Source organism: Camelus bactrianus, chromosome 3 (assembly GCF_048773025.1).
Source record: "Camelus bactrianus isolate YW-2024 breed Bactrian camel chromosome 3, ASM4877302v1, whole genome shotgun sequence".
In the NCBI taxonomy this organism is placed as follows: domain Eukaryota; kingdom Metazoa; phylum Chordata; class Mammalia; order Artiodactyla; family Camelidae; genus Camelus; species Camelus bactrianus.
Genome location: NC_133541.1, coordinates 32,861,658 through 33,005,836, shown reverse-complemented (window position 1 = coordinate 33,005,836; position 144,179 = coordinate 32,861,658). Strand labels below are relative to the sequence as shown.

At 36.4% G+C, this 144,179-nt stretch overlaps 1 protein-coding gene, 1 long non-coding RNA gene and 1 other non-coding gene across 5 annotated transcripts; all 3 read right to left on the bottom strand.

Annotated features, from left to right (window-relative positions):
* Positions 1-42,002: 42,002 nt before the first annotated feature.
* LOC123620052 (uncharacterized) lies at positions 42,003-110,137 on the bottom strand. 3 transcript variants are annotated; one of them, XR_012504109.1, is made up of 5 exons: positions 107,974-110,137; positions 66,066-106,752; positions 57,251-57,404; positions 55,613-55,735; positions 42,003-52,345 (listed from the first exon to the last, which is right to left on the bottom strand). It is a non-coding gene; the product is annotated as an uncharacterized LOC123620052 (long non-coding RNA). The 3 variants fall into 3 exon arrangements; XR_012504108.1 differs by having other exon boundaries at positions 66,066-110,137; XR_006728763.2 differs by having other exon boundaries at positions 42,003-48,297; positions 66,066-110,137.
* Positions 110,138-133,292: 23,155 nt separating this feature from the next.
* MRPS30 (mitochondrial ribosomal protein S30) lies at positions 133,293-139,841 on the bottom strand. The gene is made up of 5 exons (XM_010966308.3): positions 139,204-139,841; positions 137,638-137,783; positions 136,800-136,905; positions 135,616-135,792; positions 133,293-133,658 (listed from the first exon to the last, which is right to left on the bottom strand). Exons 1-5 carry the CDS (start codon positions 139,802-139,804, stop codon positions 133,369-133,371), a joined length of 1,320 nt encoding a protein of 439 aa, XP_010964610.2. The 5' UTR covers positions 139,805-139,841; the 3' UTR covers positions 133,293-133,368.
* Positions 139,842-142,873: 3,032 nt separating this feature from the next.
* Positions 142,874-142,945, bottom strand: TRNAT-AGU (transfer RNA threonine (anticodon AGU)). Its single transcript has one exon. It is a non-coding gene; the product is annotated as a tRNA-Thr (tRNA).
* Between the last annotated feature and the right edge of the window lie 1,234 nt (positions 142,946-144,179).

The following is a 144,179-nucleotide window of genomic DNA, read 5'->3' as shown; positions in this document are numbered from 1 at the left end:
TCCATAACTAGATTTATAGTCTAGAGAAATTCTGACATAGATACATAAAAACATATTCACAAGAATGTTAATGGAAACCATTTATTAAATGCTAAAAATTAGAAATATCCAAAATATCCTAATTTCTCTCTTCAGTAGAGAAAAAAAATCAATGAACTAAAGCTATATATAAATATGGATGAACCTACAATTAAAATGTTAAGTATAAAAATCAAGATGTTGAAGAATACATACAAAATATAACATATAAATATATAGAACTTTTAAAAATACAAAGCTATATTACATGATACACACACACACATACATACACAAATGTATGACAAAGACATAGAATGATAAATAACAAATATAGAATAGCTACAACTTGAGGTCAAAGGTGACCTTGAAAAGTTCATAGAGGTGTCAGCCGCTTTGACAAATTGTTTTTTTTTATTGTTTAATCTGGATGCTGGGTTTTAAAAAGGTTGCTTTATTATGTTAAATATATTTTCATAAGTTAAGTATGTAATAATGTTTCATAATAAAGCAATACTTGGAAACATTCTAGTGGAATTTTTTTCATTCTTTGAGCCTGACAAGGTTTGAATTTGCATTTTTAATAGTCTCAGTTTCCTCAATCAAACAGCAAAACACAAAATTAGATCCATTTAATAAAAAATTTTATAATCAAAACGGTGCTAGAAGTATGGATCCAAAGCACAGACTGCTTTTGACTGTGACAAAACTAAACAATCAATTGTCAACTGAAGACAAATGCTAAGGGCCAAATGAGGAAATAAAAAGATTATTTTTAAAAATTTAGATTTTTACTAGTGGATGCTGGAGGAACATTGGGCTAGCCAAACAAATGGCAATCCTGCTCCCACAGGTGTATGTTTAGTAGAGAAAATAGAGGCAAATTAAATAATCACACAGTTAAAAAGAAAATTAAATTCCTATTTAACACTCCTAAGGAGAGGCATATGTGTCTACAAAAGACATATCCAAGAGAACTGATCAATCAGGATAAATCAGAGAGGTTAGGAATAGTCTCTTGGAGGGAAAGTGCTAAATCAGCTATCTGTAGCACAAATAAAGGAATGAGGAGACATTTCTTTGCAGAGAAAAAAATGAGCTCAACGACCTTGAGTCCAGAGTACAGAGAGCAAGGTCTGTAGTAAAATTGGAGAATATGAGGGGAAAAAATAAAAAAACAGAGAAATTAGTAAATGCTCATTTCAATCTTGATCTTACCTCCCATTGTCAACTCCCCAGTCATTCTCTAAACAGCAATCTTTATTAACACGTTCACCTTTAGTGTTAGAGTAATTATCTGATATAAAGAGACTAAAGAAAGTCGAGTTGTGTAAGACCACAGCATATACATAGCAATAAATCTTGGTAACTGTGAACATCATGAATGTTTGTAAATATTTTCAGCATATAAAATCTGTCTCTGTAATGATATTCTCTACAACCCAACTGTAGCTTAATAAATGTTGATTTTTAGATCTCATTTTAATTTTTTTTCTCTTTTTGGTGGGTGGAGACTGAAAGAAGCTGGGAAATTGTTCCCTGCTAACATGAAAAGATACAAAAGATAGTACAGTACTTTGAGTCTTTTCTCTATTAAAAGCATGTTATTAACTATCATTTAACTCTGATTTGTCAGACAATAGAACAATTGATATTTTTAATACTCCAGGAAGAATTGTCACTTTATAAAGTTTCTTATTCTGAGGGTCTCAATAGCTTTCTGCATGAACTAAATTATACCAATTTTCACAGTTCAGTGTGTGATGGCATAACAATATAGCGTTAAATATCTTTTGGGTATAAGAAAATGACTGTATGGGGATCTAAGAATAAGTAATTTATCATGTATTTTTTTAAAGGAAAATAATGATTAGTTTGAGTCTATTATAACCTTAGGCAGTCTCATTTTCTCAACATCACTGTTCAAACATAAGATTTCTCTAATTTTATGAAAACCACCTGGGACATTACCTTTGCTTCATAAGGGGAAGAAAAAAGGTAAGTATCATAAATGTTTAATAGGACTGAGTACATTCTGTTTTTGCTTCTGCCCTCTCCCCTGATAGTCACCAGATGTAGTAGAAAAAGTTCCAGACCTGTACTTAAAATGAGGTTTATACTCCAGTTTCAACATTCAGGAGCTCTGTTACAGAGGCCAAGATTCTCAATCAGCAAACAATCATAATAATACTTACTTTACAAGATTTTATCTAAGGAATAAAAAAAAAAAAATGGCATGCCATGGGAGCACAACTTGAATCTTCTCGGAAGTAGGGATCTTGTCTTAAGGAGCATTGTATTCTTAGTAATATGTGTGGCACTCCCTTGTATTTAGAATGTGCTAAATTTACATATGAAAAATGAGATCTAATACATTATTGGGATTAACATTTCAAAAAAAGGCTTTGCTTTGTAAGTAATTTGAGGGGATTAGTGAAAAATAGGCCATTTTTCTACCAAAGCTGTTAGGAAATTTCACAGAAAATCTTAAGTAGCAGATTGACTCAGTAGTATATATTTCTCACGTTCTTTTCTGATAAAGCTTAAGGGCATTTTTTATGTCTCTTAAACGTATATGTCTTTGGAAAGAAAATAGCTTCGAATTATGTATTGGACCATGACCGATCATGAAGAGGACTGAATTGGATGCATGCCAACAAATGAAGCATCCTTGGAGAAAAAAATCTATTTTCCTCTGTTTTTTAGTTCTCTTAAGGAAAGATACAAACTCTTAAGAAGTCCTTGGTCTTCTTGATTTTAGAGGAGAATGATTCACAGATACGAGTAAGTGGAATCAATCCTTTTAAACTGACAAATAATGAAAAACTCTCATGTATTTCTAAAGCAGAAGTTGCTTCTAATATACATGTAATATTTTGAGAGCCTTGGTATTTTAAAATATTTTAGAAAACTTTTTCATATCTCTCCAAATCATTTGCATATACAGAGATATTAAACTTTCCAAATAGCAGTCATTTGTATTTCAGACAAGTACATAGCAGACAAAATGAGACATCTGGTAGAGTCTATAGGAAAGCATATGAACTTGAGGATCTGAGGAAGATTCACAATAGAAAAGGGTAATACAACAGTAAAAATAAACCATATGTTGCTAATAATTTAGAATGTGAGAAGCATTTTTTAAAGCTGAGCTCTAGTACATATGGATTTAATTTGTTTTCTGAAATCCAAAGTTTACTCTGATTATCAAAGTAAATAAGTTTCTTCATATCTGGTGATACAGAAAGTACTTAGTGACACTGTAAAGGGGCCTCCCATCCATCTGTCCCTTTACTCTGTGAAGAAGAAGGGTGAGCTAGAAAAAAGATGGCCCCAACCGACTAACTTGCCTTGTGGCTTTGTTAAAAATAACCACAGATTTGAAATTCAGTATGCTCTGTTAAACAGATTTTCCACAAAACAATACATTAAAATACTGAAGTCATTAGAATAACAGGTTCTGAAAAATCCTAAAAATTATAAAATCAGTGGTAGAAGGGACCTCGGAGATTTCTATAGCAGCCTTCTATCAGTTGTGGACACCTGACCTCCATGAAAATCATGAAGGTATCTGTTAAAATGCAGATTCTTGGGCCCCACCCCAATCTCCTGAATCAGACTCTCTAACTGAGAACCTAGAATCTGTACTTTTAACAAGTTCTGCAGGAGAATCATCAGACTCCCTCAGGTTTGAGAGTCAATAATGTAGGAAAGTATTGTCCAAGATGGTAGCCATAGACAACTGTGGCTATTAAGTCCTTGAAATATGTCTATTGACATACTTGAAGCATAAAATACACTCCAGATTTTGAAGACTGATAAAAAATAATATCTTAATAATTTTATATTGATTACATGATGAAACTATAATAGTACTGATAAAACAGAGTAATTCAAATATATTATTACAATGAATTTCAATTGTTTTGTTTTTACAATTTTAATATGGCAACAGGAATATTTAAAATTACCTGTATAGCTTGCATCATAGTTCTTTTGGACAGCGTTACTCTCTAGACTACAGATGTTGATAATAATTTCATATCTTTTGTTCAGCTTTACACTGAAGCATTCATATTTTCTTTGTAATTTGTTAGAATCCTTAAGGATATTCACTTAGTTTTCTGTGTGACATCTAAGTACTAAATTGTGTTCTTATTACATAAACGTTATTTGTCATAAATGATATATACTTTACTGTTAACAAAAATAAGTTCTGTAAATAAATTTGATGAAATTTGAATGCATGACTTGAGCAATTACAATAGCTATTAAAATAAGCTACTTTACTAGCAATCACAGTTGACTGTTACTGTGAATGAGACCACAAACTGCTTCTTCCTCATTGCAGTGTGTGTGTGTGTGTGTGTGTGTGTGTGTGTGTGCATGTGTGTGGGCACATGCACTTAGTACAGTAACCAACTAGATCATCAAACGAATTCCATATTCCACTGGAGCACACAGGAAGACTACATATCCCAGTCACCCTTGCAATTGTGTGAAAGTCATGTGATGAAGTTCTAAACAATGGAGACTGGTTGGAATAGTGGAAATGGTGGAACCACACTTTCAAATACAGTACATAAAACCCTCCCATCATAATCCTCCATTCTTTTTCCCATCATAAAATGAAATAAAGTTCCAAGGACTTAGAAGAAAATGCTACCACAGAAACATAAGGAGCCAAGCAGAAGCAGAGGACAATGACTCAGAAGAGCCTTCCAAAGAGGAACATTCTTTTCAGATTGTTGAAAAATTTAACAATAAAATAATAATAATAATAGTAATAATAAAAATAGTGGGATAATTTTAGAGTTTTGTAATATAGTTAGCTTACCCTAACAAATAGATATATTTTTAGAATGCTTTCTTTTCCCTTGTAAATGCAAAAAGTAATGTTTAATACTTATCATATTCTTATAATAAAAGAATTGCTTCTTTTAGGAAATGTACAATTCTATAAATAAAAAGTTCATAACAGACTATTGCTTATGTCAGATTGCTTTAGCTCATTTTCATCTTTTCATTAGTAAAATTGCTTCAAATATATCATCTTAAAATACTTTAAATTTAATTATTTTTGTTTATATAGACCAGGGTTTGGAAAACTTTTTTTTTCTATAAAGAGCTACATAGTATATATTTACACTTTGTGAGTCTCTATCAAAACTCATCAACTCTGCTCTTGTTCACAAAAGTAGCCTAGACAGTACATAAACAAATGGGTATGCCTGTGTTCCAATAAAACTTTATTTATAATAACAGGTGGCCAACTATAGCTGTAACTTCACAATCCCCAATATAGACTGTTAATTATTAAATATAAATTTGAAGATGCCGAATACAATTATAATAACACAGCATCTTCCTTCAGCATGCTAAAAATATCACTTATTTTTTACATTACTCAATATTCAATTAAATGTACTTTAGTCTTCCTTGCTTGCTGTATAAATTTTGGTCTTTCAAGAATTCAACAAGAAAAAAACACGTTTCTGTTTACCTACATTGACCACTTTGGATATCAGTTTAGGCTTGTCTTGTTTTTTTACTTGCTTCAGTGATCTCTGTTTCTTTACCTACTTTTAAAAAAAAAATAAGTATTTGAGTAGAATTGACAAGGAAGTATATTAAAGAGATGGAAGAGACAAAAATGCAATTGTGACAGAAAATGATTAATTACCCAAGACAAAAATTTCACACATATAAATTGTCTTGACCAAAGAAATTTCTCAGCAGCTCTTTCTGATAATGTTGGTGCTCTTTCCATCGTATTATTATTTGTTAAATTTTTGAAATGTTTTCCAAGATAGTTGTTCATCAATTTCTGTTTATACATTCTGTTTTTATGGAAGCCTGATTTAGGCTCAACTTCAGTGACTTCACATAATTTTTCTACATTGACAATGTTGTTGAAATAAAACCTTCAAAAAGGAAATAAGTAATCTCTAAGAGAAAAAAAAAATAAGGTGTAGCAATGTATTTCCACCCCTTGGCTTTGACTATAAATTAATCAGACAGTGCACAGAGGAGGCAAGGGATGAAAAGATTAGCTTCAATTGAATGACTTCCTTTAAAGGACTGAAATCTAATTTGGATGAACTTTTGCTTTGTTGTGTCAACTTGATCAAGACAGAAATAAAACAAATATTCACATTAGTTCTACCATTTACATAACCTCTACTGTTTACATTTTATGGAATGTTTAATTTTTAATCACACAGTTTACGTCATATATCAAACAAATGTAGTAAGAATAGAGTACCTCATACATATTTTAAATTAAACTCAATTCTAAGACCAAGAATCTTGTGATACAATTTTAAGTGTTTGCTCTTGTTATGTAATAATAGTTGATCTCATGTTTTCTGTCTACCGTAAAAATGAAGAAATAAGAGAGATGTTCTGTGGTCCATTGATTGTAATCAACATTGCAATAGCCTCATCCACAATTGCAGGTTTAGGTTTTTGTTGCTTCATACCCAGAATGTTCTGGGTTGTATTATCAGCAGTTTCCACTTATGTTTACATACACCTAATAGACCTAATAGAAAAAAAATAATAATTAGCTCCTGGGAAAATATTGTATAATTAAAAATGATGAGAGAGGCCATTGATACCTTGATTCCTGGAGAAAAACAGTTTCCATTTTGTAAAGTTAAAAAGAAGTTTCTTAAAGGAGTCAAGAGTATTTTTCATGAAGTCTTGTAATTGTCCACAGTCTCCAAGAAACTCAGCAATTTCAAGATATATGCCCATCAGTATCTGAACATATTTTTCCTAACAGTTTTGAGAATCCCAATTTCCTTTTAACTTGACACTCCTTACCAACTAGATGAGAGTCAAAACTGCTGCCCTCAGTCAAAAAGGGCCCTATTTTTATATTATAAAATTGAGTAGCCAACAAATTCTGAACTCACTGAAGAACTAAAACAAGATTAAGATATGGTTCACCAAATTGAGGAAGAATATTGCATATTATTAAGAAAGCATCTTATGTTTATTCTTCCTTGGAAATAATTCTGACTCTTTCTGATTAATTGTCCCAGGTTGAATAGTCAAGACACATCAATATTCACTGGAAATTATTTTGGCACTAACAGTCAACTTATTATTTAAAAGTAATATTGGTGAATTTGGAAAAGAGGATGATACGTATAGTTGAAATAATGCTTGCTTTGTTACTAATGCTGTTTGCCTTATTCATTTCAATTCAGTGCTTTTTAATAATATAATAGTTGTATATATCTGTTGAGCACATACCGTGATATTTCTAAGGACGACCTAGGGGAAAATACTGATATTTTTCCATCCATAAGAGAACAAAAATAGACCCAGTCAGCTATACAAATATACAGACCACAAAAAGTACAAGAACCTGATATCAATTTTACGAATTGCAACAAAGTTTCAGAACACTGAGGTATTCGGATTTTATCATTCTTTCACTAGAAAGGCTCATGGATTTTTCTTGTGGCAGGAAGATTCCAAGAAGATCAATTCATCCATCATAGTCTTTCAAGGCTGCCGTGTTTCAGAAGCGCCTGTCCAGAGAGATTGATAGAACTGCTCTGTTCCTGATTTCCTACTGCTCGGCTTCTCTGCCATCAATCTCGCACAACCGAGATGGCTAAGCACAGGGTTAGTGACAGTGTGACACAGTTCAGAGACTCCCTCTAAGACCAAACAGATGGAGTGTGCCCATTCTTTGGAAGAATCCCCTCTCGTCTCCAGAATCTTTAAATAAAATAGCACAGAAATCTTTCTGTCCCTCTCAGTCCCTCTCTCTTTCTCCCTCTCTCCCTCATTCTCCTGTTCATTTCCAAACCTCAAAACCCTTTTTTCTGAGTATGTCTAGGCTCTACTAAAAACAGTACTATTTTCCTATTAGTTTGTCCTGTTAATTTATCTTTTAACTTCCCCAATATTTCCCCCATTTAAAACAGAATTCTATATGACAGGAACGAGGTCTTCCACTTACACACACCTACATGAAGCAGCAGTAGATTACGGACAATGAGGGGGCTTTTAACTGTTGAAATATTCATGTCAGAGAATCAGTGTCAGCTTCATGAGTCTTTTAAGAACAGAACTAAGAAATTCAAAACACTATCTTCTTCCCTGGAGAGAGCATGTTTAAATTCTTAATGTCTAGACAGATTCTGCATACGTCACCTTTTAAATTTGCTTGATTTCCTACCCCTTCACTGTATTGGATTATTTCAGTAACAGTAAAAACTACCCTTCTTCTCAATCATTCATTCAGTTATTCTGCATAAAAGTCTTGTGCACCTGTTATGTACCAAGTATTGCACTAAGCATGAAGGCTATAGAAGTGGGCAAAATATGCCTAGTTTCTTCTCCTATAGATTTTATAGTCTAGTCAGTGAACCATACACACATCAAATAATCCCATAGCAGCATTCATGCTAGCTAGCCCTGAAATTGTCAACAATGAATGATGTTGAAACAGAGACCTGATCTAGTGTGGGAAGTGAAGGAAAAGCCTGCCGGAGAAAGTGAAAGGTGAGCTGAGATTTAAAGGAGGGCTAGAAACACTTCTCTTTACTTTTTTCTAGCAATAAATTAGTTGTCATTAATGAACACAGTTTCCATATAATTTGTGTTTCTGGCAGACCCTGAAGTTTACCAACCCCACGTCCATCCTTGTCCCATCGTCTTTCTTGCTGTAGAGACTGGTTTGTTCACACGTTTACCCTCCTGTGTTTGTAGGGAATATGAATGTGAATGTCTAACCCAATTATAGCAATTCTATTCTTGCAAGTAATTAGTCTAGGCATATTATGAACTGTAACCCTAGCCAAGGAGACATCAGGGAAAGTCTGAGAAAATTCTTTATAAGTAGATCTGTTGGAAAAACTTCAGTTTCTGCCTTTGACCTTTGCTGAAGAGCTGTTATCTAAAAGAGCTGTAGCCATTTTGTTACCATAGGCAAGGTGAGGGGGATCTGCTCAGTGGAGGAAGGGAGCGTGGAAAGATGCAGGGAACCCATGTTCTTGTTGGTATTATTTAGCCGTTGGGCTTACTTTGAAGTTCTTGCCTAGTCCCTGGGCCTGTTTTATGAGAAAATAAGCAGTTATTTCTAAGCCTTTGTTTGTTGCTGAAGTCAAAATTACCCCAATTGAAAATAAAAAAAATTCTAAGACTTGGGTTTAGTAGACTAATTATAAAATGATAATAATAGAAAAAAAAGACCTGGAAAGATCCAAATGATGGTTAACTATAGACAGAGACGATGTGCTGGAGGATGGGAGATAAATGACGCTGGTAAGTTGACAAAGAGCATGTATTCATTCACGGCTTTGATAATTAAACATTTTTTAAAAAGAAATAAAGTATAACTTTGCTTGATTGTTACAAAAATTAAATCTTTTCCAGACTTTAGTACACTGCCTTCAATGCCTGACTTATAGAAAATACCCAATTAATGTCTCCATTAATGTTTACTGAGTGAATAAATGAATCAAACCCTTTCAAAATGTCTGGAGATGGGTAAAACCACTTGATATCAACTTTATGAGTAAGTATCATTATTTCCATTTTGCACATGAAAAAATTCAGCCTCAGAGAGACTTAATAAGGGCATAGCTATTGAGTAATAGAACTAAAATTTAACCTAAGATTTTCTTATTTAAACGTCCACTCTATTTTCACAATATTTGACCAGTAATTAACAGAGTAGAATATTTTCCATTTTACTTGTAATCCTACCACTCTTTTTACCAATTCTTTGAACTCCTTAGACTTCTGACTGTTCTTTCTAAAGAGAAAAACAAGTTTCCTCTCTCATTTTACTGTTTTCCTGCATGTTATCAGGGAATATTCTAGCTTTTTTCTTCTCCAAAATGGGGTCTTTAAATCAGCCATATCATAGTCACTTGTTAGACTTGGAAAAAAATATCTCTAGATACCATATAGTGGGTGAACCCAAGAATGTACATTATCTAAAGTCCTAGAGAGACTCAAACATATATACCAAATTTGAATAACCACCATGTTCTACTCAGAAAATATGCTGTTCTAATTAAATAAAATTCACCCATAGAAAGAGGAAGAAGTCCATTAAGAATATAAAAAATATTTATGGCTATATAAACTCGCATAAAAATAAATGTACCTATTTCTTAATATTTCAAACAAATAACTTGACTCTCAAGAAAACACATGGCCTTTCTGTAACATATTTATTTCATCAAAAGTTGATTTAAAAGTAATGAATTTTTATCTAATTAAATTATACTACCAAAATAAATTTGTTCAAGCTAAAAACTAATTTATATGAGTCTAAATTTTCTTTAATAACAAGTGCATTTAAATTAAAGCAAATTGTAGTTGGCGATTTGGCCTGGTGCAATCTTTTTAACAGGGTCACAGCACAAATAATGTGTGATAGTAAAAATCAAAGACTGAAAAGTGAAGCTACTTCTTTTTTTAAATAGGTAATAACAATTAAGCCTTTGGAGTGCTCAGGAATTCTGTGGTCAGGAAAATAAGAATATGTGTGAAATGCAAGTAGATGCTGTTCCAGAATCCCCAATGTTTTGATCTTTAACCAATCTAAAATTTACATAACTCATATTAACCATTCTTTTCCTAAATGAGCAATAATTTGCATTTAATAAGCTATTTCTCAACATGCTTCCTGATGTCTGATTTCTCTAGTTAGTAAATACCTACAGAAGACAAGAAATGCATTAATTCATTTATGTAGACCTCTATTGAGTATCTACCACATCTCAGGCACCATTACAAGCACAGACTGTACAAAGTTTAGTACAACATTGTGGACAGAGGCAAATGCATGTGTAAATACAAGGAACCAAGTTTTGAGGATCGTAAATAGCTTGACAAAGTCATATGGTGGAATTAGGTTGGAGAAGGAAGCCGAGTGAAATCATCAAGAGAATTTTTACTGTTTAAAGACTTAGAGCTTTACTTTGAAAACTGAAGAGATTCTAAGAAGTATAGTGACTTTGAGAGGCCCAATGATATGAAATTACTCAGACTTAAAGATTAGATTAGATTAGAGTTTATATCTTTATCCATTTCTTCCTCATGGCCAGTGAGTTAATTAACTAATTATATGCCTGGGGAAAGTTATTCCACTCTTCCATTTTGATATTTACAATTTATTGATTCTCAAAACACGTCCCCAAAGAGACCTGTTGTTCCGTACAGCCTTTTCAAAGCTCTCTGTATGGATAAACATGAAAACAACCACACAAAACACATCTCCATTTTTATCTACTTTACATACAGGGCTTTAGGTATGATTAGATTTACACAGAAGTATTAACTACTTTGGACCAGATACACTCTAGAGAGCTCTACTATCATAAGATATCATGTCTGTGATTCTAATGCCATATCCATTAGCATCTAGTGTCTGATAATCAGGAGAGTGCTTGAAGCATCTAGTCAAGGACGTTATTCTTCCCCAAATGAATTACTTAGGACTCTTTTTTGCAAATGACAAAAAACCACTTGAATTAGTTTTAAAACATAAAGAGTGATAAGTGGCTCACTGAGTTAGGAAGGACAGAGGCAGAGCTGGCCTCAAGCAGATCTAGACCCTAGGACTCAGATAACGGCATCCGGTTCCCCCATCCTCCACCTTCTCCAACCCTGTCCCAGCTCTATTTCCTTGGAAGTTGACCACACTTCCTCTTGGTACAATTAAATTTTCTCCAGGCCGAGGAGATCTTGGCCAAAGGCAGTTCAAGGTTTCCATTGTCCAAGTTGGGAAGTCAGTAAGAGGGAAGGTGAGAGCTTCAATTTCTCTGCACTTGCGCCTGAGTTCCAGAGAAGAAACGCCTGACTAGGTTGGTCCTGGGTCATTTGTCGAGGTCAGATATTCATATTTGTAGCCGATAATTTCCAACCAAATGAAACACATACACAGTTTCTGTTACAGTGAAGCACAAACACTAAGCAGAAATCTCACAACTGATCGTAAGACAAGAAGTGAAGTGATCAAAGGTCCCCTTATTTTAATGCCTGCCAGCTTAAAGAGACTGAGAAAGAAAGCCTTAGCATGTGCTCGTAGCACAATTAAGATGATTTCCCAATTTTTTTTTTCAACCTATATTCTTAAATACATTTGATTCTTGGATTCACATCATTAGAGTTGTTCTTAGGACCACTGATTCTTTTCTCCCAGCTTGGTTTTCCACAGAAATGTGCTCGTTTATTCATTAGACACCTGGGATGCTGTGATCAACAACAACAACAAAGCCTGAAAGTTCTAATGCTTTATGCAGAGCTTATCTCCCTTGGTAGAGACACGCACTGCGCAAGTAAACCGCACAGAAGCAGTACAATTTCATGCAGTGGTAAGTGCTGTGAATGAGATGAAGCAGGTTAAAAGGTAGAACACGAGAAAGTAAGGGCAAGGACAGCTGCCAGGAAAAATCTTGAAAACCTAAAAAGAGAGCATCCATGTAAAGGGAAGAGTAGGAGCTGAAAAGTTTAAAAGGGGAAGTCTGCCTTTTTTATGGGACAGGACAAACGCCCAAGAGTCTGAAACAGAGCGAACTGGATCAGGAGCGCATTGAGTGAGTGACAAGAGAGACCAAGTCAAGCAGCCCTTGTTAAGCCACAGTAAGAATGCTACATGTGATTACAAATGTAGCCAGAAACCATCGAACGGTTTTATGCCAGAGAGAGACGTGATTTAGCTTCAAGAGGATCTCTGGTTGTTGTATGGGGAATAGACTGTGAGGGGTTAAATATAGACTCAGAGAGACCAACTGGGAGGCAATTGCTGTAAATCATGTGACAAATGATGGTGGACTGGTGGCTTGGAATAGAGTGACAGAGTGGAAGTGGTGAGAAAGAATTGAATTTGAGATAGATTTGGAGGGCCAGAGTGACAAGATTTGCTGATGGATTGGGTACAGGGTTTGAGGGAAGGAAAAAAGAGGAACAAAGATGACTCCTAGGTTTCTGACCTCAGAAAACGAGTGCAAGGAGAAGCAGAAACAGTTACCTAGGTTGTGAAGCCCTGAGCCTAACCTGCAGCTCTCAGTCCAGTCTTCAGGCAAAATTTTCAACTAGGGTAAATACAATCGTACACAAAATAGTTGCTGAAATGATCATTGCAAGAGTACTCTTCAGGAATTTCAGATAAATTCCAAAGACTGTTTATGAAAACGCTATTTCTGGTATGCACAACTTAGAAGTGCTGTTTTCAGAAATTCTGGTTCTGCTCTTCTAATTGTTTATCTTTGTTTAGCATTTGTTGGTTTGATTGATAGTGATTATTTTTGAATTTTCAGCATGTGGTGACTATTTTTCACTGATTTATTTGGCAGCATGTCAACGCTTTGATTAAATTCCCACTAGTTTTTCTACAAATATGTTCTTCTAATTTAAAAAGACCTCAATAAGGTGGTTATTTACAAGCATTCCACTTTATAGTAGCCTCTGGGCATTTTAACTAGTGTATCTATCCAAAAATGAAATGCAAGTTTTAAGACAAAAACAATACTATATCTGAGAGAAACTTCTCATATAAAGTCATCCTTGGAAAACCAATAAGAAACATCTAAGATTTCAAGCACACACCAAGCTCTGAGTATAATATTTGACATTACTTTTATATTTGATTGACAACATTCTATCTCCACAGCCTTCATTTCAAATGCTTCCTGTTGGGCAACAGTTCTGAGCGACAACATGATTTAATCAACCGGGCTTTCCCATATAGGAAGCAGTAAAGTTCCAAGGAATTGACAGCGACCTGCAAAGAGGACAATAGCATCTCCTCACCTGAGCAAAACAGTCTCAACTTTTATTGTTTCCCAACTAAGATTCTTAAACCCATTGGGATAACCCCAGGTGAGATAGACCCTTGCCAAAAAAAAAAAAAAAAAAAAAAAAAATCAGCGTCCATTCAATTACTAAAAAGCAAATCATCGTAATTACCTATAATTTCTTCTGAAGTCACACAATTGTAAGTGGAAGACATAATGAGTGCATGGGTTTGTCTTGCTTGGGAACCGGGACATTTTTTTCCCTCCAATTTTTCCATTTTGGAATGGGAATGTTTATGCTATTCCTGTCCCATCACTGTATTTTGAAAGTAGATCTGGTATTAGAAGTTCACAGATGGAGAGGAGTTTTGCCGCAGGATGAACTGCACCCCAGTTGACTGCAATGATTTAGAGATGAGACTTTGATGGTGGGACATTGAGTTGATGATGTTTAGATGAGATTTTGGACTGAGAGTTGATGCTGAAATGATTAAGACTTTTAAGGATGTTGGGGTAGGATGAATGTATTTTGCAAATGGGAAAAGTATGATTTTTGAGGAGGCCAGAAAGCAGACTATTATGGGTTAAATTTTGTCTCCTCCAAAAAGATATGTTGGCTCTTAACCTCCGGGACTCCAGAATGTCATCTTATTTGGAGATAGGCTCTTTACAGGGGTAATCAAGTTAAAATGAGGTCATTAGGATGGGCCCTAATCCAATATGACTGGTGTCCTTATAAAAAAGGGGAGATTTAAAAAATTTTTAGATTCCAAGCATTTAAACATAATCCCTTAACCAAGCTCTGATTAATAAGAATGATCATATTTTAGCCACATTTGATTCAAAAGTCTAAAAGAATAGAAAAGTGGTATCCATACTGCTTCTTTTCTTCACAGAGTGCCTCTGATTCACATCAGAGCGGTCTGTAACATAATCCTGAGAGCATATATCATATCCCTGAAGTTACCTTCAAAGAAGTTCAAACTAAAATGTAACACATATTTGTAAAGCTCATACTATGTGAAACATTCTCTTAATATGTTTAACACAACCAGATATAACCTCAGAGAGCTCAAATGGAGGAAGTGAATACATGATTATAACTAAACAGACAGGTGTAGGTTTTCCTGAACCTCCACATCAATCCTGAGATGCCTCTTATATCAAAACCAGTCTCTATGGAATTGCATCCCCTAAAGCACTTCAAGTATATATCCAAGGTTAAATTGAGAATTATATAAAGGGAATTGCCCCTAAATATCATAGTGGCAAAAAAAAAGTCTGAGGATAATAATAAGTTGAAACAGTTAATTAATATAGACTCTACCATGTGGACATTTCTAAGCAATATTTTGGTGCTTCTATTCAATTCACGATGTAATGGAAATAAGTAGTAGTAACATTCTAAAAAATAAACCTGCCAAATTCTGCTGATAAGGGGGTGGAAGAACAGGAAGTCTCATTCATTGCTGGTTGGAATGCAAATTGGTAAGCCACTTAGGAAGAGTTTGGTAGTTTCTTAAACAGAAAAAAAAAAAAAGGTAAACTTCTAGCTGTTTATCCAAGTCATGTTACCAATATCACAATGAAGATACAGAATATCTCCATCACACCCTCAAAATTCACTTATGTGTCTTTAAACCAATTCTCTCCCATTAACCCCAGACACTGGCAAACATGGACCTGAGTTCTGACTGGTCATAAATTTTCTCTTTTCTAGGCTGTCATGAAAATGGAATAAAATATATAGCCTTTTGCTCTGGCTTCTCTTACTGGGCACCATGTCTGTAAGATTTCATCATGTCTGCCCTTTATTGATTCTACTGTTACCCTCAGGACACCACAGGCTTCCGTTTCTTCCAGTGGTTGATTAAAGGCACTTCCCTTGCGCTTAGGGTCGCAGCTGGGAGGCTAATGGGTTTAGTTCCTCTCATTAGTCTGCCTGCTTCCCCTTCAGCCGTTCCTGTGCCTCTGTGCCGCAAAGGAGCTCCTTCTCCATGTTCTCATACCTCCCCTGGTGGTAGTGTGTGGATTTTTGTCATAGATGTGCAGAAAGATAAAATGAGGCAGATTAACAATTTCAAGAGTCTATGGGAACAAACATCAACTGGAATCTGGCGGCGCCAAACCAACAGCAGTAGGAAGAGCTTCCCGCCCTGAGCTCGGAGCAAGGCTTCCATAGAGGAGGCTGGAAGCAAAGCAAAGGGACTCTCTGGCTGTAGCTTACGCGATTGCCTTATCTGGGGAAGTCTGGTTGGCTGTTTGTGATTAGCTGTTCTTCAGTTTCCCCTTCTCACATTCCATTGACTTGACTCTGCCTTGGGTTTCGGCTTGCTCAGTCTAACGTCTTGTTTAATTACTTTACCGGTTCTAGGTTTGTCGCGGAGGTCGATGGGATTCTGTTTTGTTTTTTTTTTTAATTGAACTCTATAGTTGATTTACAATATTGTGTTAATTTCAGGTGTACAGCAAAGTAATTCAGTTTTATCTATCTATACACACATGTATGTACATATATATTCTTTTTCAGATTCTTTTCCATTATAGGTTATTATAAGACATTGAATATAGTTCCCTGTGCTATACAGTAAATCCTTGTTGTTTATCCACTTTATATATACCAGTATCTTTTAATCCCATACTCCTAAATGATCTGGTGAAGTCCCGTTTTGTCTTTTCCTGCCCCAACCTTGGGCTCTGTGCAAAAGGCAGGGCTTTCTCACTGGTACTGCCCACTTTTCCTGTAGCAGCTGAATCCTGCCTGTAACCTGTAATTGCTCAAGGCTGAGAATTTCCTGCCCAAGAGATTGTATATCTTCTTTTTCAGGAAGCAATAAATCATTATACACTGGGAGCAAGAGAATGTTTTATCTACAACTGGTAGGTTAAGGCTTATTAGGGGAGGATTTTCAGCGAGAGTGGGCGAGTTTTTTCTCTTTTTTCCAGCAGCCACTGACCGTGTCCTCCACACTTGGTCCAATCTTTGGAGTCCCATATCTCCCGTCCCGCCCCTAGTCTTTCCCATGAGCACCTGGCAGAGGGTGGTAAAGAACTTGAGAGAGAAGGTGAGTCACTTTTGTGCTTTGGGCCTCAGCTATTCCAAAGTGGTGTTCACTTGGTAGCCTTGTAACCTTAGCTTTCTGATGGGTTCAAGAAAAGGTATGCTTTTGGTGATTATTTGACATTTTCTTATTAATGATATGTAAGCAACATTTTTTTGTAGATTTCTTCATCCTAAGTGGAAGCGGAAATAGGTACATTTGTACAGCCAGCCTGGGGATTTTCTGCAGACGCTGCCCTATTTTAGGTAATACTCATTGCTGCAGGCTGCTTGCCATGAGCCAAGAATAGATCTTACATGAAAGGATTATTTGTGATCAAAGATCAAAATGTAATTAGTCTTTTATGCTAGTCATAACCCTTTTGAAATCATCTGTCAACAGGATAAAGTTTAATAAATAGCATCATTATGAATAACAGCGAAACTGAGAGATACCAGAGCAGTCGGTGAATGTTCTGGGTGTCTCTTACGTTACTATCTATCACACACTTATTTATCTGTTGCTTCATGCTTGTATTCTTGTCCAGTTTGCCTATTTGTACATCACTTCAGTTTCATCTTCTACTTAGATTTGAGCAATCAAGATACAGCTAAAAAATAAGTATAATTTTTAAAGGCTATAAAATTGTGAACTTTATTATCTTATCCATATAAAAATGCAGAGAAAACCAAAAGGAACTATTTCAAAATGTTCTTATAGGGACCTCTAAATCTCAGAATTTATTTTATAGTTACTGTTTTCTTTTCTTTCTTTCTCAATTATGTACATGGAACATATTACTATTAATGGAAAAATATCCTAAAAATTCAATTTATCCTTCTATCTAATATCCCCTCCCAAAGTCTGACTACAAATTCCAAATCAGTATAGAGAAAGGATTTTTTCTTCACCAACTTCTTTCTCATCATTTTTCCTTTTTACTGTGGAAACTCAATTGCCTCAATCTTTGAAGCCTGTTACTTTTTCTCTTCTCCATTGATAGTCTCACAAAATCCCAATATTTTAATCATTTGTTTCTATGTCCACAGCACATCTTTTCAACTGTACATTAATATCCTTTTTTCTCTCTGTCTACACTTAAGAGGAGAAGTAAATATCTAAGGTATTTGCCTTAATGTTGCTTAGATTAAAATTTAGAGTAAATTAACTAGAGTTATAACTTTAGGATAAACAGCTCATCTTTATAATTGTCTTTAAATATGTAGACAAATTTCTTAATTAAGAGTGCTTCTTCTTCCAGACAATTATATTATTGTCTAAGAAGTTACTACTATGAATGACTACATTTAAATATTATTCTTTTTTACCAGGGTTGCAAATTTTCCAAATTTCTTTTTCCTATTGATCTGGTTATGTCACTTTCTCTGCTAAGTACTTTAATTGCTTGATTTATGCTCCATGAAAATCATCTAATAACCCTACCAAGCTGTGTATTTGTTGTTGGTTTTCTTAAAACTCTGTTCCTAGTCTCTTACCTTTCTCTTAGACAGTTTTTTGATGCCTGAGAGTTCTTCCATAATGTCCCTTCACCTCATCAACTTCTACCCTCTCACAAATAATATTTTCATTTAAAAATAACTTTCAAAATCTTTCTCATATAACAACAACAACAACAACAACAACAACAACAACAACAACAACAACAACAACAAATTCATGGGAAGAGCATAGTATTAGGTCAAAGAGCAAATGGTTAGCCAAGGTCATCTTTTAAGGCTTCATGATATGTTGCAGTTTCAAAGTGTCAAGTCGAACAATCAGAGAGACTTTGTCAGTGATCTTAATTATCGTCAGGCTTCTTCTCTCCTTCTTTCCCATGTTCCCCACTTTTGTGTGTGTGTGTGACCGCCCAGCTTTACATGAAATTCCGCACTGAGGCATGGACACTTGGCTTCCACCCTGACATTGTCTGGCAATCCCTAACGTGGAATCTCCTGAATCAGCAACAATACTTACGCCACCCTCTGCCGTATTGTTCTGGGACTCCTGAACTCATAACCAAGCCCAGAACCTACTGACTTGAAGGATGCATCTCTTCCTTTCACTGATCCTTTCACTGATCACATCCATAAGATTGAACATCACTTTGGATCCCCCCACCACCAAGTGCTAATTAATAATTTTATCTAAAATAGTAATTCTTTTCAAAAATAAGACTTACCCCTGAGCCCTAGGATAGGGACTAAAGACCTCCAAGCCAAGGAACAATCTCCAGGACAATGATCATCAGCCTAATGGGATCCCAAATAGCAAAACTCAGCCCTCTAGAACTCCCTCACTAAGTCTGTGTACCCCTGCCTGTTCCCATTAGGGTAAGCTATGCAATGCTGAAGATCACATGGAGACCCTTATTCCCCAGTAACTGAGATTGAGGATGCATATATAAGTAACATGTAGATATGTAAGGCACTGAGAACATTCTTATAAAAACAAGTGGGTAAAGTAAAATTGGAATCTAGCTCACAGTATGAGTTTTTGTGTTGTCTGTCTCAATAACAAGTTGTAAAGCCCTGAGGGGGCATTTATCACTTTCAGGTTATTTCCTTTTAAGCAAAATGAAAAGTTTGGACTAGATGATATTTATAGCTTCCATTAGATCTAATATTCCTCAATCATTTTATATAATTTGAAAACTTGTGAAATAGACATATCACATGAAGATTGTTCCCATTATTGAAAGACTTTAGCAAGGAGTTAAGAGTAGTACTTTATTGAAAAAAATAAAAGTTTTGGGGTCATATAAACCTGGGTGAAACACCTGCTTTACTACTTACTAATTGTATGATTTTTTGATAAGTTAATAATTATTCTAATCATAGTTAGTGAACTTATAAATACAGATCAAAAAGTACTTCAGGGTTATAAAGATGAAATGAAATCATCTTTCTAAATTCATCTTATATGATACCTGGTGCCAAGAAGGCACTAATATATGTTAGGCTTATGTCTTGTCTCTTTTTTCCCTCACCATTTATGAAAGGAATCACATAAGCCATCCAGGCTTTGGTGTTTTGTTATGGCAGCCTGAGCTGACCAATACCAAATTCCATCCAAAAAAAAAGACTCATTTTGGAAGACTGAAGTCAATAAAAAGCCCTGCTATTTGACTGCTTTAAATGTATGCATTTAAGTGAGAAGATTTTTATGTAAATAAATGAAAGTCTGGTGTTGTCATAGGAGCTTCCAGTTGAATGTTATCAAATACAAGACTTCCCTGAGTGTATTTATTTCCCTTTTGCAATTAAAAACATTTTAATTCTCCTCTTGATTTCCTTTATCTACAACAGAGAAAGGGAAAATGACAAAGTAAGATATAAACCAAGGCACTAAATTACAACACACACACATATCATGAACAAAAGAGTACAGTTTTCAGACTCTTTTAATTTTTTTTACCAAATGTATTCACAAAGCTCTCTCAATATTAAAACATCTATGTATCACAGCTGAAGAAGAATGTTGACTAATTTGTCTCTGCAGAGAAGAACACTTATCTAATCATAATTTATAGTTTTGTTTACCTTTCTACTGTGAAAGCTAATTACTTGTCTAAGTGTTTCTGCCCTATTAAGCCACTGGTGAGTGAAAATACAATTTAAATTTTATGTGTGCTTTCAGTCACAAGTTTTATACCTCTCATTAGGGAATCAAATCCCTTCAGGACTTTTGTGAATGAATATCACTGAAAGAACTAAACTTTTTTTTTCTTAACTTTTAAATCATGGCCAACAAAGGCTGCAATGAGCACCCAAAAAGACAAAAACTCAAGTCACTTGATTTACAATAACTCAATTGTGTGACCAGGATAGCAAGATATTAGCTTCCTCGTGTAAATAGCTCTGTTTGAAATGAATCAACAGATTTTTTTTTTCCTGTTCTGTTACCAAATGGCTTGTGGACTATCTTCAGTAATTAAAAACAACCCCTGTTTCAGTATTCCTAGACTATTCCCATGTGTCAAATCAACTAAAATTTCCAGACTAGGAACTGAAAATAGAGAATTGTGAAAAAAAGAAGCAAATATCAAACAATTTAAATCCTTACTTCTGATCCTTCTCTTCCCAACTTAACTCTATTTATTAATTAGAAATAAATGTGCTATAGCAGATTCAGACATACAAAATTTCAGCACCAGATGATATCACAGATAAATTCTACCAAACATTTAAAGAAGAGTTAACAAGTTTCTTTCTCAAACTATTCCAAAAAATGTCAGAGGAAAGAATGCTTCCAAACTCATTCTAAGAGGTCAGCATCACTCTTAGAAAGTTACTGTCCAATATCACTGATAAACATAGATGTAGAAGTATTTAACAAAATATTAGCAAACCAAATTCAATAACACATTAGAGGAATTATACACCATGATCAAATGGAACTTATGGTAGTAATGCAAGGATGGTCCAATATCTGCAAATCAATCAGAGTGATGCATCACATTAACAAATTGAAGAATAAAAATCATATGATCATCTCAATAGATGCTGAAAAAGTTTTTGACAAAATTTGCCATCCATTAATGATAAAAAGTCTTAACAAAGTGGGTATAGAAGGAACATATCTCAACATAACAAAGGCCATATATGACAAGCCCACAGCAAACATCATAATGAATTGTGAAAAGCTTAAAGCATTTCCTTTAAGATTAGGAACAAGACAAGGATGTCTACTCTCACCACTTTTATTCAACATAGTATTGGAAGTCTAAGCTACACAGCATTCAGAGAAGAAAAAGAAAAGGGAACCCTAGTACGCTGTTGTTGGAATTGTAAATTGATACAGCTACGGTGGAAATCAGTATGGGGTTTCCTCAAAAAAACTTAAATATAGAACTGCTATAGGATTCAGTAATTCTACCTCTGGGTATTTACCCAAAGAAGACAAAAACACTCAATCAAAAAGATATATACACCCTTACATTTATTGCAGCATTATTTACATTAGTCACTGATAGATGAATGGATAAATATGAAATGGTATATCTATACAATAGAATATTACTCAACCATAAAAAAGAATGAAATCTTGCCACTTGCAACAACATGGATGGACACAGAGGGTGTTATAGTCAGTGAAATAAGTCAGACAGAGAAAGACAAACCCCATATGATTTCACTTATTTATGTAATCTAAACAAAACAAATGAACAAATGTAACAAAACAGAAGCAGATTGATAGACACAGAGAGCAAACAGGTCAGAGAGATAAAGGGTGCAGTTATGAGTGAAATAGGTGAAGGCAATTAAGAGGTACAAGCTTCCACTTACAAAAATAAATGCATCACAGGGATGAAATGTACCACATGGGGAATATTGTCAATTATATTGTAATATTTTTGTCTGGTGATAGATGGTAACTAGATATATCATGGTGATCATTTTGTAATATATAGAAATATCAAATTACTACCTTGTGCACCTGGAACTAACAGTATTGTAGGTCAATTATACTTCAGTTTTTTTTTAAATGTATAAACACTAGGAGGAAATACATCAAAATGCTAATGATAGTTATCTCTGCAGGGTGAGTGTTATGAGCGGTTTTTAAGTTCTACTTTATGCTTTTATGTATTTCTAGTTGTCTGCAATGAATATGCATTGCTTGTAAAATTAGAAAGAAAATAAGAAATGTTATTATAAAAAAGAATGGTCTTTGCTCATTTTATCATCTTCATTCTTCCCATTTGTATAACCATTGGGGAAAAAAGTCAAAATCAGTTTTTCCAAACATTTAGAAGTGATCAGCTATAGATAGAAAGCTTGTAAAGATGTAATAATTCACATAACAACATTTCAGTGGTCCCCTGAAGCTGCTTGTTCACTTCCACTGCCTACAAATCAAAGAGAACTGTTCATTAATCAAAGTGAATACCCCAATAACACAGTGGAATTGTGGCAGCTTAATGTGCCATTGTGAATTGCTTATGCTTTTTATTTTACTTTTGTTTTAGAAAGTGACATTTCTGGTACATTCAATAATTCCTCAACTCACTTTTCCAGATTTCATTGTTGGAAGGAAGATATCTATTTCAACCCGAGACTACAAGTTATTTTCAGTTTAGGACTAAAGCATATTTGGGTGAATGATTGATGAACCAGAAGGAATTTACATTAAGAATTAATTAAATACATGGGGAAAAAAACTCAGCTTATATAAAGAGAAGGAAAATGCATCAGTTGTCTCCTTTGGCTGGAGTGTCAAGTCTCTCTCTTTACAGAGCAACTAGGCTGTCTCCATCTGAGCCCAGCTTACCTCTCCCGAGGTAAGCTTACCTCTCACTTCCTTACATTCCAAGATGTCTTAGCATAGGCTGCCATAAAATACTTCTGACTAGCTAGCTTAAAACAACATAAATTTATTTCTCACAATTCTGGAGGCTGGAAAGTTCAACAGTAAGGTCAAGTAGGGTTCTGTTTCTGATGAGAGCTCTCGTCTGGCTTATAAAAGGCTATCGTCTTGCTGTGTCCTCACAAGGTAGAAAGAGCAAGCAAGTTCTCTTCTTATGAGGCACTAATTCCATCATCAGGGCCCCACCCTTATGACCTCATTTAAACCTGATTACCTTCCAAAGGCCCATCTCCAAAATTCATCACATTTGAGGTTAGAGCTTCAGCTTATAAAAATGGGGACACAGTTCAGTCCATAACACCTGTTTCTTCCTTTATCTGTGCTCTAGCAAACTGTCTGCAATTTCCTCCTGCCATTGTGATGTTTATTGCCTTAATTTCATTTTCCATGTTGCTTACTAGGCAAGGCTCACTTCATTACCCACCTAATTTCTATTCACATTTGAAAGCTCAATTCTATTATCACCTGTTCCTGAAAGATATTCTTGACCTTTCCAATAAGTGAATTTTCTTTATGATTTCATAAAATACTTTGTATATACATATTTTTGCATTTACTATCTGAACTATGCAAGGAGATATGCATTTTTCTCACTAGATTTTGAGTTCCTCTAAGACAAAAACTTGGTTTTATCTGTCTACCTCCAGAACATAATACAGCACCTGGGACATGTGGGCTCAGTGAGATGTGTATTGAATGAATTGATAAATGAATAAACAAATGAAAGAAAAAATGGTTCAAAGCATTTGAGGCAACCTCAAGGTGAAGGGAAAATGTTCAATGTAGCACATTTTTCAAATTGTAATCTTTGCAAAACCAAGGAATACAGCATTTTACCAAGGCATAAACAAAACTCCCTGAGGATTTGGGAGAAATTTGTTGTCATTTTTGTATTTGTCTTTTAATTTCTGTGCTCTGAATTTTTTTCATATGTATGAAGAAGCAAAATTCAGAGAATAAAACTTTTAATATTGGCTAATTTGGTGTCTTTTTCTTTTTCTTTCTTTTTCATAGCTCTGAAAGTAAAAATGATACACAAAGAGTGATTAGAGTGTGGTGTGTGTGTGTGTGTGTGTGTTATCGGCTAAGGATATCAATACTATCATCATGTCACATTGAAGAGGATGAGACAGTGCTTTTAGAACTCATTATTCTGAACTCATTAACAGTGGCCCTTGCAGCTAGCCCCAGCCCATTTAGCAAAGGAGATGATGTGTGTGCTTCCTTGGCAACTCTGCAGCCTGCAGGTTAAAAATAATTTTGTCATTTTTGTTCTTCTGCTTCCATCAAACACACACACACACTGACTCACACAAAGCATTTCAATTTTCTGCAGTTTGTTTAGAAACACTGAAGTTCTGTTCACTTCCTGTGCACATCGCCTCTGAAAAACATTTCCCTTGCATCACAAAACTATTTGTGGTGTTTTAATATGATTAACACTTTAATTTTTATTTGATTTCTAAAGTATCATAATGTTTAGTTGCTTAAACAAAGGATTGGGATTGGAGGTTAAAATCAGAAAGTCTGAAGCATAAAACTTGAAGCAAGACCCAACATGCAAGGAAAGAATGCGATTCAGAAACCTGATCGTTAAGGATTATGATAGACGTGATGATGATCATTGTTGGCCATGAGGTATTGACCCCCAAGTTTGATTATTTAGGAGGTCTTTCTCTCAAAGAAAACTGCATATATAAAAACTATACACAAAATAAAATTGGAGATTAAGCCTAGAGACAGTGAGGTCCTCTTACACTCCCTATAACGTTCAAAGTACTTGAGCAAAAAATTTGATCAATGTTGGGATATAGCCTGATTTCTCCCAGTTTTGGAACTCAGTTTTAGTTCTATGGAAGAGGTGTTGAAGTTGAATCTACAAAAGTTTAAACTTTATTCAGTAAAGTTTGGTACCAAGTGGCACAATTTGGAGGGAAGTTCACCATCCTCACTTATACATTAGAGGAGAGAACTGGTACAGTCGCCTTGGTTGCTAAGGTGTCCCAGCCCATTTCTGGACCAGAGAGGGAGGAGGAAGGAGCTAGCAGTGTGGGTGGGGCTGTGGGTCCCCGCCATCAAATAGGAGAGATCACTGGATTTGTAGCACAAGTGGACAGAATGGTGACTATTCTTTATGGAAAGTAACAAGAGAGTTTCCAATTTACACAAAGTGTCCCCAGATATTTAGAATCATGAAGGGTATAAGTGGAGCTAGAGCCGGACGAACACTGCCCTTTGACATTACTATGAACCCTCTTCATCTCCGTTACGTGCAGCCTGCGGAAACAGGTCACATAGGTTTTCCCTGATGAGCAAACCTGACCCCCTACGTCTGTTTTTCCCTACAGCATCCTTTTCTTTTGATTGGCTCTTCTCTTTTACTAGGCTGTCTTCAGTTTGCTTTTCCAAATAATGAAACAAATTAAGATTTCTCAGTTGCCCCTACCTCTCAGCCTCCAAAACCCAACATGAACCCCTGAAACTCTTCTCTATGACAGTCCCTGAATGTATTTTTTACAGTCCTTCCCTTAGGATGTGGGTCAGTGTCTTTTCCTTTCAGTTCTTGGAGTCAATATACTTTCTAGTTTCTCACAGCTTTCATGTCCACCTTGCATCCCTACCCAATGCCTGGGAGACCATTATTTCAATCCCTTTCTTAACCAACCTATATGACAATATATGTATGACCATGCACATATCTCTCTTACTCTATATCAACCCTGTAATTATGCCAGGCATTTTTCTGAAACAAAACATTGATCACAGTTCCTCTGAAGAAAAACGAATAGAGGTGACTCACAGCTTGTGCAATTAAATTTAAATCCGAGACTTCCAGGGCTAGTAATGGTTTAAGCCTGCTTTTTTTACCTGGCCCTGTATAACTCCAACAGTTCTTTAACAGTGAGGTTCAGTGCCTCAACTTCACATTCCCTCAAGAGGCCATTCTTCTTTCTCCTTTCATGTCCTGGGTTCATATTTTCTCCTACCTTAGAGCACTTAAGTCTTCTCCACCCTTAACAGTATACATTCTACTCTTCTTTTGAAGTTTCCCTTTTCTGGATACTATTCATTATTCCTCAAGCCCTCCAGGCCTGCTTTTGCACATTTTCATTCCTGCTTCAACAAAACAAATGTCAATCACATATTTACGTCTGTTTCCCTAGCTATTTTATTCTTTCAATGAACAAATATTTAGTGAAATACCTACTATGTCTCAGGAATGATTCTAGACAATGAAGATGCAAAAGTGAGTAAAATTTGGTCCTGTCCATAATCCAGTAAGGGAGTCATATTTACAAATGAATCATTAAGATGAGTAACTTCTGTGTTCATACTGCTGTCAGCTAGAAAGTTTATTTCTTTAGGGAGGAAAACTTATCTCCTTTTTTTTTTTCTTTAAATACCATCTAAGAACAATCACAATGCTGAGGAATTGCTAAATGCTAGATAAACGGTAGTGGAGAAAATTATTAAGATGATGAGATCAAAGTACTATTCTTAATTGATAATAGGTTTAACATAAATTGTTTTCTAAAAGTAAAGGGTGCTAAGGCAATGTAGCTTTGAGATAAGAAATATCAATTGTATGGGCCTAGAGATGACATGCTAAGTGAAGTAAATCAGACAAAGACAAATATCATATGAATCACTTATATGCAGAATCTTTAAAGAATGACACAAAGAACTTATTTAAAAAACAGAAACAGACTCAGACATAAAAAACAAAATTACAGTTACCAAAGGGGAGGAGAGAGGGATAATTGGGAGTCTGGGATTAGCAGATACAAGCTACTATATACAGAATAGACAAACAACCAGGTCCTACTGTATAGCACAGGGAACCATATTCAATATCTTATAATAACCTATAATAGAAAAGACTATGAACAAGAATATTTACATATGGATAACTGAATCACTGCGCTGTACACCAGAAACTAACACAATATGTAAATCAACTCTATTTCAATTTAAAAAAATCAATCACATGATCTCAAAGTCAGCGGAAGTAGTAGCTAATGAATGTACCTCAGCCCCACCTCACAGAGGTTGGCAAGCATCTTCCTCCCAAGGTCCCCGGGATCCCGGGGACAGTGATGAAGAGGCAGTGCTTAAAAGGGGAAGGAGCAGCTTTTTTGGTCATCTCTGGCTCTGAATTCATGCTTCTACTGAACTGGTTAAAGTTGTACATAGTCTCATCAGCCTGTATGTGTACCTCACTTTTCAAATGGTAGTACTCTACCAATTTCTTTCTTTCTTTTTTTAACCAAGAAACACTTATTCCAGAAACATGTTTATAGCAGATGGTACTAGAAGATAAAAGTACTTGCAGTTTTGCATAAAACTTAAATGTGAATATTAGACATATCTAGAGCATCTTCTTATGCAAGGAATCTAGCCTGTCTTGCATTATACGTGCTCCTCTTTGATCTGCCTCTAGGATCTAACTCTTCATACAAAATGGTCATTCAAGATGTGTTCCCCCAAAAAGCCAATTCCTGCCTCAGGAGAAATACTGGATATGTCATTTTAAAACTGCACTTGTAAAAGTTTGGTTTTGTGAAAATATCCTTTAAGTCTTTTTAAAACTACTTTTGCAAAGTTTCGTGCAAATATCTTTTGAAATTCAATGGATGCTGAAAATTTATTTAAACAGGGGTTTAAAAAGAATTCATTCAAGCTCTACAAACTCTCTGTAATTGCCATTAGGATGCAGAGAACAGGATGACAACTTTCTTACATCAATTTCTGTGAAGGCAATCATCAAGGGGTGTTAAAAAAACAAAGCGTAGGAGGAAAACATCATTTTTAACAAGAAACATTCTGGTGCAGAGAAACCACTCTGAGACCTAACAAGTAAGTGATAATTTATCATCAGCCTCATTATCAAAAAATATTCACTAAGCTCATCAGTGGTGTACAATTTCTTTGTACACAATTCTTTTAGTTTCTTGGCAGTATAAAGTCCCTAAAGACCCTAAAAAGGAGGAAAGATTTATAAATATCTTAGAAACAGAGAGAGGTTATTATTGATTCAGAAATTTAACATTTAGCACTTTAAGTAGGCCACAACTATTTCTGGCATATACTTTATGTGATGCACATGTTTTTTAAAAATGAAAAAAAAAAAATGTAAAAGGCAGCAAGTTTCCTAGAGTTATCATTTTAATGACAAGCTTTTAGCCCAGGTAAATATGTTGTTTATATTCAGCTGTTCAAGAACATTTATTTTGTTTATCTGATTTTGGTTGATTTTACTTCATGTTATTTTATTCTGCAGTGAAGGAAGACCACTTAGGTGGGTTAGATCAGTCAAGTTTACATGTAATTTTTTTTGGTTTAATAATAAAATCAGAGCAATCTTTGTTAAAATACCAATCTTTGTCAGAGATTTAGTAATTAATTCTTCATATACACGTATAGTATTTGCACAGCATTTGTACAGTGTTCTATTCACTGTAAATAAGTGGAATCTAGACTCGATACTATGCCTGGTTAATGGTAGATCTCAGAACGGAATCGTTCTCCTGAAGTGATAGTCATAGAGTAAACTAGGAAGCAGAGGAAAATAAACTGAGTTGTAGAGTTTGTCAAACCTAAATTAATCATATTCTTATCAAAGAGTCCCTCCATTTTATATTATAAAGAGGCAGACCTAGCTTTCTATTGGCTTGAAAACATAGTCAAAGTCACATTGAAAAAAGAAAAATCACTGTATTGGGGATTAGATCTCAGTTCTAGCTCTTGTGTCTATTAACACAGCCAGTATCAGCTTAATAGAATAAATCTCCATAGTTTCTTTGATCCTTAGTTCCCCATCCAGGAAACGAGGGGTTAATTTGTGCTACTGTGGTGTGACTATGTTTAGGGAGATGCCTCTTTAAAGAGACAAAAATTTACAGGATCAGAATATTTAACTTTTAAATGCTGTCAATATTTTGGACTAGCTGCCTCCTATGTGTTGTTACTCATTTCCTTTGTTTTGTTTTGTCCTTGGACTTCACATGGATAGCGCTTAGATTGGAATTTTTATCTTAACCCAGAAACGTAATGATATCTCTTCTTCCAAACATTATACTGACAATAATCTAAGCCCTATCACTAGTCATCATGACTCCCACATCTTTTCCATCCTCCGGTTTACATATGAGTTTGCAACTGTATGTTTCTGACTATCTATTCCCAGCTCACATCAGCACGAGCAGGCCCAGACAGAATGTAATCAGTAAACCTCCTTCTGGCTCTATTTTTATTTTTTCTTTATTTTTTATTTTTTAAGGGTGGGAGGGTGGTCTAGCCCTAAAGTTTCTAATGCAAGTTAAGAATGGAGACTTTAAACACCTAACTGTTCTCATTGACGCTGTACCTATAAATAGGACCAAACCTGCAATTCTCTAAGACTGTTACAGTCAATAAAAGGTCGCAAAAGATATTTCATCTCTTTTCACAATGAGAGTTCATTTTACTTCACCTTGGATTTTTACCATGTTCTCTCTAACTTTTGGATTCTTACTTTTCTGAACTTAATCCTCAGTTTTCTCTACAATTTTGAATTGGCCTCTTTTATTTTGTCGTCCCTTAACTCTCCCATTCCTCTTTCTTTCCAAACCACAAATCCCTAGACCAATAGAGATAATCCTGCATGGATTAGGACCTTATACCATCACACAGACACAAATGCACACTCAAATGACATCATGCAGTATATATCGGCTATATTGAGTCTCTAACCCCCAAATATATAGCTATTTCTGAATAAAAGCACATGGTCAGAGTGTAAAGATAAGAACATGAGAAGATTCTGAACATTACTAGCTGTGAGGGATAAAGAATTAAAACCACAGTAAGATACTACTTCATACTCACTCAGATGCCTAAATTAAGGCAGATAGAAACAAGTGCTGGTGAGGCTGTGGAGAAATTGGAATCTTTGGACACTGCTGGTGGGGATGTAAAATGGTACAGCTACTTTAAAAGACATTTTGGCATTTCCTCAAAAGATTAAACACAGAGTTACCATATAACTTATCAGTCTTACTGCTAGAGAAATAAAAATGTCCACACAAAAACGTGTACACGTGTTCATAACAGCCAAAAAGTGGAAACGACCCAAATGTCCATCAACTGATGAATGAATAACTAAAATGCGATATATCCATACTGTGAGATAGTATCTGTCAATAAAAGGAAATGAGGTATTGATACATACTACAACAAGGATGAACCTTGAAAATGTCTAAGTGAAAGAAGCCAGTCCGCAAAGACCACATATTGTGTACTTCCATTTATATGACATGCTTAGAATAGGCAGATCAAGAGAGAAAGCAGATTAGTGGTTGCCTAGGGTTGGGATGGGGAGGGTTGGGGAGAAATGGACAGTGACTCTTAATGGGTACCAGGCTCCTTTTTGGAGTGATGCAAATGTCCTAAAATTGATTATGAAAATGGTTGCAGAACTCGGCGAATATGCTAAAATCCATTGAATTGTTCACTATAAATTATTGAATTGTATGGTATGTGAATTATATCTCCGTAAAGCTGTTGTATATAAAGATAAACATAAAGAGAAAAGTTGATAGACAAGTTCTTAGTGATGTCTTTTGTCTTACTTGGATTTGGAGATACCAGTAAAATTTAGGCCAACTCTTAATTTTCAATGTTTATCTGCAACAAATCTCAGATTCTTGGCAAATTCCAAAAAGATTAAAGGGAGCGAAATGATCCCCTGCCTAATTATTGCATAGCAGAAAGAACAGTACTCACTGAAGCCTGGCAGTGAAAAGAGAAATGATCCAACATGCTGTGTTTTTCCACAATTGCAAAGAAAGCAAACAAACAATCGTGGATTTTCTCCAGACCCAGGGTTGTCAGTGTAAGCACAACAAAGCACTATGATGTTGTGGCAGTTATGTTATAAGCGCAAGTAGGAAATCTGAAATGTGTGCTTTAGAAAATATTTGCGAAGATGCGTAACGTGAAATTATGCCTCCCAAGATTGGCTAATGAGCAATCAGCGAATGAGATTCTTTCCATGGGAGAAATCATTCACACCCTAATGTTTGTGTAGGGTTCCAAATTACCTCAGCACGTCTAACTTAACCTCAATCATAGACTTTCAAGCTTAGAAAAATTTACTGCAAAATTTAGGCCAAAATGCAAGCTAAGAGTTACTGATATTTTTGGATTGAATACAACCACAACTTGCCATATATATATATATATATATATATATATATATATATACACACACACATATATAGTAAAAAATAACATATATGTACATATAGTAAACAATAACAAAGATATTTTGTGATTTTTGTGATGGCTGCAACTTTTATTTCATACATTTTTTTTAATGATTTTAACCCTGATAGTTATACTATATGTATCAATTTTCCTATGTGCAAAATATATGATAATAATACATCCCAAGTTCATCACCAGAAAAATAATGGAGATTGATCAAGAATGTTTGAAAATCATTTTAAAATATTCAAGTATTTGGCAACATGGCCTAAGATTATAACAGTAAAATAAGTACTACCTAGGCCAAGGGTCTGTATCTAGCAGTACCTTTCATCATGTTTTAACTTGGCATGTTATTAAAATGATAAAATTGTTTGCTGAGGACACCTAAATCCACACCATAAAAAAATAGCTTGCCACTTAGTAAATGTTAGCTTATACATAATTATAGTCAATAAACCTCAATATTACACAAATACATTTTGATGTTAATTTATGGCTCTTCCTTAATAAGGAACTGGGATGAATGCTTAGACTCAATCTCTTTTCTGGTTTGGTATGTATTCTTTTCCCATATTCTGCTGATCTATTTTTTGTCCCATACCCTTTGGGGCCTCACCCTCCATATCTGTTTTTGATGGAGTCTTCTTTTTTTTTTTTTAATTGAAGTACCGTCAGTTACAATGTGACAATTTCTCATTACTATTTGTATAAAGTCATTAGTCTTCAAAAATCGACTTCTGTGAAGGTTCATTTTTTCCAATAAGCTCTGCAAATGCTGGTTGCCACTTGCTACCCCCAAGAAAACAATAGTGCAGCTTTCGGCAATTTCCCTTTAATCAAAAGACTCCTTTTGTAAGTGGCATCTGGACTGACAGTAAATTCTCCCATTGCTCAGGACCATGACACGAGCTGGGTTAAGTTCTAAATGTTCCCTCAGCAGCCCCAGCTCAGAGGTTTCACTATTTAATCACTTTGTACTCACTATGGCAGGTTTTACCAACAAGTTAAAAATCATTGGTGGTCACCTTGTTCAGGTGGTTCAGCTAACACTTTTTTATACAAATTAAATCTAGATGATTTACTAAGTTTTAAAAGAAAAGTACATACAAAGATGAAATTATAGGATGCATTCCACAGCAAAAGTTATTCTGATTATTTGGCATTGATTTAAAATAGTAATTGAAATTGCTATTATTAAAAGAAAACCACTGATACATGTTGAATCGTTGGAGTGTTTTAGTTATCTATTGCTGTGAAACAAAAGAGTACACATTTAGTGGCTAAAACAACATGCACTTATTATGCCACAGTTTCCATGGCTAAGGAGTCTGGGTGTGGCTTACCTATGTCCTCAGGTTAGGGTCTCACAAGACTTCAATAAAGGTTTTACCTGAACTACATTCTCATCTGGGTACTGGCGAAGAGTTTGCTTCCAAGTTCACTTACTTTGTTGGCCGAATTCATTTCTTAACACCTGTAAGACTGAAAAGCTGGCTTCTTGCTGGCTATGGACAGAGGCTATCATCAGGTCCTAAAGGCTGACCCAACCCCTTGCTACCCAGGCTTCCCCAACATAGCTGCTTACTTCATCAAGCCAACAGAGAGAGTCTAGAGTGACTGCCAGCAAGACAATCTTATTTAACATACACAAGCATGGCAGTGCCATCCCATTACATTTGCCATATTCTATGGGTTAGAAGCAAGTCACAAGTCCCACCCATGCTCAGTGGGAGTGGATAACTCAGGGGCACGAACCAGGAAGTGAGAATTATAGAGACCGCCCTACAGTATTTCCACCACATGCAGTTTTTAACTAATTTAAGTGAGATGCCACAGTATATTAAATAAAATACATAATTACTATTCAGACCATGACAACTAAATATAAATAGGTATTATATCTCATATAAATAAGACCGTATATATGTGTGGTCTATAGAGATGTCATCCCTCTTGTTTCTCCTGTGCGCCTACACAATTTCTTGGGTGTGCCAAGATGACAAAGCCCTGACTGTTCTTTTTTCTGTGCCACTTCTCAAAATGGGTTATGCCAGCTGGTAACTTTGAAATGTTGTAACCCTCCTGCCCCCTGGAAAACATGCAGACTTGCTTACTGCTTTCAACAGAAAGCAGTGGAATCCCCAAGATCGGTGTTCCTCAGCTATGACACAAACCCACTGTGTGGAAGCACAGCATCCACCTGGGCTTCTTGTGCAGCCCCTGACATAAAGATGGCATCCGGTGTTCATGCTGCTTACTGTGCCAAAAGTGATAAAGTCCTTTGTTTCTGACCCAGGAGCCTTGTGTCCTTCACTGGCACCTATGAAACAGTAACAGGCTAACTTCTTAACTTATAAATATGAAATCAAATCCTGGATCTTTCACAGTTCCTGACATCATCTAATCTTGGAATTTTAGGTTAAAATTTGCTTTGAAGTCCATTCACCCATGTTTAAAATCACCAAACATCTAGTAACTGTTATTCTTTTAGCCCATTTTAAAATACTTTGAATATCACTTCCCCACGGTACTTTCCAAGGTTTAGTAACTTAACTGTCACACCAAATTTCAACTGGTCACACAGTTATGGGATCTAATGGTATTTCTGTTGAAATCTTCAAACTGGGAGGTAGAGAGAAGTCCTTCTTAAGATATACTGTTCTGATGAGATGCAATAAATTTTCTCTTTTTGTTATTTTGTTTTGATCACTTCATTTTTGGGGAGAGTAATTAGATTTATTTATTTTATCATTTTTTTTTAATGGAGGTACTGGGATTGAACTCAAGACCTCATGCATACTAAGCATGCACTCTACCTCTGAGCTATTTGCCTCCCCCTGAGATGCAACAAATTTTCTGAGACTCTTATTTAGGGCCCACCAGGCAGCCTCATTACATCAAGACTTCCCACGTGTAAAGATTTAAGCTGTGGTGGTAACCACAGTGTGATATCCAAATTTCTGTACCTTCCTAGGGCGCACTGTCTTCCCATCATAGACTGATATTTGGGTACCTTTTATAGCATCAGTTCTCCCATCCTGTCGCTATTATTTAAAGTCAATTGTATGAAACCAATGGTCAAAACTGACGGTTGCTAGAAAACAAATGCTAATGACTTCTGTTTATATATTAATCACCATAAAACATCATAATAATATCAGACCTACTGTATGTGTGCACTTGTGCCAGAAAATAAGATAAGCATTGATATACATTGTCTCATTTATCTTCAGAAGAATTATTTTAAAGAAGGTATTATTATCAATCTTATTTCATAGTTGTGAAAATTTAGGTTTAGCAGGGTGAAGTTACATGCCCAAAATGACACAGCTAAAAAATGCCAGAGCAAGTTTTGAACTCATGTCTGTTTAGTCCAAGACCTACCTCACACTTAACATTTTCTCCTTCCAAGCACTTTGCGGGTATATGTATGTAGTACCTACACATGTACAAGTGTGTATATTCACATATATGTATGTGTGTGAATACTAAATGGCTTGTGACAGTTTATTAGGCAATACTAAGAATAATTAATCATTAGAAAATATCTTTATTTTTTAGCAGTGTTGCTTGATGAGGTATTCAAGATAAAAGACTTTCTGATAACTGAAATGTATCCCTTTGAGTAATAAATACTTCTCTCTCTCTTCCTCCCTCCCTTTTTTTTTTTTTTTTGAGAGAGAGAGAGAGATAGAGGATCACTCTTTTTAACTGCTTAGTTCTCTGTAATTGCAGTAAGTGATATTAAAATGCTTCAATCATTTGTTATATAGAGAATCATAGTTTTAGACATTTTGGGGAAAGGAAAGGATAGATTCAAGCTCTATGGAATAACTTTCTGTAGGATTACAAAATGTCATGCCAGTTACTTCTGTTTTTTGATTATTTCCCCCTTTTCCATAAACTGAAATATTGGAAACACAGCTGTACCCTCTCTAGAGGTTGTAACTTGGCTTTCTGCAGAGTATATTTTTGATTTATTGGTTGAAGTTTTTGTCTCCTTTATGATTTCTTTAAACTAAAATATATCCGTCCTCAGAAGAAAAGAATGACACCTGAGCAGACAGAAATCAAGAGACAGCTGACTTCAAGTTCCTTTTTGATATTTCACATAAAATAGAATTCAAAGTTTAAGCCACATTATAAGGTGCATCTTTAGTGAGATGAGAAGAGTGAAATCTTGTATGTCTGGGATTGAGAACAACAACTTCCTTGTGACATTTTATGCCAGAAACCACCGTATTTTATGGGTTTAAAGCAGGGAGGAATCATTGGAGGACAAAATATTCATTACACGCCAATGCACACACAAGTGTGCACAGACACGTGTCTATTGCTAAGTATTTACTGACAATTTTTAAGACTGAGTTTAGAGTCATATGCACAATATTGTTATACTCAATTAAATTTTGGTTTAAAAACAAACAAAATAACTTCTACAAAAAATACAAACAGATCGAAGCCAGTAAGAAGTTTCCTTGGTACAGTTCTCCCTAGCTTTTACACATAAATGTTCTAGATTAATATTATTTTAATGACACACCAGTCTATTGCAGGAGAATCTAAATCATCAATATGTTTAAGAACTAATTTCTTAAACTAAGAATAATTTGATTTTCAGGAAACTTCAAGCTTTGCCAAAATACTTACTAGCATTTAAAAACCATGTGAGGTTATATCCACAAAGAAATTATTTTAAAATGGATAATTTTTAAAGCAGTAAATCTTCAGCAACACTATGATTATACTGAGTCATCTAAAGCCAGATTTATCTTGGATATGTCAAAAATGAATCAATTACCCATATACACATAATGTCTACCTTTCAAATTTTTGCATCGAGCCAGAGAGGTACACGGATGCTAAGCTCAGAATCTGGCACCTAGCAGGTGCTCAGTAACTATTTGTCAAATAAATAGTAAGTTCATTTCATCAGGGTGAGGGATGACCTGCTGCAGAATGACTGAGGAGTCTGGCTTCTGGCCAAAAACCTTTGTGTGACTTTTCAGGCCTGATCATAAGCGGTTACAAAGATTCTATCCAGCAGGCCTCATGGGGGAAGCTGCCCTCTGCAGACCTGATGCACAGCCAGCGCATGGCAGTGGGTCTCTGAAGGGAGCTTCAGTCAGTTAATTTATGCATAAAGTATTCGACTGTGTCCAGTTTTGTTGGTCTTGAAAATGCCTCACCCCAGTCACATCACATCCATTTCATGTCCACAAGCTGCTTCACATGCAGACCCACATCGACATTTAGAAGCCAGTTTGCACTCAGTGGTGAGCCTAGAAGATCCTAAAGTGTATGCACTTGATTTGATCTTTCAGTAGATCCCCTCCAGATGCGCTGCAGCTAAAGGCACTAGAACAGAGGTCTGCAAACTGAGGCCTGTTTGGGGATGGCCTACTTTTCTTTGACTTGTGAGTGAGAAATAATTTTTGCATTTTTAAAAGTTTGAAAAAAATAAACAAAGAAGAATATGTGACAGCAATCATATGTAGTCCACAAGTCTAACCCTTCACAGAAAACATTCATGAATCTCCGCACTAGAACATAAGCCCCCTGAGGGCAGGATTTTTGTTTTGTTTACTGTTCTTTCTCAGTAGGTAGAAAAATGCCATGGTTAAAATTAACTAAATTATTTTTAGCTTGTATACCATCTAACTTGATCTTCTGAACCAAGTTGTGCATTAAATAATAAAACTATCACATAACATGTTTTATCTTCCTACTTTAACAAATAGCCTATAAAATGACAAAATTGTCAAATTCGTCAAAATATGATGGAAGGTGTTCCATTGAGGGACAAAGAATATTTGGATGAGAAATAAAGAAATACATAATCTATCAATTATTATATACATTTATTTCATAAAATTTGTTTTCTTGCTTTCAGTTTTGCAAAATATTTATTAAGTTGTTACAGTCAAATTTTTCCATATTTTGTGCTCTACAAATCCTAATTCAAAGAATTAAAAAATATAGTTATTTTAAGAATGTATGAAATGTAAATATATGTGTCAAAATATATGAATTCAAGTAACCATTGAGAATCAAAAAATAAAACGATTTTGTTTAAATTTTTTCTTAAATATTCAAAATTATCTAATAAGAGTGAAAAATATAATTATTAAATATCAAGATTTCAAGTTAAAATTATTTAATTGAAATAGTTATTAGCAGTTTCAGTGTTATATGTGTCTGGTCGCCAAACCAAAGAAAGGTCTACATACCTACTCATTCACAAATAATGAGCTGTTTAATATTTCACAATTTCCCTCAGCCACCAAACGCAACTGTTGCAAATAACGTCTAATTCACAAATTTGTGAATACTTCTGGAAACTGGAAGCGGGAATTGATGCCGGAAAATAAACAAGATGGAAGCTCAGCATTATTGGAAAGTGATCCTTTTTGTGTGATAAATCTTTGCTTCCCTATTGACAGGAAGGATTTGACAAGCACTTCCAACACAGTCTTCGCAAACGCTTTGAAGCTGTGTTCGACTGGGAAATGGGCGATGGAACAAACCTCTAATCCTGGAATTGGATACAGTCACCGTTTCTTGGGAGAACACAGAGGAAGAGATTTTGAGCAATGTTTCCCTGTGACCTGAACGCTGTCACAGGAGCAGATCTATACACTGAAGGGCATGGTGCTAGTGCCCAGATGCCTCTGCACAATCTAATAAATTCACTTTCTTTTTACTTGTACGATTCAGGATCCTCCGTCATGAAGGACACAGAGCAGGGGCCTCTTTGTCAAGATCTAAAGGTGATACTTCTTCCAGTAATTGACTGAAGGCAGTACTATAGCGATCCTCATTTGAGGATATGAAGAAAGGGGCACATAAGGGCTTAATTTACACAAAGATGGCCAGTTAGTAAGTGGCAGAGCCAGATTCAACCCAAGAAAGTTAAATACAGAACACAAGACTTAAAAACTACACAGAATAGTGCCATGAACCTTTTAGGATTACTAACAACTCAGTTATCTGCTGCTTTCCACCCCTTCCTTACAGACGTCAGAGCTGGTCAGTCTGCAATGCTATCCTTCTCTATCGTTAGGAAGTTGATTGATGTCCTGTTGCTTTTTCTAACCTCCTGCAATACGTTTGCTCTGAGATGCTTCTATATTTACTATTATATTTATTGCTTTTTTTCTTCCCTCCTTTCCCTTCTCTTTCCTGATTGTGATTACATTGGTCTGTCTTCAGTCAGTCCCACTAATTACCCTGTTTTAGATTACACAATGCCAAATTAAAAAGATTTTTCATCTGTCCATCATTGTTCATGAAGACAGAAATTTCACATCAATGAACTGAATCATGCAACTGAAAAATAGAAAAAATATAAATCTTAATCATACTTTGACAAGTTTTTAGTTGTATTTTTCTGTCTTGCCACATTTTAATTGTTCATAGAAAACAGGAAGACTTAAATGTATAGCTTGTGATTAAACTTTGTAATCACTTTGGATCCCAGTGGAATTTTCTACATTGACAAAACTACTTTTCCAGTTATTCAGGCTTCCTTTTTGCATATGATATTGTAGTGATTATGTTACCCTGATGAGAAAAAAGCAAGTCATATTTTGCAGATTTGTATGGGAAGTACCTTTTCAAGTGCACTACAGACAAGAAATAAATTTGTGTTATGAGATCTGGCCACAACATAATTTTAATCCTTGACTATTTGTAAAATTGTGTTCCCTTGTAAAACAAAGCAGTATTAGTTACTTCCATTCATCTCAATGACTTAGGAGAAAAGGATCCTAGGAGAAGTATGTTCACACTTGGCATTAACAGTTGAAGAGGAGAGGGGTCAATCGGGTGCTTAATCCACTCAGATGTATTGAACCAAGGTGGAAGAAACGCTGAAAGGCTGTGGATACCCTACCATGGTTGGGACAGACATTGTGTATAACTTTCCTATTTACTTAGTGCTTTGAGATGGAGTTCAGTCCTAATGATTTTCCTGTGGAAAGAGCACCAGATGGGGGACGATGAAAGTGAATCATGGCCCCAAAGGGGACTGTTAGATGGTGTCCTTCATCAGCTACACGCTTCCCAGGGGGATCTCTTAGACTTTTTTACTTAGAGACCATGGATGAGAGAATGCTAAAGGTGAGGAGAGTGGACAGGCATTTGACATTACTTCTTTTAATTAGAAGAAAAAAAAATCTGTTATTTTCCCCCAGTTTTACTGAGAGATAATTGACATACAGCACTGTATAAGTTTAAGGTGTACAGAATAAAGGCTTGATCTATATATATTGTAAAATGATTATCACAATTGTCTCAGCTAATATCAATCTTCACATATGGATACAATAAAAAGGAAAGAAAGAAAGAAAGGAAAAAATTCTCCTCTTGATGAGAACTCAAGATTTACTTTCCTAACGACTTTCCTATATATCACACGGCAGTGTTAGCTGCTGTCATCACGTTGTACATCACACCCCTGGTATTTGTTTACCTTACAACTGGGAGTTTGTACACTTAACCAACTTCCTCCAATTCCCTGTTTCCCCACTCTTGCCTCTGGTAACCACAGATCTGATCTATTATACCCACAAAATATAAAACAGGTGTGCACACACACACACACACACATACACACACCCCCTCTTAAGGTGACTGATTCTAAAAACTGTTTGGATGGGCTAAGAAGTAGCTTTGATGAGATCATTCGTCCCCTCAATAGCTAATGTCGTTACTGAACAACTGCATTATCATTAGTACATGAAAATCCAGAGAATGACCTTTCAGTTTTCAGGAATTCGGGATTCTATCCACATCCTGTATCTATTTAGTACCTCAAATCTCAAATGTTTCTATGGCATTTTTTAAGAGTCTTTATCATCAAAGATTTATTTCCTCTTCAGTAAATAGCGACAAAGCCATGATAACAATCCCCAAACCAAGTGTTGATTTCCATTCATCTTGATTAGATGGGACAAAAGCAGAAGAAACTCATGCTTTCACTGGCTGGCAATAGCTGTAAATGATAGTAAAGACAGCTATTAAATACTGAGTGCATAACATACAGAAAGCTTTACATAGTATTTTATCTAAGTCCTCACCAAACATTGAGGTGGTTAAAGCAGACCCCAGAGCTAGACTAACCAGGTTTTAATTCTGGCTTCACCACATCATGAGCTGTGTGGCGCGGAGCAAGTTACTTAACTTTCTGGGACTCAGTTTCCTCATTTGCAAAATGTTGATGTACTACTAGTATTTACTGACTAGGGTCATGTTGAGGATACCTGGCCTCGTGTTTACAAAGTGCATAGAACTGTACCTGGCACACAGTAACACGGAGGGCATCAAACCCTACGAAGCCGGCAATGCTTTTCCCATTTCAGATAAAGGAACTGAGTCTCAGGGAGACTCACCAACTTTCTTAGATTACATGGTTTGTAAGGGCCTGGATTTGGTAGCAGCACCAGAAATGGAGAGATCTCTGTGACAGATGTTGCCAACCCAGACTTATTAGTTACAACCGTTATTATTAGAATTTACAGAACTTAGCAACTGTTTAAACTTCTGAGCATCTCTATACGCAACAAGAATGCTAAAAACAAAAGCTCCATCTGTTGTTTTTGGCTGAATCAAATGACACACTTCCGGCCACTTTCATAACATCTTTTAGATCCAAACACCCTTCAAAAGCTTAGATTCATTTAGGTCATTGTACCTCCAGTTTGAACATTAATCTGGTTTTCATTCAGTTCTTTTTTTATGAAATGCAATGCAATTAAGAAGCATAACTATAAACACAAAGTTGTTTATAAAAATCAATGTGTTCTGCCCCACACCATTTGCAGGGAAAATTGTGTGTGAAATTTTTTCCTCCAGAAATCTGTACAATCACACTTAAAGCAAACAGTCTTAAAAGGGAATGAGTCTATGGGGTTAAGAAGCAATTCAGAAAGGGCTTCCCAGCAGTGTGTTCTGCAATTTGGGGAGGAGTGAATATCTTTTTATGAAATCACTTAGTGAGTCCTTTTGTAAGCCTACAAGTTTTATTCTGTGGAGGCTTGGTGTATAAGAAAAATGTGGTGTGCTGAAGAGTTTTCCAGCTTTTGTTTACTCCTTCTCATTTACATGGTGTGTTAGCTTACCCAGGCAAAGGAATCTTAATTAATTCAAAGGCGTCTAACAATAAAGCTATTGTGTAGAAGAAACTAGGCATTATGGCAGTAACTAAATGCTTTGAGCATCAAGAGTATTTCAGGTTTGTAGAGACAGTCAAAGCATCACAAGGGCTTCCTTCTGCCCTTGCCTTCAGCCCACAACTCGCTCTGATCTTAATGGCTCCCAGACATAGCCATCTGCTGGAAAACAAGCCGCTGGACAACAGGCAACTAGAAAACAAGCCACACCCAAGTTTCCACGAGCTTAAAATATTGTATTCACACTTACTTGCTTAAAATGCACATGCTTGCTTTGTTTTAATGTTTTGTGCAGTAGATGACCTATAACATGTATTATGCTAAAGAAAATTTGTGAGGGGCAATCCTGAGATTGACCATAATGGCATGAAGGAGGGCAGATATTTCCTTAGGGTAAAACAATGAACGGTCTTGGAAAGCCAGATCATCCATTAGCAGAACTTTGTACTGGCATGAAAGATGCTGTTGAACCCAGGGGAAGTATCTGCTATCTTGAGATGTCCCAGAGGCAATGGCAGAACAGACTCCGAAATTTTGCATACCCCGAGGAGGGTGATTGTTCCTGGAAGGAATGGGCCTGAAATTAATCAGTTAACCAGCAGGCAGAACTTAGTGCTTATCACATGGAATACCTAAAGCCCCACTCTTTGATCGCATTTTTTTCTGAGCTATATAAATATGATGTTGCCCAGGCTTTCGGCACTCTAGATTCATGAGATCTTGAGACCCCTGGTCCCATCTTTGCTCTTTATTTAGTCTATTTGTTTCTTAAGTCTTGTGTCGCCTGTCCTCAGACACGATCCCGAGCTGCGCTGGACGCAGCAGCCATCCAAGGTTTTGTCTCATGTAGGGGAGGGGTAACTGAGTAGCTTTTTGATGGGTCTCTGTGTGGCATCTACAAGAAGGCGGGGGAAGAGGATGATGACTCACTGAGTGTAACCAACTGGGCCCCCAATTTTATGCAATTTTGTATTTTTTGGAAAACACTTCTTAAGCACACTCAGGCAGTCTGATTTATAAAACAGCTTTGTCTTCTACTGCTGAATAATCCTACTAAGGCACCCAGTAAACTATAGCATGACTTAAATGAAAGTTTGACGTCGTAAGTTCCAGGAGTCCCAGTCAGTTTAACCCCAGAAGGGTTTTTTTTTTTTTTTTCTTTCCTCAAATGCTCAGTTATTTTGTTCAATGGGTCTAAACAAGCCCTAGGTAGGAAATGAGAGCTGGAATACAAGGCACAGAGTAAGTATTGAAGGAGACATGGAAACATCACCTCTAATTGAATCTTTGATAGGAGGAGCAAACTTTCCCAAGGATCAATCCATGGTAACCATTTCCATGGGAAATTTTCAAAACATGGCATTTGAGCATAAAAATGATAAAACAGTAAAATGTTAGAAATAGTATCAATGGTAAATTGGTATTCTATTTTAATTTCTTTTTTTGGATTATAAAGAAATATATATTGACTGTACAATAATCAGGAAATTAGAGAAAACCTTAATGGAAAACAGAAATCCAATTCACTAGAGATAATTTATCGTCCTATTACAAATACAGTATATACTTCACTAGAGAACAAATTTGAGGCTACAGAAAAGAAAATGAAAAAGTTATTTATGATCCTTACAAATCAAGGGCAACTATAGTTACTCTTGACTGGTCAGGTGATATGATTATGTTTGTTACATCAAGGACATTGAAACATAATAGTTAATTTTCATAAAATCCTTTTAAAGTCTGGAATTTTAATTAAGCACAGCCTAATGAATATCAAGGTAAGATACAGCAGATCATGCAATCATTTCACATTTTAAATGCATGTATATAATGCTAATAATATCCAAGAGTCTCATATGAATCATTCTCTTTATGGAGTCAAAAGCAAGAAACACAGTTCAGTACCATAAATAAACAGAAAAAAATGTAACTTATAGAGTTCTCCACACCCCACTTAAAACTCACACCAACGCTTTTAAAAGCCCCTTTATTCACTGCTTAATTCTTCATTCCCAGCAGCCACTGATCATCACTGCTTGCAACTGAACAGCAAAATTTCCTTTCCACTCTCAGGCTCTTAATAGGCAATTTCAATTTAGAAGCTCTGGAAATGGCACTCCCGACTCCAATCCAATGCCATCTGTCTTCCTAAACACCGAAGGATCACAAAGATCAACTTTCCTTCCTCAGAATGTGGAGAAGGAAGGAAATTCAGCTGCAAATAACTTATTTGTATGTGTGTAGGAACTGGAGGACAGAAAAGCCGTGAACGCCTTCCTGGTTGGTTATTTTTCACCTGTCCTATGACCAAAATTTGGAGTTTTGTTGAACTCTATTTGTAGTATCTTACTTAAGCTGTAATGTTGAGGCATATTGGTCTTTTTTTATGGCCTAGGTGTTTATTATGAAATAGCCAGTGAGCCACATTAAAGCATTGTAAAACAGTTAAATGTAGGTGAGTCTGTGTTTGTGTGTGTGTATGTATGTGTGTTTTGGGTAAATTTGTCACTGTATGTGTAAGCAAATAGGTATTCACTGATGAAATGTTCAAGAAGGGAGCTTTGGAAGCTAAACAAAAAAATAAATAAATGGACACATGTTCATCAAGAGCAGAGATGTCCAGGATACATCTCTGTATCCTGCTAGAAACCTGTTTGTAGGCAGGGAAATCGTTTCATAAGACAGGACTACAGTGAGTTATAAATACTTCTGCAAACAAACATTATGATAATCTTGTACAATAAAAATGAAATCAAAAGAAAGTGATATAAGAAAAGGGAAAATCGCTTTTTAAAAAATAAAAACCTGACACATAGACAAAGAAGAACAAACAATAAAGTCACTGGAGTTTTAAGTTTTTCTATTATCAGGTTATATGGAATGCAGACCATAAATGGTAAACCCTGAATTAATTGTCAACCAGCTGGACTAAATGCATGTTTCAATAAGTATCATCATAGCTAAAGTTCTGCTTTACAGCAACTCTCCTTCATGGGTGTTAGGGTGATTCCTTCCTGAATCACAACACTTGGGGTGGAAAAAAAAGACAAAATTTTGGTATATATGGAAAATTTTTAATCGTTTTTTTAAAAATATTTAACTACCAAAATTACGAAGTTAGTTTAATTATTTTAGACTAAAATGGATGCCTCTTTTCTGAAACGGGCTAGATTATCTTCTCTGGCCACCTACAGTTCTCCTCAGATTTAATATGCCTGAGTCACCTAATGAATGGTCTTACTGGAATGTAGATTCTTACTTAGCAGGTACAGGATGGGCTGGGACTGCCTTTCTAAGGTGCTCCCATGTGTTGTTGCTGCCATATTTGTGCTGACTGGGAAACTGAATTTTATTTTGTAAAATTTCAACTTAATTTCCATAACCATACATGACATAACAGGTAGTGCAGGACGCTACACAATATACTTTATTAGAAAATTGTTACTTGCCTATGATCTGCGTGAACGCACACCGTCTGCAAATGTGCCGTACTTTATGCATCTTTATGAGAACACAGGTGCTCTGGCTGTGGAACAGTGCACTTCACTGAATTCTCTGGGTGAGATTTACTACCCCAGTGGCTACTCACTGGAAAAGTTGATCCCACAGTGTTCTGAGTTTTACTTGTGGCTGCCTGGGAAAATACAAAATGAATCATCAAGAAATGTTGCAGATTACCAAGGAGCTTTTGAGGCAATATAAATTGTTCTTGTTTTTTCTTTTCCTTTCAATTGAGTGAAATACCCACAAAGGCATATACACGATAGAAACAAGAGTCACACGCAATCAGAACCCTAGTTTACCAAAGTGATTTCAATTTCAAATAATCTTGTACCCTATGATTGTTTCCAACAGGAAAATGGCTACATCAGAGTCATTTCTGAGCCGTGTGATGAAGGAGCAACTTGTCATGAACTTGAAGCCCAGACTTTTGAGTCATAAACTAAATTCTGGCTTTATCCTGTTATCACTGACTCCCATCTTGGCCTTGGACAAGGTGCTTCTCATCATAATATTCAGCTCACATGCACAAACATGGAAACATAATGACAAATGGTGATATGAATATTCATTGCTCAAATAAGAATAATCATAGTGGTACCAATAACAGTGATGAAAATAAAACTATCTTACCTTTGTAAATTGGAAGTTTACAAAGTACTTACACATGATATTCGTATTAATTTTCAGGTAAGATAGCAAACAAAATATATAAGAAAAACAGCTAACTTTTGTTACTTTTGTTTGTTTGTTGTTAATATGCTTCCAGGAGATATGAAGTGATCATCTCATACCCCTTTGGAGATATGTTCTGATGCTTCACAGCTGCCATCTTCCCCACCTCTCCCTGCTCCACCTCTTCATCCTCCTCCTCATCACTGTCATCATTTTTTATTTTTGTGACACCCCTAAAGACTAGAGTAGAAGTGTCAGTATTTTGCATGCCTTCTTGAAAGCCAGTGGTGTTTTATGCAAAAATAAAACTACCTTTCAATTTATAAGAATTGTTCTTTCTCTTCTAAAAGGGCTTTTGCAAAAGCCTTTTCCTGATTAGGTTAAAGAAAATTAACTTCCAAAGTCCATCAAATTGCAAGGAAAATCAAGGAGTACTTTGAGTTGCTAGTAAGCATCCAAAAAACACAGAGTAATATTAAAATCAACAAAACAATAAACCATATTGCATAAAAGTGCCCATTTTCCCAGACAACTTTTATCTTTAAAGTGCTGTCTTTGAAAATCATAACCAGAATTCTGACCTTTGAAAAATGCTTGGCAAAGGTATATGATCTTGCTATAATTTTCACATTATGAACAGTGTTTAACACAATCAATTTGGTTTAGTGTTCAAGGAATATGAACAAAAGGGCATCTTGAAGCTTCACAGTTATAATGAAAAAAGCAAAGTCAAACAGGTGTACATTATTTGTGTTAGAAAAATCTAAAATGGAGTCAAGATCATTTTAGGTTGATTGTTTTGCAAATTTTTATTAACATTTATATTTTTGAAAAGATTTACCACCTCTTAACACAAAGAAGGAAGAAATTATAAATTCAAATACAATTGCAGGAATATATGATTGTGAAAATGTAACAGTCATAAATACATCCAGTATTAATGCTTTCTTAATGGTTTCTGAGAATTTCTTCCCTTAACACATATTACAATTGTGAGCTCTTCTGACATAGACCCAGAATTTGAACCAGTGTCAGTTTTAAAAAACAGTTAATTCATTCAGATTCCATTTCAGAATGTTGATAGATGACCTCAGTCAAGTTATTTTGTACTAATCATGAACATTTCTGCACATTGGCCAAGTCTTATGGGACAGAGTGGAGCTAGCAATGTTTTTAATGTGGTGGACTCTGATATGTATAAAATTTATAGATGGATGAATTTGTCCTGGTTATTTGCAGATCTCAAATGCACACTCTATGAAGTTTTAAAGACATATTCTTTTTTCAATTTATCATGACTAATGTGAGTTAAAATGCCTACTTTGCATAGTATTCAATTCTTGAAAAGCTGAAGATGTAAAAAATTTTTAGATAGGTCAAAATATCTTCAGTTTCAAGTCTGTTGCTTTAATACGCAATGGTGCTATCATTAGATTACTGTGCATCCAGTAAATCTATACTATGAAAGTGTATTTCTGGACATAGAAAGACCTTATTGAAATATTTATAAATGAAAAATTCCTCAAAACATACATTTATTGAATGCTAGATTAAGTCTATATTTTTATAAAGAGAAACATAGAGATATACAGACAAACATGAAAACAAGTATCCGTTAAGATAAACATCAAAATTGTAACAGTGACTATTATGAAGCTGTGGAATTATGGTTAATTGGTTCCATTTCTCCATATGCTTTTTGAAGTTTTGGGTATTAAGCATGAACTACTTTCTAACAGGGAAACATAAATATGTGCTTGTGTGTGTATGTGTGCAATTTTTTTTTTCTTCAAAGAAATTTTTCTCTGATATCCACCTCCTTACAGAGATTTCGTGGTGAACTATAAATAATAACATTAACAATCTCATTTTTTATTGTAAGACAAACTTTTTGGCTAATAGATGAACACCATTCTTCAATTCTTGCTAACACAAAGATTTGACTTCAAGGTTACCAAAGACATCAAAGTTGAGACAGAAAGAACCTTAATCTACAATTAATGTTTTCTAGCACAATAAAATCACCATGGATAAAGCACTTTGCCTTTTAAATGTTTAAAGATGATTTAACATCAGCTATAACCCAAGCAAGCATTGCTTAGAGGGGAGCTTTACTCCGTGATGGCTGAGATGAAAGAGTTTTACTGTTTGTTTACCTCTTCAAGGAAAACAAAACACCATTCAGAGAGAACGTATTAGGCAATTTAACAATTGGAAAATTAGGCAATTTAACAGTATGAAACATTAACTACTCCTTCTGGAGAACAATTTATCCTGCCCTATTTTGTGAAATACTGAGAGCTAGTTTAGGTTGCAAAGTTGGTGATAATCATGATAAACTGTAGTAGTCAATTCAATTCAGCAAACACTGGTGAACAACTGCTTTGTTTTGCGAGACTGTGCGCCAGAATTCCCATGTGCGATCTGGACCCCACACTTCATAACTCTGAGGCGTTGGACAAGTTGCACAACCTTTTGCTGCCTCAGTTTCCTCACCTGTAAAATAAAGATTATAGCTATCTCATCGGGTTAAATAAGCTAGAAATATGAAGGCTAAATCTCATTTCACTAAGGAAATAAGAAAATGTCACCTTCTCAGATGCAAACAGTATGTCTTCAGCATCACCCATCTGAGAAGGTGGTTGATTAATAGATCAATGTATGGAGTATCTCAAGTTAGACCCGAATTATTTTTTTCCAAAAAGCTCCCACAAACACCAGAGTGTTTATCAATTGTGTTGTAATATGCTCCAGATAATATTTGTATGTATCTTTGATAAAGATAATTAAAGAAGAAAATTATGTCATTGTATCTATAACCAGTATATAGACCAATATTAAATTGGAAGGGTAGAGACAAATAATTTTATTTTTTTTCCATCGTAACCTTCAAACATTTGCAGTTAAATCTTTCTTCACTGCCCCTTAAAGACATATTGAGTAAATTCTGCAATCCTCTGCCAGTTTTAGGTTTTAAATTCCAATCCACTCTAATCCAATTTAAAATATCAAGCTCACATCCAGTTTATTGCTCAGATCCTCTCCTCCTCTCTGTGCTTGTGACGTGGGTCAGAAAGGTGGAAAGCCCATGGTCAGCTCTTCCATGTCCCCCTTCCTTCCCTTTTCTGAGTCCATTTCCTCCATTATTTTAAAGACTAATATTAGTCTTTAGAACAAAGGGAGCAATGACTTTTCGCTGAACCGTGCTATTGTAGTTGTCGCCTGCCTTTTGTGGCTTCTCTGACCAACCTCAACAGACTGTGCCACTGAGAGGAGGTAATGCCTGAGGCCCGCTCCTGAAGCACGCACGTGGGGCCCGGGGGCAGTCAGGTGGTGCAACGTCCCAGTTTCTGCGGTGTCAGCTTGAGCGTCATCCTCGATGCAGTGTGGTTGCCCCAGTGTCTGACTACAGCTTATCCCTCTGCTCATTATCTCCCTCTGACTCGCGTCTCCCCAGCTAGATCTGCCCAGAGGGAGAACATCAAGTCTGCTGCCTAAAAAGAAGTCCACCCAGGAAATGAGTTGTCAGTCTCACCCTCTCTTGATTTTACTGATTCTCTTGGAGCTCTTCCCCACTTGGCTTGACAGGAGAAGGAAAGGGAGTCAAATAGCCCTCCTCGGGTAGAAGACTAAGGATTCTTCCAATGCAATGAATGAATTTTCTAGGGGTCGGGAGGAGAGATAAAGATTCAGGAAGTGGTTAAGAGCAGTCAAGCTGATTTAGCCCTTTTAATAAGCTGTGGACAAAGTTCTGGACTGTACTGTCTTCAGCTCTACTTTGAATAGTCTTGTGGTAGGTAGAACAATGGCTTCCCAAAGATGTCATGCCCTAACCTCTGGGACCTATGTAAATGAGTCACATGGCAAAGGGAAATGAAGACAGCATATGAATTTAAGCTTCCTAATCAGATGGGAAAGATAAAGACATTATCAGATGCACCCGATGTAATCACAAGAGTCATTAACTATGGACAAGAAACAGAAGAGTCAGTGTCAGAGTGATGCAAATGTGAGAAAAAGTTGACCAGCTGCTGCTGGCTTTGAAGGTGGAAAGGGACCACAAGGCAAGGACTACAGGCAGCCTTCAGATGCTGGAAAAGGCAAGGAAACAGATCTCCCTTTAGAGCCCCCAGGAGGAGTGTAGCTCTGCAAACCCCTTGATTTTAGCCCAGTGATACCCATTTCAGACTCCTGGCCTCTAGAACCATAAAATAATAAACTTGTGCTGTTTTTTAAGACACCAAGTTTGTAGCAATTTGTTTCACCAGCAATAGGAAGTTAATACAGGGTCCTAGCAATCAACTTTATTATCAAAAAAAAAAAAAAATCCCTCTCTCTTTCCTGTTTTGTGACCAAGAGAGACCCACATTATGCTTTGTTAATGCGAAGGTTCTGCTTTACATTGAAAATCTAGCCTGGTTTTGTAATATGACAAACCGGGCTGTCCATTCAGATTTAACACACTGCTCCAAGACCATATTTGTAAAGCAGCATCTCCATTTAATTTTTCTTTCCCCTTAAGAGACATCAACATGTGTGAGAGAATGCATTAATTCATGGTCAGACAACTGGTCATCTCTTTTGCACTGAAATGGTAGGCTTGAACACAACGAGAAAGGTTTTGCACAACAGGCCAGGAAGTTTGAAATATATTCAATAGCCAACCAGCAGTCATTGTATATTTTGGGGCAGAAAAGAGGTATTTTGAGAATGCACTTATGAAAAATTGCTCTGGCAGTAGTGTGTAGAAGTGGTAGGAGAATGAAGAACGTATAGATATTTATTGCTTTAGTACAGGTTAGTGATAACAACTATCTGAAACTAGAACATGGTAATGACAACAAAAAGGGAGCAATTAATTAAAAATAAATTGTCAGTAAATGTTAGTGATTAACTTGATACAAAAGGACAGATGTGAATGAGTCAAAGATGAATTCTCATTTTTGTATCTGAATAACTGGGAGACTGAAGGTATAAAATTGCTATGAAAAAAAAGATTGTGGAAGGCAAGATGATTATGATAATGTTGAAATAAAATTCTAGACTCAAGATGGAACTGCTCCTGTTCCAGATGCCACTCAGCAAACTGAAATTTATGTAACGTTTGTGTCTCTGTAAATGCTCTGCTTGACCAGAAATGTAACATATCCAACCAGCAAATCCCCAAAAGCCAAGCCAGCTCTGAGCTCTACACTTACTTCCTTGTTTCTCAGTCATTTTCTGTTTCTCTCTTCCTTGTTCTTTATTCCTTCTCTATAAAAGCCTGCTGTCTTCCCCTCCATTTTGCAGTTCTCCCGACCCTTAAGAATAAAGACTGTCCACTTCAGGAAGTGTTAAAGGGCATTTGTATCATCCACAATGTCTTCTTTAATCATTTTTAACAATAATAAAACCACTAATACTTTGCTAGACATTTTACAGCTAAAAAGCACCAGAAATTTATACTGGGAAAATTAAACTTGAGAAACGATTACACATATTTCCAGAGTAAAAGTCATTCTACTCCTGTGTCACTAACTCATTTCACTGAAACTTAAGCCTGATTCTCTTGAAAGATATTCTAAGAGAAATACAAATTATCTGCTTGTCTTAATTCATTCAGGCTCTTATAACAAAAATGGACTTGGCGTCTCAAGCAATAAGCGTTTATTTCTCACTGTTTTGGAGCCCGAGAAGTCCATGAGCAAGGAGCCAGCAGTTTTGTTGTCTAGTAAAGGCTTACTTCTTGACAGATGCACATCTTCTCACTGTGTCCTCCATGGTGGAAGGGGCAAGGGAGCTCTCTGGGATCTCTTTAATAAGGGCACTAATCCTATTCATGAGTGTTCCACCCTAATGACCGAATCATTGCCCAAAGGCCCTACTTCCAAATACTGTCACACTGGGGATTAAGTTTCACTTGTGAATTTTGCAGGGACATAAACCACTCTGGTTGTTTGGCTGGGGAGCAGATGTGCAGAACCCCTTATTCTGCCATTTAGGAGGTGGATTTCCTAAGTTAGTTTTTTTTTTTTTTTTCTTTTTATGCTACATAGCCTTAAAATCACCTATTTGTTTCTCACTAAAAATAGCCCAAGCAGGAGTAAAAACACAGGGCAGTTTTCTTACTTCCATTTTCTTAAACTTGAGAAACACCTGACTTAAGAAGCAGCCTATCACAGCTGCGTCTAGCAAATGTTGCCGGTGGGTGAGGTACATGATTGCAGCCGGCTCAGTGTCCCTGAGAACGGCGTATTGAGAAGCCTGCTCACCACCCCTTTAAAAAGTCAATTATTAAATCATTCCTTGATTTTTCTCCATGTTAATTAGAGTTTACTTTTATAATATTTCTGCAGAGGGTAGGTATCCGTTTGGATGCTATCCAGTAAATAGAAAACTTCTAGGTGTTTTGAGCAGAAAGAGTTTTAATGCAGAAAACTGGTACCTGGCAAAGGTTAGAGGGGCTGGAACAAAGGGGTCTCATTGAGTTCTATACCACAGAAGGCCACAGAACAGACCACCAGAGTGGCTACTACCATGTCCACACTCCAGAAGGGTCAGAAAGCTGAAGGAGGCAAAAGGAAGTATTAGGTTCAAGAACACACTTCTCTGCTGCACACTGATGATCAAGAAATCAGGACTGAGAAGTTGCTGTACCACCACGGTGACTCTTTCCCAGCACTAAAGCTGGTGACTAGACATAGAAATCTGTGGCAGAAAACAAAGACAAAACAGTTATTTCTCCCTCTCATTGGTCACAGCAGGGAACAGCCAGCAGTAGAAGGAAGATGATGCTTGTCTCATTTCTATCTCCTAAATCTCACACAGGGCATTTAAGAGGCAGAATATGATCTATATCTAGAATGCTAATGACAAGGAAATGGAATACATAGATTTCAAGCCACACAACACAAGAAGGTCTCCAAGAAATGGGTAAAGAAAATAAATATTGGGTGCTAATGAATCATATCCAATACAAGGTTTCATTGTAAAACCTTGATCTTATTTATTTCCCAAGTGTTTCACTTCTCTTGAGTTGTTGAATGTAAATATTTCTCTCTCTCTTAAAACTCAATAGCTTAAAAAATCTAGTTAGAAAATTGGCAAATTTTCACCAAAGCATTTCAAAAAGAGGATATACACATCGCAAATTGGCAAATGAAAAGATGTTCCACATTATTACTCACTAGAGTAATGCAAATTAGAGCTACTATGAGTTATGAGCAGATACTTATGTGGAGAGTCAAAAAAATAAATAAATAAAAATAGTGAGAACACCAAGTGCTGGCATGGATGGGAAAAAACTAGATAACTCATACCTGGCTAGTAGGTATGTGAAGTGGTACATTTGCTGTTGAAAAAAATAGTTGCAGCCAAATGCTCTTTGATATCTCCGTTTAAAATTGATGTCTCCTGAAGCACAAGTTTGCGTAAGGCAGATGGTATATAGTGAAACCCACTGGATGGGGACCAATCTTGATGACCCCATCCATTGTAGGTTGTAACTTCTAGCCTAGGAAATAGCACAAGCCACACCCACAGCTACTCCTTGGAGCGCCTCTGTGCTCTGGTACAAAGGTCTATGATAACGATGATGAAAATGTGTGCGAAGTGCTAATGACTAATTTACACGGGCAGAGAAATAAGGCTCATGGGCAAAAGCTAGGTGTAAATGGCCAACTCCTTATGCTCAGAGAGGGTTAGATTGTAAGTCTACAATTATGGCTATAAATGACAACTTCATTATTAAAATTCCTGTAAGAAATGTAATTTCTTTTCAGTTTGAAACTCCCTAGGCCATAACCTCCTTATTTCTCACTGAATTAATTGTTTGGACAGTACCCTGGAATACCATATTTTTGATGATAAAAGATGACTTCGAAATACTAAGTATTAGCTCTTCTGTTGATTTGTAGAAAGGTAAAGCTTTTGAAACCATGGTGATCTTGAGTCATGTTGCAATTTCCTTTTCAGTGAACGAGAGATTGAATTTCCAAGTTGCAGAAGCATTTTAGAAAATGAGACATTGCCCAGGTGGGTGACAGGGTCTATGGGAGGCCACCTGGGGAAAAGGAAGCCAGCATTTACCAAGTGCCTGCTCTGTGCCGGGAGTTGTTCACACTCACATTTTTAATTCTCACCAAACCTCCCCAGGTTAAGTGGAATTTTCCCTTTATCACACTACCAGCAAATTGAGACACAGAATTTTAACAGTTAAATTACAACTTTTTTTCCTAACATTAGACCCTCTGTTTATAAATTCTTAGTATGAGAAATTATTTGTGACCCAATATGCAAGAATGCCTTGACAACTTATTTCTGCCTGGTTATAATTACAAAAGTTATTGACTTTTAAATACTAATAATATCACCACTATACTGTGTTTATACTTCCAAGGGTAAGAGGTTCTTATTCATCTAAACCAGGTTAAGACATTAGACCATGAAGTATGAAGATGGATGAGAATGGAGACTCAAACACAAGGTTGCTTTTATTTTGGTTTCATACAGACCTGAACAATGCAAAGAAATCAGCCAGATAATGATAAAGAGTGGAATCATTTCCCCAATGCTTAACTAGTTGCTAGTTACCTAGATGCTTGCTCCTTGCAAAGTTCATTCAAATTTCAGTGATCAGTGTCAGCTATATAGGGTAAGTATCCTGCTAGGTCAGAGTTACTCAGAACTCTGGGTTCCCTGCTTTTTATCCATGAGTTTGGCTGGAAGGACCACATCCCCATTCAAGACTTTGCTTACTCATAGAAGCCACACTGACTCCTTGCTCTACTTCTTACTGTGTCCTTGGGTAATAGCAGGTGTGGCCATGACAAAACTTGGAGCTGATTACTTCTCCTTCAGTATACAATAGTGTGGCTATTTTAAATCATTCCTTCCTCTAAATTCTTTACATTCTTTCCATCTAGAGGCAAAATCTATGTCCCCTCTTCTTGTATCTCAGAGGGACTGAAAATGCTTCCTCAAACACGGTCCAGTGTAAGCAGGATGGGTTATAAAGGATGCTGCAACTCCTATCATGCTGACTGAAACACTTGTATTTGGAGCCTGGTGCCACTCTGTAAGATGTCTGAATAAATACATTGAGGCCACCGTGCCATGAAGAAGCCAAGACACATGGCAAAGCCTCATGTAAATTATGCCAATTGGCAATGCTAGTCTTCACGTCCTTACAGGACAGCAGCAGACACGCTTGTAAGGAATAAACCTCAGATAATTCTAGCCTTTGTCTCTTAAGTCATCCCAGCTTTCAGCTCTTCTCATTTGAGATCCAGACACCATCAGTTAGAATCTATCAGTTCTTTCCGTATCCTGTCCAAATTCTTGACTCCAGAATTCTTGTATATAATGAAATGGTTGTTTTAAACCACTGAATTCTGGGTGTTCTGTAATACAGCCATAATAACTGGAACAAATGGTTAGACACCGAAGATTTTTTTCAGTTCCGCTGTGTGGAATGTATGCAACCTAAAGCTTACTTAAGGGAGTAGATTCCTGTCTTTAAATATCATTGTTTGTTATCCTGTGCCGTACCAACTTCTCTGGCTTATAGAGGATTTTTTTTTTCTGTGATAAGTATAATTCAAATATTTCTGAGAATTTTGTATAAAAAGATACGTTAGCAAAAGTGCTATCAAAAAATAAACCACAAGAATACATAAATAATATCTATATTATATAATATAATTTGAGGTAGTATTAGCTAGGATTAGCTTTTGCCACTTGTAACAGAAAACTGAAATTAATAATGACTAAAATGCGTAAGAGTTTTATTCTGGAACCTGACAGTCTAGGGCTCTGGGGTCAGACAACGTACCTTAATTTGAGCAGTGTTTTATTAGTGACACACAAGCTTTTTCCAACTTCTAATGCTCCATTCCTAGAGGGTGGTCCTCTTCTGCATGATTCAGCATGGCTGCTGTTGCTCCAGTTATTGCTTCTACATTCCAGTCAGCAAAAATTACAAAAGGGAAGAGCAGGATAAGCTACATATTTAGCGCACTTTCAGGAAGTTGAACATCCTATTTTTACTTTCCTATCTGTCAGAAATCATAAGGTCACACTTAGCTGCAAAGATATCTGGGAAATGAAGCATATCTGGGGAAGCAATGTGCCCAGTTAACATTCAGAGGTTCTGTTCTAAGGACAAAGTGGAGAATGGATGTGTGCTACCACTAGGATTCTCTTCCTACATCGAGGTGGCATGGAAAAACTTCTCAACTGAGTACTTGTTTCAAAGAAAAGCGGGAACACTAACGTGTATGAAAGAAACACCTTCCTGACCTACTGTGCATCAGAGGCTAAACTGCTGGCCTGGCCTGTGATATACCAATCATTGGCCTTGTTTTATAGAACAGCAACTGATTCACCAAACTTAAAACACGTGCCCGAGTTTATATTGCTAATAAGTAGCAGAAACATAGCTCAAATTGAGGACGCCTTTCTGACCTCAACATCCATTCTTTACTTCCTCAAGAGAGGAGAATCCTGGAGAGAGAGATGGTCAGTGGCCTTTGCAGCAGGATCCTATGTCTTGCTTGTTATCAGCTCCTGACCACTCACAGTGATGACTGGTGATGATGACAATGGCTTTTTTTGAGCACTACATGCAGGCACTCCTTTAAGTGCCAAACAGGTTATTAATTCATTAGTGTAGACGCTACTGATTCCTTTTTTCTTACTAAATAGCATGTTTTACTTTCATTTAAAAAGAAATAACAACCTTTTAAATGATGTTTCATGAGTTATTTCTGAGGAATCGGACTGTGATTTTGTTCAACTATTCAAAGTGATTGTTAAAGAGTTCCCTTTTCAGTGATACAGTGACTTCCTTGGCCCTGCACACCAGTATACTCTAAGTAATTCATCTTGATTTAATTGAAGAAAAAGTTTTTGTATTTTTAGTTGTTATAGTTCATCTGGATAATCTAGAGTACTCTTTATCCAGCCTGTTAAATTGAAAAATAACTCAAATGTCAAATATTAACGTTGTTAGAAGTTCTGTGACATTTTTAACCTTCTCTGATGTAATTTGGAAACGGCTATTTCTAATACTTTACACTTAGTTGTCCATAGGTTTATTCTTCATTAATAATAAGCCACTGTGCATGCCTGGGAAATTGTTGAAAACTAGTGTTACCTAATGACTTTGGAACTTATAAAATTATTGTCCTTTTGAAGCATTATTGCCCTTGAAATCCATGAAGCCTGCAATAATAGTTCTAAGAAAATCTGGAGTCACCAGAGAAACACCACTGTGGAATAACAGCATAAACAAAATAAGATCAATAAGGCCCCACTCCAGCGGGGTGCGGGAAGAGGGATGGTCACAACAAAGATTCCAAGAAACCTGAAAACAGTTTGCCTGAGGGAAGCATACTAGTACTAATTGCTTTGAAATGTAGAACAGGCTCTAGATTAATCATTTTGTTGGTTTCTTTAATTTCCAACTTACTTCAAGTAAATGCAAGTTTAAGGAGCGGCATTATTTCATGGCAAGAAACAAAGAATTTTTCACTGGTGTTGACACAGGTCTCAAGAGCAGTAAAGTTGAGGCTATTTAATCCCTTCATCAGCTCTCTCTACAGGAAATCTTCGGCCATGGGTCTCTGGGTTTTTCAAAGAAAGATGTAAATTAAAAATTGAAAATGGAGGGGGGAATAGAAAGATAATAATAAAAATAAAATACAATAAAATAAAAATCCAAAATAAAAATCCATCAGTATGCTATTAAATGATTATTAATTATCAATATTTATTGTCCATAAAAATATCGAGCCAAATATGTTTCTATTTTTCCAGCTGTTAAGGCTTTAAACCCTAAAACCTTCCCAGTATGTGGTAAAGAGCTGTGTGTTGCTAAAATGCATGCTATACTACAGGTTTTGACTCAATTTCAGTAAGCTATAAAATCCTGAGTCTGAATTGTCATAAAAAACTGTAGTGAAGTGGCTGTCTTCTAGCAAAATGTCCTAATCTGCTATGTTCCAATTCTCTGAGTGGTGGTTATTTTTCAAATCAAAGTAGTCATAAGTCAATGAGACACAAAGAAATTTCCAATCTTGTAAATTAGAATACGTTTGAAATACCTAGCTGCTAGCACCATACGAGTGGTTTTATTTATAACCTACGTTGGATAGTTCTGGTACAAGAATGAAGATTTTAGGCATTTCCATGCCATGTGTAGAAGCCTGACTTGAATTCCATAAATAATCAATTGTATTCTTAGTTCCAAAAATTTTAAGCATCATTCTATACATCACTGTTTGTTAGACTGAGGCTAGCATCCAATAATTTGATGTGTTCTAAATTTTTTGACTATTTAACATTTCTTTAAATTAAAGGGGAAGTGAATTCCCTATGATCTTAATATCACCCACATAAATTGCTTCAGGCTATGAAAAAGAATTTAAAATTATAATTTAATAGTCAAGGAGTGAGGCCCAGTGACAAGGAATGGGTTTGAAGCTGGTCTGCTGTCTGCTTGGTCTCCACTCCTTTCATTTCATTATATGGTCTTGAAGATTAGCTGGGTGGCCACCAATAGTCCAAGACTAAACACATTTCTTGGCCAGCTATTCAGGGTAAAAGACTAGAAGTGGAATATGTATAAAGAATGTGAAAAAAAAAAAAAAGAAAATGAGTATATGTATGTGTATGAATGACTGAGACATTGTGCTGTACACCAGAAATTGACACATTGCAATTGAGTGTACTTCAATTAAAAAAAAAAAAAAGAAAGAATGTGAGTGTGATGGATTTAGTAAGAGAATTGCTGAGGTCATTAAGTTTGAAATCTGAATGGTTGAATATGGGACACAGGCAATTTCCAAGCATGATCATTTCACTTCCATTTTAATTTGCCTAGACAGGATATTCAATATCTAAGCAATTAGTACTGTAAAACACATCACAATCTAAAAATGAAAGTTAGATTATTTTACTTTTCTTTGAGATTTTTTTTTCCCACTTTAGTAGATTTATTTTTAGCTGATCTGGACATCTGTGACATCTTCCATTATTAACAATATTGATTTATTTGAAGAAGGAAGCTTTTTAAAACTGAGAAGCTTATACTTGTTAAGCTTCATTTATCATTCTTTAGAAGAAAAGCTAATCGTAAATCATATGGAAACTAATTATGACATTGTTCAATAGTATTTTAAGTCAAGAAGATATTCAAAGTTTTCTTAAATTGACATGTGGCAATTTTCTGATTTTTTTAAAAAAAAGTGGTATGTTTATAATTTACATACTATACCCTACATTAGCTTATATATTACACTATATACCATGATAGTTTATATACCATATCATACATGCCTCAGCAGATGTTTATTCAGACTACAAAGTGGAAGCCCATGGAACTGCTGCAGTTTGGTAAACTAGATATAAAACTAATGTTCATTAGAGAGTTGAGGAAGAAATAGCATGCCTTGATGTAGTGATCATTTGCCTATCTTAGGAGCCAGATATATTTTAAAAGTTTGACCAAAAAAGAAAGAGCAATTCTGTCTTACAAAAACAAACAAACAACAACAACAACAAAAAAAACAGTGAATAGGATGCTTAAAGGGAATAGAAGTTTCAAATCTTATTAAAAATATATATAACCCAGATTAAAAACTGGCATCTAGTCAATAAAGATACACATTACCAAATAGCTTTGGTGGCATTTTAGAACACACCTCTAGTAAGATTTTTGAATCAGTTATTAACTTTTGTTTGTTCTGTATGCTGTTTGTTCTGTTTTGAAACTACTCTGGCCAATTAAGGCATGGGGGTAAAGACACACTTGGACTACATCACCAGCGACTGCCTGTCAAAATGCAAAGGACGGATCCCCTGCTAGAGCACAGCTTGGGAACCTTCCATTGCTTGACTCACCCACATACAGACACATGTGAGTGTTACTTTTCTACTAAAAGAGAGTAGAAAAGTACTAGTTAGCTAGTCTTTCTTTTATTGCTCTTATCATACACATTAAGTGGGTGGTTCAATGACCTATATCTTGCACACATGTCTACAAGAAATACAAGTAAATGAACAAATCAACTAATACACAACAGAGGATGACAAATGATGACAATTGTAGGCAACTCAAGAGCATGTGTCCAGGGGAAGCAGTCAGTCATTTCTCAGCTCCAGCTAATGCCCTTATGAGCCCTATATAGTAAAATCATCCTTCTTTCTCTCCTCCTTCTTCCTCCCCTTCCCCTTGTTTCTCTTCTTCCTTCTTCTTATCCAGAAGTTCAATTTTTATGTGTAACCTTTCTATTTTGAAAACAACCTAAGCAGAACGCATAATAAATAAAACATATACAGAGATGGCTATTGCCAACAGGCCACCAGTCCAATCTAACCTTATTTTACAAATGAGAAAAATAAATCCCCATAAAATTAAATATAGACACTGAAGTGGTGAAGCCAAGAGCAGAATTCTGGATTCCCCATGTCCAGGCTGCTCAGTTCTCTAACTCTGCCTCTACTTGTAGCTTTATTTGTCATGAGAGGAAGTCCATCACATTTCTCATTAATCAAAAGTAGCTTAAAGCTATTCTAGTACATTGTTTTCATAATCAATCTGTGTTTTTCATGAACTGTATCTTGTTAGGGAAATACAAAAATCCAAATCTCCTCTCAACCCAGAAAACTTATCCACAAAGGTAGAAGAAAAAGTAAATTTGTTATTAAATAAAAGTAAATAAGTAGGATTGCTGGATCATATGGTAAGTCTATTTTTAGTTTTTGGAAGAATCTCGCATATATCCAGAGGAAACTCTAATAAAAAAAGATACATGTACCCCAGTGTTCACAGCAGCACTGTATACAATAGACAAGACATGGAAGCAACCTAAATGTCCATCAACAGATGACTGGATAAAGAAGTTGTGGTATATTTATACAATGGAATTCTACTCAGTCATAAAAAAGAATAAAATAATGCCACTTGCAGCAACATGGATGGACCTGGAGATTGTCATTATAAGTGAAGTAAGCCAGAAAGAGAAAAAAGATTACCATATGATATCACTCATATGTGTAATCTTAAAAAAAAGAAAAAAGAAGGAAAAAGAGAACTCTAATGAACTCATCTAAAAAATAGAAACAGACTGGCAGACATAGTAAATAATTTTATGTTTACAGGGGGAAAGAGAGTGGGAAGGGATAAATTTGGGATTTGCAAAGGCTAACCACTACATATAAAAATAGATAAAAAATAAATTTCTTCTGTATAGTACAGGGAACTACATTCAATACCTTATAATAACCTTTAATTAAAAAGAATATGAAAATGAATATATGTATATATATGCATGACTGGGACACTGTGCTGTATACCAGAAGTAGACACATTGTAACCGATTCTATCTTCAATTTAAAAAGAAAGGAAAAACAATGATGGTAAAAAAAAAAAAATTAAACAAGATTGCTATAGGCATCACAAGCAAGCTGCTCAGAGACTGCAAGACAGAGAAATCTCACCCTTTTACATAACCAAGCAGATACACCCTCTTATATTCATATTCTCAGGATAAACAACTAGTCATTAAGGAAGAGGACTTGGCAGCACCTTATGTCACACGTCCATCCTAAATTCACGTGGTCACTGGGGTGGCTGTGTTAGCTTATCCTTTAACTCAAGGGAGTTGCCCTAACTGATACCATGTGAAGCAGAGGCGCCATCCCCACCGGGCCCTTGCTCAACTTTCTGGCCCACAGAATCACAAGTAATAAAATAGTTATTTTTATCCACTAAGTCTTGAGGTCATTCATTACATAGGAAGAACTCATTAAAACAGTCATGCCTACACAATATGAAATAGAGATGAGTTGGCAATTGGCTAATGAATTGGATTTCAATGGACTACCACCAGCAATCACATATGTTGATATTATAGAGAATTTCCTGTTTACAAGACACTTTAATACATATTTTACATGTGTTATTTCAGAATTCCTAATAAACCCAAAGAAGAGATACTATCATTTTAGATATTATATAGCTAAGAAACCTGAGGCATAAAGAGGGAAAATCATTTGCACAGAGACACAATAAGTCCGAGAACAGGGATTTGATCACAAGGAGTATAACCAAAAGCCTGTGAGCTTAACCACTATGTTTTTTCAAACAAAATTATTTAGTTTTAAAAATCCAGGCACTGAGTTACTTCTATTATGTAAGCATACTGGCTCTGTTTGCCAAATAAAGTATTTATTTGTTCATTCAACAAACATTTGCGGACCAATTTTATACGAGGCATCATTCCAAGTGCTAGAGATAGAAAATGAAAAAGACCAAATTCCTCCACCATGAAATCTTCATTTTAGTGAAGGCAAACAGACAACAAACAAGCATACACCAAGCCAGACAGTGTAAAGTGCTGTGGAGCTAGGTCAAGCAGGGTGGTGGGCCCTGGAGCGTGGGGGGTGCACTGGGGATGCTATTTCAAGTGGGATGGTCAGGAAGGAGGGCTTCTTTACTACAGATACTTTAAGAAGAGACAGAAGTAGAATGAAGGTCCCAGTGACTGGAGCAGAGTGAGTGGTGGGGACACTGGGAGGTGTGCTATGCAGAATTCTAAGATGATCCCCCAGATCTCAGCACCCCAGTGTTACACCCAGGATAGTCCCCTCCCTTCAGTAAAAGAACATAGCAAAAGACTAAGCAAAGGAAAGGCACATCACTCTTTTGATTAGGTTATGCTCTACAGTGAAGATGATGAGATTTCTCTCCCATGATTAGGTGACAGTGTATAAGATTTCACCATGGTAGATTGGAGTGAGAGACCCGCCCCTCTCTGGCTTTGAAGAAGTAGGGTATCATGTGTGAGAGGACCACATGGAAAGGGACTGTGGGCAGCCTCTGAGAGTTGAGAATGGCTCTCAGTCTACAGCCAGTAAGAAAATAGGGAACTCAGTCCTATAAGCACAATGAGGTGAATTCTGCCACTAACCCTAGAGAACCTGGAAGTGAGTCTCCCCCAGACAAGCCTCCAGATTTTGAGAACACAGCCTGGCTGACACCCTGATCGCAGCCTTGCAGCGAGGGACTCAGTTAAGGTATGCTCAGACTCTTTACCCACAAAAACTGAAATATTACACGTGTGATTTTAAGCTACTAAGTTTGTGGTAACTTGTTACACAAAAATAGAAAATTAATATCAGAGGAAAAGAGATTGCTGTGACAATATGGGGAGTGGGGTGAGAGTGGGGGCCTGCCAGCTCCCTGAACACTTGTAAGTCATAGTAAAATCTCTGTGATGAAACTGTTGTTGTGACTGGTCATAGTATTGTGCTACAATTATGCAACATGTCACCGTTGGGGGAGAACAGGTGATGTGTATAAAAAAACCTCTTGTAGTGTTTCCTACACCTGCATGTGAACCTAAAATTATCTCAAAACAAAAAGTTTTTAAAATGATAAGCATTTTCAGGGAGAATAAAGGGGAATTTGATGGAAGAGAGAATCAGGGGGAATATTACCCTATGTACAATGAGAAACCATGCAGTTTTTTTTTTTTAAACAAGAGAGTGATCTATTCTATTACTTGTTTTATGAAAGATTTGTATTTAATTATTCTCCTGTCCATTATTATTTTCTTCTACAATGACCCTGAAATTGCTTTCCTTGACAAAAAAATCTAATGGCTACAATTAGATCAACAATTTCAACTTTTCTTAAATCATTCCATATATTTTTTTATTCTTCCAATTGCAATACAAATTTTAAATTCCCCTTTTTATTGTATTTCTGACACCATAATATCTTCCATTAATCTCTGGTGTTCCTGAGGCCCCTTGGGAATCTAGTCAAGGCTGGCTCTGACTTTCTGCCTGTCAGGAGAGCACTGGTAGGTCTGAGATGTCCAGACCATTATTGAAGAGTCAAGTCAAACAAAGCTAATCCCCAGTTTTCTCTCATGGAATATTTTTAATAATAATCCTATCACAACTTGTTAGAGAAATACCTTGAGAAGTCAGGAAAACATTCTCTTGTGAGTACCACCTTGGCCCTTCATTTGATGATGTGTATTCTGGGGTCTCCTTCTATCTTCTGTCTATGAGCTTGTGGCCTCTTGATACACCTAAATTGACATCTTTGCCTTGGGGTCTTCCATTTCCAGCGTTGGTAGACTGGAAAATTATTTTTTTAATCTATGAATCTTACATATTGTAGTGAGAAAGGCTTAGGGAAAATACTAGAAGTCAAAGGAATTTATTTTAATATTAGATAATGTCCCTATTTAATGGAAAGAAGGAGCAAAGTGCAAGAGAGTAAGGGGGGAAATATATCAACCAGAACAGTTTTGACTTCTCACCCAAAATAGCTCTACACATTTCCAACTGACGCCAAATTCAACAGTCGGTAGCAAATTTTGCAAACCTCAGCTTATTAGAGATGTTGACCTTCCTGTACTCTTTTAACCAATCCATGCTACATGCCTATATTTAGAGTTATTTGTCTTCCTTTTCATCTTCTGTGCATGTCTTTTAATGATCTGAAGACATAACAGAGTTCTTTGCATAGATATGCCATTTTCTTCCGCTATCGACCTTCTTTTCTCCCTCATTAATTTGAAGTTTGCATTGTCATAGTTATATTGTTAGCACCTTTGCTACCTTCCTGAGCTTTCTTCTAAGTTTCCCATATCTGAAGTTTTTTAATTTCTTCTTAGAGTACCTGTCTAATGGATGTCCCTCCCAAGATACTACAAATTCTTAAGAATGATATGGCCAGTTTTTCCAAAGTCTCTTGTCATTGGCACTTTATGAACCAAATTCTTCTTGCTGATCAAAATTAGGCCAAAAAAAAAAAGAAAAAAGAAAGGATAGTTCCTATAATCACCTCCTTTGCCCTCTAGGGCATGAAAATATCAATAAGACCAGGCAAGAATTTGTCAGTTGTTTTGCTGGTGTGGAATAGACTTCCAGAAGATGAACAGACTGTTGAAGTTTCTGTGTCCCTTCTAGAGCTTCCATTATAACAGTTTTGTGATTGGCTCAGATACACGTCACCTACTGATTTCCCCTAATTGGGAAGATAGCCGTAAGTTTTTGCCATATCCAAATTACCTTTCCTATTCTTTCCCTTTATCTGATGTAAGTACACTCTCTAACTTCCAACCACATTGAGGCTTACAAATGTCTCTGCACAGTATACAGTTTTATAGTAAAAAGTAATGTTTACCTTCACTTCTGATTCCATGATTAAGAATTTGGAGGAACTTAGTTAAATACATATAACCTAGAATAGTACTTGGCACATAGTAGGTGCTCATTAAACATTTAATAAAGGAATACCACATTATGTGGGTGATTATTTTCGTCATTAGAAATTGTACTGCATCTCTCCAGCTTGCAACTCTGTTTCATGCCAGGCAGTCAGCATTGGTGTGCCTCTCTAATCATCCTGGAAGATTGGATTAATGTAGGAGATGGGATGACTGAACACTGAAAGTCCCTGTAAAGAATGTTGTTATTGTCCAGCCTCAAATTCATTATTGGCATAGAGCTTTTAAAATGGTTAGAGCAGAAAGAACTTAACCAATAGATAATATATGGAAATCAGTGGTAGGATGTGGCAATGGTTTGAATAAGGGATTACAAGAATGAGAGTCCTTAACCTCTCCGTGTGTTTAACTGGAAGGCAGACAAGATGATGCTGCCAGATTGATGGGAAGGTTAGTAGAGTGAACTGATGTAGATTGAAAAATCTAGAATTTATTTTTAAAGCCACATTGCACTTCAAGTATCAGAAGGTTATCTGATGAAAATAATAAAATCTGCAGATTATTTTATATATATATATAAAATATATATATACACATATATTCCTCCATTAGGTAAAAGAATGTTCCAATAATGGATAGTTTCATTTACACGACAGAATTCAGATTCTATTTGGTATGTTACCATGAATGGCAATAATGGAATATCTGTGGGTTAATAATGAAGAAACCTGTAACAAGTTTTAGCACTTCTAAAACATTTGACAGTTTTAGACTTTGGTTTTGCAGAATGGAGATACATGTTTCAAAGTCACCCTCAAAATATTCTTTTGAGCCATAGAAATGAAAAATGTAGATGAAGATTTCCTTGTTACATTAAAAAAAAACTGTACAAAGACAATTGTAATTATAACTGTCCTGAACTAATTTCTATGTATTTCAAAAGAGAAATGACTAAGATATTTGACGATGCAGCTGGATGAAAACTTATTTCTCTACAAATATCATGGTAGGTACTTTCCTGAAATTAATTATTACCTGTAATAAAATTGGCCATGGTGTTTGTTTCTATGTTGTCTACGATGTCATTTTATGGCTTCTGTAAAAATTCCACCTGAAAAATAAATGCTTTGAAAAAATTATTTTCTTGAGAATATGGTATGTTTTCTCATGAACAGTGAAATTTATATGAATAATCATGTTGTGCTTTTAATCTTAACCATTACAAATCTCAGAGATAAGTATATTACTGAAGTTGAATAAATTTCTAGAATTCTGATCTGTCTGTATTCCTGATTTTTCATTTTAATTAATATTTTCACAGGCACTTGACTGTGATTTACTCTTTAGATATTTAATTTTTGTGGAATATGCTATGCTATCTCAAGTCTTTTCTGAAATGAGACAGGGTATAAGGGAAGAATGAAAGGAAAAAATAAAGAAAAAGTGAAAGCAAGAGATGCTGTATCAGAAAGCTGTGGATAATTTAAGAAAATTAGTTAATCAAATAGGTGGGCTCTATAGCTGTAAAAGAAAGTTCAGTATCACTATAATTAATACCACTATACTACAAAAAAAATTCAAATTTCCAACTGCTTCCATCATTCTGTTCATCAAAATGCAAGAACTAAAATTATACATTCAAAAAGTAACCAAAAAGAAGTTTCTAACATGTGAATTATTTACACTGATAATATAATTTTACAATTCAATCAGGAAAATGATGAATACAGTAAAAGAAATAATATTCTAGAACTCATTAAAAATACCAATGCATCTTTAACATCAAATAATAAAATGCATTAATAGTCAACCATCTTCCCAAGTTTCTTTGAAATTTCTCTTTTGTAGTTTAGTAGCCACAGCATTGGAAGTATAAAAATTCTGTATATTCAAGTAAGAAAATTGCTTTAGAAGTTAACTCCAGGTTAAGTTTATCCCAGGTCAACTCCGAAAAAGCATCTATCACTCTAATTAAAGACAAATCTGAGAAAAGAGAATAAAAGAATATCCAAACATGTCCCCTCAAGTAACCAATTAATCTAAAGGTGGAAAAAATATCATCTACACAATAATGAACATGAAATGTTTAATGTTGCTATCTAGGACATATAATAATAACATACAAGGCAGAGATTGTTTTCAATGTAGCATTTCAGGAAGAAAAAGACTCTTTTTCACCAAGAGGTTAGTATTCTAGTAATTGGCACAATTAAGCAATAAAACAAAACTTTTGTCTTAAATTATACACTAGATCACCTCTTATGTAGTATATACAGCAACTTAGACTATATCCCAAGTACATTTAGAAAGGTCATTCACTTAGTATTCATCCATTCATCCATCCATCTATCCATCCATCCATCTACCCATGTGGTAAGTATATAGCTAATACATACCAAGCATTGTGTTATGCCTTGAGGGTAGAGCCATGAGCAGGTCTGACCGAATATTCTGTAATAGTTTTCAGAATCCACTATATAGTCTACACAGTTTGCCGTATATAAATATTTATAGTAAAATTTATAAATTTATTATCTTTTATGCAATTTTTATAAAAATAGTATTGTTTTTAGGTTCAAATTGTTTCAACATCTTTGAAAACCCATGGAAAAGGTTTTCATCCTCAACCTCACTCTATACAGATATCTAAGACAAGTACATCCTCCCTGACTATTATAGTCAAGAACGGTAGCCAGAGTTGGAAATTCAGTAAATAAGTTGTAGTATGCAGTAACCACATTATAACTAAACCATTCTTGATCTTCATTTCACAAAATATAAAATCAAACTATGGCTTTACTATTCTAATTTCACTCTAAATGAACATTAGCCATATGTGAAAGCTTGTCCCCAATTACATAAAGAAACATACTGAGTAAACTCCCTGTATCTATTAGACATAATTAATTTTAAATAATCAAATAATTTACCACTATTAGTATCATAATTGGAGTGGTACTTTTATCTAAATTTAAGTTATTGTTTATTTCCTATTTTGTACTGCATTTCTTTAAAAGAGCAGAGAAAAAATGGGAAGAAGACCAGTAATCATTAACACTCTTCTATCCCGGCACTTTGCTAGATGCTTTATGTGAATTATCTGTTTTATGGAATATTTAGTTTCATCATTCTATCCTCATCATGGCAGCAAGAATAATTATGAAGTAGAAAGAGACATAATTAATCTTTTTAAAATAAAAGAAATTACTAAGTAAATGGCACAATTTAGATGTAGATAGGACGACGCCTGTATCTTCCTAACTCCATAGTCTTATTTCTCTCATCTTAAAAGAAACCACCTTTATCCCATGGTAGAATTTTATGTATTGCTACCCAACCATTCTAGCTGAAAGACAACTATATAACACAGAGATGGAAACAGGTAGAAAATAATGCAAAGCACAAAAAAATAATACAGTTGATCCTTGAACAACACAGGTTTGAACTGCACAGATCCATCTATACACAGATTTTTTTTTCATTAGATACATCCTACAGTACTGCACGACCTGCGGTTGGTTGAATGGAGGAACAGTGCATCTGGAGGACTCACTATAAGTTATATCTGGATTTTCAACTGCGTGGAAGGTTGGTGTCTCTAACCTCCAGGTTGTCCAAGGGTCAACTGTATATTATATTGAAAATTCATAAAGAACTTTTTTATAAATGTCAACCCACCATACAAGTTTGTTAGGGCTGAGGTAGCAAAACACCACGGACTGGGTAGCTTACATAAGAGAAATTCATTTTCTCACAGTTCTGGAGGCTGGACGTCTGAGATCTACGTGTCGGCAGAGTTGGTTTCTTCTGAGACCTCTCTCCCCTTCACTTGTGGGTGGCCACCTTCCCTCTGTATCTCCACATCATTTTCCCTCTGTATGCATCTGTGTCCAAATTTCCTCTTCTTATAAAAACACTCACTCGTATTGGATTAGAGCTCCTCTTACTTACTTCCCTTTAACCTAATAACCACCTTAAAAACTCTGTCTCCAAATGCTGTCACATTCTAAGGTACTGAAGGCTGGGACTTCAACATATGAATTGGGGGCAAGGTATAAGTCAGCCCACGACACCAGCCAAATACACCCAGCCTCAAAAATTTTGAAGTAGGAATTATTACTACAATTTCTTCATGTTACTTCTAGCTTTCCAACTAAAAACCAATGGAACAAACATATTTAACAAGTTGCCCAAAACCCATCTACCAAGCGTAATAAGATCTTTAGTCTCATATGCTTAGGGGCAGGTCTTCCTGTCAATAACAAAATGATATAATTCTTTGAGAAAATTGACCCACACTGTGATGGGTTTTGCTTGTTTGTTTTGCTTTTGCCTTTTCTTTTTTTTTTTTTTTTTTTTTGGCCAAAGTTATTGTTTGATAGGGCCATTTCCTGCAATAGATTAATAAGAGAAGAGAGAGCAGATTTATTTATGGATGACATTTTAAATTCATTTTTAAAATGCCAAGGTTAATCATTGTATTTTTCTAGGTATGTGATTTTTACCTCTTAGCAGATGGTGAAACTCCCTATAATTGTATTGAAGGAGTAGTTGAAGCAGATAAGTGACAAGAAAACTCCCAAGGAAATACGCCGCTGAGAATTAAATGACATACTCTTTATACCTAGAAAATAACCCGTCTACCAGGAATGTTTTGCAGGAATAGAGCAATTAGTTCATTCTTCTATAAGATAATTTACTGATTATTTTAAAAATAGATCCCAAGATTTAAGTCTACCTATAAACTTTACAAGTGTGAATTTACTCAAAATATGCTAAATGATATTTCTTACTTCAGAGAATAATCATTTCTTCCCAAATCATATCACTAAGTACAAAATTAAAAGATTACGTGTAATTTGTAAACTTCCAAGAGATATCACTAGAGAAATTAAAGGCAGTTACATCTATAGTGTGCCAGAACCATTACAACACATAAAATTATATTCAGAGATTTTTTTAAATACATGAAAAATTTACTAAAATTGAGCTTTGAAGGGCATATTACTTATTTTATTGCTCACTGTGGGAAACATCCATAGTTATGCCTCCCAGAATTGTGTATTCTTACCAAGATAACATATATTCAGAGATGCTTCAGGAGAGCTGTTTAATTAAAACTGGGAACTAGGTCGTAGGTTACAATGTACACTTTACTTGAAAGGCTTAAAGTCAAACTTCTCTTGGCCAGGTTTCTCCGTCAGTCCTTCCCATTTCCCATGTAATTCCATCGCTCCAACCAGGGAGACATTTTATAACTTTTTTCTTCTTTTACTTGCCTCTGCCCCCATGAAATTTTAATACCACAAGTATACTGTACATCAGTTAATATACTGTATCTACATTTGTACATTATACATAAAATACAGTAAGATTTTTTTCACCTCCTAAGAATAAATTTTTACCCCTTTGAGGGTGATGATTACCCCCATTAGGAATGCATGAGTGACAAATAGCACATTGCCTGGCATAGAGTCACATAATAAATGTTTGATGTCAAACATTTAGAAGAGCATTTCTTAACATGGCGTCCACAGAAATCTCATGGAATCCTGGGTGGGCCCACCAAAATCATATGGAAAAAACTGATTCCTCAAGAATTATTCTGAGAAGAAGGTTCACAGCTTTCACTATATGAAAGCTAGTTTTAGAACTAGTTTTAGAATAAGAGGAAAGGGGATATTTGTATGCTGGATATAATTGTTTATTTTCTACAGGACTGGAAATGTTTTTGTCATTAATTGATTTAATGCATTCTGTGTACTAGTTTCCATTTTCCTTTGTTGAAATAACCAAATTCAATTTAGATCTTCAAATATTTGCTGAGCCTTGACTCTGTGAGAATGGCTATAATATGTGTAAAGAAACTGGAACACTATCTTGAAGAGCTTTCTTAGAACAAGAGCTTTTGTCAGAGGGTTTATACTTTTAGTCCAAGTTCTAGCCTCATAGTTGCTGATAAGGTTACTAGAGACCTTTACATGTGTATTGGCGGTATGTGGGAAACTCTGGATCACATGTGAATTTACAAAGGCCTTTGAAGTCTCTGAGTGGAAAAGGTAGTAGGAACTCTTCTGTCTCTGAAGTGCTTTTGGAACGTTTAAAATTTTAGGAACTTAGTAAATAAGGCAACTTATATGAAGCTCAAGTTGAAAAAGATGGAGATTAACTCATATTAGTATATTTGCCAGCAAGTGCTTCTAAGAACTCTTCCCAACTCCCAGGACTTTCTCCTGCAGCTCAAAAGGTTTAACTTAAGATGCAAGAGTAAGGGAAGGAAATATGCTTTAATAATATTTCTCAATCCAAATTTCCATTAGTAGTAGAATAAGTAAGTAAATGATAAAATATCTTGCAGCAATATGAATGGCCTACGACTACACACAATAGGATGAGTGGATCTCACAAATATAATATTGAACAAACAAAATGTCAACTACAGTTTTCATGCTTTATTAATCCATTTCTATAAATTCAAAAATAGGCAAAACTAACCTTTGGTGATAGAAGTCAGGCTAGTAGTAGTTGTATTGTGTGTGGAGGGTGAGGGGTGACCAAAAAGGACAGGTGAGGGGCTCCTGGGTTGTTGGAACTGGTCTACCTCTTCATCTAGGCAGTTTTTACATTTGTATATATACTATACGAAAATTCATTGAGCTTTACATTTATGACATATGCCGTTTTCTGTGTATTATACTTCAAATAATTTACTTTTAAAAAATAATAAAAATATTTCTTCAGCTTGTTGAAGTTTCCAAATAGACACTATATAGTGAATCAGGCTTTTTTTATATTTTTTGTATTAATAAAATAATACTTCATCTATAATGCATCTGTATGAGAAGTATATGTTCCATATTCAGGGTATTGCAAAAAGAGATACCAGTTTGAACCACAATTATAAAAACAGAAAAATCAAGTTCAGTGGTACCTTCTCTTACTTGAGAATCATTCCTCAGTTACTCAATTTAATCCAGAATTCTGCATTTAGAATAGATTTAGCAACTCCTGGAATGGCAGAGCGAAACATGCTAAAGCAGCCTAGAGCTAGGAGTCTGGACCAGACCTTGGGCAAGTGATTTCACACCTCCAAATTTCATTTAGTTTATTTGTAAAGTGAGGATAATAATAGTACTCACTGAATATGATTGCCATGAGTATCAACTCAGATAATGTTGATAACCTGGCACAGTCTAAGAACCTTGAAGAAGTTAGCTATGGTGAGCAGCTATGGTAATGGATAACACCGAACTGATTCGAACGAATCGAGGTTAAAAATCTTTTTTACTCATAATCTTTCTCCATTCTTCATGAAAAGTGCCTGTATTTATCTTATTTTGTTCCTTATGTATCCTAAACACATTTTAATTATGTTTTACCTCCAAATCTTATTTAACACCTAAAAAATGGACATGCTCCCTGCTAATCTAAGAAACCTCCAGGAAAACTACTGAATCTATTTCTAGTCTCTGCCAGGAGCATGCATTAGTAATGTTTCATCAGAGAAACAGCCAGTGTTCTTTTCCCAATCAGCTCAGTACCTGGGCGTGTTTTTCCAGTAGGCGTGATCACCCAGGTGATTAAATTATTTTCTTGACTATCCTGATTCTCTCCCCTGCTTTCCCTTTTGATTCCTTCATCCTAACTCATGAGTTGTTTCTATTTCCTTACATTGTTTTTCTTTATCACAATGGCCATTGAGAGTTTCCAGGGCAACCAGTAAGCCGGTAAATGATTTAGCTCCTGGGCAGCGGGGCAAGGAGGCAGGGATGACAGATGATATTCTGATTTGTAGCATTTGCTTATTTTTGCAGTGTAATACTTCTGCTGTGGTCTGTTTGAAGTGACCTATATAATTTTACTGAGGACAGAGTTGGGAAGAGATGCACACAGTGTGCTCTGGGCCAGTACCAGCCAGCTCCAGCACACCACTGTGTTCATTCAAATCTGAGCCCAGATATTAACTACAAAAATTCATTTACTATATATAAAATAGATAAACAACAAGTTTATACTGTATAGCACAGGGAACTATATTCAGTATCTTGTAGTAACTTATGGTGAAAAAGAATATGAAAACGAATATATGCATGTTCCTACATGGCTGAAGTATTGTGCTGTACACCAGAAATTGACACAACACTGTAAACTGACTATACTTCAATAAAAATATATTTTAAAAATTCATCTGTCTTCTTTTCCCTCATCCCTTCCTGCCTTCCATCCCACCTTCGTTTTTCTCATTCTCTCTCCCTCTCTCTTCGCCCTCCTCCCTTCTCCTTCTCTCTCAGTAGCTGGATCTTCTCCTCCTACGGAAGTCATCTTAAACTTGCTCAGACTGTGTAAACCCCCTTTCTCAGGGCACTGTATGGAAACTGAACATGGCCACCCTATTGCAAAGTTCCTCAATTCACTAGCAATTTAAAATTTTTAATATGGCATTAATCCTCATTTGAAATTAATGAAATAATAGAAGTACATAATCTAACCTTAAACAAATGGTAGATTTCTGACAACATATGGTTGGCAAAATTTCCACAGAGACAAATGCAAGACTTTTGTTAGGAAAAACGCTAGAAAACAAAGTTCATTTTTGCCTTTTTTTCCCCCAGAACAGAGACCATTGTCAGAAAAATCTCAAATGTTTTTCTAGTGTAAAAAACATTTATTCTGTTGTTTGATATTTGAAGAGTTATTTTTGAAGTGAGAAAGATTCCCTTTGTGAATTATGTATCAGGAAGTTAAAATCTAAATGAAATTTCTTTGCAGTACTAACTGAATGAAGGCTTTATCTTAACCACTGTGGTAAGGGCAAATTTGTCTTTGCTTGTCTTCATTTTCTCAGATCTTCAAAAGTATCAGTCTATGGTCTTTAGATCTGTTGCCAGCATAACAGATTAGTCAGGACACTTCTATTTTTAAAATTAGGTCCCACACCAGCCTACAGTCTCCAAAATTGGTCCTAAGTTTTTGACATCATTCTCTGCAGAAATAAAACTACAGCTTTTCCAAGTGGTGCGCCAAAGCACACAACTCTGCCTGTCAGTGTCACATGCCATTTGAAAGCCTTCCTAATTTTCAAATGATTAAAAAACTTAAAAAGAAAATGTTTCCGCTTAGCCACAATATGAAGTAAGAGACTGGAGACTGGTCATTGTATGTGTGTTGCTATTGCTATGGGGAGAAATCTCCTACAATAAATCAGTGTGAGGCTCCCAATGCAACGATTGTGCCCTAGTCATCTTTGGCTGTCTAGTTATTCCTAGGGAAGGACCTCAATCAATGTGGGAGGAAGTTAATTGGGTAAAAATTGTAATAGCTAACATTTGTCTGAGGATGTCGAATTTACATTTATTAAATTATTGTCTACCAAATGCTATTACCTAATGTCAGCATCATTAGCTTTGCCCTTTTGCATATTTGCTTGTTAGGAAGCTTCATTTGTGGGTATGTAAGACAGTGAAATATATATATATATATATTTATTTATTTTTATTTATATTTATATATATTTAACCTGAGATTTACTAGTTATCATTAGTTAATGGTTAGCAAGCAAGGCCAGAACTAGAATAAAGTAAGAAAAGTACCTAGGGTGCAAAAGTTAAGGAGGTAATTACTTTCAGAGTCTTGCAGCTCAGGACCCTGGTCCTGGCTCTGTAATTAAATCACTTTAGCAGAAAAATTCAAGTGGTATTGGCTATTATCTCCAACACTCGTCAATGCAGGTTGGAGGCACAGGACAAATGTCCCCTCAATTACTGTTGCTAATCCCAGGAGATGTGTTACAAGTGGTTAGGAATAAACTCACTACTACAGAGACAACTCTCAAACTTTCACCATTCTTTGTTGTAACATGGGGAAGGATTCACTCAGTGTTTCCAAGCATTGCTACTTGTGTTTCAAGTCTTACTGAGGGTTAATGAAACCACTTTCATAGTCATCATTCACAAACCTCCTGCTGTCCTCTGGACTTGGACATGAAGTCAATGCAATCAATCAGGACAGCAAACAAATACCAGGGGCAGGTCTTCTACTCATTAGAGTGATCCACTTTCTGATTATCCAGAAGTGGATTTCTTAGTCATCTCTGTTCTGGCTCTGTCATTTATGATAAGCTCTCCCTCTCTTTTTAATCCACCCATCCATCCATTCTTCCACTAACCTATCTATTCAACAAATACTTATTGAGAAAAGTCTATGAGCCAGGCACAGTCCAATGAGTGTTGGACAAGGATTTTATCACCTTCTTGGAAGGCTATTAGACTTCCACACCCATTATCCAGACCTGTCTGAATCTCTATATTCAATTTGAGATCCCTGCTTTAGTGGTACAAAAGAAATGGTTATGTAAAAAAAGAAAATGTTTATGTAAAAAAAAAATTGATGATAGCAGTCCTGTAAGCTTCCATTATATAAGATCATCTCTCAATAATCTCTGAGAAAATATATTATCTTCATATTTTTATAGGGGAGGAGGTAATTAGTTTTATTTATTTACTGATTTTTCAAGTGGAGGTACTGGGGATTGAATCCAGGACCTTGTGCATGCTAGGCAGGCACTGTCACTGAGCTATCCCCTTCCCCAATATATTATCTTTATTTCAAAGATTTCCAATCAGTTTAAGACTGGGGGACAAAGAGAGGGTATAGCTCAGTAGTAGAGGGCATGCTTAGCATGCACGAGGTTCTGAGTTCAATCCCCAGTATCTTCATTATTAATTAATTAATTAATTTTAAAAAAAGAATAGGGGGACATGAAAAGGCCCAATTAACTGTATCATGTCTATAGTGTCTAACTTCAACAAGCTAAATATTTTATTTTTTAAGTAAAATTTTTAAAGCGTGATATAAATAAAAGGGTGCATATGTCAGAAATGTAAAACTCAATGAATTTTCACATAGTGCACATGTTAGTGTAAAAAGTGTCTAGATAAAGAAATGGATCATTTCTAATAACTCAGGAGTCCCTTTCACACCCGCTTCGGTCACCTTTGCCACCTTGTGAAGACATCTCACTAGATTTGAGAAAGAGGGTCAGTGATTCCTCTCCCTTCACTTGGATGGGAGATGTGACTCAAGCACAGTTTTTTTTTTTCCAACCAGTTCTCACCAAATCCCACTGAATCTCCAGCAACTTGACCGTTTTAGATCCTTGGTGGAGATGACTCATCCAGCAGGTTCACAGACTCTTTGAAACTTCAGCCTGTCTGTCTGACTCATAGTACTTTGTAGCTTGGAGTTCAGTCAAAGCCTTCAACTTAACATCCTGTTATACTGATATACTAGAATAAAAGGAAAGCTTTGGATTTTTTTTTGTAGCCAGTCATCTCAGTAAAATTTTCTTTTTCATTTGAATAGACTATTTGTTGAATTTCACAAATTTTCTTAGGTATTCAATCATATCTGAAAATGAATCTTTTTTTTTTTTTACTACATCTGTTCCACAGTGTCTTTTTCCATTACCTAGGACCACCAAAACAATACTGAATAATCACAGTGACCATTAGAATTCTTGCTGTGTTCTTAATTTTAATGAAATTGCCTTTAATATTTCACCACATATATTTGCTTTTACTTCCTGAAACATACTCTTAAGGGTATTTAAGACTTTTGCAGGCAGTAATATAATCATGTTTTATCTAACTTTTCCCATGAAACAAATTAAATTTCCAATGCTGAACCATCTTTATATAACTGGGTTGTGGAAATTTCCTTTTAAAATAGTCTGCAACCACTTACTCTTTTGCTTAAAACCACTAAGCCATTAAATCCTCTTCTCAACCTAACTCAAACTGCTCCTTCAAAAAATCTCTAAAATTCTCCATATTTTCATGTTGTTTTCTTAGTCCTCTTTCTCTTCCAATAGGTAGAATTTTTTTGTGTGTCTACACTAGGTAGATTGAGCTCTTTAAAATGGGGGCTGACATATATTTTTGCTATCTCCAGAAATTATCATAGCACCTGGCATTTAACAGATGTTCAGTAAATAGCACAGTGACTTATAGGACACTACTTTCTGAACTTGACAATGTTAAGTAAATATAAAATACAATTACAACTATTTAGATATATTTTATTATCACCCCACATCTTTTGTATATGGCTGTCCAGTTTTCCTAAAACCATTTATTGAAGAGATTATCCTTTCCCCATTGTCTATTGTTGGCAACTTTGTCAAAGATTAGTTAGCCATGTGTGTATGGGTTTATCTCTGGGATTTCTACTCTGTTCCATTGATCTATGTGTTGGTTTTTATACTAGTACCATACTATTTTGATTACTGTAGCTTTGTAATATAATTTGCAATAAGAAAGTGTGATACCTCCAGCTCTGTTCTTCTTGCTCAAAATTAATTTGGCTATTTGAGGTCTTTTGTGGTTCCATACAAATTTTGGGATTTTTTTTTTTTCTATTTCTGTGAAAGTTGTCATTCAAGTTTTGACAGAGATTACATTGAATCTGTAGAAAGCTTTAGGTAGCATGGAGATTTTAACAATACTACTTCTTCTAATCAATATAAATTGGATATCTTTCCACATACATGCGCCTTATTCAGGTTATTTCATCAATATTTTACAGTTTTCAGTAACAGATCTTTCATCTCCTTGGTTAAATTTATTCCTAAGTATTTTATTCTCTTTGATACTATTATAAAGGAGAATGCTTTTGTACTGTCTTTTTCAGATAGTTTGTTGTTAGCGTATAGAAACACAACTGATTTTTATATGTTGATTTTGTATCCTACAACTTTACTAAATTTGTTTATTAGCTCTAAAAGTTGTTTCTTTTTTTTTTTGTGGAGTCTTTAGGATTTTCTATATACAAGATCATGTCACCTGCAAACAGAGACAAAGAAAAGCTCAGAATTAAATGGCTTCACTTTGAATTCTACCAAACATTTAAAGAATTGGTACCAATTATTTTCAAACACTTTCAAAAAATAGAAGAGAAGGGAACACTTTCAAACTCATTTTATAAGGCCAGTATGTAGACAAGGACACTACAAGAAAAGAAAATACAGACCAGTGTTCCTGATGAACATAGATGCAAAAATTCTCAACAAAATACTGGCAAACCAAATTCATCAGCACATTAAAAGGACTGTATACCATGATCAAGTGGGACTTGTCCCTGTGATGCAATGATGATTCAACATTTGCAAATCAATAAATGTGATATATCACATTAATAGAATAAAGGATAAAAATCATATGGTCATGTCAGTAGATAGAAGAGAATTAAAAATTCAATATCCTTTCATTATTAAAAACCTCTCAACAAATTGGGTATAGAAGATATGTACCTCAACATAATAAAGGTCATATATGATAAGCCTACAGTTAACACTGTAGGAACAAAACAAGGATCACCACTCTCATCACATCTATTCAGCACAATACTAGAAGACCTAGCTAGAGCAAATTAGGCAGAAAAATAAAGGTATCCATATTAGAAAAGAAGAGGTAGAATTAATTCTATATGTTTCTGATAAAACTATTCCTTGCCTCTTTCGGTTAGAATTTATATAGAATAACAACCTTTTAAAAAAATTTTAAATGAAATCCAACAGTATTAGTCTTTTCATAGGATGATTAATTTGTTATATTTATTCTGATTACTAATATGTTTGGATTTACTTCTCCATCCTACTCTGAGTTTTTTAATTTATTATCTTTTTCTTAGCATCTTGTGTTTTTTTTTTTTTTTTTCTTTTCCTATCTTCTGTTGACTTGATAGAAATTTTCTTCCTTTTTGGCAAATTAAACATTCTATTTCTATTGTTGCAATAGAAATTTCAATAGAAATTGTTGTTCCATCTCCTTTAAATTTTTACATACACATTTAACTTTATTTCTTGCTTGTAAAGTCTAAAGTTAATCAGTATCACTTTCTTCTTTCAAAATATTCAAATATATGTAACAAATTATATTCCCTTCAGGTACTCCTCTTTAGTGATTTTAATTACTATTTAGTATTTAGTTTCCACCTTGTTTTTAAACCCTCCAAAAGTAGTTATTGTTAGTGATTTTAGTGATTTTAGTATTTTTAAGATTGTTAGATCAATTTTTTTGGTCACTATTTTTTCTTGCTTTTCAAACATTTCTTATTAAATCAGTTTTCTTCTTGCTAAAGTATGTCCTTCAGTATGTCTTTCAGTGAGGGTCTATAGGTGCCATTTTATTTTAGCTTTTATGTTTATTAATGTCTGTGTCTCCCTAGCAATTCAAAAATATTCCATTGAGTATTTATACATCTAATTTTTCTAATGAGAAACATGGTATCTATCCATCCAATTGTCTCCTTAAAAATAATCTGTCATTTCCCTCTAGGGGCTTTACATCTTTTTGCATCTTTGGTACCTTATAGTTTCAGAACATTGTGTCTCATTACAGGGACTTGATATATTTTCCTCTAACCTGAAAATTTACATTTCTCTTCAATCTGAAACATTTTTTTCTTCCATAATTCTTAGACTAGTGTCTATTCTCAATATTCTCTTGTCTGAGTTTGAATCTGATGAATGATGGATACTACAGTATAATTCCTTTATTCTTTGTGGTTTCATTAAGTCTGTCTTGTACTTTCCTAATATTTCCTCAGCTGTGTATTGTTTAACATACATGATGTTTTCATTTTCTTGTATGTATGTAGGTATATATAGTTTCCAGAATTTTTGTCTTTTCCTTTTTTGTACACTTCTCCTTTTCAGAATTCAAAGTTGTCAGGCCTGTGGCCCTGACAATGATCAGTGCTCACTGACATTTAAATACCAACCATCTATTAAGAATATATGCTTCAAATATCCCTGTGAGCTGGAACAGTTTGTCTACAATTCACTTCTTCAGCTAAGCGCCCTCGACATTTCTGCCACTTGGTACCTTGACGTTTTTAATGCTCTTATATTTTATTCAACTTTTCTATGTGTTTTGTGAGTGGAGGATGGGGGACATATTCTGATGTCTTTGTCAGCTAAATTTAACACAGTTTTCTCCACAAAGGTTTTAAGATATTTTTCTTTTTCTATGAGTCATCTGTATTTTCTCATAAGAATATATCTTTATATCTATCTATCTATCTATCTATCTATCTATCTATCTATCTACCTACCTATCTATCTACATACACTACCCCTAACCTGAGTATAGGGGTATAATATATGGCTTCGGAACCATTTTTTTCTAAGACAACATAAAGCAGATGAAATTTTATATCCTGAGTTCAAAGAATAAATTAACCTAAACAAGTTAGACAAAATTCTTGGCGGGGGGGGGGGGCAGTGTCCACTGATAATCAAGACTTTAAGGCAAGTATGATTATTTTGCCTTTTCTCTTTACCCAATGTCCTATTTCACTGGGTTTTTTACTACATAAAACTTTACCTTATAGAAATCTTCATTTTGTTAGGGTCATCATTTTGATGGACAAAGAAACAATATTATCAGAGACGAAGATCAGATCGATTATTCCATTAAGCAAACAAACCATGAGGATGAGTTAATTATAGAGTTAAAACAACACTGGCATTTGAGTGGCTGAATATGCTAACTTACTTAGTGCAGCTTATGTAAAGAATTAACTACAATCACATTTGGTAAACCTTGAAGCTTAGGAAGCAATCCTAAACATTTTTATTCAAATAATTGCTCAGCACCATGAGTACATCTGTCAATCACATGTTAATTGACTGAAATAGGACTATATAACTTCATCATCTGTCACCAACTTTCATTCCAAATATTAGTTGATCCCTTTGTGTTAAATGCAAATTGGCCTGTTCATTCAACTAGCAAATTGTATTGCTTGATTCAATTATGCCACTTTGCCGCCATTTGTTACTCACCACACATCTGGATTTATTTTTGCTTTGGCAATAATTGTGTCAATCAATATCAAAATTTACATCATTCAACTACTATTGTCCTCTTCACTCCAAGCATAGCTATTTAACCCTTAGAATTTAGCCATATTCTTTCATCTGGTAGTCAGAGTAATTCTTTCTTACTTATAATTTTTAACCCAGGTTAATAGAAATATTTTTAAATACCCATATATGATACTGATATAGTTGAGAACCTATTAGGAATAAAGCAACAAAAATATGAAAAATCTTTAATGTCATTTTGATAAAAGCTCTGAAAACAAAACAACTTTCTATTCATTTAAAGGCTGAAATAAACAAAGGCATGTTCAAAGCCTCGCATGTGGGGATGTTTTTATTTTTTGTCAAACACATGGGATCCTGTACAAATTATTCTCATTAAAACTTATGATAATCTTGACTATAACTTCCCTAGGGTCTCAGTGGGAAATTAGAGGCTGTCATGTCTGAAGTTATTTGGAGATAACCATGCGATAAAATAATTTGAATATTATCCACTGCTTACAACCCACAGTTTACTTCAATGGTTTTAATGTTCCATATAACACACAACTTAATTATCACTCACACTGGTCTTACAAATGTACCAAAAGTGAGGCATCTCATTATAGTGGATACTGTGGTGTCCTGTCCAGAACCCCTCCTCAGGACTGAAACACTCATTTCTTCCATTTCTGGGAGTACTGGTGGTCAACAGCTCTCTGATTAGTCTCTCTCCAACAATTAGCCTTAGTCAAAGAGAGCAGATCGACCTAAGGTCAGTCCCCTCCCCAGCCCAGTGGCCTGCATTCAATGACTGGTAGATACAGGAGCATGAAAGCCTGGCTTCTTGCCTCAAAACACAAAACTCAAGGGTCATCCTGGATGCAGGACTTTCTGTAGGTTGAGGCCACTGCTGAGACTGTATCATAGTTCACCTGTTTATCCTCCTCAACATTGCTTCCACTGTTTTTCCTACTTATTCCCAAGAACAATCCCCAATAAATCCCCTAAATATAAAGCTCAGAGGCTCCGGGTCTGTTCTTTGGGAAACGTATCCTATGATCATATGGCACTAGTTTCCCTTGACCTAATGTGACGTCTCAGTGAAAGCAATGTAACATGACTCTACATGACAAAATTTCACAGTGAGTAGAAGTATCTAGAAGGAAAGAAATGAATGCCCTAATACCATAATCTGGTAAGCTGGGGACATTTAGAAACACATTTTCAGTTATCAGCCGGAATCCGTTTCAGAATCACTCACAGAAACTTTTCTCAAAACAGAAGGTGAAATTTGTACTAAAGGAATTGTAACAATACCTCAGATTAACTGGAAATGAAGATGGTGCATTTTGTAGTAGCATTTAATTATATATAGTGTATGCATTTCCCCTGAATAAAAGCAATGATTTGTCAGAGAAATACTTCATCATTAAAAAAGAGGAAATAAATACCATATGTAGTATATTAATCAAAATATTTAGGTAGAATACCTCTAAACTTAGCTACATGTGATGCACAGATAAATAACAACTTGGGCTCTGGCAGTGAAGCAGGGTGAAGACAGAGTCAAATTAAATCTATTCCACGACAATCTGGTTTCCACTACGGCTATTGAAATGGTGGGTCATTTTTTCTATTTGCTGATATGGCAAAGAAAAATAGCAACTCTATTAGAAACTTCATTTAAAGAATCCTGGATTCTGGGACACTTGAGCACCTGCCTCCTGCACAATTTGAGACTCTCTGAGAGAGTAGCTCATTTATACCACCTAAGCATTGTTTCAGTCATAGATTATGCAACTGTAATTTGTTATATAACCAAGGTCCATCAAGCCCAGTAGAAGCACACTTACAGATGTTTCACTGATTTCAATTGTTGAGAAAGCAAAAGCTCCCCATTAATGAATAGGAAATTGATAAATCAGCATTACATTTGTTCAAAATTTGTTTACTCAGATTACACACCAAAAAAAAATTGTGTTTTTTCTCTTCTAAGAAGTACAGAACTCACTAGCCATTACGAACTCTGATTAATCACCAACAGCTGTGCATTATGTAACTCTATATATGGACCAGAAGATACCATCCTTAGCAGCCCAGTGTCTTATTAATCATGCTTAAGATTTGGGAGGGGGTATATTGATGAATGCATTTGTGCTGATAAACTATTTATTGAATTAATATCTTATAGCTGAAGTTTAGTTTTCTTTCATTCTTACTGGTAATGAAGAGATGAATAGCTTTATGAAAATTATTTGTATGTGAATTTATTCTATAAATGAGCAGTTACATTTTATTTGTAATAGAGCTGTTCTGTGTGTGTGTGTGTAGCTCTATATTAAACCTTAGATCTACCAAAATTGAAGTGATGTAAAGACTTTACTTGTCATTTATTTGATTTCTTATATCAAAATAGAAGGAGCAGACACAGGCTATTCTTGAGACAACAGATTAATTAAATCAATGCTGTTAGGAATGACAAGCAGGTAAGAAATTATGATTGGGGACATATAAATCTCTATTACTAAAAGAGGAACCTAAAACACAGACCACTGAAAATAAGGCATTTGCTTCAAACCTTGTGACTAGTCAAAATTCAACTTGTAAGAACCACAGCAAATTTTGTGGTAATTACCAGACCATGTGATCTCACTTAATTTTCAGACTTTAGATTTCTTGTAGGGCATTGTCTTTGAAAGACCATGATTTGCAAGTAATTCATTCAAGAAGAATGTATTCGCAGCTCCCACTATGTGTCTAGCATGATGTTGTCATGGGGGATACTAAGATGATTAGAACAAAGTCTTGCCCTCAAGGAGCTTCCAGTCTGGAGGAGGAAAGATAAGTCAAGAAATAATGGCAATAAAATAAGGATAAATACTACAATATAGGTTGATATAGAGCACAGACAAGTGGAAAATTAATTCTTCCAAGGTCATGGGAAGGTGTGGCTAAGAATAAGACATGAGAAAGGGAGAAAAAGTAGAATTTTTCCAGACAGTCAAGATGTGGAAGGAAATCCCAGATAAAGGAGCATAAGCGGCTAAATCATGGAGGCATGAAATGTATGACAAACTCTAGAATAAACCAGGGGAGAGTGGGTAAAAAGTGAAGCTGGAAAGACAGCCTGAAGCCTACACTGAAGTTTAATAATATCTACTCTCCTACATTATATGTCATCTTTTAATTTTTTTATAGCCTTTATATTAAAAATAGCATTTCCAACACTGAATTAATAATGACAGCTCTAGATCAAATTGGCCAATAAACACCAAAACAAAAAAAAGTGTGGATCAACTTCGTAATTGCTTGATCTCTGAGCATCTCATTAAGATGCAGTGGGTCACAGAGTTCCACTGAGTTGAGACTCAGGAGACCTAGATCCCTCCTGCAGACTAGATAAATCATTTCACTTCACTGACTGTCAGCTTTTTGTTCATCAGTAAAATGATGGTTGAGGTTCAATTTTGCCTTCAGGTCTCTTGCAGCTCCGAATGTCTGATTCCTATTGAACTGAGTTTCAACCCTAAAAGAAAATCCATTAGAGGGAAACTGTTTTTTTCTAAAAAGGAGAAAGGCAAGTTAAGCGAAAATACAACAGGCAAGGATACAGAGGTCGAACGGAGAACACACTAGATTTGAGTTGGAAATGCCACACTCTTTTAAAAGCTAATGATTTCTGTTACATGGTAAATCCTGCTTTTTCCAAAGGCTGCATGTAGAAAGTTTATTGAAGGTAATTTGGAATTTATTTGCAAATTGCCCTTTCATCTACTCATGAACATATCTAGAATATACATTCTAGTTATGAATTTATATGTATATCCTCTAAAAACTCTGTTTTGGGGGAATTTTTATAAGCAAAGTTTCTAAATGTTGATAATTCATTCTTGGAAAAAGGCAACACAGGGCAGGAAAGGCATTGGCTTTGAAATTAGATGAACTGGCTTTCCATCCTGGCTTCTCAGTCGCCTGGCCTTGGGCAAACACGGGACCCTCTTCTCAGGCCTCAGGTCCTTGAAATGCAGCCCTGGGACAAAAATGTTGACATCATCTCATGGAGTAAATTACCTGAACACCTGGAAGAGGGGCGGGTGGATGCTCAACACATGCTAATTGCTTTTTACTTCATAACAATGTCTGCATAATGTGCTTTCCATCATGCTGTAAATAGGCTCAACCCTAAAGTAATGATAACTCTTTAGATGAGGCCTAAGTTGAGTTCTTCAAAAATAATTTAAGAAGTTGAAATTTCAAAACACAGGAAAGTTTAGAGCTAAGCCAAGACGACTTTTCTACTGCCCTCTCTTATTTTACCGAAAACAATATCGTACAACATCCAGGTATTTATTACTCCATTGACTTCAGTCCTCTGATTGTGAAACATACGAACACCAAGCTGGGTATTTCCATATCTTTTCTAGATGCAAACAGGATTTTCCTCACAACAGGGTGTTTGTTTCAAAAGAGGAATACATTCCAACACTTCTCTCTTTTTAAAAATTAAGTACCAGGGCTTTAGGCTACTAAGGCCCTAGCATGGGTCCATAAAAATCACAAAGACAGAATTGCTTTTAGATTTGATATTGCATAAAACTGTCTTCTGTTGAGTATTTAATTCATGGGCAATCTATCATGATTTGGAAGAGATTATTCTTCTAGTTCCATATGTGGGAATGATTTCGTGAACTCTCCTGTATTGAAATTATTGCTAAAGGGCAACAGGTATGTGTAATCTTTAGACTATCGAAAATGTCATATCCTGTATGAGATGACTTTTCAGTCATTTTGAGTAACCAATATATTCAAGGTACCATGAGGAGAGACACAAAAACATAAGACCCAGGTACTGACCAATAGGACAAATAAGATGTTTGCTAAAGGTCAGGGCAATACAAAATAGTAGGAAAGAAAATCTCTGAATGGAATTGGTAATAAACGCCATGACCAACCAGAGAAAGGAGAGACCCTGTCAGGCTGTGTGATCAAAACAGTCTTCACGAATGTGATGGGGCTTGAACTTAGTCTGAAATGATGGGTAGGATTTTGGCAGATGGTGAGGAGGGGAAGTGGCAAGCAATACAGGTAGACAGGATAGCAGAAGCTATGTGAAGGACCAGAAATTGTGAAAGAAATTTATATCTAAAACCAAGGCAGCTGATTAATTAAAACTTCAAGAATTCTCAACAAAGAAACCTGTCTAAAGGAACTTGGGACAGTGCCAAGCACTTGTGAGGACTCAAACATACTGATTAAATTATATAATTTACACAGCACATTTAACACATAGAAATCTTAAGACTTAAAATATGATTTTCCATCATGCATTGGAAAATCCTATTTGAGTTTCTACTCACTGGCTTAGTGGGAAAAAAAGAAATGGTTTTCTGGTTATGGAAAGGAGCAGAAACTTTGGACCATCTAAGGGACATATGCAGTATGTATTAAGGTCTTTCCACAAATTTTGCATAAACTTAAATAGGTGGATAAACATATATTTGATACTCTCCCCAAAACATACTTGCTCATTGCAAAAACAAATGAGTATATTGTTTTGAAACTTTCTCGTCTTTCCTCTATCTTCCCTAAATTTTCCCTAACTGCCACTTTGTGGGCAGGTATTTCAATGGCATATGTTAACTGGAAAATTTTCAGAGGAATGTGATTTTTTTGTCAACCTAAAGAAAAAAGTTTACAGATAAATATGCACTTCAAAGAAACTCATTTAAAGTCTTCTCTTAAATAACAGAATCTCTTTCTTTTTAACTTTATGTCAGGTTGACATCAAAAGTATGATTATTGATTTTTTTTTTCCTGTTTGGAGCAACTTAGCTGGCAGTCACTAACACCATTTGTTTGAAAGACTTATGAGACAAATAAAAGAGATCTATTTAGGCTAATTTTCTTGTCCAAGGACAATCTAAGGGAGTCTTGCCCAGGGACAGTGTGGGCAGTGCCTACAAAAGACAATGTCCATCTAACCGGAGGGCAAGAAAACAAGTGTGGCCATGCTGAAATAACCCATCTGTAACCCGCTGTTTTAATTACTGGGAACTGCAGTACAAATGACACAAATAACAATGTTATAGCTTAGAAAGGGGAAAATTATCTTAATTGACCTTGGTAGAACTTCTCTGTCCTAAAATAGATGAAGTTTTTTCATTTTCACAGGTAGTATTAACTCTGCTCTAACTAGAGTCTTTTTTTCCTGAGAAATTTATAATAAACAATGTCATAATAAAAAAAAAAACTTTCAAAACAGGCTTTTTTGACAGATTGTTATTTATGATATTTTTCTTCATTCTGCTCATTGTTTTCTTTATTTCATCTGCCTTTTATCAGTTTGCCTTTATCTCATAAAGAATTGTTATACATATTTTAACCTATACTTTATTCAATGCACACAAAATCTCTATCTCTGTTTTTAATGTATGCTGTAAAGTTTTAATGTAGAACATAAATCTCGTTACAGCATTAGCCAAAAAAAGAACAAACATTAAATAATAACATTATATAGGCCGATAAAATTGTTGCATCAATTACAATCAGGCGTCAGTGCACTTTTTCTGGACAAAGCAAGACAATAAATAGCTTAGACTTTGTGGCCCATAGAGTTGCTTCCACCCAATTCTGTTGTAGAGCAAAGGCAGCTGTAGACAATAAATGAGAGGGACTGCCTTCTAATAAAATTTATTGACAAAAAATAAAAAAGAAAAGAAAACAAGGGCTAGGGTGGATTTGGTGGTGCTAATAGTAGTTAGCCAATTCCAGACAGAGATAACCAAAAATCCACTTGTAGATGAATTTTTCAGAAATTAAATCATAGTATAAATAGTAGGAAAGAATTTCAAATTTTAAGATTCGTTTCAGTAACAATGAAGCTCAACGTGGCATTGGTTCATCTGCTCATGGCACTTTCTGGTATATTTTTCCTGTGAATAGAAAAACCTTATCAAGCTTAAATGTTTCTTCAACATGTTTAAATGTTCTTGCCAAACGCCTGGTTAGGTGTAAAGGAAAAACTAGATGAGGCTGACACCACACCAACTTCCTGTTTGGCAGATATAAAGGTCTCAGTCTCCTTATGCAACAGCAACATGCCAAATGCACAAAGTCTACAAGTGAGATTCTTCCTAAATACTGGTTAACAAGTAAAGTGAAACTGAAACAAAAGCAAGTCTCTGTATTGAAGTCCAGAGGTGAAAGCAAACACCACAGAGGTCTTTAACGTCTCTGTGGACTCTTTCATTCACACAGTCACCCACTGCTGTACCCCAAGGAACAATATGAGTCGTGTTGCCTTCCTCGGAAAGAGGCCCTGATAGATGAGATCAAATGTGTTAAGTCTGTATTTACGCTTTTTCATCACTTGAAACATATCAGAAAAAAAAGAGGATATTTTCCTCTGTTTCTTGTCTCAAGGATTATTAACAAGACTCAAGAACCTGTCAGATATCTATGACTCTCCTTTCAGCAGGTGCTTAATCTAGTTATAAATAAGAAAACATATTTTCCCTTTGAAGATGACACCAACTGACTTAAATAAATCCTAGTGAAGATCTGTAGTCAAATGCTATTCTAGACTACTTTGAGAAAAAATGAGAACTCTATGTCTTTGGTAGCATAAAATTTAAAACTTAAGATAGTAGTTAAGTTAATGATACTTAGATTATTTATATTAGAACACCTAGATTTGAAAATTAATCTGGCCTCAAGTTTTTAAAAATTGAGCCAAACAGTTCCATCATTTATATGATTATTTCAATATCCATATATTTCCCTTCAGCTCTTCCTTTGTTCATTCAACACAAATATATTCACCAAGCAAGGTGCTGAGGCTATCATGGTGAAAATACAAGAGCCTTGCCCTTCACAGTTTAGTAAGAATTAGATGTGCAAAGAGATAATTACCATAAAGTTATTACACTATAGTTTCTTCAGTGTGATAATTGTCTTATCAGACAGGGGTGTGATGGGAGAAAAGGAACATGATGTCCAGGCTGATGGAACAACTTGTGCAAAGGCCCAGAAGTTTCCCTAAAATGCTAAGATATGAAAATGACAGAAGTTTGGTATGACTAGAGAAGAGTAGAACAAGGAAAGAAAAGGGCCTGGGGAGAGAGATGGCAAAACAGCACGAGCAGTCTCGTGGAGATCCTGCCCAGGGGTTAGACTCAGAGAAGTCAACAGGATGATTGAATCAGGCAGAGGAAAATCAGAGGAGAGGCCAGGAGACTGGTTAAGATTTTCCAGTCTGTTTTATTTCCTATTCAAATTTAAATAGAGAGACATTAAGTCCTGCAAAAGCAGGAACCTAAAGCCTCAAACATTAGGATCCAGCATTTTCTTTCTTTAACATTTGTACTCTAGCAAAACCAAAGACAATAGCGTGTGTATTACTACAAGCCCGACCAATGTCTATGGACACAATGGTTGAATTGTGTAACTCCCTTGAGGGACCATTACTGTTATGACCATAAATACAATTAAAATGTATTGGTTTCTTCCTATTTTGAATGGTTTTATTATGCTTCCTCTTTTTTGCGTTACAGGAACAGTAAACACACAAACTGTTCATTGAACACACCTGTATTAATTAGTGTTCCCTCTCCTCCCAGTCAGATATGTCTCATTCTCCACTACCCTTCTCACTAGATTAAAAAAAAAAAAAGAAAGAAAGAAAAATGAAGCATGCTAACCTACAGCAGGAGGGAAGAGGTAGGTGAAAAATTTCATGAGAAAACAAAAATTGGGGGGTTTAGAATATATACTAAAAACTTAAAAATTGTTTTTCAGGTCATTGCATGAATTTATTTTTAAAATTTGATTGGACTAGGGAACCTCTACTTAATTGTATATGGTTAATGATTAGAATTACAAATAAGAATTCAGAATATTTTCACCTGAGCCCTTTTTTTACCCTCAAAATAAAACAATCAAGGATGTATTTCTCAATTTCATTTTACACATAGTAAGGAAAAAGCTTAGCCTTTACAATCCTTACAGATCCAGCCGTATTTCTCCGTCCACTTCCCATCATTCCTAGTATGTTTTATTCTCTTCTGCCTCCAGCTTTGCTCTGCTCATGTTTTTTCTCCTCCATGAAACGCTGCTTTCCTTTCCCCACCTGTCACATGACTGCCTTTTGTCTTTCAACAGCTAGTTCATGTGTCTGCTCTTGGTTGAAATCTTCTGATTCTCCCCGAGTTAGAGTTAGGTACCCGCACTTTGGGTTTCCCTTGCCCTTCTTCTCATCTTTCTAACGTGGCATGTATAAAGTTGAAATGTAATTCTTTGCCTTTTTTCCTGTACTAAATTGAATTTCTTGAGAACGGTGATCGTGTGTGATTGCAATTTTTACTTATGCTATCACTAGTAAAATAGCAGACACATTATAGGCTCTCAATAAATACTGAATTAAATAAGTAATTAGTACAAGAAATACAAAATACCAATGAAGTTAGACAGCTGTTACTCAAATTATTATGCATATTATAGGCTCCATTATTTTATCTACAGTCATTTTCTTTCTTTTTAAAACCCAAACAGGGAGCTGTTTTTCTAAGTTGATACAAAATCTTTGCTTAGCTTTTCTTCCCAATGGTTTAGGAAAAGTCAAAGGAATTAACCCACAATGTCTCTTAACCTTTAAATTGAAAAGCAAAATTAGGATATTTTATGTATTTATATACATATATTTATAGTATATAATGCATTCATAAACATATAAATGATGTGGGTTTCCTCTTTCATATGATGTTGATGAGAAGTTTTTAATCATTGCAATCATTTTAATCATTGCAATTAACCTCAGAAGTTCCCCAACAATAAAAGGATTAATAATAATAATAATAAATCAAAATAAAATATAAAATAATATATGTTAATTTTTCTGCATTTGAGAGTTTGGTTATTAGTTTTTGTTTTCTTGCCCTGAACTCTACCTAGAGGAAATATTTAGCCTTAAGGCTACAGACTACTAAAAATTACTTAAGTTCTCAGGTAAATTACTTGCTAAGAATTTCTGTCAGCTCCGTTGTTAAGAGATTTTTCCTCCTCAGTTGGCAGAGATGCGGCTATAATAGGTCCTTCGAAGACCTCTGGTGGTAAAAAGGGAGTATTGTTCACCTTCCACTTCACAGTTCATGCAGTTAAATTTCTCTTGGTGCATTTTCTTTTTGATATTTAACTTCTATTTTGCATAGGAATATAGCTCAAAAACAAATTGTTTCCCAAGATACATACTTCTGTTCTATTACTTGAGTCTTAACTTTTTCAACTGTATATTGAGTAAACAAAAAATACCAACAAGAACAACAAAAAGCCAAACAATTCATCATAGTGAGAATACTCTACCAATCGAGACAGCTTCAAGGTTTGAAGACGTTTCATAAAAAGGAAAGGCAAATGTATTCTATATTGCTCTGAAGTACAGAATTTGAACCAGAAAAGAAGACAGTTTTCTGGTTCAACATAACAATGCAAATGCAATGGAATACAAATGCAACAAAACAAATGCAAACGTGAAAAGGAGTATTCACAAGGTTGAACACTTAAGCCGTAGCTGATAACCCTTTCTCAAGCCAGCTACAGCGGGGAGCTTAACATGAGGTAAGTGAGCTCTGCGGGTCTTCCCACTTCAATATTTGAGAATTTTGTATCCATAATTCAGACTATCTTTGCAAAAAATTCACATTAATAACTTGTCCTTTATATAAGCCACACTTGATTATGAACTTCATTTATCTGCCAATTTATTTATTTATTTTTAGTTGAAGTATAGTCAGTTATGATATGTCAATTACTGGTGTACAACACAATGTCCCAGTCATGCATAGACGTTCATATATTCATTTTCATATTCTTTTTTATTAAAGGTTATTACAAGATATTGAATATAGTTTCCTGTGCTATACAGAAGAAATTTGGTTTTTTTAATCTATTTTTATATATAGTGGTTAACATTTGCAAATCTCAAACCCCCAAATTTATCCCTTCCCGCCCCCTTTCCCTCGGTAACCATAAGATTGTTTACTGTGTCTGTAAGTCTTTTTCTGTTTTGTAGATGTCCTTACTTAGACAAGTTCTCATCTCAGTCCGGGACTCAGCTGTCTCCTATCTGAAAATGAAGGGATGACGGTTGACTAAAATTCTGAGCATCAGAAATGGGGTACAATGCCATACTCATTGGACTTGAAATAGACCTAGTTTTAGGTTCCATCTCTGATATAATTAACTTTCCCTAAGTCATACAAATTAAATTCCCTGAGGTTCAAATGCATTGTCTACGATATGGGAGCCAGCTCTTAACCTGTTTAGTGCCTTAATTCCTTCTACAGTATCACCTGCAAATATGGAAAACACTCAGTGATTGCTATAAGATTATTTGTAATATATCGCTGAAATCTGTCTTCCGGCAATTTTCATCCATTAGCATAGGAAACTCTTAGAAGACAAGGGTCCTCTCTCTCTCTCTTTCACATCTCTTCAATGCTTAAGAAATTGCTTACACTTCTCCTAATTAGCTAAAATTCATTCAACTCTCCTCATTTGATATAGTTTCAAGCTTCCTTAACTGTTCTCATAGTCATCCTATGAGCTGCCTCTGGGGGTGGGAGGGGAGCTGATATAAATTTAAAATAGAGCATAGAGCAAGATGGTTATTAAAGTTAGTGAAAGGTTATTAGAGTTAGTGAAAGGCTGTGAGCCCTCTTCTCTAATAGTCTTAAAACTTTATCCACCTTGAATGGTTCAGCCAAAATGAGAAGAAAAAGGAATAGGAATAGATAACCTTTTAAAATTCGTTTCAGCCTCACATTACAACTGCATTGAATATTCCCCAGAGGCCTCGCTACTACAATCTGAGTTAAAAGGAACAACTTGGGTCATAAATTCAAAATGAACGTGCAGGTTCACCTCACACATGGTCAGTGGCCTGGAAAACGTCTTGTCAAATCATTTTTATAGAAAACTGAATTTCCCAAGGTTTTACTGACTTAAGTCGTTTTCAGTAAACAGAATAAAAAGATCATATTTCTTATCTCTCTGCATACAGAGTACCTCCCCTATATTACAACATTTTTCTATAGAGATCTATGTTTAATTTGGATTTTTTTCTTTATTCCACTATTATTTACATGTAAATTCTCTCCCTGTCAAGCTAAAAATTAGATGTCAACCTCATAATCCTAATTTTATGATCCAGGCATCACTAGTGAATGGACAATTACAGAACACAGGCTAAAACTGAATTATAAGATGAGGTTCTAAAGAAAATGTGTCAGAGCCAAGAAGAGGCCTCCGGTTACTTTAACAGGGAATATTTAATCCTTCTGGGAAGGATTTACCATCCATAGGTTGTTTCCAAAAAATAGTTATTTGGTGCCATATTAACAAAGAGTATAAAATAGATTCCCCAAAAGGTGAATAAAAATTTAATCCATGTAAACGTTAAAACCCTTCATTTCTGGGGTAGGAACTAGATAACCAAAGCATCATTAGAACTCTATCTTGAGCCTCAAAAAACCAAAACAAAAATAAAACAAACAAACAAAAAACAGATATAGAATAGCGCTTGGATTGAAAACCCAATTTGGGAAAAGTAACCTTTTTGTACTTCCACCCCCTCATTTGTGATAAACACCTCACCTTGAGGAGCTTCTGTGAGGGTTAAAATAGGACGCAAGTGATAAATCTTAGAACACGCATGTCTCAGTTTCATATATGAGAAGTAAGTATTACTTAATGACCAAACAATTCTAAGGACAGACACATTTTTTAAAGTAGAATATACAGAACAGTTAAAAAATTGCCACTATTTAACTACTTAGATCCCCTCAAGATCAGCATTTTATTATACAATTAGAAATTGCCTTTTCTGCAAGTAAATGTAATGATTCAGGATTAAATGCAGACATTTTACAATTATTATACTGCCCTCAATGTTGAAAAATCTGTTATTTTAAAACTTAAAGGTCTTGAAAAAATATTTCTCTTAAGATGTTCCAGCAAAAAAAAAAAAAAACCTGACTAAACGGCACATGTATAAAGATGATTACTCTTTGGATTATGGAGCTGGACGCAAGTATTAGAGTCAAATCTTATTTATGGCTTCAGCTCCCAGCTTCATGATTTGCCTGATTATGTCACATAAAACTGAGTCACATTCTGTAATAGGTGCTGAAGTTGCTATAAAACTGCAGATTTAAATTTATTAGATAAAGGTTCAGGAATATACACACATCACTCACGAGGCCTGAAAGAGAACGAGTCTGCAGCAGAATGCTATCATTGTTACCCTCGTTAGTACCCTTCAGTTCAAATGACCAGGTTACCCCTAGTTCTGCCTGTTTGGGAAGGAGGTTATTATTGTGTTCTCATTACTCAAAATTGTCTCTATTAAAGTAATTAGACATGGATACTTCTAATATACAAATAAAATGACAAGCTCACCAGAAGTGTCAGACCAGACTAGGTCTCATATTTGAAATTCAGGGCTCCTGTCCCTCAGAGGTAACAGGAGACCTGGAGATAACAGGAGTCACTGAGCCAGGTGATAACACAGCCCAAGCCCTGACCTCCAGGCTGTGCTGCTTATTTCTACTTTCCTTGTTTAATCTAAGCTTTAACCTCATGCAGAGTTTGGTCACAGGCTGGGACAATTGACCACAACTTGAGTATGATGACATTTTTTTATTGCCTAAGCTGGCATGGATCATTTTAAATTTCTCATTTTCCTGAGTTGGGAATTCCCAGCTGGCCCTGTCTTCTTACAGATTCTAAACTTGGCTGGCCTGTGGTTGTATTTTGACTCCTTATCTATGCTACAGAGAAGGTTGTCTTATTTCAGATCTTAGCTGTTTCTTTCCTTCCTTCTTTTTTTTTTTTTTTTTTTTTACATTTGTATCTCCTATTACTGTACATTAGAAGAAATAGGTCTCAAAACATAGAGCTATAACTATACAATATATAACTATATATTATCTATAGCTGCATTTTATGATATGGTGGCCATCAAACACATGTGGCAATTTAAATAAAAATCAATTAAAATGAAATAAAAATACAAATTCACTTTCTTGGTCATATTAGCCCCATTTCAAGTTCTCAATAGTCCCATAGGGCTATTGGTTACCATGTTGGATAGTGCAGACATAGACCATTTCCATCATTGTGGATAGTTCTCTTGGGTGCACTGATCTACAGGATGAAGCTAAATATTGAAAAGAGGACAAACAAGGCTGCAGATATTTAACCTATTATGAGGCTGTTGGAAGCCCTGAAGCTTACTAAATTATTGCAACAAGACATACATAGATTATGCAATCATAGGATTCTGAGTTCATGTGCTTTCTTTTCAACCACATGTGTGTTGTAGCCTACTAAGAATTTTTCTCTGAAGTATAATCCTATGATTTTGCAACCAGAAGACCTGGGTGCAAGTTCCAGCCCTGCCCCTCGCTAATGTGATCTGTACACCTAAGTTCTCTGAACTTCCATTTTCACGTTTGAAAATTAGGATGATAGTCATTTTGTCAACTCTGTGTGCTCTTTGTGGTAGATTTTACCAAGGTGTATTAAAGAAAAGTTGGCCTTTTTATAGTTAAAGTTTTATGTTTCTTTAAATCTTGCTTTTTATTGTCTTAAGTAGAATACTTCTCATCACTATTCTAACAAAATCCCTAGTCTAAAATATCAGTAACATTTCATTTATATTCTAAAAAATGAAGGACAAAGGTAAATTTGGATGATAAGAAATACCCAGCTCCTTCTAGCCATCCACAGACTTGCCCCAGATTGCCCCAAGCATACTTCCTCCCCATAGTATTTGACTGAATAAAAAAAAAAACATGTTGCCAAATAACCGAGAGTTTTCATTATCACCTGAAGATGCGTTAGCAACACCAATGCCCATCTTCTTTAGGAAGTGACTCCTTGTGATGAAAGGTACCACAGTCTTGATTCTGAAAGCTGGTACTTGGTTTGTTGGTTGGTTGGTTGATTTTTTCACAAAAACAACTCATGCTGGGGACATAATTTGTCTATAATTATAGAAGACTGGCACTAAAATAAATTTCGGTACCATTCAAGTATTGTACCTTCCACAATTCATTCCTGTATAACCAAAAGATGCATTACTAGCCTTAATTTAACCATCCTCTAGTGTTCATCTCCCTCCACAGATATAATCACATTTTGAAACTTACACTGTAATGGTATAAAAGAAGCTAAAGCGTACTAACTTTTTATCTTACTTTTTAAAAATTACTCTGGTACCAAGGGACACACATGTAACCTAAGCTAATTGTGACTTGTTTATTACATTTATACTAAAATATTTTGCCAAGTCAGTATGCACACACTTATTTCTAATTAGATTTTCATTTTAATCATATGGAGGTCTGATTCAATTTGAAATCTGCTAAAAATTCTAAATAGGCAGCAGAACATTATGCAATTACAGCACAATTTGCATAACAACATTGGGCAATAAATATATCCTTAAGTGTGTATATCTCTAAGGATTTTCTCCTAGACTTGGACTTGCCTGGCTCTTCACTCTATTTCCCTGTGTGCAGGAGTCTCATGGCTGCACTTCAGACCCAATGATCAGCTCCGTCTACTTGCTCTTAAATTCCCTTCCCCTGTGCCTTGCTAACATGCCAAAACCTCTGGCATATCATGTGTGAAATCTTTAGACCATGACAGGCACTCAGGTACTGTTGCCTGAATCACCTGCTGCATTTATCCCCAGCAACCTCCAGTGTCCCCCACCACCCTCCTCCCGTCACTCACTGGCTACTGTTAAAATCTGTCCTGGATCATTCACCTGCCGCGCCACAGGAGTGCGCCACTAGAATGTCCCCAGGCCTCAGAAACCCCAGTACACCTGAGACCCAGTGCTGGCAGAAGTCTGGAAGTCAATGCAATCTGCACTGTCAGGGAAAACAGCACAGGAGAAAGGGCTGTTTGTTTGCTCACTTGTTTTTTCCTTTTAAGAACTGTTTTTTATATTTAGAAATGTCTCTTATTCTCCCAAAGAAAGCAGTGTTCGATAAAGAGTAAGAAGAAGGAGAATGAGGCAGAAAAGGAGGAGGAGGAAGACGGACTGGAAGGAGGAGGAGAAATTAAAAAGGAAGAGTTACAGTAAACGCTGTTTGTCGTTGGAGGTGAACTCACGGAGAATTTTCTCTGAAAAAGATGTTAGAAGTCAACGCGGACTTGAAACTTCACTTTAGTGTATTTAGTGAATGATTCTGCTCTATTTAAGGGGACCAACGGGAAACAAGATATAATTTTTTCCCCTAGCAGCTCAAGGATCTTGCACTGTTTACTCGTGATTTATTGATGAAAGGATCAATAGCACTTTCTCTGTTTCCAGCTATTATTTCAACAATAACAGTGTAACCTTGCTTGCAATCAGTGCCCCAGACCCAGACGGAAATGCAATTCATCAGTCTACCTCGCATTGACATGGTGTCCCAGACTGGTCCTTGTGCGGACAGATTGCAGAGTCGGTGAGGGACAAAATTGGTTCCCACTATTTTTTTTTTTTGCTGAAATTTACTTTATTCCTCACATGACAGTATTCAACCTCAGGCATTTAGCCAAAACATAAGTACATATACTATGTAAATTAGGAAATTTTCTTTTCATCTGATGTTTGCCATTTAGTTAAAGTTACATTGCATTTTATATCAATTTGCAAATAATGATTTTGAAATTGGCTATTGATAAATAACAACTTTTAAAAGTACTAAATCAATTATACCTAATATTATTTCTTTAAGCCATATAGCTCTACATTCAATAGCAAGAATTTTGTCAACTACCATTACCATCTCTGGAAAACTCCACCTAGCTTCATTTGAGAAAAATTTATATACAAGTTTATTGATAGGGTTTATTTTCCTAAGGATACATGGAATCAAAGAGAAATGCATCATGCCAATGAGAGAAATACAAAGATGTACAAAAAATAATGAAAGATTAGGGGTTCTTTAACTGTCTAACCATAGAGGAATAATGGAATGAATTATAAGATATCAACACAATGAAATATTCTGCAGCTATTTAAAACTGTATCTGTGAGAAATTTATAATAATATAGGAAAAACATGACGTGCACTGGTTGAAAAAAAAAACCTAAATAGAGTTTGGCATTACTTATACACAACTATGAAAATCCTTAAAGGTGAATATAGATAAAACATTAGAAGAAAATACATTAAAGGTTAAAAGAAACTACCTTTGAATGATACAATTTAAAGAAGGTTTTTTTCTCTTTTTTCTTAAACATATTTTTTATTGAGTTATAGTCATTTTACAATGTTGTGAAGGTTTTTTTCTCTTATTTCCCCTTTCTGTATTTTCTAAATTTTCTACAATAAAAAAGCAAAATACATTTTTAACTGGAGAACCTATAGCTTTTCCCCCTTTCTTGTAGTCAGATCTCCCCAGTAGGGCTTTATTACTTTATAGTACTGACATTTTCTTATCTGGGAAATAAGCTCACCAAGTGGGGAAGCAGATTCAAAACTCAAAGTTCATTTGTTTTAAATTACCTAGGACTTTGGCTTCTTCACTATTCTTCACCAATTATCTAAAACTAACACACAAAAAAGGTAGAACTTGGAAGTCATGTCAGTTTTTAATTTAAATCCAACCTAGCATATGTGTAGCACAAAAAGGGTTACTTTGAAATCATTTTCTTTCAAAGTGACAAACTACCAAATGAAAAAGAAGAAATGTTTGTGAAAAAAGTAATTTCAATATTGCTAGATGGGAATATAACAGGTTTAGCTAAGCAAGGCCTGAACAAGGGGTCATTTATAAATTTAATGAATTAGACAGAGAATCCGTTATTTATGGAGGTGTAATTTAGCTGTATTTGTTCAACTTCACTCCTATTAAAAAACAAAAACATTATCATAGCACAGTTATTGCTTTTACTTTTTAAACTTATTATTTAATAATGACTATTTGAGAAACTATCCTTTAAAATGTCTTAGGATCTTGCATCTAAAACATACGATACCTAATATCACACGAGCTTTTAATTTAACCACGTGAAAAAGAATACAGTATAATTACCTACCATTTTTAATTTGTCTTAGCCACCTCTGATACTCATGACCATAACTTGCAATTTAAAAAACAACAATAATTAGAGGACTGACAAACCATGTGTTAGTTCTTAACAGGATACACAGACTTTCTGGGATAACAAAGATTGGAGTGAATTTTCCAAATAGTTTACTCAGTTGATGTCCTGTTCCAAAGTACTAGACAAAGTCAGTGCAAATCACTGGTATTTCATGTAACAAAGCTAGAGTAGCACTTTCTGAATAAAACAAATTTCTCATGAACCGAATGTGGTGCATCTTGGCCTATTTTGTGACAGAGATTGCCCAAAGAGGAGGAAATATATCTTTCATTTTTATTTGAGGACCTAGAGTCCATATTGACTTAAGTATATCTTTCTTTGATATACTTAAAGTAACAGACCTAAGATAAGGGGTGTGCTGTAAAATACACACTAGGACAATTCATCTTTTGATACCCTGGATGACATCTGAAAGCAAAATTTTATTTATCATAACTGTGTTTGGAGAGACCACTAATTAGTACATAATCTAATTTCCCTTAATGATCTAAAGTCTCATTTTCTAATCAAAGTTTCAATTCTCCTCCTCCATGTCCTAGATTTCCTGGCCAAATGCAGTCTCATACACACACACACACACACGCACAATCAGAAAAACACTGATGAATTCCAAGGGAAAATACACTGTTGAGTGTGTGTGTGTATTGGGGTGTGGGTCGGGGTGGGGGGGCAGAAAGAAAATGGGAGAGAAAACTAGATATCCAGGCAGATTTAAACTATATGAAAAATATGTGTGGAAAAATTAAAGACTGCAAGGAAATATTTCAATAATCCTTAAAAATGTTTTAGCAATGTCTGGAGTATTCAGCTAAATGCTGTATGGTGAGGCTTGCTTTGATGGTTAAGAGCTTTGCAATCTAGGAATCTCCATTTTGAACATAAATAAACATTCTTCCTTTTGTGTGTAGAAACTGAAGGAGACTGAGCTTGTGGATTTCTGACTACAAGATGGCTTCCAGGAGTTCTTTTACTACCCACTCCAACATGCACTTTCTGTACATATACTCATTTTCAGATGATTTACTTCTTACTCCCAGAAAGGAATACAGAAAATAAAATCAGTTCTTGAAATAGCTTTTTTGAATTCATGTGATAACACATACGGAGCTAGACCTAAACATCTTACTAACTGGCATCTACTAGGCATTCCACAATGGGAATTCTATGTCCATTAGGACACCTCTGATGCTTGAGAATGGGAAATTGGGATATGGAATAAGGAAAAGTTAGGCAGTAAAGAGTGACGCTAACTCCACTGGTATGGTTGGTTCTGTAGTAAAATTGAGTCTGCCCAACGAAGGATTGTCCCACATTGTCTCAGAGGTTTATGAGTTCTGAGAATTCAAAATTTTTACTTCTTCGTTTAAAAGTAAGCATTAAAACTAATTTTGACAGGATTAAAGGCAAACCACTCTTTTTCAGTAATAATTCAGTAATAATTTTAAAAAGATAAGCCTTTAGTTTCTTAGGTCAGTGTTTCTCAAACTGGTAAACCTTGGAATTTTCAGGGAGTAATAAGAAAAAGTCTAAGTAGTCATATGACACCTGTGAGTTCCAATTTTCCTGGTATTAAGAATCATCTGTGGAATTAAATATATGACTTTTCTTCCCCTAGAGGGTCAACAATCTCAGTACAGACTATGGGAGGTAAAATGACAGGACTACCAGAGGTAATTTTTATCACCAGGCAAGTTTGGCAAATTCTTCATTAAAGGAAATTGGCACCCAAATCTAAAGCTCAGAGGAGTCGACGTTTTCCCAAAGGTCAGAGGCAAGAAGAGAAAAATGTTTGGCTCCAAAATCCCTGATATTTTACTACACCAAACAGAACCCCAGTACCATCCACCTCCAAACTTCATCCAGTGCCATAGCCAACTAACCCAATTCAAGTTAAGTATACCATGCAGCATGGTACTGGTTATTTAACATATTGTGAAATCAGCAATCTTGACTGTGGAATTACAATGTGTAATCTTATCCCATTGTCTTGACTTTTCTTCGTCTAAATAAAACTGTCTTGCTTCCGCATATGAGTGGAAAATGTAGTTAATAAACTGAATTATTTGAAATTTAGGATACTTTTGGAAATTTATGCAGACAATAGAAAGCATATTTGAATTTGATAGTGCTTTAAAAAGAAATGGAGGACTTTTTGCTCTAATGTGAAAGCAGGCCCTTTAGCATGAAGCAAAACAAAGAAAGAGTGTCCTCTTTCTTGATGCTAATTCACTCTGGAGTCATGTGTCTGAGTCTCGGCTTAAGGCTTCTAAAAGACTGGGAAAAATGTCATGAAATGGATCCATTTAAAATATCACGGGGATTTGCTGGCTTATTCGTTGTTGGCACTCGCATGTTCCCAACCAACAGTCTGAAGGCCAATGGAGCTCACTAAGCCCCAGTGACTACTTTTAAAAAGACTGTGGATTTCAGTACCCAATGGAAATGCAAAGGCAATAGCGTAAAAAGACTGGAAAGCAGCTCTTCCCACGTCTGTGATCCAGCCAAGTCAAAGAATAAAGAAGTTCCTCACCTGCTTCTTTATACTCACTCAGGCAGGGAAGCAAAGTGTATTGACCACTTCTGTCTTCTGGCCCTTTCCTAGCTGGATAACCTTATCTCATTGCAATTTCCCTTTAGCCCACCCTGTCTCCTTTTTCTCAAGACTGAATCCTACTCACCCTTAAGATTCTAAGACCCCATCACAGAGAGGTCTTCTCTGATAACTCTATATATAATAGCCACTTTGGTTTACTTTCCATGGTATTGCAATTTTTTTTTTTTTTTTTGCATAGAACACAGCTTTGGCTGTCTTGTTTACATTTGTATACCCAGTACATGTACCAGTCCCTGGATGACAGAGGTGCTAGATAGAAAATGAAGGAATGAATAAGAGAATGAATTAGTAAATATCCTATATTTAGTATTCACCTAAACATTAGAGATGTTAAGTTGAAACAGACGCAGTAAACTCATGGAACTTCCTGAACCAGAAGAATGTTAGGCAAATTTAAAATCCAAGGTTTGTGTTTTAGAAAGGTCACTGTGGCTGGGTAAAAGATGAAAATGAATTAGAAAAGAACTGGACTGGAAGTAGGCTGAATACTTTGGAAGCTACCACAGTAAAGTAAACCAAAAATTGTGAGGCTCTGACGTAAGGTGGTGATATAGGGAGAGATAAAGAAACTGACCCCAAAGATGTTAAGAAGGGTGACTTACTGTCTGCAATGATGAGGAAGATGTTGGAGATTTGATCTGAGATTAGTCTCAGGTAGCTACATAAATAAAGGTGAAATTCACTGAAATAAGCATATAGTGAAAGGGCCAGGTTGCTGTGAAAATGAATAAGAAGGAGACAAAATATGTGTTAAGATTCTAACATATTGAGTTTGAACTGTCCAGTATGTTGTTTTTCCCACACCACCAAGCAATTAACTCAGTTCTTCATGGACACTGACAGGGTGTCTCACAGATTTAACTCAATTCTGATACTGTCTATCTGGAGTTAACCATCAAATCCCACAGGGTAAGGGCTCAGTCCTACAAGACCGCCTCCCCCACCCCAATTCAGCACTAATCCCAAATCCACATTGTGGTCTGTGATTCTAATTCGCAGGCTTTAGATCAGAGGTTCCAACAACCCCCTCCTGGGTTTTCATTAATTTACTAGAACAGCTCACAGTTACTTACTAGATCACCAGTTTATTACAAAAGGTATTATAAGGGATACAGATGAAAGGCCAGATGGAAGAGATGCATAGGGTACGGTATGGGGAAAAGGGTGCGGAGCTTCCATGCTCTCTGAGTGTACCACTAAAAGAACTCTCCAAAGGTGGTCCCTTTGGGTTTTGATTGAAGCTTCATTTCTTAGGCATGATTAATTAATTCATTGGTCGTTGGTGACAGAGTTCAATCTCCAAACCCTCTCCCCTCCCCAGAGGCTGGGGAGGGGCAGGGGCTGGGAAGGACTGGAAGTTCCAAACCTCTAATCGTGTGATTGGTTCCACTGGCAATCAGCCCCCACCCTTAGGTTACCTAGGGGCTTTCCAAAAATCACCTCATGGACATAATAAAAGACACCCACTGCTCTCATCACTTAGGAAATCCCAAGGCTTTAGGAGTTCTGTGCCAGGAATGGGGACAAAGACTAAATATATATTTCTTTTTATAAACCACACTATCACAGCTGTCTGTTGGATCTAAAAGTTGAGATGCTCAGGGGGCATTTAGATACATGTATCTGAGAGCTCAGGACAGAGATAGGTTAGTAGTTTAAGTGGGGAGACTTTGGTACATACAGAGAGAGTACTCAAAAATATAGGAAGGAAAAAATAAGCTTAAGAGCCTTAACAGAAATAAAAGACACGAAGGTCAAGGACAAAACTGGAACTTTTACATGCAAATTGGCACTCATAGAAACACATGCAGCCTCATACATCAGAGGGTGGCTGGCTTAGCATCCATGAAGGGAATAAAAATTTCCACTGCACCTGGCTGAAGCGGTTGCCCATAACAGCATAATTATAAAGTAGAACTGTCTTCTTGGGAAAGCCATGTGCTGAATGGGAGAGTTGGAATAAAGCCAAAAACCATCATCTTCTGAATACAGTGGGTACCAATACATCATAGCCTTTGGTAACTGTTACCCTTTAAGGAAAAAAAAAAACCAAACTGTAAAATTCTTTCCTTAGAAAAGTCAGAAATGTCAATAGACTTTGGTGAGCTAAAAAAAAAAAAAAAGAAAAAGATGATATAAGTTTTAATTCAGTCTGCTAATACGCATCTGATCTTCCTCTTCCCAAGGGACTCTTCTCATTCTGTAAGTACGGACACTTGAGCTAGGAAACTTATAAGGGTAGCATGTTTACTGAGTATGTGCAAATTTAAAACTCCCATAATTAAAGCTCATAGTTTTTGATACCCACTAATGGCTTTCCTCTCACCCCACGATGCTGTTCTATTCTAAATCACCACACGAGGGACGTGGATATTCATAATGATGGATTGAAGTGAAATCTGGAATTATTTCTTCAATGGGGAATTGTGAATGAGAACAAAAATTAAAATTTCTAATAAAAAATTTAAAAGCAGCAGGCTTTTGTACTGTTTGTAAAACTGTACATTAAATGACGTTTTAATTCAGTGAATATACTTTATCATAGACTTTTGAAGCTCTATACAACGTGGCTTTGCATACTCACCCTTCTTTCTTTCATCTCTTTTATAATCAAATAACCAAGTCAGTGAACAAACACCTAACTGGCCCTGTGTAAGCTGGTGGGATGCTAGCGATGAACTAGACCAGACGTCTAGGGCTCCAGAAGGGCACCTGCTTCCACACAGGTCACTGTCAAGTTTATATAGAACAGGTCCTGCTGGATTTCTGAGCTACTTCAGTGTGTTCAGCTTTACTTTGGCAGATCCCTGACTAGCGCTCTCACCGGGTCCACCTCCAACACCAGAGCCATGTCCTAATCCAGGACACTAGACTGCCTGTCCCATCCACCCCTAAAAGCAGGCAAAGCCACAAACCTGGCCTGCTCTGGTTCCAGAACTAGTTCTGTTCTAGCTCCTTCTTCAACATCTGAGTTTTTCTTCATTAATTCTGGCTCCAGAGAGGAAAAAGTCTTTTGAGAGGACGTAGCAGTTGAGCTGGGACTTTAAAGAAAGAAGAAAAAAAAAGTCTACGGATTCATTTCTAGCTGGGAAAAGAGCATGAGGAAAGGCAAGGACGTCTGCCCTGATGAGGCAGAGCAGAATTACATGGATAGTTTTTAAATACTACTGATTTCCAGGGCTCCAAAAGGAACGGAATACAACACAAGCCTTACAGATAGCGCGAGAGCATGGCTTTTGGTAGACTTTGTTTCCATGGGAGACAACAATGGCTCCTTTTTTGAGCAACATTTCTTCGGAAGTGTTAGAGCAGGCAGACAGCTAGATATGAGCAGAGAAAGGGGGACACACAGACCAAATGGCCGGAATTGGCCAGAAAGGAGGGGCACAAGCCAAATGCAGGAAAACATACATCATGTAAGCACCAGGGGTCCCTGGGCAGAGAAAGAAAAGCAGGAACCTTTAGGCTGATAAGGGGCCACACCTTTTGGGGTGATGAATGGCCTGGAGACAAAGAAAGAAAGGTGAGAAAAGGCAGGAATTTCCAGTGTCCAAATGTAACCTTTTGCTCATTATGCCCTCATTTCATTAAAATTAGCCTTGCATATCAGAAGTACCCATCATGCACTGACGCCATGACACTTCTGATCCAGACTAAATAAGGACAAAAATCCCTCCTCCCTTTGGGAAGGTGGAGTTGGGATTATAATCAGGGAATACGACCCCAAGCTCTTCCCTCCCCAGTGAATATTCCGCCCATTCATTTTTACACCCTATGTAACTAACTTGCCAAAGAAACTCAGGGCAGCTGCTCACCTGAGCCTGCCCACTCTCTCTTTGAGAGTGTACTATCCATCCTTTAATAAATCCTGACTTTACTTTTTTTAACCTCTACGCCTGTCTCTGAATTCTTTCTGGGATGGGACAAGAACCTGGAACACTGGTTGCATCCACCAGCAACATAAGCATGTACTGCATTTAAGAATCACTACATCATTTAATCCGCACAGACTCCCTGAAGTGTTTGTTATAATTAGCACCATTTTATAGAGGAGGAAACCTGAGAGCAGCTTGGAGAGGAGGAACTTGAATGCAGCTCTTTCTTACCCCAGAGCACTTACTTTTACATTGAATTACCTGGACAAGTCATGACACCTTCTGGCACCTTGGGAATTGAAGTCCTATTTCTCACATTGCTTCCATGAGAAAATAGGTTGTAACGTCTAAAAAATTAACTTTCAAATGAACTTCTAGAACACAATCTATTTTTAACTCGATGGAATTGTCTATGTAGTTTAAAATGGCCTATCTCCTCATGCAAGATGATGTTTCCTACAGAAATAGCAAAATTACTAGACATGTGAAGCCTTAAGGGAGAAACTGTGTCCTCATATAACACATTTCCTAATTCTAACCTGTCTCAAAAATGTACCTGAGCATCGTTTACTTATATTTTTCTTCTTTTCCACTAATTCATATTTACCTAAGACATAATCTTGAGACAACAATGTTTACAAAATATACAAAAATAGGACAGTAAAAGATAGTTACACTGCATGAACTTACCATTCACACCCAAGTTTGGATTCTGAATTACTAATAACCTTCTACTTTTAAAGCCTTTGCCATTTAAACCTTTGTTTTACAAACTTTTCTTCACTCGTTATTGCATGAATGAAACAGCCACTTCCATCTAAAAATCACACACAAAATCACATGTCTAGTGCTTTCATGAATCAGTCAGAATTTATCCATCCAACAAGTACGGAGATCCATCTTTGTGCTACACTGAGTCAACTGCTGGGGTCCAGCACCGGAGGCAGGAGGCAGGATGGATGTAATCCATATGTGTTCCCATAGATTCACATGCTCTCTGGAAGTTAAGGTAGACAATTGTCTCTTAAGGAACAGACCTTCCTTGGACACAGATATACTGCATAAAATGTGACAGACTTCATGTTTCTCCTGTTTTCTTGGGTACTCTACAGTCATTGATTTAAATCCATACCCCCGAACAGTCAATGTTGGTATGTAGATTTAAACGTTGGTAATGAGAATTAAAAATCATCAGTCACCTCGAGAAAAAGAATAACATTGCCAAGGATGTTGTCAAAAGAATTAGTCAAGAGTAAATATACAACTTTCAAAGGGAAAAATACACAAATCTAATACTGTCCCTCAAATTATTGTCAGTATAACAGTTCATTTTCAATTATCTACCATTCATCAAAGAGCTTTACTGAAATTCTAATTACAGGGTTTTGTTTGTTTGTTTGTTTGTTTTAATATATACTGGCTATTTCTCTAGCACTTAAATAAGTACTAAATTTTGAGATCTGTATATTAATAAAATCAAAGGGATTCTGATTCTTTCAAAGTACTCATAATTTTGTGAAATTTTCTACCAGATCGAGTCCTTTTTGCAGCCATGAAGGGAAAAGAGTAACTGACTTCCATGCCATTAAATAATAAATGTTTAACTTTTACTTCCAGAATATTTCAAATTGCATTTATTGATACTTGACAGAGCTTTTATTATTGATAACTTACATGGAGATATATTAAATTTGGAGCTCTCAGTGGTTTCAATATTAATGTGAAATCTCTGCATTGCTGATTTATTGCAGAAGGACTTCCCTCAAGTCACTCAAAGGACCTAAGCTTTTGCTCCATCTGGAAATCCTGTTGAGAAACATGGCGGAGCTGTACTCGCTGCACACGGAGGGAAAGAACAGCAAGTCACAGGCGTGCAGACTGAGAAGCACTATGGGTATGAATTGGGAGAGCAGGGCAAGACTACCTAGGGTCAAATATTGCTGTTACATTTACTAGCTCCGAGACCAGGGGTGTCATCTTTTAAGTAACTGTGATAAGATAAAAAGACATAACTCACGTAAGGCACTCAGGCTAGTGCCTGGCAAAAACAAGTGCTCAATATAAACAGACAACCTATCACAAAATAAACTGACAGTGTGGGGAACCTGATGTGGATTCTCTCATTTAATCTTCACGACAATATCAAAAAGTAGGTCCTCTTATTACCCTGATCTTATATGTAGCTGATATTTTGTTACAGAAAGAGAGAAAGAAGGGGTGGGAGGAGGAAGGAAGGAAGGAAGATTAAGCTTCTTAAAATGAAAAGATTAGATAACAGACAACTTGGTTTTGGCCTGTGTTTCACAATTCTGGATGTTATAAAAATATATAACTAATTAGCTGAATATTTATAAACAACTACATCTAATTACAAACATTTATTAGTTACCCAGTGCCTACTTATGAAGCCTATTTATTACCTGGGGATTTTATGGTTTCTTCTCTCGAGCCATTTCATGGCACATAGAGTTGCTGTCAGGAAAACAAAGCTAAGTCAGACTGTAGATCATTAGGACACACTGGGTGAGTGCCTCTTACATGCATAGCACTGCCGTTGTCCCTGTTTGGCGGAGGGGAGAGAAGTGAACCAAGGAATAAGATTATTAAGGTGTGGAAGAGATTGAACCAACAAAGCCTGGTGGGGGAAATTAAAGACATGTGTCCCATCATTATGAATAATGAAGACAGGTTTTCAAAAACTTAACAATAGTTAAAGCTTCAAAGTAAAAAAAAAAGCCATTTAAATAATCATTCACAGATTAAATACATTTGTTCTGTTAACATTTCCTTGGGCAATTTTCTTCCCTAGCACTCCTCTGACCTCCTTAAAATTTGTCTGCATTTTTTGTTTCTCAAAATTGCTCCTCAGGCAAATTTCCTGTGCTACAACTCCAAAGACAAATAGAGGTGAAGAATGTTTCCTAGTAAAGTAATAATTTCCCCAGCATTATGAGTTAATCTCTGCTCACAGCGGCTGTACTTCACATTGCCCATTGCTTTGTCTCATACAGGTTTTTGATTGATTTATCAATACAGACGTAGAAAAGAATTTGTATATTTACATAATGTACACATCATTCTTCTGTTGTTCTGATGGACCTCACTTTGTGTCCTCCTCATAAAGCTGACTTTTTTGTTCTTATCAAAATGTATCTGGGATTCATTGTTTTAGAAAAAGCAGTAGCCTTAGAACTGAAGACATCTGTGTTTGCATCCTAGGGTTCCCCTCACTAACCATGTGCCCTTAAGCAAATCATTTAACCATCTTCAATTCAGTTTCTTCTTAAATTGCAGTAATCATCCTTACCATAATTATCCCATAAAATGTCTGGAAAGCTGAGGTATAATATATGTGATTTAAGAACAACAACTATGGTATTACTAGAGGATCTCTGGTCCTGAGGTAGTTTATTTTGTCTCTGAATTTTGTCCTAGAAATAAAAGATCTTTTCAAGTAAGCAAGTTGATGGTCATGCTGTTGACAGAAGTTTCAGATGTTTGAGCACTTATCCCACTAAAGGCTGCGCCAATGACCCTAAGTGGGAGAGAAGTCTCCAGTAGAGTGAGTATCATAATACTCTTATTTATTTATTCCTTCTTCTCTTGACTGAGTTGAACCATAATCCTAAAGGCATACTTATTTGCAAACAGCAAAACGCTTGTAAAGGCACAGAGTGCCCACCAGTCCCAGCTTGCTTCACCAGTGTTTGCACACAACAGGCCCAGGGACTCAGGCTACCCGTGAACCCCCTCTCTGGTCCATGTCCACCCTCCAGGACCACTTCTCCACGGCATCCCAGCTTCCAAAGCCATCTAACACCATTTTCTGTGATAAACTCCTTGTTGCAAATCAACCATGAGCTGCCAGATCCACCAGAATTATTCCACCAAGATAGTGGCTATCATCCACTTGCAAATGCAGGCATGCTATACTTAACGTCTCTGGGTTTCCATTTCCGCCTTGAAGATGTGGCCCTGGAGGGTGTAAGCCACTACTGGGCAACCACCTGATCAACCTCCATAGCCTGCTGGCCCCAGAACAGGCTGAGCAGAAGGCTCACCCTCAAGCATGACAAGGAAACTTTCAAGCCTGGCGGCCTTCCTTACTCTGGAGCCTCCTCCCAGGGGTGGGCCAGGCGGAAACAATAAATTTTCTTTTTACGTTTAAAAAATTATCCCTTTAGAGGTGATCCATTTAGTTATTCATTCATTTATTTTTATCTCTCAGTGGGAAGAATTTATTCCAAATTGAAAAATTGTGGAAGGCTTCCCACAATTAGCTGGGATGAACTCTTCATTGCTTCCAGGATGAATTCCAACTCCTTAGAGTGGCATTTAGAGAATTTATCACTTTTCCCCAAATATATTTCTAACCTTTATTTTTTCATTACACACTTTTCCAAACTCTTATGCCCCAACAATATAAAGCTACTGGACTTTCTACAAACACAACAAATATTTCAATCTCTTTCCCATTTTATCATGCAATTTCTCTAACTAGGGATGTCCTTCCTTCCCTTTTCCATTTGCTGGCATCTTACTCCACATCCAAGATGTAATTATCAAATACTTTCCTGATGGAAAATCCTCTCCTAGACTGCCCACCCTAACCCACCCTCCAGACTGACCCTGAGGAAAGTCAGCAGCTATTTATCAAGCACTTGATGGAAGAGATTTCTTCATCAGGCCAAAAATTGAACTAGATCATTGGAAAAGTCATTTGTGATAACTCGATAAAATGTTTCCAAGCTTGAGAGGAGCAAACTGTCAGCCTAAGACTGACTTTTATGCTGATACAAAAGCACAACACAACTAGAGTCTAGTCTATTTTGAACTTAGTATATTTCCAAGGTGGACAGCCACTTTTCAGTCCAGGACTGAAAGTTTTCATTTCAGGATTTCCCAAGACAAATTTTCCTAAAACATTATCTAGAATTCTCTTCTTTCATTTATTCGGTTTTTTAAATATCCATTCCATGTTAGCAGCAAAATGTTTTTTCATAATTTTAAGTATCTAGGTCTAGGGAGTTTAACAATCATAGTTTCATTTTATTTTGTGTAAACTGGAAAGTGTTAAATTTGCTCCAAGAATCCCAATTCTGCAAGGAAGGCAGGATGGATTGTCACAATTTCTCACTGTGACAGGAGAGAAGTGTTAATCCATGAGTGTCACAGCCTCCTTCACTCTCACACTCTTGCTTGGCTTCCGAGCTATTTAGTCTATTGATCCTTGTGTTGGCCAGTGTGAAAACAAACAAACATTAATGCAGGCCAAGTCTATTGGAAGAAGAGAATAGATTTGGAAAAGAAGGAGGAAAAGGAAAAGGAGGAAAAGCAGAAGACCAACAGTGGTCTGAAGTTTTAGAGAGAGATTTCGAAAAGGGAGAGACAACAAAAGAAGAGGGAAAAGATCAAATAAACCAAAAGCTGGGGACGAGGTGAAGAGAAGGCTGAAGGCAGCAGACCTACTGTGATGATAAGCCATGGGGGATGGTTGGGTAGAGCAGATTTTTAGACTGTTTTGCAGTGCTTCATGTGACAACCTCTCTCAGTGTTTTTCAGGAATACACACAAAAACAGCTTGATTTCCAATTTTTAGATTGAGTATCTCATGCAGGCCATGGCCTGTGGGACACCATCCTGTTGAAATGGGCCACATGGAAGTTCAGCTTTACTCACGTTACCTACTATGATACTTATTGTTACAGTAACTGTCTCTTTAGTGATGTGTCCTTCTTACTAGACTATAATCTCTATGAGGATAGGAATCTGGTCAATCATTTTTGTATCCCCATTGTCTAGGACAATATCTGGCAAGGACTAGGTGTTCAACAAATATTCTCTGAATGAATTAATGAATAAATGAATGAACATAATGCTAGAAGCCTTGTACCAACTTTAGTCACAGTAACGGGCAAGAAAAAAAAGCCTTAAAAGATAGAAAATTTCTTCAAAGTTTGGGACCAGTTATGTAACAATATTTTTTCCCCAAAGGTAGGAACAGACACTGCCTACGTTTTTCTCCAGCAGTGATTTTCCCTTTTGCATGGGCAAATTACACATCAGAACACCCACACAGTGTCTTGCAAAAGAGAACAAATATGATCTACAAAGCATTCTGCTCATCGTAGGAAGGAAAAGACACAAAGTAGACAGTAGAGATAATAAATGTGTTGATGTCTATAATTTACTGCACCTATGTGATAATCTACTACAGTTGTAAACTACATTTTCCCCAAAAGGTCAAAATATTCAAATCAGATAGTTACATTCTTAAAATATTCTGACTGATTATGAGTGAAGCCAGTAGAAGACTCAATATACTTGTATCTCCAAAGTTTGTAAGTCAAATTTTGTTGCATAGTAAATTATATATTTTTTTATTGAAGTCTAGTTGAATTACAATGTTGTGTTAGTTTCTGGTGTACAGTGAAGTCATTCAGTTTTTCATATATATCATATATATTCTTTTTCAAGTTCCTTTCCATTATGGTTTATTAGATGATATTGAATATAGTTCCCTGTGCAACACAGTAGGATCTTATTGTTGATTTTATATATAGTGATTTGTTACTGCTAATCCCAAACTTCTAATTTATCCCTCCCCTACCCCCTTTCCCCTTTGGTAACCATAAGTTTGTTTTCATAGTAAATTATATTTTAATTGCTTTTGTTGAGGGTTCTAATTAAGAGATGCATTCATTCATTAGCCAGGTGCTTACTGAACATTATTATGTACCAGGCACTGTGCAATGCCCTAGAGACTGAACAAAGAACAGACATGATCTCAAGGAACCTAGGACCAATAAATACAATATGATGAGGATTTGACGTAAGTGCTTGTGTGTATGTGGAGTGAATGGGAGGTGAGCCTCAGTCCGCGTGGAGGAGCCAAGGAAGGGTTCACGTATAAAGGTAAATCTGGAGCTGTGTCAGGAACTAATGTTCTGTGCAGGTGATAACAAGCAAATATAAAAACAAGAAGCTCAGGGCCAATTTGGCGCACTTAATGAAAGGCAACTCCTTCAGTATTGCTAAACATTAAAAAATGAAGAATGACAGGACTTCAGGCTCATGAGGTCTTGCAGCCTTGCTATGAAGCAAGGATTTCATTCTGGGGGAAGGATTTGTGTCCCCTGGTTGCACTGTGAAGGCTGAGTAGAGAGCAGTGAGGCTAGAGGCAAGGACCCTTAGAAGACCCTTGGAATTGTCCGGGGGAGGAGTGATGAGGATTTGAAATGAAGCAGAAATTGGTAGGGGAAGAAGTGAACAGTTAGTAGGAAACATCTTCAGGAATTTTCAAGACGTGGTAACTGACTGGATATGAGAAGGGAAGAATGGACTGAAAAATGACTCCCCGCTTTCCAGATGGGAGACTGTGTAAACAGTAGTGCCAATCCAGGGACTGGGGAACACTGAAAAGGACAGGAGGCTGATGAGTCCAGTTTGGGGCATGCTGAGTTTATGCATACTTGAGACATCCAGGTAGGTGGTGATCAGGAGCCAACTTCTGGCTGAAGAAAGAAACTTGAGATTTTTTCAGGTACTATGTGGAGAGTTTGTAATATCTTAAAGCTATTCCTTCCCATTGTCTATGGTCTAAATCTAGATTTTCACATACAAAGGTGTGTTGAAAATAGTGGTTCACAAACTTTAGTTTCCTGATCCAAAACATTTGGAAAATGAGAAACACATTTAAACAGATACCAGAAGCTTAGTAGGGCAGGATTTTCAACCTTACCGACAAGTTCAGTGATGGTGCAGTCTCAAAACTTTGCGGAGACACAAGGCGCCCCAGATAACTGGCTTAATCCCTAGAGAATCACTCATTAAAAGTAAGGCATATCCTTGTATGCATGACTATCTAAATGTATATTTTAGCAACAGAAAATTCCATGATCCTCTACTGATGTACTGTTTCATATTTTTTTTCATTCAAATGCAAGAAATTGAGAAACTATGGACCACTCTGCTTAGTGCTTCTTCTGGGGTTATCATTTTCCTTCATTTGGAACATATTCCTCTGTTGCCTCACTTTGCCTGATTCTGTTTTTATTTCTATGTATTAGGGGAGTTGGTTACACTTCCTGGCTTTAGAGAAGAGGCCTCATGTAGGATACCTCCTTTGGGGTCCAGCAGTGATCCTCTCTGATCACCAGGACTATTTTCTCTAGGGCTGCCCTGGATGCTGGCTGCATGGACCCTCCAGCTGTGGTGGGACTGACTGCCGCGGGCACGCTGGCAGGGCGCTAGCCCCTGGTCCAGGTGGCGGTCAGGCCCTGCCTCCTGCAGGGGCCGCCAACCACTGGTGGGAGGGGCCCGTCCTGGCTCCGCTGGCTGCATGGCCCAGGTAGTCCCAGGGCTGGTGCCAGCCCAGAGAGGTGGGGCTGGGTCCCACTGTGGCTGGCTGCTTGGCCTGGGGTGACCCAAGACTGGTGCAGACCAGCTGCAGGAGTGTGAGTCCGCGGCACTAATGGAAATAGTCATAAAGTTATGTACTTACATCTCTCTCCCTTTCACCTTCTCTCCCTCTCTCTAAACATACACACACACACACACACACACACACACACACACACACGTTTCTAGCTTTGTCCATGGGAGAAAGTTAGAAGCAGTAAAATTCCAGCAGCTCTAAGGATTCTGAGAATACATTTCTTGGTTTCCAAATACCACTGTCCACTAAAAGAAACCTGGGCTTCTTGGGGACACGCTGGCTCAAGGGAAAAACAGGGAAAGAAGGAAATAAGCCTGGACATAAATTAAGCAGTAAAATAAGTAAATTCTCACAACCCTAAACTTATATAATTTGAGCATTAATATAAATAATGAGCATATAAAATTACAACCTATTGAATAAAACAGTAACCTATTATTCCATATTGGTATAGATACATACACAGGTAGGTAGACAGATAAGCAGTAGGAGAAAATTCCTAGGATCCTATTATTCCACACTAATATAAACGAATAGAACTTTAAAACATTTTAATAAGTAGAGAAGGAATGACACACATGGGTAATCAGTATCTGACAACTCTGATGGTGGCAGTTGGTAACAATGGAAGGTATCAATATATTCTAAGATGGGTGAGTAAGATTTGATGAGGAAAGGGCACTGAGGTAACAGCAGAACAACTTGCCATGAAACGTGTTTCAAATTCAAAGGGAAAATGATGACTTTTAGTCGGAGAAACTTTGCAAACCCTCAAGTGAGCTAGTGATCAGTGGTAGAAATCACCCGAAATTATGGGTGCCTTGTTGTGGTACATTGAGAACGAGAACACAGCACTTTTTCTCTTTTTCTTTCGTGTTCCTACCAAGAATTCAGGAATACTGAGGTTCTGGTCATGAGAGAGCATCAGTCAGTCCAGGATGAGTCAGCCCACACGATGAAGAGCCTGAGCCCTTTAAGGCTGTCAAGGGACTAGGAGTCAGGAAAAGTGAGGGGTTGTCTCAGACTGAAGAGACGGCGCCAAACAACAAAATGCAGCATGTGTTTCAGGACTGGATCCTGACCCAGGAAGAAAAAAAGACACTGATTGGAAAAATCCAAACGGGATTGGTGAGATTGTAGGAGTGTTGTATCAATGTTAAATTGCTAATTTGAAAGACTGCGTGGTGAGAATGTAGGAAGTGTTTATATTTGGGAACAATACATCCTAGAATTTAAATATAAACTACATACTAAACAGCAGCCTCACATAAACTCGTGGATGTAACAAGAAGGCAATGTTTTGTATCTGGTGCACATTCTAAGCGTGAATTGATCAGGGTCTAGGAAGACACAGCTGCACACTTGAACTGGGTGACTGATAAGAGTTTAGTAGAGGAACAATTGTATACGTTGTGAGGATTATGTGAGAAATCACAAGCGATGGTGCAGTGCCCTCAGACTAGGAACAGCAGATCCCTCATGGAAAGGTGCACTAGTGATTCAGGACATATAAAGGAAATGAATACAATCTGACTTTTATTATTTAACTCCAATGATTTCAGCCACATCCCACATTTCTCTGGCACTAGATAACTCCGAAATCTCCACTCCAGCTTTCACGCTGGAGTCACAATGACAATGATAGAATGCTCTCTTCAGCACCTGAATCCTTGCTTTATTTTGATTGACCAGGTGACCATATGCTAAGTTATTTTACTTCCCTTTTCCTTGAGGCTAAGTGGATATGCTCTCATTGATTCACTCACCACTCAGCTTAGCGTGCCACAAATTGAACTGGCCACTAACCTTGTTTCTGGCATTAAACAACTCTTGCAAAAAATTATTTGTGACCATGCAGACTCTTAAGAGATTCCAACTGTCGACATCATTAACTTGTAATGCAGAAGCTAAAGTCTGTTCTGATAATCTACATAAAATTGCTGCTGAACTTTTCTGGAAATGCTTAGTGATTGTGCAACTACCTCCATCCGATGTTACTGTTACAGCAATCAACAGAAGCAGGAGGATTTTCATCTTTGGATTCATGGACAACAACTTAAATGATGACTTGTTAGAACATAATTGATTACAACACTGTTGTTAAAAACGGCTGTTGTTCAAACAGTCCTCCAAGCCAGGGTTGTTGCTAACACATCCGCCTTCCTCTATTTTCATCACTTCTTGCTCTTTATTACTTGTTAGGATTTGCCTCTAATTTTGACTAACATCAAAATTCAAAAGCAGAGGTGATGGCAAAGATATTGTAAATACAATCAAGTCACCATTTCGCTATGGTTTTCAACACTTTGTTTCCCAACCCCAAGTTCTTGAATAAGCACTTGCTTCAAAGCAGGACTTTGGAACTCAGTATAATATAAATACATGTCTTGGTTTAGAGGAATTGCCAAGGCATTTTGTGTTTCTGCACCAATATTGCTTCATTTTTATTTATACACATGCATATGTGTGTGTGTGAGAGAGTGAGAGAGAGAGAGGGAGAGAGGGAGAGAGAGAGAGAGAAAGAAGGTGGGAGAAGAAAGGGGTGAGAAGGGAAGAAAAGAGAAGAGAGGAGAAAAATGACATTCAGATATAGTGATAGTCTAACCAGACGTGTCCAAACACAATAGGGAAGAATATGGAGGACATTTACAAATTTAGGAGCAGCTAGACTATATTCCCAGGCTGTTCCCCACTATGTTAGTTTCCTGCAGTTACTGGAATGAATTATCACAAACTTTCTGGCTTAAAATAACAGAAACGTATTCTCTCACAGTTCTGGAGGCCAAGAGGTCAAAATCAGTTTCACTGGGTACAAATCAAGGTGTCAGCAAAGAGTCTTTTTTCCAAATAAGGGAACGGTCACAGGTTCCAGGGACAGGGACTTGAGTGTCTTGGAGGGCTGTCTCTCAGCCTTCCACACCCACTAACACACTGTGACAACCACTCCTCATCCACCGTTAACAGATGTTAAAACTTGTGAAACAAAGAGCTAGGTCAGTCTGGGGAGAAGGTGGCGCCTGAAATGATGGGAGAAGTCTTTATTAATTATTTGTGGTAAGTGAGCCCTACATGGAAATACAGGCTTTTCTGTTGACTCCAGTCTGAGAGCTCCTTCAAAGTGGAGTCTGACTTGCTATCTTCAGGTCCCCCATCATCAGTGAGGGGATCCCCCTACCAAGCAAGTAGTCTTCGTGGAATAAACAAACATGCAGGTTATTCCCATGAATCGTCTCATAGTACTTGGGCTTCTTTCTACATTGATGAAGTCAGTGATGGAGGTCACGGTTATAGTGAAGTTAACCGATGGGTTTTTTAGTCCTCGGGCTTTGCACTTCGCATCCTTAGGGCCCGTCTTGCTCCTTTTCCCTGTACGGTGTTATCTGGCCTTTTATTCATTCTGTTTCTTTCTCCTTCTCACATCCACAGCAGCCAATGGCTGGCTCTTTTTTCCCAGGGCTGTCGCCTCCCGTAATACAGCTCTTGAGCAGAGACCCAGCACGGGGCAGTCCTCCAAGGGTGGACCATGAAAGGATCCTGCCAGCCAAGACATACTATCAAAGCCCGTGACCTGCCTTTACCTGTGTCCCGGTTTCTTTCTGTTACATCCTTTTCTAAAACTAGGAGAAACTCTTCTTTTCTTCTATAGATCAGCAAGCCACACTGAGTAAATTTGGTCAAGGAAGTTTTTTTCTATTTCCTTTCCCCGCCAGAATGAAAGCTTCGATTCTGTTTTGAATGCTGTATTAAGAGAATCCCTCTGGCTTCTCTACCCCAGCCCCCATGCTCACCGCGGTCCCCACTCTGTCTCCCACGCTCAGCCACATCATTCTTGCTCAGAGCTTGGTCTTCATTCCTTTCCTCTAAGGCCTTCATCTTTTGACTTTTGATTCCCCACTTCTACCTACCAGCCAAAGGAAAAGAACGAGTTCATCTATGGGGCCTTGGGGAAAGACATAACCAAAGTGGAGTCATGTCACATTTGGGTCATGCATGTTTGCTCAAAGGGAGAGCTTCTCTCAGGCGTCCTTCCCAGAGCACTGTCGCACTCAAAGTGCTTGCAGATTTCCTGCAGGATTCAGGATGCCAGGTGAGCAGCTGCAATCTCCCTACTTAGATTCGGATTTCAACCAGTGAAACCATTCCAATGAGCTAACATGTTACCCTCTACAATGGCCAAGACAAGCATTTTCTGGTAAACATTGCCAGACAGACAAAACAGAAATCACCTACACTGTCTTAGAATTGACTTAGAATATACAGGGCATCTTGTAGGCAAGATGAGATCATCTCCCAAAGATGATCTGTTTCACTGACACAAAAGGGACACTAAGGTCAATATCATTAATGAAAAATATTTAGAACGATTTCATTGGGGAAAAAAATGGCAGAGGAAGAAACAAATGGAGAAAGGAAAGTGAGGCAAAAGGAAGCACCAAATAATGAGGGCAACTGACTTGACCAAGATCACAAGACTAGTCATGGTCAAGACAGGACTGGAAATCAGATGTCTAGACCCTTAGTTGAGGGTTATTTCCTCTACCCAGTTTCTCAATAACAGACACATGGAGCCTGGGACGAGAGGAATCCATGAGCCAGTTGCCACTGATTAAAAACAGACCCCCCTATTTACAATAGGATGCTGAGTAAATATCAATTTCTTTGGGATCCATGATATAAAAAAAGTCTGGGAGCACTGTGGAGGCTACAGCATGGTGAGACCCGGAGGGGAAGTAAGCTCCTCCCACAAAATGTCTTGCCTCGTGGTGCTTTGAGGACACGGGATCCGTGTCTGGAATCTTGACACCAAGGACCACCCAGGTTCTGTGGCAGGTACAAGGACAGGTAGCACTCCTGGAAGACAATATTAAACTGAGGTCTTTTTTAAGGAAGGAGATTCCTTGAAATTGTACTAAAAGTAGTGTTGAAAAATCTTTTCATACATCTATGTGTGAGTAATCTAACGCTCAGTACTTTAAGCAGGCTGACCTTGTGAAGCGGCCATTTTCTGCTCCTAGTGGGGAACAGCCCACTTCATGTGGCTGAGGTGAGGGCTCCTTATTGTCCCTGATCTAACGTCAGTGAGGAGGGCTTCCTGAAACAAGAAGTGAGACCCTCAGAGTGATCTTTAATGGGACGCTTGGTAGCCAGCAGCAGCCACAGCTTCATTAGTGCCGAACCTCCCACAGGCAGCCTGATCTGGGCAAAGAAGGCAGAGTTTGTCATCACCATTTTCCTTTTGTTGTCCTCTTTTTTGACTGTAGTGGCCTTCAACTCATATAGCCTCTGTCAGTTTTAAAACATGAATCCAACTTTTTTTTTTTTTATTCTTGTCATCAAGAAGTGAGATCAGTGAGGTCTATGCCTCCTTCTCTGGAATCACAGTGGACTTAAAACTGTCTTGACCAAATGATTACAGGGTAAGTGACATCATGGAAAAAGCCCAACCACTCTAAGAGTGAGTTTATGTGCTAGGGTCAACTGGCCCCAGGTGAGATCCCAGCCACAGCTCACAACAATTGCCAGACCCGTGAGTGAAGACGATCCAGCTCCCAGGTGTTGAGTCACTCCCAGCTTCTGAGTTTTACCAGGTGCAAACCCCAGCACCATGGAGCAGAAACAAGCCACTCCTGCAACAGGGCCTCTGTAACCTCCAAAAAGCACATCATGTAAGCCATCATACATACTGCGCCACTGATTAAGGTCAGTACCGATTCCAACGCCCCACTGAGGCCAGCTCCAACTTACATGTCTCCTTACTTCCCCCCACGTCCAGTGCTTCTCTGCTGCACACGTTTTACCATTTTCAAATGGTCAAACATTAATACTGAAGCCTTGTAAATGACTGATTAGTAATAATTAATTAATATCTTCTCATACCGTATCTCTGGATTATTCAGCATTAAAATCTATTTCCAGATGGAGAAATGACATATAGCAAATAAACTGATACTGGTGGACTTAGCAGAATAGTAAGCATCTCATTTTTGATACTCAGCTCTGTGCTCCCTCCCCAGGGAATGCTTAGTGACTATAAATATAGGACAAAAAGGATAGTTACAATAAATGACCTCCATTTCTTGTCACTTGTTTTAATGCTTCCATGTTCAGTATTTTCCCCCAAGGAAACAATTCCTTTACTAAAAATATAACCCCTTCTCCACAAAAATCTATGTAATTCTACAAAATATTTGACAACACTAAAAATGGTGTCTAGTCACAAGTCTGTTTATCTAGATTGTCAAGAAAAGATAAGACGAACTGGAATCTAATATATTCATTGAGCATTTCCTCTTTTTACTACCTATGGTTGAAAATAAACAACATATTGATCTTTTAATAGACAATATATCAATCTGGCTTGGCAAATGGAAATAGGTCAATAAGTAATTGACTTTATACTGCAAAAATTCCTAAGAGCTAATTATTACTTGAGTCTCAAGTTTGATGCTAACTGGAAAGTTCCCATAGGGAAGTAAAAGGTATCATTTCAGACTTACTCTGGGCTTCCTGGTATTAATACATCAGAATGTCTTGCACTACAGATGGAACTAGGAGTATGCCTTTCACTATAGAGAGAAGTAGATATAATAAAAGAAGTCTATAAAGTTATCTATCTTATGAGACCAAAGTACAAGTCATGAGCTGTACACTAATGACCTATTCGTGACAATTTAGGAAGAACACTGGACAGGACTCAGAACACTTGAATCCTAGCCCCAACTCTACACCAATACACACAGGAACTTGGGCAAATCTCTTGACCTTTCTGGCTTCTATTACAGGCATCCCTCATTTTATTGAATTTTAACTTTTTTTTCACTTTACAGTTTTTTGGTTTTTTTTTGTTTTTTTTTTTTTTACAAATTGAAGTTTTGTGGCAACCCTGTGTTGGTACAATTTTTCCAAAAGTATTTGCTCACTTCCTGTCTCTGTGTCACATTTTGGTAATTCTTACAATATTTCAAACTTTTTATTATTATTATATTTGTTATGGATATCTGTGATCAGTGATCTTTGATGTTACTATTGTAATTGTCTTGGGGTGTCACAAACCACACTCATGTAAGACAGTGGTTCTCTCTCCCTCTCCTCAGGACTCTATTCCCTGAGACACAACAATATTGAAATTAAGCCAATTAATAACCCTACAATGACCTGAAAGGAAAAGTCACACATCTCTTACTTTAAATCAAAAGCTAGAAATGATTAAACTTAGTGAGGAAGGCATGTTAAAGGCCAAGATAAGTCTTGCACAAAGCGGTTAGCCAAGTTGTAAATGCAAAGGAAAGTTTTTCAAGGAAATGAAAGTACTAACCAGTGAACACAAAAATTGTAAGAAAGCAAAATAGTCTTATTGCTGATATGGTGGAAGTTTTAGTGGTCTAGATAAAAGATCAAACAAGCACAACATTTCTTTAAGCCAAAATCTAATCCACAGACAGGCCCAAACTCTCCTGAATTCTATGAAGGCTGATAGAGGTGAGGAAGCTGCAGAAGAAAAGTTTGAAGCCAGCAGAGGTTGGTTCAGGAGGTTGAAGCAAAGAAGTCATCACTATAATATAAAAGTGCAAAGTGAAGCAGGAAGTGCTAATGTAGAAGCTGCAGCAAGTTATCTAGAAGATCTAGCTAAGATCATTCATGAAGGTGGCTACACTAGACAATAGATTTTCAGTGTAGACAAAACAGCCTTACATTGGAAGAAGATGCATCTAGGACTTTCATAGTCAGAGAAAAGTCAGTGCTCAACTTCAAAGTTTCAAAGAACTTGTTAGGGGCTGATGGGAGCTGGTGACTTTCAACTGAAGCCAGTGCTCATTTACCATTCCAAAATCCTAGGGTCCATAAGAGTTATGCTCCATCTATTCTGTGTTCTAGAAATAGAATAACAAATCCTGAAAGACCATGTTTACAATATAGTTTACTGGATATTTTAAGCCCATTGCTCAGAAAAAAAGATTCAAAATATTACTGCTCATTGATAATGTACCTAGTCACCCAAAAGCTCTGATGGACATGTACAGTGACGTTCATGTTGTTTTCATGCTGCTAACACAGCAACCATTCTGCAGCCCATGGATCAATGAGTAACTTTCAAGTCTTGTCACTTAAGAAACATTTCATAAAGCTAAAGCTGCCATAAATAGTGATTTCTCTGATCTGGGCAAAGTAAACTGAAAATCTTCTGGAAAGGACTCACCATTCTAGATGCATTAAGAACTTTCATGATTCATGGGAAAAGTTCAAAATACTAACATTAAAAGGAGTTTGGAAGACACTGAGTTCAACCCCCATGGAAGACTTTGAGGGGTTCAAGACTTCAGAGGAAGAAGTAACTGCAGATGTGATGGAAATAGCAAGAGAATTAGAAGTAGAGTCTGAAAATGTGACTGAATTGCTACAATCTCATTGTAAAATTTAACAGAAGTTGCTGCTTATGGATGAGAAAAGAAAGAAGTTTGTTGAAATGGAATCTACCCCTGGTGAAGATGCTGTGGAGACTGTTGAAATGACAAACAGGATTAAGAATACTGCATGAGCTTGGCTGATAAAGCAGGGTTTGAGAGGGCTGATTCCACTTTTGAAAGAAGTTCTGCTATTGGTAAAATGCTATCAAACAGCATCGCATGCTATCAACAAAACATTCGTGAAAGGAGGATTGGCAAACCCATGTGGCAAACTTCATCATCTTATTTTAAGAAATTGCCACAGCCATCCCAACCTTCAGCGACCACCACCCTGATCAGTTAGCAGCCGTCATCACTGAGGCAAGACCCTCCACCAGCACAAAGATTACAACTTGCTGAAGGCTGAGAAGATGGTTAGCACTTCTTAGCAAAAAAAACCTATTTTTAAACTAAGTATGTACACCATTTCTTAGACATAATGCTAGTATATAGACTACAGCATAGTGTAAATGTAACTTTTATATGCTCTGAGAAACCAAGACATTCATGTGACACGTTATTGCGAAAATCACTTTACTGCAGTGGTCAGGAAACGAACGTGCAGTATCTCCAAGGTACGCCTTATTTTAAAACCAGAAAATTGTATTAGATTATCATGTGGGAATGTGGATTCTCTAGTAAGTTAATGTGTTTAGGCCAATTTCTTATTCTGGGGATTCCCCATGCTGATGCTGCTCAAGTTTGTCCTGCCTTTCCTTTGCCTTTGTTTTACATACACACACACACAGCTTTTGCTGCATGCAACCTGCTGTATATCTATTTTTATTTTTAGAAATGTAGTGTGAGCCCTGACCATTTTTTTTCTTTTGTAATGCAAGTGCCTGTCCTAAGCTTTGATTGCTGTGGCATCTACTTCAAAGAAAGCTACCTGGAATAAACCTGTCACCAGCCAGAGGCCATCACTCACCCACCTCCCTGGTCTCGTGTTTTAAAGATCTTTGTTGGTGTCTGTAATTGGCCAGATGGGCTGCTTTTTTTCTCTTTCTGTGCCTAAAATTTCCACTTAAGTTTAAATTCACCAATAGAGTGAGCCCATGGAAACCTAGGCCCCCACCCTCGATCCCAATGAAAACAGAACCCCAGCCTGTGCTCTCTCTACCGGCAGCCTTGCTGTGTGGCCCCCAGTTTGCCATATAATGCCAAGGGCTTGTAAGTAATAAACCTTTTTTCCCCCAAGTTTGGTGACGGTTACTGCTGAGGGCATCTTGTGATTGTAACAAGAATGATAAGGGCTGGTCCAGCTGCAATACTGGCTATCAATAATGTACATACATTTACACAATTTTATAATATATGTATATTTCAAGCACTCAGAAAAATTCAGAAAATATTGACTGAAAACCAATATACCTATTATTCAATCTTAACAAATATTATGATTTTACCTTAATACTTATTCCCCATCCTCCTTTTCTAAAATAAGTAAAATGTTGCAAACATAACTAAAGTAACTGAAGGTAACCACAAAACAGAACCAACCACCCACTCCTGCCTCATCATCTAGATACTGTAATATCCGAAAGTGTGTACAGAGCTTCCAGTTCATTCTTTATATATTTTACCACACGCGTATACTATTACCAATGTAATATTCTCTGAAATTTTAACTTACATAGATGGAGTGATACTGACCAAATCTTTCCACAGCTTGCTTTTGTTCTGTTTGTTTTCCCAACTATGTTTTCCAGATTCATTCCTATTAATAAATTTATAAAGTTCTTTCAAACACGAGCATGTGCATATGAATATATTACAATGTATATATATTCCTTCGTTGATTGACACTCAGAGGTTTTCCATCTTGCCCCTATTACAAACAGTGCAACAGGAATATCCTCTTACACACCTTCTTGTGCGCCTGAGCTAGAGTGCATTCAGGGTACTGATCTAGAAGTGCAACTGCTGTGTCTCAGGGCATGTTCATCGTCCACCATACAAAATACCGCAAAGCAGCATCCAAAGTGGTTCCGTCAATTTCAATGCCTGCCTGTAGTGTCAAGAGCTTTCATTTCCCCACAGCAAGGCGATACGTGCTATTTAGACTTTCTAATTTTTTCCCAACACAATGAAAGAGTATCTCATTATTTTCATTTGCATTCCCTACAGTGTTACTGAGACAAAGGATTTTTATTCTTTCACTTGTAAGTCCTGGCCACATACTTCATTTTCTGCGGACTGTCTTTCTTCTAGTCCCTTTTATAAACAGGAGCCTCTTGGAAGACTTAGATTACAAAGCAGGGTTGGGGGCTGGGGCTGTGTTCCCGTCTCTGAGCTCAAGTCTTTGGCGATGTCCATGCCTCCTTTCCCCAAGGCAACATGAAGACGTTCAACAGCCCACATCCAGGTATGATATCGCCAGGCTGCGGGAGCACTGCTCAGAGCTGACTGTTTTGGCTTTGAATGTACTAATTTCTTCCACCCTCCCTCTCTTCCTTCCTTCCAGCCCAACCATACTTTTAACTTCTTTTGCAGTACATCTCTTCATAAAGAATCTATAATAGAGGGAGAAAGTAGTTGATGCCTTAGTTGACCATATTGCTTCAATAACTTAAAATAAGTAAAAACATTCACCATATTTTTTGAGAAATATTATTACTTTCTTTCTGTTGGTCATGTTGATGTGTTTACCAAGTATTTACCTAGCATTGTTTGAGATTTGACAGTTACTAACACAAAGAACTTTCCTTTTGGAAAACAAAAAATTAAACAGGGACAGCGACATTTCCTTTGCAGAGTTGGTTTGAAGATTAAATGCCATCACCGCATGTGATTAACTACTTGGCATCCAGTAGGTGCTCAGTGAATGCTAGTGCCCCTGCTCTTCTTTTTTCACAAGGTAGAGGAAATAATTAAGGGAACAGCTACACAAGGACCTAATTCTAATCCATAAAAAGGAAATAACTGCCATAGTAAAACTGACAAATTCCTTGGTAAAAAAAAAAATAAACACATAATCTCAAGGTTGACTGGGAAGTTGGCCATGTTAGGAAAAGCTGAGCCCTATATTTTAGACTTTGAGAATTAGATTTCCAAAATTTCAGAGAAAATACTGGCATCGAACCCTCAATGGGAAAAAGTTAACTCAAGAATATGGCAAGATGATAAAAAAACATATTTGAACCTGATGAAAAGAAATGGAAAAGATATCCAAATAACCCTGAGAGACACAGCTAAGATAAATGGGAAGAAGCTACCAGAAAAGAGATTTCAACCCAAATCAACACGATCTAGTAATCAGTACAATACAAACTGGAGAAATGGAAGCCTTGGTAGGTAATAAATCACCAAGCTTCAGGCACAGACGGCTGTGGGTATTTGGTGTAGATGTTTTTAGAGGATATCTGAGCACTGAATAGTGAGTTGAACTTGATGACTATTAAATTTCCTTTTATTCTAAAAGTTTATGAGTCTATCCCTCAGGCGATATAGTGCTGTGGGGAAAAAAGTATGAAAGAAATATTCAAGTGAGGAAATTCAGTGAAAGGGCAAGCTAACCCCCACACAACTCTCTAGCTCTTAACATTACCATTTTGTCACTTGGAAACAGGAGGTTTAAAAAAGAAATTAAAAAAAAAAAGTTAATGGCAAATCACATCTGCTGTGACAGGCTTAGAAGGAATGATTCATCACACATTAGAGTTAGGAGGGATTCTGAAGATCCTGTCCAATCCCCTCAATTTATCAGACGAAGCAACTGAATTCAAGGAAACCTGACTGGTCTGAAGTCACTTACGTAGTTAATGAAGGAAGCAAGACTTCAATCTAGACTTTTAGATCCAACTGTCAAACTGATTTTGAAACTTGTTTACATTTTCAGGTAACATGAGAATTAGAATTTTTGTCATCATTCTTTTAGATTTACATTTAAAACTCTAGTTCTGAGGGTGGCAACAAATTATACTTTATCAGAGGATAATTGTATGGATATTTTTACTTCCCTTAGGGCTCTCCAAATACACAGATCCTTTATTTTTCCAACTATGAATCACATCTAGGTGGTGAGATACAGAAATCTTGCAAATATATTGAAAGTCGTGATTTAATCATCTGAGTGCTTGTGAACTATTCCTGCATTAAATATAATTACACCCACATCAGCTAATCTTAAATAATTACCATGCTTGAGTTTTTCATAATTGAAAAGATTGTGATTTTTTTCTCCTTGTAAATGAATGTGAACTTAACATTATGGAAATTTCATGTTTAAGTATTTCTCTCCTAGTGTATAATACTGTTACTATTCAATCACCTTTCAAAATACCCCCCAAATTATTTATAGAATATAGAAATATATGGTAATTTGATGATTATGAAACAAAAATATGAGAACTCTGATCTACAGTATGATCTCAAAAACATCAAGTAACAACAAAAATGCAGATATAAGGCGACAGACCAAAATGTTAACAGTATGAGATTATGTTTCCCACTTAAATGTTTTTCAAATTTCATACTTCACATTCAAATTACATACTTCACATTGACAACAAAAATAATCTTATATTCTACAGATTAAAATGAAACTAAAAAAAAAAAAATGAAAATCTGATTTTCTAAACTAATTCAAAAGCTTATTCACTTTCTACCTAAATGCATAAATTCATTAATACATAGGGTACAATTTGATATATACAAATAAATTCATAAACTCTATTGGATGCTTCTACAGATGGCTGTTACAAGTAAATATTTATCTATATGTCCCTTGGGTAGTCCATGATAAGTATCTAAACAATATCATCCAGTTTCAAATGAATATGGATGCTGGAGGTGGACTGCTTTAATATTAAGGTAGTACCTGGCATTGAGAAATTTATTCACCATATGCCTTCCTTTTTCTTCCTAGCTTCCTATACATCTATTCAATTTATGAAGAAAATTTCTGGATTTTATTCAACATGAATCCAGCTTGAGATCATTTTCAAACTAATGTGTAACGGATACAAACATTAAATTTGTGAATTCTTATAAAGGAGAAATATTATGACTTACTTTATGGAGGCCTTTGCTTATCAAAGGTTACAGGTAACTTGGTTTTCCAAATTGCTGTTCCCTCTCTAATTCTGCCAGTTGAAATTGGTCTTTCAGACATAGTAATGGTTTACTCTAAAGAAATTCTGTCAACATTAAAGAGATTTTTCCATAATACCTAGACTGAACAAAGAAAGAACACCTATGAGATAAACTAAAACTAGTTAACCTGTAGTTGTGGTTTTTGGTTTTTTTTTTTTGGACATTTCAACAATACATTTACTGAAATGTATGCTAATTTGAAATCTGTTTACAAATATCACCCTCCCATGAGGTAATGGCTAATTTAAAAATGAACACCTATTTAAGAAAACTGTACACATCTCAGAAATAAATATTATGTGCACACCTTGAAAATCCTGTGCAAAAAGAAAGTAAGCAACATAAAATACTACTATGTGCAACAGCTGTTAGTTTATAGACACATTTCCACTGATTATCCACTGGCATATTATTAATCAACACCAAAAAATCAACTCAGCCACAAAGTACATATAGCTCACTACAAAGAGTTCTATAGATGGGGTATCCACTGGTATCCACAGAGTAAGAACAAATGAGATTCCTAAATACCTAGTTTGATCCTTCATTTCCTTCCCTAGTAGCCTCCTTATTTCTAAGCTCCTATATTCAATTAATATATATCCTTATTTATCCTCTGTCCACAGTACTTCCATTGTTTCTGGACATGGGTAAATATCAACCCCTCTTCACTGGTGATGGCGGAGTAACAAAGTTTATGAAGACAACATTCACCCTAGATATTTTATTTGGACTTCCCATGTCAGTAATTCTCTTTTCAGTGGCGTTTATAGTCTTTTGGTGGGCAGACTCCAAGATGGCTCCCAGTGATTCATAACTCCTCTTATTCATGCCCTTGTGTAATCTCCTCTCTTTGGTTGTGGACTGGACAGTGACTTGGCTTCTGACCAAGTCTTGTTAGCAGACTCTCTCCATAGGCCCTCTCTGTTGTAAACTGCTCTAACGGAGAGGTCTGTTTGGCAAGGAACTGAGGGAGCCCCTACCTAATGGCCAGTAAGGAACTGAGGCCCTCAGTCCAACAACCTGCTAGCAACTACAGAATCTGAAGCAGACCTCTCCCTAGCTGAGGCTTCAGATGGCACCCTTCACCTGCCCAATACTTTGACTGCAGCCTTGTGAGAGTCTCTGAGGCAAAGGACCCACTCAAGCCATGGCTGAACTCCTGACCCACAGAAACTGTGAAGTAATAGATGTGTGGTTTTAAGAAGCTAAGCCTACAGTTATATGTTATGCATTATAGATAACTAACACGGTGCTTTGTGTTCTTAATTTTATTTACCATTTTGTTTTTCTAGCTCCTGAATATTTGGCTCTTTTGCAAATCTGCAATGACTTTTTTTTTAAGTTTCCAGTTCTATATTGAAATTTTCAACCTTTTAGTCCATCTCCTTGTACATATTAAACATTAATTTTAAAGTCCATTTTACAATCCAAATATGTAGGCCCCTTTGGGTCTGTTTCTATTGTATATTGTTTCTGCTGATTTTCATTCCTGCTCTCTCTCCTCTTGTGCCCAACTATTATATATGGATATACTGTATTTGAAAAAGTGTTTGTAGAAATAATTTGAGACCTAGGAAAATGTTCTTTCTCCAACCTTGCATCTTTCAGATACCCCAGGCATTAGAAATCTCAGATCATGTTCATCTACTTCCAAAACTTCATATTGTTCTAAACTATGTAGATGACTTGATTCTAAGCTATATTCTATGTGAATGGTTTACTTCTAGTTCACCCTTACACCCTCAGAAGTAGTCACTCAGGGTCTCAAAGCCAGGAATTCTACCAGTCTCAACCATGGAGGTCTTGTGCTGTAATTTCTGTCCTTCTAATCTCACAAGGCTGTTGAAATTCTACTCCTCCTCTCAGCTTCCTCATCTTGGTTAGCAAATCACCCCTCCAGAGCAAGAGCAGGCCTGATACTAGGGCTCACCTTCTAGATTTCCATTTTCTTCCTGATACCAGTCTGGCAATTATCTACTATCTTGTTATCTCTCCAATGCCTTCAGTGGGTATCTATTATATTCAGTCAGATGTCATAGCAGGAAGATTGAACCAAATAATCTAGTCCACCATTCTGGGAAGCAAAAGTCAAAGACTTCTTTTGTTTTTGTTTTTAATGGGTTACTTCACAGCTTTCTAGCCAATCTGTGTTTGACCACCATTTGGGCACCTTCTCCAGTCTGATACGGTCTCAACTCTGTAAGAGCATCCTTACCATCCTTCTACTACTAGGAAGGGTGGTACTGTAGACAACCCAGCATAGGCTATGAAGGGAAAGAAAATTCTCAGACCAGTGTCCAAATATTCTCTGGTTGCCAACTTCGGTTCTGTGAAAACGGACAAAATTTTTCCCAACATCATCATTAAGAAACTGTCAAAACAAAACAAATCAGGATTCACTTTGCCTTTCATTTAGCAGAAGTAGTAGGAAACAGAAGTTTTATCTATTTTTCCAGGTAACTTATATATCACCTTCTACCCGAAGACTAGATTTCACTTAATTATCCCAAATGAAACTGAATTCTCCATTTGAATTCAATTTATCATTATTACAATGTTTGTTGATAGAAAACTGAGATCTTTAAAGCTTAAAAAGTAATTATAAAGGTTGAGTTTTACCACCAATAATACAAGTTCTTAATAGCAACCTGGACCTCAGGGGTCATAAACTCAATGTATCAACGATAAAACATTTAACAGAAATTAGTGAGGCATGCCTAATGATGTTGGCCAAATAAAGAGAGGAGAAATAAGGAGCTGGAGCAGGTGGGACAGTGACAAACTGGAGAGAGTATGTCTCCTCTAAAGGAACCCAGAGTGGACAATCTCCAGCTCCTGACCATACAACCTGGAGTTGCCAGATTTTACTATTTTTGAAAAGAACTTGAAACCTGAGTGTTTTATAACTCCCTTCCCTTTTAATGTTGATAATTAAAACAAAAAAAACCCCATACAGTGTGGTAAAGATGAATGACATAAACAGAATTCAGCTGCTAAATTAAATTATCCCTGATGCCCATTCCAGCTTTAGATCCTGCCCACCTCCTTTATTAGCACTATTAATGGTTAAGAGAGAAAAGTTACTGAAAGGTTTTGGAAGATCCTAATAAAGTGCTTATAATGCAAGTATTGTTAGTTTGCAAATAAAAAGTCAAGTTTTACATGAACTGAAGATCCAAAGAAATACTTTCTAAGTAGCTAAACATCATGCAAGCTTTCATTTTCTTGAGATCAGGACAGTTTTTAGTAATTTAAACCTAAAATTAAAGTCATAAAAAATTACAAGTGGCTCATTTCTAAAACTATTTGGGTACATATTTCTCTATTACATTTCTCTACAACATGAATAAGGTGATAGGCACAGTAAAAATGAATATGATGATTCCCATTTTATATATATAATATATGTATCACATCTAAAGAAGACTAAAGTTATGAATATCTTTATATCAATACATAATTTTCATAAAAACATTCTGAGGATGTTTGAATTAAAATATGAAAGCATCAAGCTTATAATAATTTATATAATCATCTATTAAAAAATAAGATAGTTACTTTCTTCTGTCTTCAGTTTTCCTAAACTGGTTGATGTATGAGTTTTTGCTATATGTCACCAAGGTCAAACTTCATTTACTCTGTCCAAAAACTAAAAAGGTAAAAAAAATAAGTGTGATCCCATTTGCATTTATTAACTTAGACTTCCCAACAATTCAGTTCATTTCTAGAGAACACTACTTGTATTTTAAATCCAACGGCAGTTCCTTTACATAATTTTAAAAGCAAATCAGAATAACGAGGACCTACTGTATAGCACAGGCAACTATATTCAATTTCTTGTAATTACAAATAATGGAAAAGAATCTGAAAAAAAAGTATGTATATATATAACTGAATTGCTTTGCTGTACACCTGAAATTAGCACAATCAACTACACTTCAATTAAAAAAAATATTAAAAAAAATCAAATTATCTTATAACCATAACTTCTTTTTAAGATACAAAAATCCCAAAACATATCCTACATATTAAACCTTAGACTTATGTCCCAACTATTATAAAAGTTTCAAAAGTCAAGTGTCAAATGTTACTTACAAAAATTTTGCAAATGGAAGGCAGAATTCTGTACGATGACAAAGGAAGAATACAAAACATAATCAAGACCTGAGACAGAATTCAGTATTTTTACATAGAGGGGAAAAAAAATGAAGAAATGTGACTGAGAAATGAAGAGTAATTTGTACTAAGGATGGCACACAGAACGTTATTTAAAGGAGGCTAATTATGAGAATACTCTCAAAGTCTTATAAGCGATCTCTAATGCGGAGTTAAGCTCATTTGGATAGTAACTAGGTTAAATTTTAGTCTGCAGTGCGCTTATTATACATAAAGACAGTGATCATGTCTGTACATTTGGAATATTATTACTTATAATTCTCACTCTTTATGGTATCTCTTATTAGTCCTAAGTTTTAATTTTTTGTTGCTGTTTTTTTGTTACAAATTTGTTTTTAACCAAACTTTGGGATACTAAGAAGGCCTTTCATGAGAAATTCAACCTTGTCCAATCAAATATTGGCCAATGTCAATGTTGTACACCTGTGGGTTTTTTGATTTCTATTCTCAATATTCTCTGTAGCAATTTTTTTTCTCACTTATTTTTCTTCTTTTGAAACATTACTAATGTTACTTCCAAGGTCTAAGAACCTAAGTTGCATATAATTCATCAGTTATATAATTAATCATCTGTGAACCCTTATTAAAGTTACTTTAACTCCTCTATGCCAGTTTCCTATATCTGCAAAATACTTCATGTTTGAAGGGGTTTTGGAACTCTATACTGTTATTATAAAAAAACTAAAAGAAAATGAAAGAAAATAACAAAATATCTATGTATTCTCAAGTACCTGAATTACTGCCTTTACCTTACTTTCAAGTCCACATGAAACTGAGCAGGGTCCGCGGGGCCTTTCAGGGGACAGAACCCCTTACCATCTGCCTGATGTTTATAGAAAAGCTTTAGCCTCCAAGGTCTTCCTACAGTTCCAAATAGCAAATTTAACAAGAGAAATGAGAAAACAATAAAAACAGTCAAACAAGACAAAATAATAATAGTTCAGTCATAAACTAAGACAAGGACCTACAGTTCCTCCTGAAGGGTTATGGATAATATTCTGAGCCATACCCTTGAGTTGTTTTGCAGATACTAGAACACCCACCAGATAGAAAAAGTTAACCACATACTGACCACAAGCATGCAGACCCCAGAGCAGTTGGAACCAGAAGGTTGACGATGTTGACTCCCAAAACCCCACCCAGTTACCTCACCACCAATTAATTAGAAGAACGTCTACAAGCTTATCAGGCACTCGGCTTCTTTCCTTAACATAAAAGCTAGAATTCTACCCCAAATTAAAACAGTTCTTCAGGACATAAGTCCATCTTCTCGGTTAGCTGGCTTTCCCAATAGTCATTTTTCACTGCCCCAACACTTTGTCCCTCGACCTACTGGCCTATTATGCAGTGAGTGACTGGTATGAGCTTGGACTTGGTTACACACAAACACAATTAATAACAGGTACTGAAGATTGCTCCATTAGTCTCATCAGTTAATCATATATAAATAAAATTATTTTTAATCAATATACTATACCTAAAATTAAATACTTCAATGATGTATTTTGAGCAGAACGAGAGGTCTAATCACAGGTTAACATAAAAAATGTCTCAAAATTAATGCATTTAATATTTGACAGAAGTCTCATTGTCAAAATTCCTTTTATTGTTTCTTCAGTGAAACTTAAGTAATCCCAAAGTCCTGAATCAAATGTTTTTTCTCAGTTTTCCAACAGCTGTGATTTGTCTTCTTTTGGTCTATTCAGTAGAAAGTGAACTATCTGAAGTAAAACATCATCATTAAACCCTTTCACATCATTATCTTCGACTGTTTCATAAAGAGGCTTACTTTGTGTCCCCCAACATATATTTTTACGAGGGTTATTTTGATCAGCTTGTGCAGTCAGTGCCAAAGTGTTTAACTGGTAGCAGAAAAAGGAGAAGTACTTTCCATCTGTGATCACACCCTGGGAGACAAAAGGTCGAGTAACATCTGCTTCGCTCCAGAATCCTGTAGAAGAAAGCTATGCTGAAACTTACATATTGAATATATTTGAACAAAACACACACATTAGAGGGTATCAAACACTTCCTATAACCCAGATATTTTACCTACCAAATTTCTAAAGATCTCAAAGTTTTCCCCATCTTCTCCATTCTAATCCTATGTTCTATTTCTGGATCAAGAATTCTTTCTTTCCTTCCAGTATCCCCAAAATCATGACACACCTTTTCAATAACTTTGGACTTCAACAGCTTTCAACCTTAATTTACTCCATCTAAGAGCAGAGGTTCTATCTACGCAGGTCTCTCCCACATCTGGTACTAAACACATTATTATTCACCAACCTCAAATATGTTCAAATTTTCCTTGTACCAGCAGCATCTACTATCCAATAACCATTACAGCCATTTACTCCACCACATCTACTAAAAAAACTTTTCAGAAAAAAAAACTGACTTTCTAAGATCTTCAAACATACAGCTGGACAAATGGACAAATTCTGTATCTTAATTAATATTTCAAAATTGGTTTTACGAGCTGCTTTCATTTTGCCTAATATATTTTATGTCATCATAAGGTTCTAGGATATCTTAAAACCTTTGCTACTCAAGTTTTCTGGCTGCTTCTTGTTCCAGATGGACTGGCTTTAATATTTCTAAATCCAACTGCCAGGGCTAAGCAGTAATTTGTAAATTTCAGCACACATATTATATATCAGCTTTAATGGAGATAGCCAATAAATAAAATTGCTAAAATATAGAATCAATTATACTGTAAAAAGAAGTACTTTATCTTTTACGAATAAACAGTGCCATTCTAACATCTTTAGGGAAGTTTCCTCTTTTGCTGATTCTATCTACTCCTATTCCTATTTTCTCCATTTATTTCTATTATAGAAACATAAATCAACCATTGTGAGTATAAGGTTAAAACAATATATACAAAGGAAAAAGGTAGCCTGGTAATAATTAAATGTGTAGTAAAATTCCTCCTGGTCGCTAATATAGGAGCAATCTAGTTATCTATTACTTCCAGTTTTGTAACAAAATCCAAATGCTTCACAATGAGGCTCTATAAGTCCTCTGTGACATGCCTCCAGCTTCCTCTGTCTCCTTCCCCATCCCTTCATTCTCCCCTTCCCTTTCTCATCAGTTTCATGTTGTTCAAGTCTATTCCTACCTCAGAGACTTGGCATTCCTTTTGCCTAGAAGTATCCTTTCCCCAGGTTCGTACATAAGCAGCTGCTCACCATCTGGGTCTCTGTTTCAATGTCATTTTTTTAGACCTCTCCCCTAAATTACTCTGTCTAAATAAATTCCACCCCAAGCCTCATTCAAACCTATACCCCACATATCATTATTCCCCTCATCTAGTGTATTTTCTCCAGAGTACTACCATCAGCTGAAAATATTCCGCGTTTATTACTGTTTACTTTCCTCACTATAATTTAAGCTCCAGGAGAGCAGGATCTGCCTGCCTCTCTCATTCAACACTGTATCTCCAAGGCCAACAGTGCCTGGTACATAAAAACTATAAACCATTAACTGAACAATCTCCTAATCCACATCTTGGATATGACCTTCAAAGAAACTATATATGATAACAGTGATTTAATGTAAAATTTAATCCACTAAAGCACTTCCTTTTCTAGTATCAGAAAGCCGCCATCATCTACAGAGTTGACTCAGTTGGTTATAGCTCTTGAAATGCTTAAGAACATTGTCCAAAAAAAGTACATTCACACAAAAGTGGCCAAAGTAAAAGATCAGAGTAACTACCCAAATGCCACTTGCCAACTACAAACGTAAAACATTTAATTATGGGTTTTAAAATAACTGTATTGTGTGCCCATGTAAAAGTCTTCAAAATGTTAAGATTCAGCCTTAACCCAAGAAAACAATTTGATCTATTAAAATTCTTAAAATGTCTTCCAAGAACAATGATGCCATAAAATTAGTTTTACCTTGATACATAGCTTGTGCTCCAGTCCAAGCAAAAAGACTTGCAATTGCATTAGCTCTAAAAACAACTTCTATCTGATCAGCACAGTTTTGTTTCAAAAGCCTTTCCCTTTTTAACTTGTCGGGTAGCAGATGAAACTGGGTGTGTCCGTAACAGTGTGGATCTGCTGTCTTTGAGCCTGATGAGCAATATAAAAACATTTCAGATGAAGTGCACACTTAGAACACCTGGAGCACATGTCCTCAGCATTTGCTTCAATGCCATCTTTCTCCTCTGCTCATGTGATCAGTATTCAAAATGTACAAATGGAAAAGTTGGTTTATTTATTTCATTGACTAAATCACATTAATGTTAAATTTCAAGCGAAAGTACAATCTGCTAGCTATTAAGCCCACAAAGATGCAGGATAAGTAAAAAGAATATACGTAAAATTTATTTAAAATATCCTATTATTTCAGTTTTCTCTAACCCCTTCATCATCATTAGGAACTCTTATCCTCCTGGTCATATTCACCAAAGGATATACATATTTCCTGACTTTAAAAACTTCCTTTATAATGCTGATATTCTTAACCTTAGTGGTAAAGTCTTTTCATCCAAAAATTGCCTACAATTCACTAAGATCACACTGACTAAGAAGGGACTATTAAGACAGTTCTGGAAGACTAGCATAAAGCTGCTTTCTTAAAAATCTTCCTCAAATCAGCTGGGAATTAATAAACAAAAAAATGTCAAAAGAATAAGCTGCAGATAGGCAGAGATTAGAAATCAGAGATCAGAAGATATACAAATAAAATTTTTGTATTCCTGACGGTTATCATAGCGTGTGGCACAAACGGGACGCTTTTGCTTAAAAAAAGCCAATCACTAACTCTAATCCAGTTTTCTACTTGTTTACTTTCAAAAAAAACACAAATTACTTTTTCTATATAATAATAAATCAACAAAGCCTAATAACTGTTTATTAAAGTTAAATACTGTTAATGCAATAGAAACAAGGAAAATTTTAAACAGTGAGCTGAAAGAATATTTTCTTTCCAATTTTCATGCATATTGCAACCTGAGATTATGAATTATATTGCACAAGGACTATCTGAACCTCTTGGTCATCAAGAATTAATTATGCAAATCTTACAGGACACTTCAAACACATTTACTGTACAATACCTCAAAAGAGAAACTTACCAATAAATATAGCATTTTCATATTGCCGTTTGAATAACGGAAGTTTGTCTGGCTTACAATTCATAACAGCGACTTCTATGGGTACAGAATAATCCAGAGGCACAAACTTAAAGAAAAAGTCATAAGTGAATTCACAGCAACACTAGTATGTATTTTACTTAAAATCTTAAGACATTTAAAAATCTTAAAAATAAGGTTTTTACAAAATGATTTGATGACATTAACATCATTATCATCTAATGATGGGTCAAATCCAGCCAGCCACCTGTTTTTCCAAATAAAGTTTTATTGGAACACAGGAGCATTTATTTACATATGGTACATGGCTGCCTTTACATGACAAAAACTGAGAATACAACACAGACTTATGGGCCCCAAAGCCTAAAATATTTACTATCTGGACCTTTGCAAAAGAAATGTGCCAACCTCTGGCATGGGCACACAGAGAACATTCAAAATATACTTGTTTTCTCCAAAAGAACTGTACACACATAAAATGACAGCTTATAGTTATAAAAATGCCCTGATTTACGATTAAGTAGGGTAGTCTGCTTTAAAATGCAATCACAAACTGTTATCAGTATTTTCATATTAAAAAAAGATTTATATGGTCCTGAAAACTGATGTCTTAAAGCCACTTAAAATGATTATTTGACCTTTGCAAAATATATATACTGTAGGAAGCTAAAAAACTGAAAAAGGATTTCAGATGAGATGTATCCCGAAGACACTCAAAAAGAGATCTGATCAAAACTTTTACCCTCTTAAGCCGATTACCAAGCCTACCTATAACACTTCCTCATCGACTGTCAACAGATACACATGCAAAAATCCTTACCTCAGGGAGCTGTTTGGACATTCGAATCTGATTGTGTGGTTTATCATTTATTTGGTATCGCAAAGCATCAACTCGACCTTTTCGATGACCACAAGGAATAATTTCTTCGCCACGCAACCAGTAAAAGTGAACTGGGCGTTTACAATCTATCAAAAGACATTAAAAATTTTCTTTTCTAATAATTTAGATAAATGTAGTTATTATTAAAACACTAAAATCAGCAATACAGAACTCAAGAATGGGTGTGCTAATTGAAAATATATCTAAAAGTACTCTTTGATGTAAGATAGAGTCTGAGTTATGTGATAATTTAACTTAAATGATCACGACTTAAATATAACAAACTTTTACTGTCTACTTGTGCCACACTACACTTAAGCACTGTAACCAAAGAAGTTTCTCAGTGAGAATAAAAAACCCACCAGCAATAATCATTCACCAGAAATAAAAAGTTTAACAGGAGTCAGAGCTCTCTCATGGATTACTAATTCAATTTTCACAATAACTTGTCAAGTATGTACAGTTGTTATTCTCTCCACTTTATAGAAGTGGAACGAGAGTCTTGACAAGGTTCAGTCAATTTTCCCAGGCCACTGATCATGAGCAGTCAGTCTGCGATGCTCTCCTCAAGACGACTTTCTTCCCAACAGAGAGAGAAGTACGCTACAAGACTTAGCTGAGCACACACCTACAGTCACAGTAGCATTAATTCAGTAAATATTTATTGAGATACTTACTGGGTGGTAAATATAAAATGAACACATCAGAAAATCGATTTTTAAAACTGTCTATCCATTAATTATTTTTCATGTCTGCTCTGAACAGTAAAATAGAAGTTGTTGATTGTTTACTGGGAACCCAGAATGGCTGGGTCTGAAGCCTGTTCTCCCAATCTACCAGCTACAGGTTCTTTGACTAGGTACGTTTTACAGTTCTGCGTTTCAGGTTGGTATGTTTTCTCATTTATACAAAAGTGCTACCTACTGTAAAGTTATTGTGAGGATTAAATTTCGCACATATGAAATTTAGAACAGGGCCAAGCACACAGAAAGTACTGATTTATACACTGATTTATACATACATTCGGTATTTCAATACCGCCTTCAATCTTAACAGTTTTATAACGAAGTAGTAGTACTATTATCGTATTCTCATCTTGAAAAAGAAGACCTAGGCCCAAAATGGTTAATAAACTGACATAAGGTCATGTGAGTTTTTGGTGGGAGAGCTAGAAGGCAACCCCAGGTCTGTCCCACTCTCTAGGTGCGCCTTCTCTTAACCAGCACGGCCCTCCGATTTGGCTGGACCTTCACAAAGTAGAGCAAAGGACTGAAGCAGCCCTGAAGACCTCAGGCTACTTAGCCTAGGGTTGTGCAGTTAGTAGGGGGTAGCACACGCACGAGAACCCAGTCTCCAGACGCTGGCCCCCAGCTAGGAGCGAAAGGACTGGGGTGGGTGGGGGACTGACAAAACAGACAGACAGAAATGAAGAGGGGACAAACTAGGACAGAGAGGTCGCCTACGACCCCCACCTCCCCCGCCCGGAGTGGCAGGTTGGAAGCTTACCGAGGGTAGCGGCAGCCAAGGCCGGGTTGTGCGCGCTGAGCAGGCCCATGAGGGAGGCTACCAGCTGGTCCAGGAAAGGCGAGGAGACGGCCTCACGGTCCCGGTAGAAAAGAGCGCGCTTCTTGCGCCGCAGGAAGAAGTGCTCCTGCAGAAGGCAGTCGCAGGCGGCGGCGCGCAGGGCCGCGAGGTCCAGGGAGGACGCGGAGTCGGGGTCGGGCTCTGGCTGGGCCTTGGTGAGCGGCGGCGGCAAGCCCGACAGAAACACGGTCTTGGTGAAGCTCTGGTACCAGCGGTCGGCATTCAGGGCGAAGGTCTGGGGGTAAACTACGTACTTCTTGAATTGCATCTTGGTGAGGATTCGCAGCTTCTGGTCCACGGACTCGGCCGCGTGCACCGTGGCCTGCCATCGCTCCACTCGCCGCTGCCGCGCCGCTTTGCTGTCGGCAGTCAGGGAGGCCAAGATTGGCGGGTAGCGCGCGAGGGGGGCCGCTGCGACATCTGAGCCGACCACTTCTGGGGCAGTGACGGCAGCTTTGGCCGCAGTGTGCAATGACAGCCCCGGACCGCGGAGCAAAAGCCTCCTACACCTGGCCGCCGCCATCTTTGCCGGGAGTTCCGGATCAGAGGTCAACTTCAGCAATTGTCCCGGCCCCCCTGTCGCAAGGACCAATCGAAAAGCGGAATCTCAGACGCCCTGGGAGAGGCCGATTCTCAGTAGGCTTGAGAAGCCGTGCGTCATCCATTTTTTAGCCAATCACATCGCGTCTGCAACTTAGCGTGACCCAAAGAGTTTGTAGTTGAAAGGAAGAACTAGTGCTGGAGTAAGTTTTCCGCGGATGTGGCCCGGAGAAGTGAAACTTTTAACTAGGTGATGCTGCCACCTAGGTTGCCCTTAGGACCAGAGCAACTTTTTTTGCCAGAAACCCTTTGGGAATATTCTGCGCCGAAACGTCTAGCCCTTGGCTAAATTTACAGGTTTCATTTATGGATGTCACATCGCTTTTTAATTTTAGTTCTTGGGGTTGAAACTTGTTATTGAAAATACTGTTCTAGCATTTTTTTTTTGTCACATGCTAATTTTTTTAATGATACAAGTATCACTCAGATGACTACTGCTAATCTTTGGGAAAATAATTTCTATGCTATGGTCATTAATATATTAATTAAATTTATTAAAATAATGCTATGGTCATTAATATATAATTTGTTTAATGACACAATTTACAAAGAGAAGTGTACTTTTACGTGAGTGTAACTGAAACAAGGGAAATAAAAAACGACTGAAGAATTGTTTATATTTTGTTTTTTTGTTAAAACCAATTATTATTTCAGCATGAGTTGATTCCTATTAATCATTGAGCTCCTTGAAGTAGGGACTATTTTATTTTTGATGCTTCAGTGATGATCGATCAACCTGTATATAGTGGGTACTTAAAAAATATCTGCTAAAAAAAATTAACCTAAATCACAAAAAATCTAAGCTCATTTCAGGTAATCTAATTGATTGACTCATTCTCCTATTGTAATTAGGAACTAGAATATTTATTTGAATTTATTGCAATAATTCTTGAAGGTATTGAAAACCATTTTGTTACCAAAAGGAAGTTATAAGTTATATATACCTTTAAGTTTTAACTGATGATACAATTTAGTTATAAAGTTGCAAGTGTATTTAACTGACATTTAGAAATAAGTACCTCAAGTTCACTGATTTTTTTCATTAATTTATTAATTTTTGAGCAAAGGCTCGAAGGAAGGAGTGAATTTTGACAAAACTGGGGAGAGAGAATTCTGGTGGAAGGAACAGCTACTCAGCAGAGGCCCTGAGGTGGGAATATGCCTGGTGGGCTCAAGAACAAAAGGAGGCCAGTGTGGCTGAAGGAAGCAATGGATGGGGAAAGTAGTAGGAAATGGGAAAGAAGCCAGAATTTATAGGTTCCTAGAGGCAAATTGCTAGGGTTGTTTGAAGACTCTACTAATTCTCAGAGGAGTGAGAAGCCTTTGGAGGGTTCTGCACAACAGAGGGATCTCGTGGTGTGACTTAGGTTTTTAAAAGAATTACTCTATGTATTAGGCAGTTTAGACTTAAACAGAAATGTATTTTCTTATAGTTCTAAATGCCAGAAGTCCAAGGTGAGGGTGCCAGCATGGTTGGGTGCTGGTGAGAGCTCTCTTCCTGGCTTGAAGACGGGCTGCATACTTGCTGTGTCTTCACATGGTGAAGACTGAGCTCTCTGGTGTCTCTCTTATAAAGAGAGTCCTATCAGATTAGTGCCCTACCCTAATGACCATCTTTAACGTTAATTACTTCTGTAAAAACTTTATCTCCAAGTAGAGTCACATTGGAGGTCAGAACTTAAACCTATGAATCTTAGACACAATTCAGTCCATAGCACTTTTGCTGATTTGGAAATATATTGTGGAGGGTCAAATTTGGAAGCAGAGAAACCAATTAGAAGACAATTTGCCTTATTTCAGGCAAGTGCTCATTGTGGCCTGAAGAGACAATAGCAGTGAAGGTAGTGGAAGTGATCATAGATTCTGAATTGAATGTAGGTATGAGAAAATATCCAAAATTTTGAGCCTGAGCAGTGGAATGAGAGAAGCCGGAAGACAAGAGATGCATTTTTTCTTTAATCTCTCATCTTGTTTTTGGAAGGGGAGGTGGCAGCGAGGGAGTGGGCCAAGATTTGGGAAAGGAAATAGGAGAATTTGTGAAACATGTATTTATCTCTTTTTATGTGTTTATTTAGTTGACATTCTTTTAAAAGAAAATGAATATTAAGATTTCCCCTATTAAGCTTGCCTCTAGTGTTAGATTTAAAGTGTTACCGTCAAAAGCCATGACATTCTCCAGTGGCTTTCTGAAACCTCTCTACTTCATTCATTCAACAAATATTCATCAAGTAACTACTATATACCAGCACTATTCTGGACACATAGGAATCAGCAGTGAAATAAAGGCCTTTGTAGCATTTACATGCTACAGGTGAACGCTAACCAGATTTGTCAAGTAGACACGTTCTATGCTGACAGAGATAAACGCCAAGAAGAAAAATAAATCAGGCAAGAAGATTATTGGGTTGAGGGGTTGAGTAGAGTGATTTCAATAGACTGATCAGGGAAGGCCACCATGAGAAAGTGGCACTTACATAACATCTGAAGGACATGACAGAAGAGCCATGTGGATCTCTGGGGAAAAGCACTCAAAGCACTGCAAAGGTCACAGTGTATCTGGATAGTGGGAAGAACAGCAAGGAGGCCAGCGGGCTAAAGTGGAATGATACATTGCAGTTTTGCCAGGGAGCACCAATGTCTGATCTGGAAAATGGTCCTGATGAGCTGGGCAATATTTATATTCATGATTTTTTTTCCTGTTGGAGACCGATCTCACTCTCTCCTGGTTGGCCATGAGTTCTGCTGATGTTTGGAAGAGACAAAAACTGCCCAGTTGATTGTAACCTTACCAGAGCTTCTTGTATCTTAAATTGAGGATGTGAGAAGGAAATGGTGACAGGCTATTTCCTAACCTCAGATGTGGATGAGAGTGACAGCTCGTCCTTTTGATTTGTTTCCTTCACATATCTTTCTTTTTAAAAAACTTTATTTATTTATTTATTTATTTTTGTGGGGGAGGTAATTAGTTTTGTTCATTTATTTATTTATTTAATGGAGGTACTGGGGGTTGAACCCAGGACCTCGTGCATACTAAGCATGTGCTCTACCACTGAGCTATACCTCCCCCTACAAATATTTCTTATTGAAGGCGTATTTCTTACCTAGTTGCATATATAACACATTTACATGAAACTGAGAACATAACATACAGTATTACTGGGGGAGAGAGTTTGTGTGTGTGTGTGTGTGTGTGTGTGTGTGTGTGTGTGTGTGTGTAGGATTTTTGATGGTTGGTTTAGAATCAGCGGGAAGAAAGCTAAGTGTCTACATCATATGCCAGGTCCTATATTGAGTACTGTATGTGTGTCAGCTCCCATAATCTCACAGTTACCCTACAAAGGGAATATTATCCCGCCTCTGATTTTTTTTTTGCAACGTCACAGAGGTGTTGCTCACCACCAGATGAAGAACAATTAAAACAATTTTGAAAAAAGAATAAAGTGGGAGGATCAGTCAGTCTACTTGATTTCAGGACTTAATATTCAGCTTTAATTACCAGTGGAGGAAAGACAGCCTTTTCAACAAATGGTGCTAGAGCAATTGGACATCCACAGGCCAAAAATAAACAAAACAAGAAAAAAAACTTCAACCTATCTCTTACATCTTTTGGAAAAATTGACTTTTAAGTGGATCACAGGCTTAAATGTAAACATAAAATTATTAGGAAAAAAAAAGAGCAAAAAATCTCCAGGTTCTAGGGCTAGGCAAAGAGTTTTTAGTGTTGACACCAAAAGCATGATTTGTAAAAGAAAAAAATGATAAATTGGGCATGATTGAAATAAAACTTTTGCTCTGCAAAACATCCTGTTAAAAGGGTGAAAAGATAAGCTACAGAGTGAGATAAAATAATTGCAAACCTTGTATCAGACAAACAACCAGTATCTAGAACATATAAAACAATTCTCAAACCTCAATAGTAAATGAAAACAATCCCATTAAAAAATAGATAAAAGACATGACTATCAAAGAGAACATATGATGGCAAACAAGCACATGAAAAGATGTTCAAGATCATTAGCCATGAGGGAAATGCAAATTAAAATCAAAATGAGGTTTTATTACACTCATCAGAATGGCTAAAATAAAATAATAATACTGATGAGGGTTGGGAGAAAATGTATCACTGGGTACTTTGCTGGTGGGTGGGCTTCCTCTGTTTCCCTACCTCAGCTTCTCCCCGACTCACTGGGCTGCCCCTGGCAACTCTATGTTTCAATTTATGAATCAGACACCACTGTGTACCCCAAACTCCAGGAGACCAGTATTAAGCTCCTCTGGGGCGGGGTGGGTGTGATCCC

What these genes read in the sequence shown, in the direction of transcription:
- MRPS30 (XM_010966308.3), bottom strand. Translation starts at nt 139,804, where the DNA reads ATGGCGGCGGCCAGGTGTAGGAGGCTTTTGCTCCGCGGTCCGGGGCTG. An exon ending in TGTCCAAACAGCTCCCTGAG is followed by an intron (nt 136,906 to 137,637) that starts GTAAGGATTTTT and finishes TTTTTCTTTAAG; the next exon opens with TTTGTGCCTCTGGATTATTC. An exon ending in TGAAAATGCTATATTTATTG is followed by an intron (nt 135,793 to 136,799) that starts GTAAGTTTCTCT and finishes ATTGCTCATCAG; the next exon opens with GCTCAAAGACAGCAGATCCA.